Source organism: Tachysurus vachellii, chromosome 2 (assembly GCF_030014155.1).
Source record: "Tachysurus vachellii isolate PV-2020 chromosome 2, HZAU_Pvac_v1, whole genome shotgun sequence".
In the NCBI taxonomy this organism is placed as follows: domain Eukaryota; kingdom Metazoa; phylum Chordata; class Actinopteri; order Siluriformes; family Bagridae; genus Tachysurus; species Tachysurus vachellii.
The window spans coordinates 16,795,415-16,939,593 of NC_083461.1; the positions used below are offsets into that span (position 1 = coordinate 16,795,415).

At 40.1% G+C, this 144,179-nt stretch overlaps 5 protein-coding genes and 1 long non-coding RNA gene across 10 annotated transcripts in view; 3 read left to right on the forward strand and 3 right to left on the reverse strand.

Moving 5' to 3' along the window:
* Window positions 1-25,620: 25,620 nt before the first annotated feature.
* trrap (transformation/transcription domain-associated protein) lies at window positions 25,621-88,097 on the reverse strand. 4 transcript variants are annotated; one of them, XM_060860371.1, is made up of 71 exons: window positions 88,041-88,097; window positions 87,036-87,206; window positions 86,375-86,424; window positions 86,134-86,244; window positions 85,934-86,038; window positions 85,755-85,838; window positions 85,610-85,666; window positions 84,707-84,832; window positions 83,940-84,017; window positions 83,704-83,792; window positions 82,995-83,091; window positions 82,730-82,868; window positions 82,172-82,250; window positions 81,259-81,493; window positions 80,141-80,471; window positions 79,599-79,696; window positions 79,251-79,439; window positions 78,563-78,754; window positions 77,695-77,860; window positions 77,048-77,304; window positions 76,747-76,947; window positions 74,823-74,974; window positions 73,344-73,543; window positions 72,955-73,172; window positions 72,653-72,850; window positions 72,060-72,320; window positions 71,593-71,754; window positions 71,135-71,231; window positions 70,700-70,821; window positions 69,670-69,840; window positions 69,480-69,548; window positions 67,855-67,974; window positions 67,631-67,750; window positions 67,384-67,548; window positions 67,098-67,279; window positions 66,816-67,014; window positions 63,759-63,887; window positions 63,151-63,417; window positions 62,799-63,005; window positions 62,219-62,377; window positions 61,978-62,106; window positions 61,730-61,840; window positions 61,417-61,563; window positions 59,655-59,868; window positions 58,102-58,227; window positions 57,361-57,507; window positions 56,019-56,218; window positions 55,403-55,524; window positions 54,852-55,065; window positions 53,334-53,513; window positions 53,010-53,156; window positions 52,470-52,589; window positions 51,435-51,722; window positions 48,608-48,745; window positions 48,408-48,520; window positions 48,029-48,164; window positions 46,681-46,872; window positions 44,524-44,719; window positions 44,093-44,358; window positions 42,717-42,817; window positions 40,016-40,217; window positions 38,203-38,364; window positions 36,185-36,275; window positions 35,714-35,913; window positions 34,308-34,569; window positions 30,686-30,911; window positions 30,316-30,533; window positions 28,873-29,057; window positions 28,165-28,368; window positions 27,097-27,291; window positions 25,621-26,987 (listed from the first exon to the last, which is right to left on the reverse strand). In XM_060860371.1, exons 2-71 carry the CDS (start codon window positions 87,133-87,135, stop codon window positions 26,703-26,705), a joined length of 11,499 nt encoding a protein of 3,832 aa, XP_060716354.1. In that variant the 5' UTR covers window positions 87,136-87,206; window positions 88,041-88,097; the 3' UTR covers window positions 25,621-26,702. The 4 variants fall into 4 exon arrangements, with proteins under 4 accessions (XP_060716354.1, XP_060716335.1, XP_060716345.1 ...); XM_060860352.1 differs by having other exon boundaries at window positions 69,652-69,840; XM_060860362.1 differs by having other exon boundaries at window positions 79,251-79,445.
* Window positions 88,098-94,794: 6,697 nt separating this feature from the next.
* nptx2b (neuronal pentraxin IIb) lies at window positions 94,795-99,170 on the forward strand. The gene is made up of 5 exons (XM_060890585.1): window positions 94,795-95,211; window positions 96,115-96,334; window positions 96,559-96,803; window positions 96,987-97,166; window positions 98,708-99,170. Exons 1-5 carry the CDS (start codon window positions 94,795-94,797, stop codon window positions 98,933-98,935), a joined length of 1,290 nt encoding a protein of 429 aa, XP_060746568.1. The 3' UTR covers window positions 98,936-99,170.
* A 4,388-nt stretch (window positions 99,171-103,558) lies between these two features.
* baiap2l1a (BAR/IMD domain containing adaptor protein 2 like 1a) lies at window positions 103,559-121,913 on the forward strand. Of its 2 annotated transcripts, none has more exons than XM_060860382.1 (14): window positions 103,559-104,115; window positions 105,726-105,801; window positions 105,930-106,016; window positions 112,845-112,906; window positions 113,615-113,686; window positions 114,182-114,316; window positions 115,630-115,782; window positions 116,189-116,344; window positions 117,256-117,373; window positions 117,521-117,731; window positions 119,287-119,346; window positions 119,499-119,637; window positions 120,851-120,891; window positions 120,968-121,913. In XM_060860382.1, the coding sequence occupies exons 1-14, from the start codon at window positions 104,065-104,067 to the stop codon at window positions 121,038-121,040; spliced, it is 1,434 nt and encodes a 477-aa protein (XP_060716365.1). In that variant the 5' UTR covers window positions 103,559-104,064; the 3' UTR covers window positions 121,041-121,913. The 2 variants fall into 2 exon arrangements, with proteins under 2 accessions (XP_060716365.1, XP_060716373.1); XM_060860390.1 differs by having other exon boundaries at window positions 103,562-104,115; window positions 117,524-117,731.
* Window positions 121,914-123,935: 2,022 nt separating this feature from the next.
* On the forward strand, window positions 123,936-137,591 carry tecpr1a (tectonin beta-propeller repeat containing 1a). Its single transcript, XM_060860403.1, has 25 exons — window positions 123,936-124,094; window positions 124,774-125,006; window positions 125,299-125,481; window positions 125,550-125,672; window positions 125,770-125,892; window positions 126,009-126,183; window positions 126,304-126,404; window positions 126,527-126,628; window positions 126,726-126,874; window positions 127,156-127,703; window positions 129,159-129,304; window positions 129,404-129,559; window positions 129,816-129,965; window positions 130,254-130,411; window positions 131,882-132,009; window positions 132,121-132,223; window positions 132,301-132,397; window positions 132,524-132,603; window positions 132,711-132,767; window positions 133,066-133,240; window positions 133,367-133,502; window positions 134,476-134,568; window positions 134,748-134,854; window positions 135,943-136,062; window positions 136,149-137,591. Exons 2-25 carry the CDS (start codon window positions 124,782-124,784, stop codon window positions 136,293-136,295), a joined length of 3,582 nt encoding a protein of 1,193 aa, XP_060716386.1. The 5' UTR covers window positions 123,936-124,094; window positions 124,774-124,781; the 3' UTR covers window positions 136,296-137,591.
* On the reverse strand, window positions 137,585-139,711 carry bhlha15 (basic helix-loop-helix family, member a15). The gene is made up of 2 exons (XM_060860415.1): window positions 139,463-139,711; window positions 137,585-138,495 (listed from the first exon to the last, which is right to left on the reverse strand). Exons 1-2 carry the CDS (start codon window positions 139,514-139,516, stop codon window positions 137,947-137,949), a joined length of 603 nt encoding a protein of 200 aa, XP_060716398.1. The 5' UTR covers window positions 139,517-139,711; the 3' UTR covers window positions 137,585-137,946.
* Window positions 139,712-142,923: 3,212 nt separating this feature from the next.
* LOC132839451 (uncharacterized) overlaps window positions 142,924-144,179 on the reverse strand; it is a 3,498-nt gene continuing 2,242 nt past the window's right edge. Inside the window, exons 3-4 of the long non-coding RNA XR_009647730.1 lie at window positions 143,965-144,013; window positions 142,924-143,205 (exon numbers count right to left, since the gene is read on the reverse strand). This is a non-coding gene — a long non-coding RNA (uncharacterized LOC132839451). The remainder of the gene's footprint in view (window positions 143,206-143,964; window positions 144,014-144,179) is intronic.

Here is a 144,179-nt window from a genome sequence, read left to right on the forward strand (position 1 = left end):
ACACCTAAGAACTATTTAGACTAGCCAGTGCACTTATTGTTATGTTTCTGAGAGGTGCAAGGAAATCAGAGAACAAGAGGTAATCAACATACACAAAGGGAGAACAAATGAATCTCAACATAGACAGTAACCCAAGCTGAGGATCGAAAGAGGCATCCAGTGACTGGCAGATGGCAATGGTATTGTCACCATGCCTTGTTTCATTTTGGTTTAAGTAAAAATATAAAATCAATCAATCAATCAATCTATCTATCTATCTATCTATCTATCTATCTATCTATCTATCTATCTATCTATCTATCTATCTATCTATCTATCTATCTATCTATCTATCTATCTATCTATCTATAAGGCTTAAATAAGTTCATGCAAAAATGATTGGTCAACAATTTTCACTAAATTTGATTTGAACTTAATAAAGCATCTTTAAACACGTAAATTACATTAAAGAGCAGTATAAAACAGTTTTATAACCAAATATTTCTCTGCAGTATTTTTTTAGAAACATTTATAGCTGGAGGTCTAGGATTTAGACACTACTGTAAATTATTCAATCTTTGGCTATCAGTTCCTTGAGTAAAACGTTTTTTCTTCAGGTGAAAAATGTCTGAATATGTTTGTGGATTTGAGTAGATCTCAGTGGCATTATTGTTGACCACCAAGAAGTCTAGTCTTTCTTGTTAGACAGCCAGGAAATGGGCCTTGATTTCCTGATCATTTACGGGTAAGTAACATCTCTGTATTATAAACAGGAAGGAATCTTTTATAGAAAAACTATTTTAGACATTTGCTGTGACCTTGTTTAAATGCATTCTATATAAATACTTCTAACAATCAACCGCTTGATCTTGACATATCTCAGAAGAAACTCAGATAGACACACAGACAGACAGAAAGATGGGATGGACCCACAAACATAACGCTGCCACCATCTTATAGACACGGCAGAAAAATATGATCCAAAAAGATTTACCTCTTGCGGTTATATCATTACATTTTTATTTGCATTGGCAGTATTGGACTAATCTGTCACAGAGAATAGGTTTAAAAAATTATGTATGTCTTGTAGTAATGCAGGAGCTGTAATGAATATTGGTTGTGTGTATTTGGATTCAGTACACCAGACAATGTGTACTCTCTCTCTCTCGCTCTCTCTCGCTCTCTCTTTCTTTCTTTCTCTCTCTCTCGCTCATTCTCTCTCTCTTTCTTTCTCGCTCGTTCTCTCTCTCTTTCTTTCTCGCTCGTTCTTTCTCTCTTTCTCTCTATCTCTCTTTCTCTCTCTCTCTCTCTCTCTCTCTCTCTCTCTCTCTCTCTCTCTCTCTCTCTCTCTCTCTCTCTCTCTCTCTCTCTCTCTCTCTCTCACACTCTCTCTCTCTCTCTCTCGCTCTCTCTCTCTCTCTCTCTGTGTTAGCCTACTCATGCATCAGAAAGATTCTCCTATTTCGCCCAAAGATTTCATGGACAAAAGGGTCCAAATCAGTTTGCTCTCCTGAAAAAACAAATCAATTTTTATAAACCTGAAGGTTGCTGGTCAAGAAAATTGTTAGAAAACCTTTTGAAGAAGCAGAGAAATATACTCTAATACATCCATTTTTGGCAAGCCATGCCACAGTATGTATAAAAAGCTGCGAGTTAATAATAACGTATCAATAGCCTTGGTCTACCTGAAAATGAGAATAAGAATAGCATTTAGATCTGTGGGGTATAGGTGTATAGACAGTGTGTTTTTAAACTTGAAGATAACTTTCTATCAATTTGGAATATATGAAAAAACATCTAGTACAAATTTTGTTGAAATTTTGTGACTTCAACATTATTAAGTAAAAGAATTTGATATTTCAAAACACTTTGTTTCCAAAAACAATAATAAAAAAAGTTAAGAAACATTTTTGTACTTTTAGCAAAGAAAGCAGCAAATTATATAACATCATGAATGAATGAATCAATCAAAGCCTTTATTTTCATTGTATTTACTGCATACAATAAAATTAGGAGCACAACAGATCATATTATTATGGTTTACTGCTTTTCTAAGTATTTTTTATGTAGAAACATTTAATTGAATTTTTAAGCTTTTAATTCGGCTTTGCGGATTTAATAGCATCTTAGAAGACTTTTGCATATTTTGTAAATAGTCTAATTAGAATTAAACAGGCCTGACATTAAGATAACTACATGTTGTACATATACTCACTGTAAAATATGTCTTGTGTAGCTCTCTATTTAATTAAAGTCATGTTAATTTGTTTGATTTTTCTTGGTCATGAACTACGATAATATCCAACTTTCCCTTTCATATAATCTGATTTATTTCTTTTGCTATTAAAAAAAAATCCAAAAAGACATCTCAAGCTCTCATTAGATTATATTCATCTGCATTATTTCCCCTGATATCAGAGTTCATCACCAAGCTAGAATTTCATCAGAGTCTTATGTGCTAGTGGTCTCAGCAGGCTCTGTTTTGTTTGTGTTCAGGCAAATGGGATTCATTCGAGAACAGAATAAATGAAAGTCAGCCCATAAATAACAACAATAAAGCTTTAGAGATGAAGAGTGAAATTAAAACTACTCTAACTATGATGGTAGTGTACTTGGATAATGGCTTGTTGTTATTTGGTGCAGGAGCCTTTAAAGAGGAGGATGGTAGGGAGGAGAGGAAGTGGACACGAGACCCCAGGTAATAAGCATTATTCAGTGGGACAAAAGATTATTATGTCAGAAGGTGCAAAATTTGTCCTGGTGTCCCAGACTGTGTGTTATAATGACTTCACACTACATCTCACTACAGTACGATGCTGTTTGTTCATTTAATACAGTCTGTTTTTGGGGGACATCATATCCTGTGTGAAAGCCCTGAGATCTCCTGTGAAGCCTGGTGTCTGTCGGATCCTTTAGCAAATTGGAGTACAGTGTCTTAATAGGAGACAAACTTTAACACATGTTGGCCAATAGGATTTTAATATGTCATTTATTGTCTTTTGAGTTAATAGATTTCCTTCACTGGGCATCAGTAAGTGAGTGAGCAGGTGGGTTTTGCAAAGAAAAATCACATTTATTGAACATGTGGTCTTCACATAGTTCGTCATAATTAAATTAAACTGGAGCAGTTTATGAAAGAACGGAATCACGACTATTAAACAACAAAAATTTGATGATCACATTTGACATTGTGATTTATTAACTATGACATGTATCTGCAATGTGGACCTTGATATAATTTTGTTCCTACACTGCTCTTTACAGTAAATTTTTAATGTTAAATGCTAAGTGCTTGAGCCTGAAATGACTTCAGAGACATCAGTACCATCAATCTGTAATAATTAGCCCATGTTTTATTCTCGACTGAGAACATTTTTAAACATACTGTACATGTTTCATTTCTTTCTTCATGACTAGAAGAAAAATGTAATCAGCAGATCTCTTTAATTTGTAAAATGCCTTGAGGCAGCCTTTTATCCTGAGTTTCTGATGTTTCCTGTGAGGCCAATAGGAGTTCAAGGGCGAGCACTCTTCTTGGTTCATCTTTAAACATTTTACCTACGTGTGCCAGTGTTGTGCTGAGAAATGGCTGCTTGATTCCATTACACTTTCATTACAGCTGTAGTTAATGGCTGTGTCACAGTCTATTAGCTACATTCATCTTTCCTGTGATGTACCACAAGACACCAGGGCACAGCACAAAGACAAATAGCTGTGACTTGGGGCAAGAGCATTACACTTCAAAAAAAAAATTACACAGCAGGACAGCCTTGGTGTTTCACGATCCACTAAAAGATATTTTTTTCCGTTTGGTGTAGCAGCACCATCCATGACCAACATATTACAATATGAACGTTCGATTTAAAAACAATATGGCGGAACAGAGGGGAACACAGATTAAACACAATGGCCCAGGGCCTCCTCTGCCTTGTTTTAATCTGACTGGTTTGCACTGCACCTTCACACATTCATTTCTAAAGGGCTCCTGTGGTTTTCCAGTTGCCAACACTAATCTATTTAAAAATGCTTTTAGAGGCCCCATCATTGCTATATCCTTTCACAATGTATGAGCTGCTGATCAATAAACAATGGAGCATCAACATGACGGATGGTAATCAGTAAACCACCGGGGACTGACGTGAAAGAAAAACGCTGAGACGATCCTTTTCCATGAAACAGATATCACTCAAGCGGCTGTTATAACTTCATATCGAGATCTATAATTTACAAGCGCCATGAAAACTGATATTGAGAGGGAGCTCTGTCATGCCATTAGCACTCAGTGCACCACACCATCCTGCTCAGTGTATACAAACACTTTAGGCGGCACTCGGGGAGCAACATGCGGCAGCGGCGTCGCTTCATCGCCCCATGAGTTGCAGTACCCAGAAAATTACATTGTCACTTAAACATTAATGAAGATGAGTGCACAAGCCTGGTTTGATCTTATTTAATTAATATTTATTCCCTGTCAGACCTCATTACAGATTGTATTAAGTTGTATCTTCCATTGGTGTGCTGCTGACCCCAAACAGAAGGCAACGTTAAAATTTGTCCACACTTTTGTAGCTTGTTCATAAAACATCAATGTATAACAAGCTAATGGGACCAATTAAAGGAGTTGTAGTAAACATTTCCCCGAGTGTTCAGTGACATTCTGTATGCAGCGTGAAGCCATTTATTTTGGGTGGTAAGTGCTGTAATAAATCATAACATGCATAACTTGATTACATTTGTTAGAATGATTAGTCACCCTGTTGCAAAGAATACTGCAATGCTGTAAGCTCATCTTTCTAAAAATATCTGGGGTGAAATCTCAGCAATTCCAGCAGTTTTAATGCTTACTCTAGCGAATCCTTCACAAACACCATAATATTTACCATAGTTTGCATTCTTCATGTTCACCCAATACACAAACTGTAAAGGAATGCTGTACATTTACTGTATGTATATTTATAATTATTTATTACTTTACAGGATTTGATTACAATCAATGCATTGATTTACACTAAAATAACAGGACATGCGATGCATAGTGGGATATCTCCAGGTAAGATAAACATTCTCTTGGCGTCGACATCAGAAAATAATTTTGTTCCCTTTATGTCAGACAGTTTTTTTTTTAGATGAAAACAAACCTTTTTCAAATTTATATGCTGGTAAAAACTTCATATTTAATACAGAGTTAATTCAATAATAGCGATGAGTTAATCAGTGCAGTCTAGTAGAGTGAATTCAGAAGGTTATGAGTTTAAATCCCGGTATTGCCAAGCTGCTATAGTTGGGGTCTGAGAGAAAGACCCATAACCTTCAACTGCTCAGCTGTATCCTGCCTCACCTGTGAGCTATGCTGGAAAAATGTATCAGCCAATATAGTGGATTATATTTTATTTAATTTACAGTACATACATTACTGCAATTACATTAATATTAAGTGCATAAAGTAATACACTGTAACACATATTTTATGTATTAGTATCAGTAAACAGGTATATTATTATATTATTTACTGGATATTTATCTGCACTTTTGCATGATTGCTACATTTTGCACTTCTGGTAGATGCCAAACTGCATTTCGTTGCTGTGTACCTGTACAATGCAATGACAATAAAGTTATGCCTATCTATCTATCTATCTATCTATCTATCTATCTATCTATATATATATATATATATATATATATATATATATATATATATATATATATATATATATATATACATACACATACATATATATATATATACACGTATATATACATATACGTATATATATATATATATATATATATATATATATATATATATATATATATATATATATATATATATATATATATATATATATGTATATATACTTTGCTGCCAATAAATTGCTGTAACAATACAAGGTCCTAACCCTGGTCCAGGAGTGACCCTGTCCTCTTGTCTTATCCCTTCACTATTCAACCCATTTTAACTCACAAAAGTCTGTTAAGAAGCTGATTCATTGAATCAATTATGTTAGCACATGAAAAACCCTAAAATGTACAAAACAGGAGCTACTTCATGACAAGGACTGAAACCCTGTGACCGAAATCCATCTTTTTTTTTTTTTTTTTACCTTTCATCACAATCAGTGTAAAGTGTACACATCATACCCTGCTGCTGAAAGCTCAGCGTTTCTGTGTATTTAGCTAGTCATTACGTAAACTTAATATATGCAGACTCTGAGTTGTTTCTCAGAATATTCAAGCTCATTTAGCACATTTGACACCATCTTAGTGTAGAGTAATTGAACATATCTCACCCTCACACATAAGCACATCCACACACGCTTTCATTTTGTTCTTAAAACCGGTTGCTTGAAATATTGTTTATCGCCAAAAATTTTAATGAGCCCCCGAGGCACTGGGTTCTCAGTGCATTAAGAGAGCTGATCCCAAAGCAAGCTCTATACTTCATTAGCCATGTATTTCAGCGAGCATTCAGGCAAGCCTGAGTCGGTGGAAAATATCTCAGTGTATCAGTAAAAGCCCTACAAATTACAAGTGTTAATGACCAAGGTAAATATACGCACTGCTGTGAGCTACACACTAGATTTTATTGAGTAATACTGCACTATGTGGTTTGTAGAAACATTTAAATGATACACATCTCTTCAAACATGATGCAGCACGCAGAAGTGTTCAAGCTCTGAAAGCATGAATAAACACATTTGTAGATTTTATGTGCTTATTAAATAAATTAAAATAACAAATCTGGTTGCCAGAAATGAAATTACAGGAATGTCAAGTAATAACACACTAGTTTTCTTTCTTGTTCCCTTACACAGAGAAAACATATATTAACTCTTTAAACTCCCAAACAAAATATTCCCTATACTCCAACTACATATTTTTCAGATTGCCTTCATTGTAATCTATACAAAATTCATCAATTTTATATTTTATATATCAATATATTATAGTTGGGTGCCGCGTTTCCTGGTTGTCCAGCTGCAGGAACCTGTGCTCTCGTTGCTGTGGCCAGGGTTCGATTTCCAGGCAAGGATCATATCAAGACGATGAAGAGTTAACTCTCAGTCCTGGTCCCAAGCCCAGATAAAAATGGGAGTGTTGTGTCAGGAAGGGCATCCTGCATAAAACATGCCAAATCAAATATGCGGACCAGAGGACCCACTGTGGTGACCCCGGACAGGGAGCAGCTTAAAGAACAAGAAAAAGAAGAACAACAGCATAGTTGTTGTGTGCTATGAGTTAATTTTGATGTATCTAGTTACATATACTCTCAGTGTGTGCTAAAGCCCTACATCTTTTGGGAGGTCCTACTCACACTCAATTTCCTCCTTCCTCTTCCCCTTGAGGTGTCGTGTTCTATTTCATGCTGACAATGATGTAAGCTGGGAGGCCATGACACTTTGCTGGCATGACGGTGATCCTGCTGCCTCTCAGCAACATCCTATCATTCTTTCTGCCCCATTCTATCCCTATTCAACTCCACACAGTCATGGCAGAACATGCAGAACAACAGCATCACTCGTGCCATTTCTTTGGAAGATATAAAAATAGTGGTTCTTTCGACAGAGTCGCATCACCTGAGCACCTGAGTTATTCATCTATTATTTTAGTGGAACAAGCCTGATCTTTTAGGCTGTGTGTGCATGTGTGCGTGTGTGTGCATGCGTGCGTATCTGTGTGTGTCTTTGTGTGTGTTTGTGTGTGAGTTTCTATGCATGTGTGCATGTGTGTGTCTGTGTATGTGTGTGTATCTGTATATGTGTGTGTGTTTGTGTGTGTCTGTGTGTGTGTGTGTATTTGTATGTGTGTCTGTGTCTGTGTATGTATGTATGTATGTATGTATGTGTGTATGTATGTGTGTGTGTTGGGGGGGATCTCTGACAATTTTTACCTTGTTGAGACAGTTGCTTATTTGTCCTTCCCCATCAAAAACAGCAGTATTTTAAAAATATCAGCCATAAGGTTTTTTGGCTCACTGAGGTTAAGCTTAATGTTAGAGTCACACTCTCAGAAATAAAAGCTTGTCCTTGTTTCCTAGGTAGTATCATCAAGGGTACATCTTTTGTCCCTTTACTTTTTCTTTTACCTTGAAATGTAAATACAGTATGCCTTTAAAAAAGAATAATTGAACCTAAAAGACCCACACATGTATCCCTAAAGCTTTACCCTAACAAATGACTTAAAAGTACATAAGCGTGTATCTTTTCCCAGGTAAAAGCTGCCCCCTAGATGATAGCACACTGGTGACAAGGAGTACAGCCCAGTACTTTTATTTCTGTGTGTGTAGGTTTAAGCAAAGCATTAATAATTGTCAGTTGAAGGTCCTCACAAGGATAGTAAGGCAAACGTGTTTGCTTGTGTGTGTGTGTGTGTGTGTGTGTATGTGTATGGGTGTGTGTGTGTTTCGATTCACAATTCACCTCTAGCTCATAATCAAACTCATAATTTGACACCATGACAGAACTTACGCACAAAAAAAACAGATCTCACAGAAGCCGTTTATATCCTTAGGCTATGAAAAAATGACACAGCAGAATTGAAGAGGGAGTTGAGTGTCCCAATACCAATGATTCCATCTTAGAACTGTACAATGTAGCGCAGAACCAGCAAGTTCAATTATCTGGCATTCCTCCAGATCTGATGGGATGAGGCATATGTGCACAGAGGCAATAGATTGAAAACAATCTGGGCTTTAATCTGCAGGGCTATCAGAGCCATGATCAGTAATTACTACTGACTGTCAATTTAGCACTTGCTTACACGTCCAGGATGAAGCCCAATGTTACAGTACACACACACACACACACACACACACACACACACACACATACACACACATACACACGCACTTAGACCTATAACTTCATCAACTTTAGTTCTCACCTGCTCTAACACACACACACACACACACACACACACACATTTTGCTCAGATTTGGTCTCAGTTATATTTTTAGGTTGCAGTGACCCTCTGTGTGATGCGATGTTTCCCCTTTATCACATCCTCAAGGTTTTAGTTTTTGATTTCTTGGTGCATAAAAATAAACTAGATTAAGGTAGTTTTATCATGTACCTGGAATCCAGTAACTGAATATATAAGCCTGTCTTTACTTAGGAGTAGAATAATATCATCATTTACCTGTAAGATATTTCATTTTCTCCATAACCAATCATGTGCTAGAGTTCTGTAGTATATGGAGTAATGTATCTGTGATCTAAGATCAGTTTGCTGCTTGAATAGCTCTTGTATCAGATTCAGTCAGATTACACACACACTCTCACACACACTCTGTATGTATGGCTTAATAAACACCTTTCTGATTGCACTTCAAGTCATTTCTTTATCTGATACTGACCTGATAGAAATCGCTTAAGCATTTCTCTAACACATTATCTGGTTTGTGGTCTACTGACCCTTTGGATGTTTGCTTTGTAAAATTGAGCCTATTTCTGTTCCACTGTCCACACATCCCTCTATTTTCCATCATGCACTGAAATGCAAAGCTTATTATTACTTACTATGTTTAAAAGGCATTATTGTATAACTGAAACGTATCCACTTCACATGATGTTTTTTGTTTTATGCATCATTCTGTGTTAAACTGTACAGACTGTAATGTTCTGAAAATCCTAGCAGATCAGCAGTTTCTGAAATATTCAAATCAGACCATCTGGCACCAAAAACCGTGCCACAATTAAAGACACAGATCATGCTTTTTCAACATTCTGATGAATGATGTGAACATTAACTGAAGCACTTGACCGCAATCTGCATGATTTTTTGCCTTGTGCTGCTGCTGCATGATTGACTGATTGGATAACTCCATAAATAGCCAAGTGTACTAGTGTTCCTAATAAAGTAAATAGTGAGCGTACATTTGAGTATGAGTAAGTAACTTTGGGTTGGTTTGACTGCCTTTGGGTTCTCCTATCTCTTATTAACAGTATTCTATATCTGTATTTGATTTCTGTTTTGACGTCAGTTTGTACTTGATATTCCCAACACATACAGTATTTAGCTGAGGATTTAATCTCGATTATATTCTTGAGGTTGCAGTGACCCTGTATGTGATGCAGTGTTTTCCATTTATCACATCATCAAGGTTTAACTTCCTGATTTCTAGGTTTCTATAGAGGAAACTATTGTGAAGAAGGTGGATCATGCACCTGCAGTATAGTAACATAAAATACAAGCCTGCCTTTACTCAGGGTTAGAGAGAAGATCATGTTGTTCATCATTTTCTATATAATCAAACATGTGCTAGAATTCGGTCTGGAGATAAACTTCAGCATTAATAAACCATAAGTAATGTTAAAAAAGTAAGTTAGCAACACTAATATTCATTTAAGTTTGTTTAAAGGTTGGAAAAATAAAACTTTTTTTTCCAATCCATGCCAAATAATAAGTAATAATTTAGGTGTTTTGTTTCATTGATTTTTTTCTATTAATTTAAAAATGAGCCATTATACGCTTAACTGTTTATAGTTAGATTTAATGCCTGTGAAACAAATGAGATTGTCACTCATATCACTTTATATGTTAGAGTAGTTACTATTTAAACAGTCACCAAACTCACTTTTTATCTCTCTTGAAGTAAAGCGTATGAAAAGCAAAGCATAGCTTGTTTTATCAGAAAGAAAACTATCATTAACGGAAAAGTAAAGCGATACCCATATTTTTGTGCTAACGTTTTCCCTTTAGATATGCAGGAGTGAAAATACTCTGGATTCCCTGTTCTAATCTTTACACACGCACACACACACACACACACACACACACACACACACACACACACACACTTTGTGTAGACTAGTCTGACTTTAAATTAGAATCAAAATAATTAAAAAAATTCTAATTATTTTATATTCAGCCATTTATTGTGAATATGTTTGACTTGTTATACTTACTGCTCACTGTTGTTAGCTAAAAAGGTCATGGAGCTAGTAGGGAAAGTGTGTTTACTTCCAAAAGTCAGGCACCACGCTGTTCCTCTTGCTTCCTTCTCTGGGGTTTTCATTGATTTATCGACACTGACAACTGTATTACTGCTTTTAATTAACACTTCACTAGAGTCTCTGGGTGCGATCTACCAATCACGCACAGAGAATGAGGTCATTTTTTTCTACAGTAACCTGACATGTTGATTAATTTGACAATTGTCCCCAGTGTCAAGTGTAAAGCCCAGGTAGATAAGAATTTTATTTGCGGATGGTTATATGGCTCTGACCCTGTAGCAAGAACATACTGTACATATTAAAAGTTTCCTTCCCTCTGAACTATTATAATATGCCCCGTCAGAGCCTGAAACGATGGCCTTTATAAGATACATTCTGCAGCTTCAGGCCTCTGCATGTTGAGGTTTATTTGCTTTTTGACTGGAATTATCAGTGTAGAGAAATACTGAAGTGGTTCAGGGTTTGATTCAGGCTTAGAGCAATCGCATTTGAATTTCAAGCTTGATCTTCTGTCCTCATCACAATACAATAAATCTACCATGTACGGTAAGGGCTAGTTGGAGGTTAAGAGACTGTTTGAAGTAGGAAACACTCATAGCCAGAGGAGCCAGAGTGAGTAAGAAGCTAGAGTCCATAGGTCCAGGAGTGTACTGATATATATATATATCAGTGAGAGAGAGAGAGAGAGAGAGAGAGAGAGAGAGAGAGAGAGAGAGAGAGGAGTTGGGGCTTGCTTGGATGTCAAATTTCTTCTATTTTTTAATACATCAAATTGATCAAATGATTTTCTTTTAAATTCTATTGTGCTTAGAAATTAAGGCTATCACAATCTGGTTCTAACCAGAGGAAAATGAAAAGAGATGGGCAAAAGTGCACAGATAGTGAAAACTGGAAGACTGGAAAATGTGTTGTGGACAGATAAGACCAAGTTTGAGGTCTTTGGATCAAACAGAGCAACATATGTGAGACGCAGAGCATATGAAAAGATGCAAGAAGGCCGTGTAATGGTCTCGGGTGCTTTGGAGGTGGTAAAATGGGAGATTTTACAGAGCAGAAGGGACTTTGCAAGACCATGCCATACCCTGTGGACAACACTTGATTGGAGCCTATTTAATTCTACAACAGGATAATGACCCAAACACACCAAACAATGCCAGCAATATTTAGAGAATAACCAGTCAGCCAGAATTCTGTAATGGAGTGGTCAGCACAATCTCCAGACAGAGGAAGAGTCCATCAAGCCAATCCATCTTGTGGTATATGCTCCAGGAAGCATGGGGTGAAATCTCATCAGATTATCTTAAAAAATTGACAGCTAGAATGCCAAAGGTCAGCCAGGCGGTAATTGCTGCAAAAGTGGCTTTTTTGATAAAATTAAAGTTTGAAGAACACACTATGATTCAACCATTCAAGAAAGGCTTCACAAACCTTTTTTTCATTTACAATAATTTTGAATTCAGTTATAATAATAATTTTTGTATTTATCTCTTTTGATTGAACAGTTTTTTTTGTATTTGACAGACATAATAAGCAAGCTCATGTCCCTTATTTAGCTCCACAGAGTTTTTTTTTTGTACTTAATAAACATAGATTGTGTGTGGGCGACTGCAACAAGCCTTAGTATAGGCCTACTGGGACAGGCGTCACGTTGTCCCATGCTTGTGCTGTGAATATTTTCAGGATGGGAGAAGTGGGTAGGGTTGCCAGAGTTGTGGATTTTATGCAAACTAGAATAGATATAATAGACAGAAAAAATACACCATGGCTGTTAAAATGTTGTTTCTCTAACAAATAATACGCAAACAGTATGTACATGATGTACAGAACCATTTCAACTGTAAAATACCTTATACAGAGAAGGGAAAGTGTTAGAGGGAAAGGATGATAATGGAGTGGATCTTATCCATAAATCAGAAACATGTGTGCACTATGCTGACCTTGTCTCCCACCCAAAGGCTGAGAAAAATAATAAAAGTGTGTCCCCTGTTTCCACTGACAAAATTTCTTTGGGCTGTTCTTAGGTCTATCATGTTTTTAAAGATTTTGCTGAAAGCTGGCAAACACCTGCTGCATAAGTCACTGAAAAAAAGGTGTCTCAAACTCCCAAAAAGCTTCATTGCTAATATTCTGTCCCTCCATAGTCTATGGTCATGGGATTAAGTTATTTTGTCTTTAGACACCAATTGATTCCTCAGAAAAATTCACACAATGTGCTGTATGAAGAAATCCTATCAGTGTATATCCACTGTGTTAAATAATTAATTGAAATGTGCCTCATTTCTGTTTATCCATCCTTGTAATACTGTATATAGAGGAAAAAAAATCCCAGACATCAAATTTTCTATGTAAAACATGAAAACATTTTTTCTTGGCACTGTGTCTAATCAGATAGCCTCTTATGCATTTGCAATATTTATAGTCTACCATTAATCATTAGTTTGTCTTCTCCACATATCCAGCCAGGTAAATTAAAGTCTGCTATCTACATGGCCCAGCCACTCCACTGTGTTTCCTAATCAATGCCTGAATTATAGGATGTTGTCTCAGTGGAAATCAGGGCTGGTGAGGCTATGGTACGAGCAGTGAAGGATACAGTAAGGGCAATTGGTAGATTAATCAGTAGGCTACAGACATTTTCATACTCTGGCTCTAAATAAAACCATTCTAAGGCCTGACTGACAAGCAGTCTATGACAAGCTCGCTTAGACCACTCTCGGCGTCTGATAATAACTCATTCTCTCGTCCATTTTCCCTAGCAAATGTTCAGTAATGATGTGAACACACTGGCTTTTACAAGGCTTATGAAAATGAATGAAGCATGAATGATGATTAATTCAACTCCATTTTTAGCTTTCAAAAAATGTTCTATCAGCTACAACATGCGTATATAGACTTATATAGACATGCTTATAAAGGGCTAAAGGTAGCAAAAATTAAATGATTCAAATAGATTTGCATGAGTTGATTATAATGCATGTTAATTAAAAATTTTAATGAATCATTTGATTTGGCTATAAAAAGTTCTGATTAAATGTAACAAAACAATCATTAACATATGAAGATGAAGATGAAGGAAGATGAAGGAAATGAAGAAATTCAAATAAAAAACAAATAAGTTCAGAGGAAATATGACTTGGTAATTAATGCTTGAGTTCATTACTGCATAGTTAATAGTGAACTCTTATTATCATACTTACTGAGTAGTTTATAGTATTTCACAGGAATAAGATAGGTGTTAATAAAGAACTACTCATTTGTTCCCGCTTAGCTCCTGATTGTCTTAATAGTAAAGAGAACTCCAGGCTGTGGAAGTCCCTTAGCTACCAATGCAATATGAAAACACTGCAGAGAAACATCACTTTGAAGGCATCAGCCAAATAAACTGTGTCTGTTATATAAACGGGGATATTATTAGCCATGACATTACATTAACCTGCTTCTGGGAGGAATAAATCACTCCACTTGTTCAGCTCAGATGTGTATTGTGTAAAGAAGGGTTGAACACTGGAATTTGGTCATCAAATTTTGAAATGTTTTTTATTTATTTGAACACAGTATTCATTCCTTCATTTTGGATCATCTGTAACTGTGGATTCATTAAGTGTCAGTGTGTCTATATTTTATATTCACTGACACCAGTCCCAATAGGAGTTATTAAAAAATATGAACCATGCAAATGCATCTAATGTGAGTAAAATATGTTTCATGATGATTCATCTCATTGATGTCATACAACCTGTTCAGTAGAAATGTAAGTCATGTATTTGTGATGGATTGCAGAAAAGGCCTGAGCTATTGTCAAAGCAGGCCATATCACACTCTAAACTGGCTGTAGTGGATTTCCGTGTTCAGGCAGCTCTCCAGTGAGCGATATTTTGCTTGTTAGTCTGAACACATTGTTTGTAATGGAAGCTAATTGTTTATGATCATGGAACGAGCAGCAATTGTTCTTATGATTTAGTGTGATGTTTTTTATATGGAAATCAAACAGCAAGATGAAATGAGCACCACTTTCTTTGCACGGATACAGTATGTCAGCAATAATGTACATTATGCGAATACACTGAACATCTGCGCATAATATATACGTACATGATGAAGTCATTCGTCACCTGTAACTGATGTGTGTGAAGAGACTGTGTTTGTGCTACTGTACAAACAATTCAGAAAACCCACGTCTAGTGATGTCTTAAAACGTGACATGAGGACAACAAAAACCTATAGAAAAATGTTAAGCATACTAAATAAATGAAAGCTGTAATTAAAGATTTAATCATTGATTCCTGTGGAGGAAGTGTTGGTTGTTTTGATGAAGCTCGGATAAACCACTGGTCACATCATTAGATCCTTATTGTGTTTTCTGATAGCACTGTGGATGAGTTTAATAATCATTATGGGCCATAAAGAGAAATGGAGCAAGGGATGTGTTTCATTAAAGATGTAATTCCAGGAACCAGCAGCTTCAGTGAAGAGACTGAACATGCAGCTTCCCTGCTGAAACAGCAGCTTAGCCCATTTGAGTCGTTTGGCCTGGTTTTGAACTTTTGAGCATCCATGTTGGGTGGGTTTAATTAATATACAGGCTTGAGCTAAAACAGCAGAACACCACAAGACCACACTGGCCATATACATATCTTAAACAAGTCTGTTTTTTTCTGTGGCTTCTCACATCAACAAGGCTGTGTCAACGATGCTGTGTCAACCCTAGAGTCTATTGTGCACAAAAATCCCAGGAGATCAGCAGGTTCTAAAATATTTAAAGCTGCCTGTCTGGCACCAACAACTGTGCTATAATCAGTGTCAATGATGTCACTTTTCCCCCATTCATTGTTTGATGAGAGCTCTTTTTCGGTATCTGTCTGAGATTATGCATGAGATTATATAATTGTATATATATAATGTAAAAAAATATAAATGAATGAGGTGTACAGGTTATTTATATATAAGGAATATATCAGTGGCCACTATACAGTATGTAGCTCCTGCATAGCTGTCAAAATTAATTACATCATTTTCAAACTCATTAAACCATCCATTGAATCCTTGTCCTTGAACAGATAATACAAGGTCAGAATAACTTTCTATTGATTTGTGGTGACTCTTGTCAGTAAGGGGACAGGTGGACCAAATCCATGAGAGCAAAATGCCTCCCACAGTATAACAGCAAGCAGTTTTCCTTTTCAGATGTTACTGTACATAGTGGTTTCTCTCATTTGTCATTTGATGGTTTAAAAGCGGATAAAGAGGCTCTCGTTAAGAAATTCAGATTCTATGAACATGCTAATTAGAAAGACCTCTTTCCAATGTTGAGGAGTCAATAATGGCCGCTGGCAAATCTGTCAGAATAGTACATTTGGTTCTTCTGTATATTCCAAACTCTATATATTCCATGCACTAATCGTAAGATCAACGGGCCAATAACTAATCAGAAAGCAACACAGACATACATTTGAGATTACTGTTCTTACACTATTTCAGTTTGAATCATGGCACAAAATATTCTGAGAGCGCACATCTGCCAAATGCACAGCAAATTGGAGACAAACTGGAACTGTACAAGCCTTAGGTTGAATTCCACATTGCTCATTATTGGGCATATGTTGCATACATATGGTGTAAAAAAAACAACATCTTAAATCCTACAAATATGATTCTTTTTATTTTTATGCTAAACCTGAAAGACTGTATGAAAGTCTGCATTAGCTGGCTGAGTCCTGATACGAGAATTATATTTAGCCAATCCCCTGTGGAACTGCTGCAAAGTGACAAAGGGGCGTGGTGGAGGGAAAAAGTGTCACACACAATATCATTTGTATTACAAAATCAGTAATATAAAAAAAATCAAATTAGGCTCAGAATATTTTTTCTCAGGTGACAGAATATTTAACTGGAGCAGACTGGTGAGCTAGAAATGTTATTGCCTGTGATATGATCTTCTTTGAATTTATTATAATCATTCAGATCATGGGGGCATGGTGGCTTAGTGGTTAGCACGTTCGCCTCACACCTCCAGGGTTGGGGGTTCGATTCCCGCCTCCACCTTGTGTGTGTGGAGTTTGCATGTTCTCCCTGTGCCTCGGGGGTTTCCTCCGGGTACTCCGGTTTCCTCCCCCGGTCCAAAGACATGCATGGTAGGTTGATTGGCATCTCTGGAAAATTGTCCGTAGTGTGTGAGTGAATGAGAGTGTGTGTGTGTGTGTGTGTGTGTGTGTGCCCTGCGATGGGTTGGCACTCCGTCCAGGGTGTATCCTGCCTTGATGCCCGATGACGCCTATGATAGGAACAGGCTCCCAGTGACCCGGGGTAGTTCGGATAAAGCGGTAGAAAATGAATGAATGAATGAATGAATTCAGATCATGTTCATTACCAGAGCAGAAATGCCCTTAAAGGACATGTTAATTAAAAGGAACTGTACATTACCATTAAAAGTCAAAGCATTAACGCATTTTCCTCTCAACTAAGAAAAAAATCATGGGCAATTATTTTGAGGTGCTGACTGGCTACCACCACCTCGTCTCCACCTGCCATGAGGTGTGATTGGCCGTGATCACTTATCTCTCCTGAGGGCCAAAGGAGCCGTCTCCCTCCACTGGAGGTGGAAATGAGCTGGACTTAAGATGCTCAGTGTGTCCCTCCACATCAGCAGCTCTCATACAGTGCAGCTTTTCCTATGGGAGAAAAGCACATGTCAAGAAAGACTTTCACACGATAAAGATGAACACCATAACAATGGCTACTAAAGGAATCAAATGAGTTCAGCAGCACAGTTATTTGAGGTGAAAAAAAAACATACTAAATGTCATTTTCTTTGCAGTGCAGAAAAAAGTGCAGAATTTCAAGACTGCTGAAAATTACATTTACAATTCCAAGTGAGATAAAAATCCAATCTGAGCACAGAGCTGTTGTTTCTGAAGAATGGCTTCCACCAATTAAATAGTAACAAATGTAAGATAATATTTGGCAGATATGAATTTGAGCCTCAATATACGGTGGCCGGGAAGTGCAAAACAAATTAACAAATCCGAAAACACATTAACAAATCCCAAAACAAATTAACAAATCCCAAAACACATTAACAAATCCCAAAACAAATTAACAAATCCGAAAACACATTAACAAATCCCAAAACACATTAACCGATTCAGACAACCCGGAAGCGGTAGGTATAGTTTGTGAATGGAAACTTACCGATCATTGGACAAGACGACTGTCATTAATGTTAATGTTAATGTGTTTTCGGATTTGTTAATTTGTTTTCGGATTTGTTAATGTGTTTTCGGATTTGTTAATTTGTTTTGGGATTTGTTAATTTGTTTTCAGATTTGTTCATTTGTTTTGGGATTTGTTCATTTCTTTTGGGATTTGTTCATTTCTTTTGGGATTTGTTCATTTGTTTTGGGATTTGTTCATTTGGTTTCAGATTTGTCATTTTGTTTTGGGGGATTTGTTAAATTGGTTTCAAATTTGTTAATTTGTTTTGGGATTTGTTAATGTGTTTTCGGATATGTTAATTTGTTTTGGGATTTGTTAATGTGTTTTTGGATTTGTTAATATGTTTTGGGATTTAGTAATGTGTTTTGGGATTTGTTAATTTGTTTTCGGATTTGTTAATGTGTTTTGGGATTTGTTAATTTGTTTTCGGATTTGTTAATGTGTTTTGGGATTTGTTAATGTGTTTTGGGATTTGTTAATGTGTTTTGGGATTTGTTAATGTGTTTTGGGATTTGTTAATGTGTTTTGGGATTTGTTAATTTGTTTTGGGATTTGTTAATTTGTTTTCAGATTTGTTCATTTGTTTTGGGATTTGTTCATTTGTTTTGGGATTTGTTCATTTGTTTTGGGATTTGTTCATTTGGTTTCAGATTTGTTATTTTGTTTTGGGGGATTTGTTAAATTGGTTTCAAATTTGTTCATTTGTTTTGGGATTTGTTAATGTGTTTTCGGATATGTTAATTTGTTTTGGGATTTGTTAATGTGTTTTTGGATTTGTTAATATGTTTTGGGATTTGTTAATGTGTTTTGGGATTTGTTAATTTGTTTTCGTATTTGTTAATGTGTTTTGGGATTTGTTAATTTGTTTTCGGATTTGTTAATGTGTTTTCGGATTTGTTAATGTGTTTTGGGATTTGTTAATGTGTTTTCGGATTTGTTAATGTGTTTTCGGATTTGTTAATTTGTTTTGCACTTCCCGGCCACCGTATCAATAGCTAACTTTCAAAATACAACAAAATATTAGAACTGCACAGCAATAGCATAGCCCTTAATTGAGGTTCAGCTATAGCCTGAAAACGCACCTACAAATCTGCAGCATGAATCTTAAAGGAATGTTCCCATTATCTCGAGGAGTCCATGTTACGAAGAATATCGTCTGTTTTGAGAGCATTGAGACATTACCAAATATTAGTATAATTTCTAATAAAGTGCTCAGTGAGTGAATACAAGTGTGAAGGAGACCGAGTGTTGTGAAAAAATTAATTAATTCATTCATTCATTCATTCATTCACTCATTCATTCATTCATTCATCATTGTTAAACTTGCAGAGGAGCTGGAGCCTATCCTGGAATCACTGACAAGTGAATTCACTCTGCATAAGATGCCAGTGCATCAAAGGTCACCATGCACACACACATCCTCACACTCACATCCACAAACACATCTAGGGCCAGTTTAGCAAAGCCAATACATCTGGGTGGAGAACCCATAGTAAACGTTCATGAAGACGGGTAAAACATGTGAAAATACACACAGACGGAAACAAAGCTTAGGAATAAACCCAGATGCCTGTGGCTGTTAGGCAGCAACAATGCAGTACCATGCTGCCTTGAAAAGAGTGTACTTAAGAGACATCAAGGAATCCTAAGCTAAGCTTCACAGAACTTTGTGCTTATACTGAAGCAACCTTGCATTATCAGGGAGGAAACACTCATATAACAGGGTAGAACTGGCTGGGGTGAATTGGGATGCAATACAAATATCTATAAAGCTGCATAAGAAGATAACTCACATTACTAAGCTCATCCACTATGCAATTTCTTGGATAGGTTTATCCTATAAAACGGAAAATTCAGCAAAAAAAAAAAAAAAAAACACATTTCTATACGTTTCCAGATAAATATGTCATTGTCAGTTGAGGCATTATGATCTATGACAGGAGATGTCGATCTTGACAAGCTGGAGTAAAGCCAGTGGGTTTTAGTAGCACAAGCTACAAGTAACCCAATTATCTACTCTGCTTGCTGTATCAGCATTTCTAGATTGATACCGCAGAGAAGAGGTCCTGAAAAGTATAAATTATCGTGCTCAATAGTTTTATCCATATGCTATAAACAGCAATGCCTGAAATGTTAAGTTTTAGAAAAAGTTCACAGCCCGGGGGCTAAATTGTTCCAAGACTTCACAACTTGTGCTTGCATTCTCTCTTTTACACACTATGGATTTGCCCACTTACCTCCATCTTCATTACAACGTCTTCAGACTTGAATCCCCCAGCACGCATCTAAATGAATTGGTGTGTGCACTCCATTCAGGTGCTCTTCTCAGGCAATCCTCAGCCCAATCAGCCAGCTGTCAAGGTGAGACAGTTTTACATGGTGAAGCTCCAATGCCCTTGTCCAATTTCACTTTGGACTGAACCTGGGCTGAACATGCCAATCCTCATATTACCAAACAAATTAAATCAGGGCATTGGGAGGAGGGCTGGGGAGAGTCATCCTGTCAGAAACACACCAACTCTCCCTTCTCTGCCTGCTAAAAGATCAGGACACTTGGAGAGGAGAGTGGTTAATTGATTTAGGATGTGGGAGGTGTGTCTGACAAGCACCCAAAGACACGATGTAATGAGGGAAATCAGCAGGCCAGAAAATTCCCCCAGTCCGACACAGTAAGGGGCGGGGAGCGGGTTTGTCTCTTACAATCCTAAGACACAGTTTATAATCAGGGTGAAATTGAAGTCCACACATCCACACTCATTTGTCCAGTTCTCTCACATTTAATGTGAAAGTAATGATAAAATCATTACCCTCTGATACAACTACATGAACAGTAAGTAAACACACTCCATATAAAACAAAGATACATGGCATACAGGAAAGAATGACCTTTAAGATCATTTAAAAACACAAAAGTAAAGAACATTTATTCATCAACCCATTCACAGTCCCATTCTAAGCTATTCAGGTACTTTTAGACACACACCCCTAGGGGCAACTGACTTTAGCCAGTACACCTGGCATGTTTTTTTCTTTGGCAGTGAAACAAAACCAAAGACTCCAGATAAAACCAAAACTCTAATAAAGATACAAAGACCATGCGTATAAACTCAGCCTAGACAGGAAAGCTGAGCTCAGAATCTCACTAGAGACTCTGGATCTAGAGCAACGTTTCTATCTGTACTAGTGTGCCACCCAATAATAATAATAATAATAATAATAATAATAATAATAATAATAATAATAATAATAAGCTCTGATACATTTTTCTTGCAGATCAAACTATGGTTAACGACCCAGAAGACAATTTAAAATGACAACATATTTGATCCACAATTGAATCAAGTTATTTCTTCAAACGCCAGACCACATGCATATGTTCTGTCCTGTCTGTGCTTCTCCAGCCACAGCAAACATGTTGCAGCAAATGGTTAAGTGGAAAAAGCAGTGAGCCATTTCCGATTTCAAAACCTCCACACTCGATCAGCTTATCCTCACACTAACCCTGCCGTAAAATGACTTCCAGTATGTGACACATGGCAAATTGTCACTTTGTAAATGACATGCTGCAGTGGAGCTGTAGTTTTACAGTATATAGTGCAGTACTGTATGAACATGTGATTCATATCTAAGTCAGTACAGTTTATCTCACATCCTTTATGAGTTATCATCAGCCATCAGCATGTTTTGGGTTTAGCCTATAACACGAGTTATTAGTGTATGGCTTGAAACCAGGAAAGATGTGCTCTAACTGAACCGCTCTGGCTAAGACAGGAGAGAAAAGCTGATATTTGTGTGATTAGTGTTAACGTTTCCATCAGACACATCTGCATTGTTCACACGTCAGAAATGTAGCAGATGTCTGCTCAGCAGGTAACTCTGCAATCTGTTTGGGAAAAAAATGAAATTGTGTGAATGTGATGATTCTTAAAGTGATGTCCATGAAGCATAGTCGGCGTTTCTAGTTTCAAAGTCTATAAATATTTAAATAAATAAATAAATAAAAATTCTAGTTTTAAGCCTATAAATGATTTCAGTTTGAATCTAATGAGAAATTGTATAAAAATGAATTCTATAGGTGCAAAGTCTATAGACGAATAAAACAGGGACAACTAAACTATCAGGTCTCAAATAAAATAATTATTATTATACAATATTAAACAATGGCTCAGTTTCATGTTGTTAAATGAGACCCCTGGCCAAATGTACACCTTCTATCTTAAAAATGTTCTTTAGCTGTAAATAAATTACTGCTGCAAAAAAGCCTGCTATGGTAAAGTTTTGTAACACTACAGTTAATAGTCCATCAGGACAACAGACATAAAACTGGTAGAAAAGTCAGTTTTATATTATACTCATTTGGGCTCACATGTTAAACACCAAAAAAGTGTTAACTGAGGTTCAGAGAAACTATGACTGAAATATTAATCATGGAATGGAAATACGCTTTCTTAAAATTTTATAAATAATAAAACAGCCAGGAAAAATGAACATCACTACCAAACGCTTCATTACAACAATTATACAGAAAGTTATACTGTACATTCATTCATTCATTTACTACCGCTTATCCGAACTACCTCGGGTCACGGGGAGCCTGTGCCTATCTCAGGCGTCATCGGGCATCAAGGCAGGATACACCCTGGACGGAGTGCCAACCCATCACAGGGCACACACACACACACACACACTCTCATTCACTCACTCAATCACACACTACGGACAATTTTTCCAGAGATGCCAATCAACCTACCATGCATGTCTTTGGACCGGGGGAGGAAACCGGAGTACCCGGAGGAAACCCCCGAGGCACGGGGAGAACATGCAAACTCCACACACACAAGGTGGAGGCGGGAATCGAACCCCGACCCTGAAGGTGTGAGGCGAACGTTTTTCGCCAGTTCATGTCAATTCTAGAGATCGCAGAAAACAGTTTCTAAAACACTCAAACCAGTCCATCTGGTAACAACGACCTCGCCATGCTCAAAGTCCTAGAGAACCCATTATTCCTCATTTCCAAACAATATTGGAGGCTCCTAATGTTTATCTGCATGATTTTATAGACTCCTACACGATTGGATTATTGCATAAATAAGTATATTATTGAGCAGGTGTGCTTAATAAAGTGGCCAGAAAGTCTATGTTGAAATTATTAGGTTTTGATTATGGAGTCATCATGAAGCACTTATGCTGATGACATTTAGCACTGTATGAAGTCAAGTAAAGGGTGTCCTAATTTTTAAAGACATCGTTCAGAGCTGCTCTCAGTAATTCAACAGTTGTGCCGTGCCAGTCGTTTAGAAAAATGCCACTTACTTGAAAACTGCACTTAATCCATCCCATTAAGTACTAGACCTATAATCCTTCAGACCAAATCACTTTCCATCACAATGACAATGAAAAGCTATTTCATTAGAATGAATTAAAACACCTCCATGTAATTGTAGACTGCAGACAGATAGATATCATGTAGGGTGTGTTTGCTCTTGACAGAGTCGCAGATGGAGTGAAGGATTCTTCCTTTGATGCTCAGCATGTGTGTCAATCACAGAGCCCACTCTCCCTGAAGGCTTCCATCAATCAGCTTCCTCATCGCCTTCCTCTATCAGTCTAGACATCTACAGGCCAGGGAGAGGTATCCAACCATCATATCGCTTCCTCGTCCTTCCTTTCTCCGTCCCGAATCTACCCGCAGATTTCTGAAGGAACGCACGCATAAATAAGCTGCAGGGAGGCAACATTTCACTTGAAAAGTTGCTTTGGATTGTGATTGTGTGCAATTGTTTGGGGGACTTTCTTATGTACGGTTGTGGTGGGTTTCCCCTTCTGTAAAACAGGAGACACAGCCTTGTGCTTTAGTAGATCTTAACACCCGCTAAAAGTGAGCAGAGATGAATGAGGTGGTAGCTCAGCAAAACCATTAAACTGACTCATGCTGTTTGATCAAGGCCAGATTTGGAAGAACTTGGGTGTGGAGAAGCTTTAAGGATGCTGAGGTTTATGGCTCTGAAGGGTGTGTAGGTGTTGACAGATTAGGCAGAAAGGAGCCAGTGGGATATACTGGAAGGGCAGTTAGACTGGAGCCATGAGAGTTGTAAACTTATTCACATTTCACTCTAGAGCACAATCTCCTCCTACGATGAAGGGGATATTCCTTCAGCTTTCTGTGAGAATTTACACAGCCAAAATGTACTTTAGCACTTTCAAGGACTTTTGACGCACTGATTTGTTTGTTTTCAAGACTATACACGAGCTGAATAGTCAAGGGCAGTGTTGCAGTGCTGCAGTGTTGGACCTGAAGCATGGGATGCCATGAGATTGTCGATGGACTGGTTTATTTTTGTTTAATTAAAAGCAGAAAATTTAAAATGGTCACTTAAAAAAATGTAAATAAAAAAGTAACAGATGCAATGTAACGCTGTAAGCAGTGAATGACATTGATTATCTCATTGGCACCTGTCAAGGAGTGGCATATATTAAGCAGCAAGTGAAGTTGATGTGTTAGAAGTAGGAACAATAGGCCAAAGTGTAAGGACCAAATTGTGATGACTAAACAACTGAGCCAGAGCATCTCCAAAACACCAGATTGTGTGGTTCCCAGGGTACAGTAATTTAATACCTATAAAAAATGGTCCACGAAAGGACAACCAGCAAACCCAGAGACAGGGTCATGGACACCAGATTTAACTGATACGTATGTGAAGAGAAGGCTCCCCCCCCGCTCTGATTCCACAGAAGAGTAACTTTTCTGCAACATTTACAGACCTAAAGCATCTACTGCTTAAGTCTTGGTGCCAGATACCAAGATACCACAGCACACCTTTAGAGGTCTTGTGGGGTGCAGGCCTCGACAAGTCCGAGCTTTTTAGCAGCAGAGTTGGATTTACTGCCATTTTAGCTGTCTACCAAAATATATTGGATTTGAAATGAAAATACAACAGACTTTTACATTTTTTTGAGTGGATCAAGCAAATGTACAAACTAACAATCATAAATTAAAATTTTGTTGTTTAATTCTTAATATATTTTAATAACGTTTCATATTTTATTTTTAAAATCTTCAACAATGGTCAGGATGCAGCTTAAAACTTATGTATGCTTGTGTTTAACTGCTGTTTTATGTTGAAACGCTTTTGGTTTTCTCTATAATGATGGATGACAAAAGGATTTTTTTTTCCACTTGTGCAACCTTATATTTTTTTTTTTTACACATGTACACAATCTTACCACATACATTTTGACAAAAAAAAAAGGGTTAAAAGAATCTTGAGGATTTTTGCTAGAAATTAGGAAAGGAATTTCTTCAATTTTCAAATAATAAAAAAGTGCCTTGTGACGGGTGCCAGTAATTGTAGAACTGTGGTTCAGTAATAAACCTAGAACTAGCTTGAACCAAGTGTTCATCAACTCCACAACTAGCAGGCATCTTTCACAAACTTGGCTCACACACCCAAACCAGTGGTAGCAGCTCTGCTGCTTTTCTAAAAAGAGCATTTTATTAAAACAAAATGCTTATTTACATTTTACAGTAACAGTCCTTGAATTGGCACGATGTATGCACCATTAGAAAATGCAGGGACATGTACAAACTTGAGTCCAGGCCCATCAATGACAAACATGTCAAGAGGATCAAGAACCTAAGAGTAGCTAAAAGGCAGCATCATACGTAGCTCTCTGTATAGCTTGTATGACTGGATTGTAAAGGTTTTTTATCCATTTGGGAGGGTAAAATAAAATCCTGTCAACACTATTGCTTATTTCTTAACAGTATAATAACAGGTCAATGTGCTCTGCTGTATCAGAATAGTGTGTGGTTTCTCTAAAGGAGCAGAGAAGACAGAAGAATTGAGGATTTAGGGCTAGACAGTAGTGCAGACAAGAGGGAATAGGCACAGAAAATTATCACAGTAAGGTTAAAAAATGGTAAAGAATTAAACAAACACAGTGGGAACTATTCACATCATAAACTTAACAATCCAAAGCCATTAATTTACAGGAATCCTAAGACACAAAATTTATATCATGAAGCTGAATAGGCTTTAACATGTCTCTTACTAGCAGATCAAAAATGATAAACTCTTAGACCTGAGACTTGAAATCATTGTGAATTAAATCTTTTGGGACAATCTTAAAGCTGTCCCTGGCAGAGAAAACACAAAAAGCCACTTTTTTGCAGGGTTATTCTGCTTGCTGGAAAGTTTAGGCTTAAAACCATGGATGTTGCAACAAATACATATGTTGCTAAGCACATCAGGTGAACAGCAGCCGTTATCAGGTTAAGTACAAAGCAGTTTTTAATGGCTGTGAGGAAACATTCAGCCACAAGCCCTCTATTGACAGGAATAACAATCAGCACAATAAAGCTCTGACATTTATCTGACATTGATGGTTCATTTTTCCAATTACAGTCTGTAAATAAGTTCATCATACTCTCCAAAAAAGTTCTACACCTTCAGGAAAAGCCAGTGTTGAAAGACACATTTAACCTGGTTGGTCAACCAAACTGCTTCACAGTGACACTTCCCTTTCTTTTAAAGCTACAGGAGTAAGTCGACGTTTCTATAGCCACGGGTGCCAGGCTGGGTCCATGCGACATAAGTTGTCCAGACTGTTAGCAGCTGCCACCAGTGTGTTCACTTTACTCTCTCCACCCTCAAACTGAGCCAGACTGTGCAGACGTGTCATGATGGCGGTCACAGCCTTCTGGACAAGTGACACCAGCTGCTGGCTGTCCATGTTCTCTGGTTGTCCAGCAGGAGACAGAGGCATTGATGTGTCCTCTTGGGTCTTCTTGTGCCAAGCAATGATCTCGTCTCTCAGTACTGCTTTCAGAATGCCATCCACCTGAAGAACGAATATATGAAGATGATGAAAGGGCAATCACTACATGTTGTTTCTATATTAAAAAAAATAAATAAATGAATTTTAGGTATTAGAAGGGCATGGACACTACCTTGAAGTTGGGCTGGGCAAAGCAGCGGGCCACAGCGATCATAGAAGCTGTGAGAGGGCCTGAGACACCGATGGTGGTTAGAAACTCTGAGATGTTGGGCGTCAGGCGGAAGGGGACAGGCCGGTTGGCATCCAGATCCCCAGTGGCATCGTTGATGTCAAAGCGGAAATAAGAGACATTGAGCTTCCCCGTGTCCTGTGAACAATAACAATAATGTAAAAATGCAGCACTAGTGCACGCAAATCATTGTGAATATTTATATAAACCACTGCACACACAAGATGGTCCCATGATAGAAGTTCAAAGATCGTTGACTACTAAATGCTCAAGATGACCAACATGTGAGGAAAAGGTTGACCTCAAGCACAATCAATGAGCAAAGCCCTCCTGATGGCAATAAACCAGAGAGAGATGTGTGAAAGCACACTTGTGCTTGTCTCTGTAATCTCACTATGCCTAATAAGGTCTGTAGAAAGGAGCATGCAGTGAGGACACTTAATCATGTTGCCTAGCTGCCTGCTCGTGTTTGCCACCAAAAAAAAGAAAGCAGATTAAGATCAGAGGATGGAGCATCTGTTTAACAATCATTTCTAATGAAGACTTTCAAACGTGCTCTGCGCTCCAAAATCTACCTGCCCCATTGCTATAAGGATAGAGAGCCAAATCTTCTACATTCAGCCTTTATAAACTGAATCAAGGCTGACAGCAGGAGACTGAGCAGATAATCAGGGCATCTGAAACACTCCTCACATCCGAGGAGCACAGCGGCGATCAGCGGTACATGAAGGTGTGTCAGTGCTTCATCTGCTGTGTGATGATCCACACTGCTGCGAGACCACACTTTATTGGAGTCGCACATCTCTGATGGATCCCTTGAGAGGACTGAGTCGGTCTGGACTTTGTGTATTCATAACCACTAATGTTAAAAAAGTGCAGCTATAAAACCATTTTTTTTTTCCTGGATATTTTTTTTATATCCAGATCTAACGGTGTTACAGAACCGCATATTTATCAGTAGCTCTAACCACCTTGTGTGCTTTTACTATATAGTAGCTGAGCAGTCTTTACTTGGGCAATCTGCAGCATCTCAGGGTTGAGGCGGTTGAGGTGCAGCATGAATTCGGCCAGGCCGATGAGAGCCAGCTGGATAGTGAACATCTTGCGGAACGTCCAGTAGTCTGTTGCGTTGGGGAAGGTGTGAAGAGCCCATTCCTTCAGCATGCTGCGAGGAACCATGTTGCCCTGAACTTCCTTCAGAATGTCCCGCAATACCTGTACACATGCACAATAAACGTTACGCTGTGTTTAATAATCATGACTTGGAACCTCAATCTCCAACTAAATAAAAAAACGAGTTCAGCGTTTGATTTCGATTAAGCATTGTGGTTGTTCTTAACCTTTAAATAAGTCCTATTTTATGCACTAGCATTTGATATTGATAAATCATGTAAGTTTCTTAAAACTAGAACATTGTCTATACAGTTCAGTGTATTGAGGATGGACGTATACGTAGTTAAATTGCTAGAGTTTTGCTTACAACAGATAAACAAGAGGCATGTATTGTTTTTTCCACTTGAACATGTCATAAATGATGTAAAATTGAAATGATAAAAAAAAAAAACTGCATAACATATGACAGAATGAATAAACAAACAGGAACTTTAGTTACATTGAGTTCATCATTTAAATTGAAAAGGTCCTATGCACACTTGAGGAGGCCATCAGACAGTGCACCGAGTGAAAAAGTGTAAGGCTCCAGTGTGATGGATGTTTTACCTGATGGCTGGCTTGTGTTCCTCTGGCCTGTACCGTAGCTAATCTGTCATAGTAGCGGGAGATGGGGTTGTCATGCTCAATGCCTTTCTTAGCACAGCGCTGTTTGTAGATCTCCACCAGTGAGAGGGATGAAGGATTATCCTCCACCAAGCGCATCTGAGGAGACACGGCCACCACCCTGGGCACTGCACAACACAGCACAACACAATCACATTTAATGGAGCCAGACAAAGACCGGCTTAGTAGAAATAAGGCTCGCTTTTAAAAACAGACAGTATTATGCTACAAGTCTCAAACTGAATTACACACACACAGAAAAATAAATAAACCCCAAGTGTGGTGATATATTTAAAATCCTATAGAACAGTAAACTATGAAGAAACCAAAGCGCATCCATTAACCATCTAAACAATTCCACAGACGCGCCACTGTCGATACAATCGTTCCATTTACACAGTGAGTGAACTGAGACTGCAATTCCCCAGTCATATCATTTTTTAAACAAAAGCAATCCATGGCTGAAAGAGCCTGTGAGAAAACACCTGTGAGGAGAGAGCTCTCGGGAAAACGCCCACAAGCCCTGAGCACACGCTGCAGGAAACCACTAATATGCTGCAGGTTTGCACAGCAAGTACTTCATTAGCTTATAAAAGACAAGCGACCTGATAATATGTACTAAAGACAAGCAACTCAAGCAAAAAACAAACGGATCACCAAGGAAAAATAAGAACCCTATAAGGCTTCATAAGGTGTCCTTGACATCATTTCTTATTCCTTCTGCTTGTCATACAGCTGAGAGAAGATGAGCAGCTCATTGGTTTTCACTGCAATATCACACTCCTATGCCGAGCTAACAGGGAACAACTAGGCCGTTTAGCCGAGCTCTGAACAGTACGGCCAAGTATAAAATACACAGCTTCATATGGCAGCCACTAATGCAGGTCTAATATATACTAGCCAATCGGGGCTGAGTCACTAGACGGATGGATAAACAGAACGAGAAGATAAAATCTTTAAAAGTACAATAAACAAAAAACATCAAGTATTTATTTTCCCCAAAGCAAACTATGTCAAATTTATCAACAGCACATGCACTCAGCCTTACACACGAACTAAAGAAACTAAACCGCTTCAGTATTTTAGCTTTAATATATGAAATCAGCTTTTCGTTTGTAGCATAATACAACATTCTTTTCAATGAAATAACTTCATTTATGCATTCTTTTTGTGTCAGAATTGCTTTTTTTCCCCCCCTTAGTGTGCTGGGCTGAAAAAGAAATATTTTTATCTATGGACCTCTGTGTGATTTTACATCAGTGCTGTTTTATCTTTGTTCAGATCTCTCATAGGTCACTATACTATAGCTGCGTACTCCTACTCAAACGATGCATATTAAAGCAGCCTGTAATTAAGATGCATGATGCTGAAATGTGAGGATGGTACCTGTGAAGAAGAGATGTCTCTTGGTGGTCTCCTTCCTCTTCTCCAGGCAGGGGTTGAGTAGGCGTAGGAGCTGCAGTACCCGTTCCTCTCTGCGTGACTCTGTCAGACAGGCATCATTCATCACCAGGTATGGGTAAATCTTTCCGTTGTGCCCACGGATGTAGAGGCGGCGAGCAGCAGTGTTGTGCTTCTGAACTATCTCCACCCTGGGCATGAACCTGAGGATGAGAACATCACCTCATGGGTTAATAGTTGCATGGGGCATTTTTATAGCTCTGGGGAAAAAGAGGTGTGTCGAAACATCTTGCCACATGAGTAGGAAGGCAAGAGTGTGTGTGTGCGCATGGGTGTGTGAATAGATTTTCTTTACCTTGCTATCTTGATGTAATAGTGTGTGGGCTTGGGCATGAGAAATTCTCCTGGGATCTCCACTTCAGCTGTCTGGGCTGAGAAGTTGCTAAGGAAACGGCATTTCTCCTCAATCAAGAAGAACTTTGGCAGTTGTTTGGTCTTGGCTTCCAAAATCTTGATCCATTTCTTTAGTTTAGAGATGAGATTGTGCAGCTTCATAGAGCCGGGTACACTGAAGTCGAAATCTGCACCAGCAAACAGACATGACAGAACGACAAAGATGAAGATAAGACACAGGAGAGAGTGGTTGTTTTTAATAAATAAATACATATATAAATAAAAATAAAAAGAAGGAAGAGGAATGGAGACAGGTGAGAACGGGGGGAAAGAAAGAGACACGTTATCTAAGGATCAGGAATAAGAAGTGCTGTGCTGTACTCTCTCCCATGTTCCTCTTGTGATGCGAGTCCACAGATAACATCAGTGAGCATGGAGAGGGAAGCAAAGTGATTACATGCTCAGTTCAACTTTTAAATGACATTGGCTGATAAAGAAGGTGCAAAAGGTGCAAGCTTAACACAAGCCATGTTCCTAATTTAGGAGACAACCTCAGGGCACAACTTCATCATAACGCTCTTTATTCATAATGCTCTTGTGCCTCTCCGTTACTGTAAAACAATCCGAGAACGGTCTTGCTATACAGCCTGAGCTTTAAAAGAATGGCAAGGTTGTCAACATCTCACGATGATATGACGGTCCTCACACCCTTCCCGTGTCTTCAAACATTTGATTGAAGTGCATAAGATTCAAAGCCTGTCACAGTGAGCTGTCAGTCAGCCAGGAGTAAAGCAGTGAAATGTGCCTCATGCATACTGATGAGCCACTTAAAGATCTCTGACTGCCTTCATGGCACGTAATATTGTCAGTGTTTTGAGTGTCATTTTGAGTGGAAACAAACTGCCACAAGCAAAACTCCTATGTTAAAAGCCACTAAATAAGACACAGGCAACATAAGAGTCACTTTTATAAAACTTTTTTGTTTTTTTTAGGTGCTGCCATATCCTTCCTGCTCCAGAAAACCTGCCTTTTGGTGAACCGACTACTAAACTGAGGTCAACGTGTGTGAGAAAAAGTGCATAGTGAGTGCCCTGTGATGAATGGGCGTCCCGTTCAGGGCATGTTCAGGCCATGTGGGAAATTGAAGCCCCTCCCTTTTTTTTTCCCCCACTTCAAAATACAACAATAAGTGCTTTCTAGGCTAGAACTCTCAAAAGACTGTGCAAAAGATGAGCTTCCTGACTAGATAGGTAACATGACTGGCCCACATCATTTGTTTTCTCTCCTGTTTACAAAGCCCGGGGTGCCACAGAGGCCGGTGTTTTCCCCGTTTAATAACAAGTGCCTCAACGACAGGTAAGCATTTGAAAGTATCTATTTTTTTTTTTAAAAGCTGCTATTGTTAAAAAAAAAACAATATTCATTTATTTATAATGGTAATATTTACAAATATTTCATAAATGCAGATAATCCACAGATGATGTAATGGGATGTCTCATTAGAAACGCACAATTCATAGAGTGCGGGTACAGCAAGTTGTTTGCTGATAAACACGCTGCCCTCGAGAGACTTGCTACTGTGTGTGTGTGTGTGTGTGTGTGTGTGTGTGTGTGTGTGCGCGCGCGCGTGTGTGTGTGCGCACAGACACAGCGTGAAGCGAGATCTCAGCTCCAGAGCCTGCCTCCAGATCTATGCAGCTCACAGCAACATAGAAACAAACACCCTGCTCTCTGACTTGTGGACACAAAGAATGAAAGGAAGATGTTTTTTCCAACTAATAACCAGCCAACCAAGTGTAGAAGTGGCCAAGAGCTTGCAACCCCCAGGCCCAGAGTGTGGTACCTGTGCTTTCCGTGTGCGCACAAGCTCTGTGCTTTAACTTCCATCACAGGACCATCGCAAGGTTACGGCTTGACAAGAAATACATATTTCACAGCATCAGACTTACAGTGCAAGTTACCAGGAAACTCAAAAAGCAGCAGAGGCCAAAATTTCTTTTATCTGTGTATGATGGATTGGATAGAAAAATCGAGAAGACAAGAAGATTCTTAAGGAAGGGATGAGAAAAAGTAATAGAAATGCATCAGACATGCAGCTATGGCAGCCACCCACTATAAATAAGGCAAATGGTTTGGCTATGATCAGATTAAATGGGCTTTGCCTGGCAAATTATGTGTGGTGTAAGCGTGTGTACTCTCATGAATAAAATTATATTTTCTATCCGTCATCTCACTTTTGAGAACCAACGTATGCTGCACAGAGCTTTGGAAGAATGAATGTGAAACAGCTGGCACCATCACATCTGCTTCACACCCTCGTTTAGTCCCCCAGGACACACACACACACACACACACACCTTTAGCTGTAGCTAGCATTTCTACAACTCCACAAGCCTGAGGATCTGGCCTAAGGAAAAACAGGAGGAGAGTGAGCTGGAAATATTTGAGTTGCATCCACCAAATTAAGGCCTCATATGAAATGAGGGATTTTCTATGGACTTTTCACACATCTCTTGCCATGCTTTCCCCTTCGCCAGGTGAAACAGGAGAACTGGAAAGATGCTATATTATGCTCGGGGAATAAGGGAAAGTCTTCTCCCAGTCAGGAATGATAATCAAATCGTAAGATTATTTTGACGTGCCACAAGTAGCGATTACCATCTCCATGCTAAAGAGAACATAACCACATACGATTCGCCTTCTCTCGGAGAACCTATTTTGTAGACATTAAATAGGTGGAGGGGATCCTCCTCTCGGAAATGAAACACTGATGTGAAACACTGAATTAAGCAACATGCTGATTAATTCCTACGCAAGCAAACTGTTACTGAACACACCCAGTGTCCTACAGTCATCCTGCCACACCTTATGGATATAATCAAATGGTTTATAGCCACAGTTATCTCCTGAGCCAGGTGGTGTTCATGTAGCACAGGAGCTCTTTTGGACTGCATGGTTACAACTTAAACTTTGCACATGCTGTCTTTTACATTTCAGTCGATTGCTGTTTTGCACAATACATTACAATACCTCATGTAACTTCTGCTATAATTACTAATGTGTTCATTCCAGTATTTCTGCACATGCAATATAGAATGCAGTATTTACATTGGTCTGCGCTGTTTGTGTATTGTCTTGTGTATTGCCTTTTGTGAAAATCGCTTGTATTTTTTGTTTGCACTGTCTTTCGTCCTGCACCGTCTTGTTGTCTTTTGTCCTGCACTGTTTGCACCAGGTTGCACTGTATGTGGCTAGGATTGACTTACTAAAGTCCTTAGCTCTGTCTTTGTTTTATGTAGCACCATGGTCCTGGAGAAACGTTGTCTCATTTCACTTTGTACTGCAACAGCTATATATGGTTGAAATGACAATAAAAGCTTCTTGACTTGAATCCTGATATTCCACCATAAACACACAGCACAGTTTGAGTATGGATCGCAATGAATATCATGCCTACTAAAGGAGGAGATATACATATAGGGGATATTTGGAACCCTGCATCTGTAGTATTTGATGGACTTGCCCCCTTAAGGCAACACTTTGGTATCATAAGTGGCAACAACGTGTGTGTATACGAGTACTAACCTGTGGTAAACTGGCCCTTCATCTTCTGGAACACAGGGTCCTGGGCCGTGGCCTGAGCTCTGCGAGCCAGAGACTCGGAGGCAGCGCTGGAGAACATGGTGGAGACATTGGAGACGTTCTCTAATCCCACTCCGAACGTGCTCACCAGCTTCTTCACAAAGTTCAGAGTGTGGGGCGTAATCTTAGCATCAGACACTGCGCCACTTTTTTCGAATGCCACAGAATGGCACTTTGCCAAGCCTTGCTGGAGCTGTCTTAGTACCTGAGAATGAGAGCAGGCTGTGAGGGGAAACTGTTTATTGTTCTTCAATTCTTTGTTCAACATTTAGTACAAGCCAATCCTTAAATATACATTCTTTAATATTTTTACATTTATAAAAAAAAAAAAATAAAAAAAAAAAATGATAGAAAATCTTCCCCTTGTCTGATACTGCCTCATTCCCCCAGTGTGCCAGATGCAGAGGGCTGTCCCTCAGGACAATGTGTTCACAGCCGTCACCTTCCATTGTCCCTGTAAAGCCTCAGCATATCACTGCATCTGCTGCTGTCATGGGCTGCCCATCTCCCAGTGCCTAGTCCCTCTCGCTCTCCACAGCCATCAATCACACCTCTCTGCTCACCACAACCCAATTAGCATGAGAGCAAAAGCCTCCCCAGCACTGCAAAGCCACTTTTCATCCTCACTGAGCCCTGCGCCAACGCCTGTGTCAGCTTTCATCTACACAACTACAGAGACACTGAAGACACCTAAAAAGTATTGTAAAGCCATTTATGCCACAGCTCTGTAGAAATCTGAAATTACTAATGAATTTTTCTATAATTTTAGCCCCAGCTCTGACTGTAGTTCCTACCATAATTAAAAAAAAACAACAACAACAACAAAAAAAAACCTTAATCAATTAATCTAATATGTTAGTGCTTTTAGTTTCATGGTGGCTAACCTACATAATCTAAGCCTAATAACAAATGGATTAAAATGAATAAAGAAGAATGTAAAACAATTGATATAGTGATGTTTTCTGTTGGAAAACATTCATCTAATATTTATGGAAGGAGACTCAGGTGTCAGAGCTTTGTAACTGACACTGAGTTATCCATAATGGTGAAGTCTTCAGGATTAAGGACCTTTAGGTTTCTCACTTTGGGTGACAGCTGCATATATATTTTTTTAAATTTATTATATTTAGGTGATGAGAAAACAAATGCTGGCATAGAGGAATAAAAACTGAAAAAAAATGCACCTTGTTTAAAGTATATTTTAATTTGGCCTATTTTTATATAAACCCTCACCATCAGGTGCTAAAAAGCTCTGCGGTCTAAGTAGAAAACATTTGTATGTATCAATCACATATACACGCTCACACTCTTGAGACTAAATGCATTGTGCAGTTGGTGGTGTAGTCTACCTCCTCATGCCAGTTCTCTCGGAACCACACCATCTGGTCGACGATGCCCTCCAGAGATGAGAGCAGTGTGGGGTGCAGCTCTCGCTGCATGTGCATGATGCGGCTGCAGCGCCACATGGGTGCCGTGGCCCGAATGGGGCCTGGATCTGATGCAGAGTGGCTCTGAGCTCCCACTGAGCTCGGCTGTTGCTGTCCAGAGTCTAAGGAGACACGCACAAGCGAGCACAAAATCAGTAATAGCATACACACTGCAGTACCAGTATATTTTAAAGGAGATCTAAGCGCTGTGTAAATTGAAAGGTCTCAGGCAGTTATTATAAATGCAGGAACCAAATGACTAGGATCCTTCGCTTTCCATCCAACGTCTATGAGCATGCATAATGCTGCAGTAGCAATTCAGAGTGCGTACATTTATCCAGCCATATTATTATAAATGCAAGAACCAGAAGGAGGTATTTAAGTCCAACTCACCGCTCTTGTATCGTTCCCGCTGCTCGATCTTCAGTGTCAAATACAAAGTTCTTATGGGAAAGTACACAGCCTGAGGATAGACACGTCCCACCTGAAAGACACAGGCGCAGATTACACTTAAGATGGTCCCTGCAGGGCTGGTGCTAGAGCAGCACGTCGATGACATGTCTTCAAACTGCTGTGTGATAGCATGGGATTTTGAAAATGAAACCGCAGCGAGGAGAAGCAATAAAAATGGACAAACATCAAGGGCAGATTAAAACCTTGGCTCAATATGACATTTTGTAAAAGCTCGTCATGTCTGGACAGGGCCTCTCCCTTTGAGATCTGCAGTGCCCTTGAACAGCCTCAAAGAGCGCTTGGAGAGCAAAGCCTATTCATCAAAACCCTACTCAGCCGTTTTACGCTAAAACGGCTAAGAACAATATCTGTGTGTAATCAGAGCTCAAGGTCATGAAACTATTTTACTTCACACCTTGATGATCATCAGCATTTTCCACTTGCTTGTGGACACACCTTATTCCTAGCCCTAACTACAGGCATAAAAAAGGGTACCCAGATCACACACAGCTTCAAAGCACCTGCAAGGAACCTCAGCTCATACACCAACGGTACCTGACAAACAATATGACCGTGTATAAACACTGTACGAGTGTTGGCCGGACTGTTTAGGGTGAGACTGTAGCCAACAGGATGAGCTTCTCCTCCAGCAGCCCTTCTAGTTGTCAGGTCATTGCTGGACAAACAGCCATTAAAGTGGACACCGGATCTGCAACGAAGCAGACCGCAGTGGCGAGCGCTAGCTAGGTGTAAAAAGACACCTCAGTGTCTGGAATGGCCTTCATATGAAAATAACCAATAAGTTCAGGGAAGCTTTGGCTTTAAGAGCTTGGTAAGTAGTGCATTAAAAATTAAAAAGGAAGAAGGAGAAAAGAACACCCCAATAATCAGGGACACTTCTTGTTATATCATAAAACCTGTATGCGCTATGTAGGGTATACAGCAAGGTGTTGGGTTCCCTTTGCTTCCGTTTCATCTGCGAATACTTCATAGCTCACCTTCATCAATTTTTCAGCGAACGTTTTAAAAACGTCCCGTCAACTAAAGTGAGGCTAAATAATTCAGCGACGGAGATTAAGGTGCTCCATTCACCGGAGACTTCGCTTGACAATGTGGAGAGCTTCTGCATTCACCCTTCAATCAGCAGCAGGCAGTGACAGCTCTTAAGATCAAACTCAAAACCTCCTCCAGCACCGAGAATACTGCTGTCTCATTTAACAGAGTTGTCAAGGCTAGTCCATCCATTCAGCATGCACACATCCCCATTTCATTGGTTGATTATTGGCTTAAGTGGCCTTAATCTTCCAGCTAAGCATCTTGAATTCAGGGGAGCATTTGTGGTGAAATTGGCAGATTAAGAGGCATTGCACTTATATATCCGCACAAGGAGGAGGAGACACCCGGCTGCATTCTAAACATCTATAGAGCGGTGGAAAAGAAGAGAGGCAGGTTTAGGTTTAAAGTTAAAAGCTCAGATCCTTCGTTCCGAAGGGCCCCTGGAGCCGTTGCCTGCTGTTTGATGTGGAGGTGCTTTTAAAAGGCTCACAAATAAAACTCCATCAAGCAAGGGAAATTAGGCCTTCATTTAATTTCCTTTGTTCCTCCAGGTCCTGGGTGTTTGATATTAAACTCAGCAATGATGCGCTGCATAAATAATTCAAGAGGTGGAGGGAAGGCAGTAAAATTAAATTTGATCAACTAAATTTACATGATGCCAAGAACAAAAGGGACCGATTCAGATTAGTTTACTGAAGTGCAGGTTAACAGGGGTAGACAATACCTCGGAGTTTTAGCGTCTATGAATGAGAAAACGCACCAGGACCCGTCTCTTGTTCGGTTTTATTAAACATGACAAGCGATCATGACAAGCTCTTGCCTGTTTCTGGCAACAAATAATAAAAATGCACCCTGGGCCACATCATCACTGTAATAAAGTGCAGGATAATTGAGGTACACACCTGGCTGATGAGGTTGAGAAGAGGCTTGCCTTCAGAGCCTACTAGGCAGGTGAGGAGTTGAGGGATCCAAGCGAGCCACTGGATTGGCGGCACTCCAATGCAATACTTATCCACAGCATCTGCCAGTGTGTTTTTATCATCAAAACTCAGCAGCCACAATACCTGAAATAAGACGACTCGGTGTTGATAAGATCATATGCTAAAACATAAAAACACACTACATACAATCGTGAAATATTTCATATAATATTTAAGTGCCTGATGACAATCTAAGTATGAACCAGCTGTCTGTCTAATGAAAAGCCATTTAAGTGCACACATCACAGAGAATCAGACTCATCCACACAACACTGGTCTGAACTTGTCCATATCACCATCCAAATGAGCAATCCTCACTCGTGTGAATTTAACACCCGCTCGGCCGTACAAAACAGACTTAATGGTTTGTGAAATCATATCATCGCCATCACACTCCGTTTGCTTGTTAGAAGCTTCTGGAAGTAGAAGGAGGGGGTTGATGGCAGGTGAGGCTCAATCTCTGGAGGCTCTGATGGAGACATTAACCCCGCGATGGGCCACCAAGGCCACACAGCTTGTGGGTAATTACTGATAATCACTAGCCATCTATTCTCATTTATCATCTCTAAACTGTGCCAGCGGCGATGTGTAGTACACAATTGGATGGTAGTGCTCCCTACATAATCAAATGCCCTCCCGGTGTGTGACAGACCACTGGAAAAATAAATACCCGCAAGCAACTGGAGCGAGAGTGCACCCGAGAGCATAGAAGCATGTGTGCAATGTTCATACAAAACCAAACATCAGCTCTAATAATATAATTGCAGACATTATCCACGGTCTATATCTGCCTGCCACCTCTGATGATACTGGATTAATTTCATAAAGGGCTGCTTTTGTTTACAACAATTTAGGGAAGAGATGGGAATAGGGGAGCTGAAAGGGCTGATGGATCCCTGGCTCTTCGTGTTCCAATAAGCGTCCGTGGCGGAACTGTGTAGAGAAATCTGGTGTAAAACTCCTAGAGCAGTAAATCTAGTATAATTATTAGTTGTATGCACTTAAATTGATTTATTACAGAAGCCTGTTCCCCGGTCACCTAAACAAAAAAGTTTCATTCAATACCGTCTATAAGATACGACAAACGACTCCATCAGCATCAACATATTGATAACTTGTGTGTAGCACCAACACGGCAAAGCAAATCCCAAGAAGAAAATCAATTTATTTATCAGATCGTCGCTACAATACGGCTGTGTTATAAAGACAAAAAGCATCCAGACCATATAGCTGCTGGTCACTATAAGGGTTTGAGACTGATGGAAAAAGGAACGCTGCTTATATAAAGGGGATTGTAGCCTTTTCTCCTCCTGACCTGCTGCTAGCGGATCACAAAGTGTTTATTGATCGACTGAAGCAGGCATCTCTGTAGTGGAAGGAAGGAGGGGGGGTCAGGATGCACAAAGCTGCTTAGATTGGACTGACAGGGGTGGAATTAAGCTCTTAACCTCTAAGATGGTGGTAGGGGATCCAGCCAGGGTCTGCGAGGGTGGCAGTAATTGTTAAAGGGTTTCACAGTGCGCAGCTCCAGGCATCTAAATTGAGAATGAGCATTTATCCATGTAACAGCAGACCAACAGAAACAGGCAATCAGGGAACCTCCTTATGATGGTGTTCAGCAGTCAGCACGAACACATTAGCTTGCTATAAGATGCTTTTAAAGCAATAAACTTCTCCTACAACCCTCATTTAGGTCAGTCTACAGCAAAGGCTGCTGTAAGGCAGGAGATCTTACCTTGGCTAGGTACTTGCGTGACTTGCTCTCGTTTTGATGGCGGCAAGCGTGGAGATAGCATGTGATCGCTGACACACCCAGGTGTAACTGACGATCTTTCACAAAGATGTTCTCCAGGTAATCGCCCCACATGGCCCAAGCTTTCACTAGTACATCGTGCATCTGGACAGCTGCTGAGAAGGCTTTATTGGCTTCCTCTGATCTGCACAGAGGGAGAGTTGGGGAATAAATCCATTCCTCTGCAAACTCCTCCATCCATTGGGTCATGTGACAGACATATTTTTGCAAAAATAAATCAATAAAATGTTGATTCCCTGTATAAGTGATAAAGAATCAATACAAATAGGTTAAAGAATCCCTGTTGCAAATAGGTCAAAGTCTGATGCAGATTATACAGTCATTGCAAAAAGAGCAAGGATTGCAGATATGTGGAAATAAATTCAATATTACGTGGACACACAGGTCTATAAAATAAATAAGATTTCAGTGCATTAGGAAACTGTGCACTTGGTAAATCCTGGAAAGGCTGCTTGCATCTCACTAATATTAGCTGACAGAGTCTGATGATTTCTTTCATCATCCAGTCTGCACCTCTGAGAGCCTTTCCTCAGTGATTATGCTTTCCTCAAGTTGGATACGGAACTGCTTTTAGAACAGACCAGTAGCCGAACGCTCATAAAACGACTTTATAAGGGACTAAAAACAGTTGAGAGGGAACTTAGCAACGTGGCTTAAAGCCTCAGCCATTACCACCATCCCACGCACACGTCTCCAAGTATGGACCAATGTGAAATGTTTCCCAGGGCAACCACTTATAAGAAGAACGTATAATGAGCATGTGGCATGCAACAGGATTGAGCTTGATTGCAATGGGAACCAGGGGAGCCCACATCCACTGAAGCATTCACTTCGTTTTGGACATTCACCATGTGCATCAAACACACACGCACACGCACACACACAGTGGCTATTCCTTTGCCCAGTCAAGTGTTTAAAGTCTCCGTCTGACAGCACCATTTCTTTATCAAATCCCCTGTTAATATTTGCAGAGAGTGAACATGCAATGATTACATTAAGTGCTGCTGAGGCTAGGGAAAGTTTTGCTGATCCTAGAGATTTTACAAATTGCTACCGAGTTAATTATTTGGCGCTGTGTGTTTAATAAGCTGTTGCGATTCAGCAGTGCCCTCCAGAGTCACCATCACCCTGAAGGGCATTGTCACAAGCAGTGAGGGCAAAAGTTGGCATGAAACCCATTGAGCTTCAAATGTTACTGTATAGAGAAGAGCAATAGGAATGTGTTAGAAAAAGGAAACTATCGATTTTCTTTAGCTCAAAAACTTTCAACAACATTGTCCAGTTTCAACAACATTGGTGAGGTACTAAAGTCTGTCCTGGCATTAAGACCTTCTGAAGTATACTGTGGAGCCCAGAAGTCTGAGAGCACTAATAAAAAGTCTTAGTTAGTTTTCTGTTTTTACAAATAAGCTCATCTGCAACAACTTGTGAAAAGTTGAATCAGAATTATTTAGCATTTGGTTCACTCGAGCTGATGCAGACACCACAAGTTTGTGTAAAACCTGATGATCCGTGTTAGATCATATCCATCCAGCCTGAATGCGGGTTTTCAATAGAAGGGATGCGACTCACAAAAAATCTGACCTTTTGAACAAAGGACTCGTCAATAGTACGAAAATTGAATATTGAACTAACGATTGTGCATCATCCTGAAAATTGATTAATAATGTATAAAATATGATAACTCTCACTACTATAAATCAAACAACAATCAGTTATTTCCAGTTAATTAAAATCTGAATTACAATAAAAATTAAGATAATTTTGCCTATATTTAAGATTAAAAAATTTTGAAGCAGTTAAGTACATAAAAACTGAAGAAAAAAAGCAGCATTAAAGTTTTAAATGAAATGACATGATTTTTGAAGTGTGATGAGAAGCAGTGATTTATTATTTTTTAATACTATATATTCCTAAGAGTGGACTAATGGTGGATTAATATTTAACTCTTTTTTTTTTTCTGTGGCTGAGTGTCAAATGACATCCAGTACATTTAGTGTATAATGTAGGCTACACTAATGTGCTTAAAGGATTTTGATGCTAAAAGGCAGGAATTGGCTTGAAGCTACATACAGACATTCTTAGAATGAGGCTGCTTCTAAATTACATTCATATATTTCAACTTGGTTCTCGAGAACCACCAAATTGAGGATTCAACTGAACAAAACCAGAAATGTCACTCAATACAAGTAAGACCAGTGGCGTCAATCATTGTCCGAGAGGCAATAGCCATTATCTCTATCCGTGAATGCAGGATGTGAGGTTAATTAGTCATCATCCACTCATATTGGCTGCTAACGACTGCCTTGACCTCATTATTGGCCTACTGCTTCAGGAGTGATCATTAGCGAGGAAAATAGAAACACAGCTGTTTATCCGTCTTCTCCATTATGCCTCTTCTCTGAAAATGTTCATTTAAAAAAAAAACACAACGTGCTCTAAATGGCCAAAGCTGTCTACCAGACCATCATCCCATTTCTTTAATGTCAGACTAAACCAGCATTCAGTGTGAAGAGAAGGACAGGAGAAGGAAAAAAAAAAAAGACTCAATAATGCTACAAAGGAAAGAAGAGAGCCAACCAGACAAGGACGAGGCACTTCAAAGAAGGGAATCCACACTTACTTATTGATCTGGGCTAAGAACATGCCCTTGAGTGCGTAGAACTCTGCAGTCATCTCCTTGGTGAAGTACTTGAGATTGGTAGACTCAATCACCTCGAGCCCCTAGTAAGGAGGGAAAGGAAAAAAAAAAAAAAGGAGATCAGGTGATTTAGCACAAGTGATAGAGCAATACACACAACATAATATTTAAAAAAAAAAAAAAAAAAAAAAAAAAAAACTACCATATCAGGATTGTCTATTTATTAATATTGGCTTCATTAGCAATTAGTAAGCACATATCTGCAGTAACGTCTGGGGCCGATTCCTTTGTAGCCCATACTGTAGATTCTTTTTTGTACATCATCGATTACACCCCATAGGTTTGTCTCCACTGGCCATAATCTATTTATGTCTCTAATGAGACAGCAGTGAAGGAGAAGGTGCACATTCGGTAAAATGGCAGGTGGAATAATTATAAACCAAAGGCATAACGTCCTCAGCAAAACATTTACGCCATTGGCTTTTATTCCGCCAAAACGCCTTTAGAAGAGATACTAGAAGTAAGCACAAATTGTACAAATCTGGGTAAAAAGTTACAGAAAAAGTGAAAGAGCTGATGCCCAAGCTCTTGATTTGAATGAAAAAGCTGGCTAAGACCATACGGCCAATGAGAAGAAGAAATTCTGCTCCCAATCAATACCTCTGATGAAATCCAAACTACTAGCAACTCTGCAGTATGATCCCTGATAATAGCACCTGCCACATTCTCAGGAACAGATTCTAAGAAACTAGTGCTAGAAAAATCTGGAGCTACTCCTGAGAACACTGCAGGGGCCATCAGCTGGGATCAGGCAGAGGCTGAGGCTGAGGCTGAGACTGAGGCAGTGTGATGATGAAAGGAAGGAGAGTGGAGCAGCACTATTAATCAGGCTTAAGAGGATGCTGGGGCCAATCCTTCCACCGCTCATGACTGACAGCAACTGAGTCATTCTCACAGTAATAGAAAGCAGAATTATTTAGACTAAAGCCCTTGTTTTAAAAGCACAATGTACAAGGAAGTACAGGTCTAATAAATAAAATGAAAGAAGAAATGAAACAAGGATTGGTAATTCCATGTCAAGCAAAAATATGGGCTGATAACAGAAGAAGTATTGATGATATCAGTCCGTGAAAATGAAAAAGTCGATTATCATGCAACAAATTTTACCCCTTAATTAACAAGATTCAATCAACCACAGATTCCTTAACATGTAGCCTAATACTGGAGACTGAGAGGGTCATCAGTTATAATACAAGCTTACAGAATGATCTAATATTAATAAGGATTCTAGCTTACTTACATTTTTTAAAGCCTGACTAAAAGCACTATGATTGACAGTGAGTTTTTCTCTCTCTCACCTGCATACACTCATTCTTGCCCATCACTCCTGCCAGCTGCAGGTAGCATTTCACCTGCTGCCTGATTTTCTGAAAGCAGTCAACAATGGGCACAGTGGGGATGGTGTGGATGCGGCTCAGGATGTCCAGTGCCACGTTGACCAGTCCCTGCTTGCGAGCGATCTTGCCGTACTGGATGATGGCTGAGGCTGACGCATGCACACCCAGCATGGCATTGTTGGTATTGGGATCGTGCTGTGTGTTACTCTCATAAGCTGACACAATGGCTGCACAGATATTTAACACCAGTTAGCAGACAACTTCCCTCTAAAGCCATAAACACTTAGAAATGACACGAGTCAGAAATCTACTAAAACCATCTTGATTAATAAATAAGAACCATATTGTGCATTATCTAATGAGCTGTGTGCAGGTTGTGTGTCCAAGTTTACCCTGGTAGTGGTGTTGACGCCACATGAAGATGCTGCTCCAGTGCGAAAGGTCATCCGAGACGATCGGCAGTCGGTTCCTCCACGTCTTCACTACAGTCTTCATGTCGTGCAGGCTGGTGTTACGGCCCAGGTTGGCCGGCTGAAGGCCCATGTTGATCTGAGCTGCCTCCTGCAGCTCAATAATCTGTTGGGCAGCCTGTGTGAAAGAGGCAGAAGGATGGACAGATGAATCCCTATCTGTGGCCACAGAACATACCATTGCCTCAGTTTAGGCTCATCAACATGATTGCAAAATCAGAAATCTCTCCGCGGTTACATTTTTTTTTTTTTTTAAACAAAGTCTTTTAGTTCTGCTTATCCAAACCACTGGCAGGCACCTCAAACTCTCCTGCATACAGCAATCACAAACCCATTACTGCAGCTGTATTGCAGGCTTATGATCTTTATTGAAGAAGACAAAAAAATAGAGTGAAATGACGCCTGAGGTGGCTGGGCAGAAAGGGTGGATCAAAGTATCTTCTAACCCATTTATCCATAAAGACAAGAGAGAGACTGTAAGCTGCTCAATGTGCTCTTGCCTCTGTGTAATCATCCCATCAGACAAAATACAAGAAATGCGAACCGACAATAACCTTGCAAAATGCCTAGTTTTAGAAATGCAATCTATTTCTTAATATTTCTTACATGTTTGTGAGTGACTGATTTGAACATATTATGCTGTATTGAAATTGATTCAGTAAAAGTAATGCCATCACACACACACACACACACACACACAAATGCTTATTTAAAAACTTTATGATCATTAGGACTATATGATCATAATCACAGAATGACTATAATGACTTAGCTCATTGTGAATTCTCCATTATACAGATCACACATAAGGGAAAAAACAAGGAACCGACTGCTTACACACGAAGGAGGAACGTGCTAGAAACGATCATTTCTGTGGAGCAAATCAAAGCTTTCGAAACAAAATAAATGGGGAAATACAATATTTTTCACAATTATCAGTTAATATCAGCTGATGCCACATTACACTCTTCATTCCAACTGCCCATTCATCATGTAAATGTAATTTTCTCATAGGTATTTAATCAAACGCTATCAGATGAGGAAGGAAAAGTAATTACTGCCATTTTAAACTTACTGCTTCACACAGACACAGTCTTCCTGCCTGCCCCATCACTTTTAATCTTATTTATTGGATAAAGGAGGTGTCGTCCCCCACTATGGTACATATGCAGGATTATAGCAGCAACAGGAGTATAACATTTCTTGGAAACTCTCCCACTAAACAGACTTGTGTGAGAGAAAAACACCACAACATCTTTTTTGACAGAAAACATAACTATAGAAACATAGAGGAGCCAAATAACATCAGTTCCACGGAACAATGCATGTTGTTTCAATGCGATGGCACAATTATCATTTGCCAAAATCAACTTTTAGGTTGCAATCATATTAGCCTACATTTTATTCATGTTCATTTCTGAAAGCAACACCAGAAACAAAAACTTTAGTTTTAAAACTAAAAATTGTCCTAATTTGTTTATTACACTGCAGTCACATCAGTGAAATACTGCACACACTGGACAAGCATTGATCTGTTTTATGAGCCCCAGCTAGTGACAGTGCTGCTAGACTTGTGCAGCTACAGAAATCACCTAGCATGGCAGAAGTAATCTGCAGCCACACATCACCTTCACTGTTGTGTACATGGTCTGATTATGCGTGTGCTACTCAAGAAATTGCAACACGCTCTGAATATTAATACAAAGCACCTATTCATGGCGCCAGTAGTCCTGTTAACACACACAGTCATTCCTAATGACTTAAGAAGCCATCACCGCAGGAGACAGTCAGCATTACTCACAAAACAAATAGTTCAGAACGGTAGGAAGGAAATTACGTAACTGAATGTTCCAGTGAATGATTATGCATATAATACCGAGAGCATGCAGCATAATGCCAGAGCAGACTGCATGTTACTTCATGGCCTTCTGATCTGATTGTGCAGTAACGCAATTTTGCCAAACCAAGCTATAAACCTTGTATGTATGAAAATTTGTACAACACAGGCAACAATCAGTTCACAGTATACCATGTGCTTAGAGTGCCTGCTAGCTGGCATGTGTGTGAGACTTTCCTGACCTGCAACAGGGGGGTGTGAACATGAGAAACGATGTGAGGCAGTCTCCGCCACTCTCTGATAGCCAGGCTGCTGGCCATCTCCACCAAGCGCTCAATAAAGTTGAGTTGCTGCTCTTCTGGGTGACAGATGGCCAAGTACCCACGGTGCATGTTCACCTTCCATGCCATCTCCTTAGGACAGCTCAGTTCCACCTGAAACACGGAAACACACACACACACACACACACACACACACACACACACAAAGACAGACAGACAGACAGACACAAAGCAATTCCTTTAAAATTCCAATCAGATTTGAATTATTTTAGATTATGGCCCAAAAACACAATTAGGGCAAATTCAAAATGGCTTCCAACTAACTACACATGCTCTCTATATAGGGTATAACATAATGCCATTGAAAACCTACAAAATCCAAAAAGTACAGGGTTTTTTTATGTTACTGAAAATGAAATATGATACTTAATTTAAAAATATGTTAAAGTAAATTGTAAACTATATCTTTATTTAGAACCCTTTCCTTTATCAAGCGACACACCAACGTTACGTCACACCAACAAAGAACATCCTGGTAGAAAGCACCAGTAGTACCAAGTTAATCAAACAGTATTATCTGAGATATTAGTCAAATGTTATTAATATTGTGAATTAATATTAGAAATGATTAACGTGTCAAGGAAACCAGAAAACAAAAAAGCTGTTGACATTCAGCTGTGCAGTGTGTTGAGAGTGGGCTAAGTTCCTTCTCAACATTTTGATGAACATCCCTGCCACAGAAATTGCCATATCGTCTTTAATTAAAAGCTGGAATATTCCAACTTCCGGAGAGCAAAATCTACTACGGCACACTGCAGCATCGCACAGCGCAAACAAATCTCTTCCCAGCAGATGTTTGCGCAATTATTCAAACACGTATCCGTAAATATTAGATGCACAGCAATAAAGGGGAAGGCAGAGAAGTGGGCCGACGGTGCCGGACAATTTAATTAGGTGTCACCTTAGAACAGAAACCTCGGTGGATTCATTCCCAGTCTCCTTGAACAGGAGCAAGAGTATTTATAATGTGTCAAGTGGCATCATGTCCTTTTTCCAGCCGACTTTAAAAGACAGGGCTATAAATTAACCACCAACAGGGAGGCTACATTTCTGAAACGTTGTAAACAACAGCTTCCTGTTTACCACACACTGCCTCGGTGTTCTACTATTCAGACTGATCTTTTAATAATGATTAAGGGTTGTTAATTTTGGGGTTATATCCCCGCTCCTGGTTGTCAATCACAGAAAAGTGTAGGAGATGATAGACAGCTAAGAACCAGGGGATGTTGTGTGTTAATGTGGGTTTTACCTGCACCAGTGCCTCCTTCATGGCAGCCCAGTTAGAAACTCTCCAGGCACACTCCAGCACCAGGTATGGGTTGGTGTGACCTTTGGACTGGCCGTATTCAGTCAGCGCCTCCCACTGGTTCAGTTCTTTAGAGCAGCTGGAACAGAGGAAAAACAAGCACAGCCCATGATTAAACCTTTTCTGAATACATGCCTCACAGCAAAGTAACTCAACATAAGCCAAATTCCATAAATTGAGTTTTGGACGGATTACAAAATCCAGCGTGGCTTTAGGAGAGGAACCTCTCATCTTTGGCCAAGTTCTGAGGGAATGTTTGGCTATGCAGAAGAGAGCCAAGACAGGTCAGCTTCCAATGATTTAAAAAGGCCATGGAACCTACCGGATCCAGTGATCCTCCCATAGCTGGTACTCAGGGAAGATTGCAGGAGACGTATTTGTCCTCTCGTGCTCTTTGCGGGCTTTTTCCATTGCTTTCTCATAACTCTCTTGTGCCTGGTGGGAGGAAATTAGCAATTTATGTTTACAGAATGAACAGGAAATGATGGGGTTTTAAAGTGAGGACACACTGTGTTCATCTACCTGCTCAAAGAAGCCATGCTGCTCATAAGCAATGGCTGTGCTCGTTTCGGGGAATTTGCAGCGCTTCTGCCACAGCCCTGCCCACATGTCCTCTTCCTGCAGCAGGGAGTACAGTTCTGCCAGCGAGTCCAGGATCTCCTAAGGGAACGAAAACAAAAACACACAGCTTAGAGGCTATAAACAATACTGAACCACATTGTGCATATATTGAAGGAACTGAACATTTTAATCCCTTTATACATACATACAGTTGAGGCCAAAATTATTAGCCCCCCAGGAATTTTGGAACATTTTCCTAAAGATCTTTCCAATGTTTGCAGCATTGATAAAACTTGATATAATCAAACATTCGCCAGTGCTATTTAGTAGCTTTTGGTACATTTTGGAATATAAAATACATTTTTAGGCTTGCTTTATAATCAAATATAGTGAAAATGGGGTGGTCAAAAATATTAGCCCCTTGTGAATATTTGCTTTCAAAACACACCCAATTAATCAATCAGCTTTCAAAACACACCTAATTAATCAATCAGCTTTCAAACCACACCTGTGCAGTCAATTGGCTTCCTAACAACACCTGGGCATTCAATCAGCATTAAAGGACTCCAAGGAACAGGGCACTTGAACACATTATTGGGAGAGACTACTTTTACTCACCATGCCAAAGACAAAGGAAATCAGTCTTGAGCTCAGAAAGAAGATAGTGGAGGCTCATGATAAGGGGGAAGGCTATACTGCCATTTCCAAGCTTTTCACAGTGTCTAGAACCGCCGTACGTTGCATCATTGCCAAGTACAAGGAGACAAATTCTGTAAGAAACAAACCTGGGCGTGGTCGTAAGCGCAAGATTTCAAGAACCCTGGAGAGGAAAATAGTCAGAGATATCAGCAAGATGCCCCAGACATCTGCCAAGATGATTGTTGCTGACCTGGCCTCTTCTGGAGTTGATGTTTCAAGGAACACAGTTGTGAGGGCTCTTCATCGTGGTGGGCTTCAGGGCCATCGTCCCAGAAGAACCCCTTTACTCAAACAGCGGCACATCACAGCTAGACTGAGGTTTGCCCGTGAACATTTGAAAGGTAAAGATGAGTTTTGGGAGTCTGTGCTTTGGTCTGATGAGACTAAACTGGAACTGTTTGGGCACATGGATGTTGCTTATGTTTGGCGAAGAAAGGGTGAGGCCTTCAACCCTAAGAACACAGTTCACAGTTAAACATGGTGGTGGGAGCATCATGCTGTGGGGCTGTTTTGCAGCTTCAGGCACAGGGAGCCTTGTTCGGGTGCATGGCATCATGAAAAAAGAAAATTATGTTGACATTTTGAGGGATAATATGCAGAAATCTGCTCGTAGTCTAGCCTTAGGTCGTCGCTGGGTCTTCCAACAAGACAATGACCCAAAGCATACATCGAAATTGGTCCAACAGTTCCTGAAGGATACCAAAACAAAGGTCCTGGAGTGGCCCGCACAGAGCCCAGACCTCAATCCTATTGAGAATCTGTGGCGAGTGCTCAAAGTGAATGTCCATGCTCGGAAACCACGTAATTTGGACCAGCTGGAGCAATTTGCAATGGAAGAATGGGCTAAAATCCCTCAGGAAACCTGTGCCAACCTAGTAAAGAACTACTCTAAGAGGTTGTTGTCAGTTGTGGCTCAGAAAGGGTTCACTATTGACTATTAATGACCGGGGGCTAATAATTTTGGACGTTTCATTTTTGCCCTTTCTTGTTTCAACTCACTATTTCAATTAAATATCCTAATCAAACTTAGTGGAGATTTTGTCTTTGTTATTTTGGAAACAAACACACTATAAAACACTTGTTGTTAATGGTCATTTCCATGGAGAAATCAAGAGTTTTGTCTAATTTCATAAGGGGGCTAATAATTTTGGCCTCAACTGTACATACATATCGTTGCTGTCGGGCGGAATCCTCATATCTCCAAAACCGTTATTTTTCAGGAAATTAATAAAACGCCGTACCTTATCTGCAGTGCACACGGTTTAGTCCGTGTTGCAGTGGATTGTCTTGCGCTAAATTCCTGTCCTCAGACGAGCACCAGAACTAGCGGGGGTCAAGATTTTTTTTTCCTTTGAGCCCGGTGTTTTGAAGACATTTACCTCAGAAGACGTGTTGATTCGTTGCGACTCTTCTTGAGGAGAAATATGCCGCAAAGCTCTCCCGCGGAGTGAGGAAGAGGTGGACAGTTGAAGTGTCCAATGGAGTTATGAGATTTGCGCTCAAGCTATTTTCAAGACTTTAGATTGGTTAATAACTTATAAAAATAACAGACCCACGTGGGGACTGACCAATAGCATCGATATGTGAAAAAATATGAACTTGACCAAATTTGGACATACGAGGTTTCCGCCCGACAGCGACGAGATTTTATATGTATACACACACACACACACACACACACACAATATAAATAATCAAAAAGGTACAAAACATCAGAATGTAAAATGGTAGGTTTAGATTAAATTGTTGATATGAAGAAGTCGGTTTCGGTTTATGAGTATATACACTTCACCCCTTCACCTGGAAGTCTGAACCATTTGTATCCATAGCAATCACTACAATGTCAACATTTGCAATCTTACACGTTTCATAATATTAAAAAAACAAAACAAACAAAAAAACTTAAGAATGCAATCAAGGTTTCTTTCAAATTAGTAGGTCAGATTTCTCAAACAGATACACACAGCACGTGAATGGTCCAAGAAAGTGGTCTTGCTCCTGCACCCATGAGGAGGAGGACCTATGCTTTTTCTACCAACCCATAACACATCATTAAATAACAAGAAAAAAAAAAGAATCCTCGTGCTACCTGCTGAGGGGGTGTGATGCTCTCCTGCTCATAGAACTCTGTGCTCTGTTTGGGTTTGATGTGAAGGCTGAGGCCTTTCTCAAAGGCCTGCTGTTCCAGCATGAGGGTGGAGCGAAGCCACAGATTGTGCGTCTTGCCTAGGTACTTGAGCACACAGGGCCTGATGGGGATGGGAGGAACACACTGCGACATGGCCTCAACAAAGCAGTTAAGTGCACTGGGCTGGCAGTCTCTCTGAGCCTGGTGACTGCCGCTGCACAGGAATGGACCCATCTCCCCAGACAGGGCCTGCAATGGGGCCATGGAGCACAAGGGCACTTTCAGTATTCATAGAATATAGCATTTAAAAATAGATTATTCCACTTTGGGAGTGAGGATATTGAATGGCTTTTAAAAAGCATTAATCTCTTGGTAAAACATACCTGAAAATATTTTTCAATGAATATTTAACATCAAATATGGCAAGTGGAATAAAAATGATTAGCGGATCATATACACATGATGGAGCTTGTGCTATGTACCCTCATTCAGATCTTCCTTGCCACTTAGCCAAAACAAAGCTGTAAAGTGCTCAATTTCAATACCTGCAATGCAGGAAAATGCAGTTTAAAGATTCATTGTACCCATTATCACAAATCAAAGCTATTTAATTAGAATCTTAATGCTCAAGACATCTGGCCCATTAAAGTCTGATATTTGCATAAATGCATGAATTTCTTCCTCATTACCATGGCATGCATGTGTAACTGCTATTGAAGAGGGCAAAAAGTCAGAGCTCCTATTTCCCATGAGCCTACTGATTGGTCTTGTGTGAGGGACAACATGTAACCTCTGACACTATAAGGGCATTTAACTTGCAGAACAGGTAGTGCTGTGATATGAATCATGAGCGCTGAAGCATTTCAGCAGGTCCTAAGGTCAAATTAAAAATTTGGCACAGGGCTATTTTTAAGCAGATCTAAGTACAGAATTTTTTTTTTTTTACATTATGCTGTAGCTGAGAAAGCAGGTACAGGAGAGAACAATGGGACTCACATGCTGCTGACGGTCTGACAGGATCTTCCAGAGACAAGGGAAAAGCTGCACCCATGTCTTCTCAGCCAAGGGTGTGGAGATGTGACAGAGCTGTACAAGAGCATTCAGCAGCGCTCCAGTCTAAGACAGACACACACTTTCAGCTCATTTATTTAAATCATGCATTAAAAGTACAGGAATACCTTTATTTATACTGTATTGTAAGAGGTGGTGTCTTATAGGAATCCAAAAAAAAGGTTAGACTTTTAGATCCAAAGACATATCATTGGGATTCATAATAAATGCATGCTAAATTTCTGACTTTCTCCTCTGGCGAATCATGATAGGTGAAGTCCTTGAGCCCAGGAAAAACCCCACAGCTTTACCTAAAGTATCTTTGAGTCTATACAATGCAATTTATACACCATAGACCACTTATTATTTCTGTCTCCATATAATCCGTCTTATTTTCTATGGATGCTAAAGTGCGTCATTGTGTGTTCTGCACATATCAGCTTGAGGGACGCATACCTGAGCAGCATATGTTAAGGTGCCACTCACCTTGACCTCTCGAAGGGAATCCAGGAACTTGTCATGGCGGTTGGTAAGCATGTGCAGCTGGTTGCCGGCGTCGCGCTCTGCCTGCTCCTTGGTCTTCGGCAGGCTGGTTTGATCCCCGGGTGCCAGTTCAATGTCTATCTCCACATCCTAGACACAAGGACAAGGCAGGGATTTAAATGAGGCAGCTTAATAGAAACTAATTTTACTAAAGTCACTTGTTTACTTTGATAACTTTGGAACCAGGAAATACATGCTAATGAGTAGAGATAAGCAGAACTTAAAAATAAATAAATAAATACAAATCGCAGAAAATTCTACACCAACCTCCTCTTTGGTCTCACTGTTCTCCCGCTCACGTGGCTCCTGTTTGATGTGAGTGGCCATGGCGAAGGCAGCGCGGTCATGGCTGTCAGCCAGGTTGATGACATTGGTGATGGAGGGCAGCATGGAGCCCTGGCAGCTGGTGCCTATGATGTTGCCCTTCTCACACACAGCCAACAGCAGCTGAGGAACACAGAAGAGGTCTCAGTCAGTGGAGCTTGATGCCAGCCTCCATTATAACCATTGCCCCATCCTTGGGGTGGGGAGTAATCAATCCCCAGTTAGGCCTGCTCCCTGGCCATGCTTATTGATATCAGTACAACATAGGGCTGACTTCTAATCTGCTGCACACAACTGCAACTGCTGCAGACTTCTACACTGACAGAAGCCTAGAGAGTACGAATTCCAGAACATGGATCTGCTCCAGCACAGCAGGATGAATCAGTGCACTAGGTTGTGTAAAGCAACATTAATAATTCACAAGCAAGCAGCCAAATTGATCTTAGCAGAGATAAGGGATATATATATATTTTTTTTTTCCAGCTGCAGCCCACACCACTACCCTGAAAGTCAGAAATGAGAGATTGATGGTAAACACTTAATTCTCTGAAAACCATTTGAAGAAGATTAAACTGAACTTAAACTGATTAAACTGAAGGTACAGTTTGTCGATATTTTGTAGGTTTAGGTTGGGTTCCTGAAATGTCATCTTATGGAAAGCTTGTGGGAAGGAAAAAAATTAAATAAATAAATAAATAAATAAAATAACCCAATGCATTTATATTGTGTTTTATTGTTTATCAATTCCTACTACTAAGCAGTGAACTCTTATTGATTAATTTTAAATACTACTGGCAAATAATGTAAACCTGTCTCTGTATTTCTCACCTAAAATAAAGAAAAGGAATCTGCATTTACCAACTTAGTGCCACACCTTGAACGGATTCCACAAAACCTTTGTGAACGTGTTTCTAAAACGGATGTGCTTAGTGGTTAAGGTGTTGGGCCACAAGCTGCCACTCCTTGGGCCCCTGAGCAAGGCCCTTAACCCTCAACTGCTCAGCTGTATAAAATCAGATAAAACCCAAAACAACAGTTCCAGGGTGTTTGTTTTTGTCTTATACCACAACTTAAATTGTAGTTGTATCTCTTCAAAACTACTAAAACATTTGTGATTATCGGCAGCTGCTCATAGGTTGACATGTTGTCTGTATATTTCTCAGTACAAGAAAATCTGTTGAAAGTCTTCCATGGTAGTTCCACATGCTATACAGATGAGGTATATAGGTTAGATACACAGTTGTGAGAAGGTGATGTCTCTCCAATCAGTCCTCTGCACATTTTTAGTGCGTCCTTTGCTCCCAATTCAACAATACAGCTAATTAACCATCCTGATCCAGATTAGTTAGATGCTGAGTTAAAGAAGAGGAAACCCTCAACATGTGAAGTGCTGCGGGACTCCAGGACCAGGATTAAGCTACACTGCTTTAAGTAAATGTGTTTGTGTGTCTTGCTTTGTACCTCAATACACTGTTTGATCCAGAAGTGACTGCCCATGGCCTCCCAGTTCTGTGAACAGCAGATGTAAAGGAGTCTTTCATAGACACGGCGCTTCATAGAGGCATCAAACACCTCAAAGAACTTAGCTCTGATCAGAGGCTGAGCGCAGCGTAGCCCCGACAGGAAGGCCGGCTCCAGCTTCGATGTGATGTCACTTCCTGACAAACTCTCATCCCTAAGGAATAGAGAATAGAGGAGGGCTCAGAGTTCATATGTTTGGAAAACTTTCACATAAAATTAAAACAGTAAGAAAGAGCAGGGGTATTAGGGCATTATTTGAAAAGCTCAAAAACAACAGAAACACAGGCATTGGTTTCAGTGGCAGCAGTGTTTATTCAGGGTGGGCAGAGAACCCAGTCATGCCACCTGGCTCTTAAACACCAAGGCCTGCTCAAGCCATTCAGCCATCAAATTGGCCCTGCACTCCATGAATCAGCTGTGGCCTTGTCGCCATGGCAATAGATGGACGAGGTAGCGCAGCCACACAACCCGTGATTAATTGGTCCAATTACCTGTAGACGTAATTAACGAGGTCCAGAAACTGTGCATTTAATTCAAGGTCATCTGGAAAACGCTTCTCAATGTAGGTCATCATTTTCACCAGCAGAATGGACTTCTCCCTGAGATTAGGCATCTGGGCCAAAAGAAAGAAAGATGAGTGAGAAAGACAAAAGGTACGGGGAGTTGTTTTTTAAAAAAAAAAAAAAAAAAAAAAAAAAGAATTTATATATATATATATATATATATATATATATATATATATATATATATATATATATATATATATATATATATATATATATATATATATGTTGGGAGTGGTGGCAGAAACAGAGGGAAAAGGGCAGGCGCAGGGTGAACAGACTGATACAGTCCATTTTTCTCCGATTTATCAGGTGGGCTTCGCTCAGCTCCTTTCTCTGTTCTGTTCTGTTGCCTCAGGCTAACTGAGAAAACACCTGGGTCCAGCCATCCGGCCAGGGCACACTGCCCACTGAACAAAGCTATGGAAGCGTTACAGATGCACCAAATAGACTCACATACAAGCAATCTTTCAAAAGTGGAGTCAGAGCATCACATAGAACCCAAGCTTCTTTTTCTAAAATGTACTAATATCGAAATATCTACCTGGTTGGATGCCATGGGAGAATTGTTCTTCACCCACTCCTCCACAATCTTTACCACAGCGCGGAGAACCTTCGGGTCTGGCGATTTCTCGATCAGGGAGGTGAGAATAACCTGGATGAAGTTCTTCCTCATCTCCATGTTCATTACAGACAGCCTGGTCTTCACTAGGTCCAGACTCAGCATGACCAGCTCACTTGTGACTGAGACACAAAAAACACACAAATGTACATCAGTAAAGGCAAACTGAGTGTAAAATATCATGAAATGATCTGTAGAATTAGAGTTGGCAAAGGAGGCTTTTACATATTATACATCCCGCCACAGAAGGAATTTAGCTTTCCTTAGCTCCATATCTCCATGTTAAAATAGAGTCTGAATGCATTTTCTGATTGATTTGCGAGTTGTAAGTGTGAGTGCTGATCAGCTAGAGCAGTAGGGAGATGGGGATTGTGCTAGCTGTAGAGTACTGATTTGATGCTCGGTATGGACTCCTGCTGTGTGTGCAGGACTTTGGCCTGACTGCCTTGGTGACACTGAGTGACTGCTAAAAGTGTGTGCATTTGCACAGAAGTCTGTCAGTGTCCCGAAGTACACCATTCATGACTAGGAAAGTACTTTGCAACGGCATGAGCCGAGAGGGTGGATTAAAGTCGCCAAGTTATCGGAAAAGGTGAGATTTGTTTTAGCACCTGCTTCTCAGCTCAGATAAATGATCTCATGTAGCAATGGTTACACTGGTCCTTCTGCAGCACCCAGTGGTCAAATGCAGACACCACAGGATATGCTTATGCTCCGAGGTAAAGACATTGGTATATTCGACTTGGGTCCAGTCACTTACTCATACATACTGTATAACTGATTGTACCTTGATCAGCAAATGGCACACAGGAGTAAGCCATAGTACACACAGCAAACAGAGAGACCTTTACCTGCCCCAAGTAAACCTCATATAAAAGCAAATGATACAGCCAGCTCTGAGCCAAAGAAAAAAATCTTGCTCTGTGACACAGTCATGGCTTCAGAACAAAGCAGGGACAAAGGGTCTAATCATAAGAATGAGGACAGCCGTGTGTGTGTGTGTGTCACAAGCAGGAATAAGCACCTGCAGGTGGTGTGTTGACAGAAAGAGGCCAGCACTCAAAGCGCATTTTTGTCTAATTTGGCCTTGGCAAGCTACGTCATATCACCTTAATGCAGCAGCTAATAAGAATGATCTTTTATTTTTATTTTTTTATTTTTTAGACAACAGCTAATAAGAATGAATTCAGGATCCTGCAGGTGATCTGGAGCCATTTTACCACTAACAAGTGTGATTTGGACTGTGAGGATTTGGGTGGCTTACCTGCACTGGTCTCTGTAGCTCCAGGGTTGGTCTGGGGGTTCAGGTGCTCCCGTACCATCTTCTGAAGTGAGCGCATGAAAACGGAGATGAGGCGGTCGATGTAGCTGGCATTGTAGCTGCAAGCTGACTTCAGGATCATCAGAGTTCCTGTAAATGGAAGAAGGAGAAAGAGATGAAGAAAGGGAGGGAGGGAGGGAGGGAGGGAGGGGAGAGATGAGGGTTACAATGATAGCTCATGGGTATGGGGTCTCTATTGCACCAGTGCAGGGCTATTTAGTGGGGATGCCAACAACTTTGAAAGCAGCTTTTGTCTCACACTCGTTGAATTACAAGGTCATTTTAAAGAAATCTGACTGCGATAGCAGATGAGGTGGGGGTGGAGAGGATGAGTAATGCTTTTTTTGGACTGTGACTCTGGGGAGCAGAGACAAATGTAAAAAGTCACCCTGGGCGAGACACATACATCATATCAGTGGTGCATGTGCAACCGTATGCCTCCAGCAAGGCGGAATCAGGAGGTATTTATTGACCAGCAGTGCCATTTTGGGCCTGGATCAAATACCACTAACTATAAGATGTAATCCAATAGCGTTTTATCACCTATTGTGTGTTTGTAGGAATTAAGAAACCTGCTTTATGAGGAAATTGAGGAATCAAAAGAACTTCCGATCACAGGATGTAAAGTAAGAAAAACACTGCAAACTACTGACATTATAGTTGTATAGGAGAAACACCTCTTACCAAATAGCTGAGTGGGGTTGGCGCTGGTGGCCTTCTCATAATTGGTAAGACCCTCGTAAATGACTTTCCCTACAGCTGCATACAAACACTCCAACTCCTCATATTTAGAGGCCACTGAAGAGGTACCTGAGAAGAGAGTGCAAACAGAATGAAAATAAAACAAAATAAAACAAGGGACCTGTTAAAATCAGAGAGAAAACAGATGCACTCCAAAAAAGCTCTACTAGTGTTCAACTGGACTGAGATCTGGTGACTGAAAGATTTGATGAGAATTGAAAATAATATAACATTATTGTCTTCAATGAGTCCTTATGTCATGGGGATGAGGACAGTGCTCAGAATGTTTCATCATAGAATGAAGGCGGTCAGTCTTGGTTTGGGTCACAGGTTACCGTCAATCGCTACAATGCCAGTAAAATATCCAACACTGCATAACAGGCAAAATGTACTTGTCATTTGCCACCCATCTGTAGGTCAAAATAAATGAGTAAATCAGTTTATCTTTGGTAGAATCAAGTTTCGCTAAAGAGTCTGGTACCTTTCATCACTAAAAGCCTTTTCCAGTGTATTGTACGGCTCATGATGGGTTATTTGTATTTGTTCCTGAGTCTCCTTGTGTATCACATATTTATCAACTCCAGCCATGAAAGTAGAAGTTTTTCTGTATCAGGTGGTGATTTAATGAGCCACCAAATAGAGAAAGACCACTCAAAATTTTTTTCCATCTTAACCGGTAAGTAAATGCACATGCACTCTTAAGCACAGTGAGTTTGCTAAATGGCAGCATACGCCAATGCTGGAATAGAAGCAATTCCAGGCAAAGTCGTTAATCAGGGTGTCTATGAGACCGCGTTTAAGCAACTGACGGTCTTTAGCTTCGGAAACCAAGGGAAACCAAATTCATCGCGAGTAATTAAATACTTAAAAACCCCAACTTGGCAATAGAAAAGGCAACAACACGGCTGATTACGGGTCATCCGTGGATCCGTGGACCATCAGTTGGAAAAAGAATTGTAACTGAGGCCAGGAACTACTTAAACAGGAAGAATCCACACTGCAGATCTGCTACAGCGGAAGTCTGTGTTTGGTTGATTTAGCATGTAGTAAAATAAACAAGATAAGCTCACATATTTGACACAATCAAGCAAATAAAGAATTCTGTTAAGTGCCAATGATAATCTTGTGGAAAACTAAATGTTTTCCTGTTGAATATTGCATGCATGTGTTTATAAATATGTCGTCTGCTCCTAGAAGGGTGTATAATTTCAGAAGTTCAATTAAGCATCTTAACTGATCTGATTTTTTCCCTTTTTTGCGGTGTGTTTGTGCGACATTTGTGTGACGTGTGTGTGTGTGTGTGTGTGTGTGTTCACTCCAATGCTGCACGAAACTACAACCCCAAGAGCCATTCATTCCTGTTAGCACCAATCTTGACCAGCATAGAAAACTATAATACAGGAATCTTTGTTATTGGAAATGGAAAAACATGGGTATATTTCCTGTTAGGTGGAAAAATTCCTAGAAATACAACTGGCCCGTGCTCATGAACTCACTGGGCTCAGTGGGGAAGATGCTCATGAGTCTGGAGAGCAGAGAGTGCACAGCTCGGAGGACTTTGGTGTTGCCGCAGGTCATGCATGCTGCGATGCCTCTCTGCAGAGGCTTGAAGTGAGCCAGGATGTTTGGTGACTGCAGCACGGTCAGCAGGAAGCTCAAGATCTCCAGTCCTGTGCAGATGTTTGAAAAGTTGGCCTGGGCGGGCTGCTCCTATAAAAGACAGAAAGAAGCACACAATCGGAGATAAATAAACGCGTTCGGTTTTAAAGCACAATTATATACATCAGACGACAAAAATGAGACATGGCTATTAAAAGTAACACCAGTTTCACCGATGGAAAGCTCCGCACATCAAGTTACAACTGAGACGGACTCCAGTATGCAGCTTAGATGTGACTAAAAGGGGACACACAGGTTGATATGCAGTGAGCTACCCAACCCAGATGCATGTCCCTTAAACAGGGACAAGGCAACACAATGAAATGATAGAAATCGGATTTGTGGTGTGCTTTATTTATAAGAATGGGGTTGGGCGGGTAGTCTACTCCCTTATGAAACCCAGAGCAACCCATGACAACTAGTGCCTTTGTCGGGGCACGTCTAGGGCATACTGATAACCTTGCTAAGATCTGTCTGTTTGAGGACACATGAAATAGCAGTAGAAATGAATTAAGGGGTAAAAAAAAAAAAGGTTTTTAAGAATAATTGCATAAAACAGCTACACAACGCTTTGAGTTCTGGATATACATCACTGAACACACTTGCTCATAGAAGATTCTCTTTTTTTTTATGTTAACACTATAACGCTAGTAAATAATACATATGGAAGTATGGTGTCAGACATTTTTCAGTTAGAATCTAAGAGAAAATAACAGAACTAAATAAAAACAAACTCAACTGTTAAAGAAAATACTTCCTCTATTTTGAACCATTAACATCACTATTTGTATTTGTCTTACAAACAAATGTCAAGCAAAGGTCTTGCTGAATCTTGTTCACAGCCGTTACCTGCTAAACCGTATAAAGTGAAAAAAACAAGATCTTTCCTGGTATTCAAGACAGACAAATGCCAAACTCCAGGAATCCAAACAGACTGCACTGTCATTTTATTGCAGCCTGGGGAATAAGGCCCCATTTGTGCATTTCAATCAAGCACACAAGCCTAGAGAAGGGCACATGTGCCTAGTCCTGAAAAGAATCAATAGGGTGGTGTGTCTGGAACACAGGAAGGCTGTTCCAATGGCACGGAGGGGGAGGAAAAGAAGGAAAGAGAGGGCAAGTGAGAAAGAGAGCACCAAAAAGGTGGAACAAATACAACAAAAAACACACCCTGAAAGAGTGGACAGACTGCCTAATTGAGACCCAGTCTCCTAGATGACAAGAGAATTAGTCACAGCGCTCAGCTTCAGAGAGTGGGAAATCAGTCATAAGGCAGGGGATATCGATTTGGCTCACATCAAAACCACTTTTGGAAAGGCAACGGGGAAAAAAAATGAGGAGGAATGAGACAGGACGAGGACAAGGAGAATGTCTCGGTCAAGACAAAGAGAGCTGAAATAAATAAATATAAATATAAGTATTTATACACATACACACATATATACACACACACATACATACATATATATATAACAATTGCGTATGATATTTACTAATAGTCGGAGATCTAACCAACATGTTCCAACTTACACAAAATAAACTTCATTAAAAAACACTCATCACCTTTAGGCAGGTTTTTAAGCACAGCTTCCTACTCACCACAGTCATGAGCAGCTTGTCAAACCACTGCAGCTTGAGCTCAGCACGGGGCCACATGTCTGGCCTGAGGGCCATCTTCATCAAATTCACACAGCGGCGGGAGAGTAGTTCACCAGGAGAGCCTGCTACGCTAGTGCTGTCATTCACCTAGGAACAGAAGACAATTAACATGATGTAGAGTACAAAATACTACAATGCAATATAATGAAAACAAAGAACAGCTTAGAAGGCAATGATCTAATTTATATCAAGTTACCTGACTGTAATCCTTCTATTGACAACGAGAGAATAGAAGAAAAGGAGGTTTAGATACCTGGCAGGCGATGCGGATGAGGAAGTTGACCACGGTGTCTGTGTGCTGCTTCTCTACAGGTTTGGTGAGCAGGGCCTCAGTGCCAGGCATTGACTGACTGCGACCAAACACCTGATAAGAGAAATACGAGACTCTGTGTTCAAACATGGCACTCCGAATCATTTAAACAGATAGACACAGAGAAAGACAGACAGACAGGGCTGCAGTTATGACATCTCAAACGGTTGCTGGGTTTAAGGTTTCCTCACCGTTCCCACGGCACCGGTAGTTGCACGGAACCTCTTCACATCTTGAGCAGAGTCCACAGATGCTCCCCGCTTCAGCGCTCCAGAGCTTGTGCCCTCGCCACCGGCAGTCGCATCTGCTTCTGACTCTGGCTGTCACCAAAACATCCACAAAAGGGTTCTAGTTCTGAGGAATGCTCTACCATCAAAGAAATACAAAATTGTTTGTGTATTTATATTAATCTACGTATTAAATGTGTCTGACCTGCTGATCTTTGATCCGCTGAAGCTCCCATTTGATGACCACCTCGGCCAGATCCACCGCCAGCTTCCTCTGCTCGATAGTGACGCTAGGGGTGAAGCCAAGTCGCTGCATAGCACTGATCATGTGTTGCACAAGGTGATGCCTCACAGGATAGTAAACCTGACCAAAAACAAGCACAAGGTCATCAAGAGTGACAGCAAAACCCTGTTTTTCTCCTCGGGTATAAAAACCAGTGCCTGTATTCGTGAAAATTCTTAGAAATGTGGGCATTTCCTCTTAAAATTAAAGAGAAGTTCATAGTAAAGATAAAAGTTATTCACAAAGCATCTTAACCTTTAAAAAGGCTCACAAGGTCAAAAAAATCTAGAGTAGTGAGGAGGACTTAAGAGGCTTAAGGTGAAGAGAGAGAAGAAACGTATTGCGATGAATTGGTAAGATTCCTAGTTAGAAATGTTTAAGCTAAATTACGAGCGCTCTGAAATCATTCTTAGACTCTTTTTGCATATGGGCCAGGATTCATATTCATGGTCTACAATTTGTATAAAAGTTAAGTGAAGTATAAGTGAAGGCTGGCTCGTACCCTGAAATGCTGCACAATGAGGTGCAGTATATGGACCAGCTGTGGCACAGTGTGACCCTCCTCTACAATGATCTTGCGAGTCCAGTGAGTGAGCATCTGATGCCCGTCCTCCATGCGGGCTGGTACAGCTGGGGTCAGGATAGCCATGGCCTGCCGCACAATGGCACGAGCCTCCATAGTGTGAGCCTTCAACAGACTGTGAAACACCTGAAGACAGAACATACATGAGTGTTCAGACCCGGAGAAGAATTAACAAAACAAATCTTTTTACCGGATCTACAACCGTGTACTTATACAATTAACTGTATACAATTTTGTACAGATGACACCGGATTTGACTTAATTTTCTAACCTGCAGGACAATCTTCTTGTGAATGGCAAATTTGGCGATGATGTGGGCCAGGAGCAGATGACCGCTGTATTTGCAAGCCGGGTCCACGCAAGCTTTAGGTAGCAGACAAGGCCATGCGAAGGTCATGAGGCGCCTCAGTTTGCTGTTCCTGCTCTTGTTGTTGTCATGAATGTGGTGGGGTGCGTGTTCCACCAGCAGTGTGGAAAACTGCAGTAGATTGATCCTCAGTGAGTCCAGGAGGTCAGATTGTTTCTCTGGGTCCAGCACCTGCACAACACAAACAGACTTACTTAATTTCATCCTTATAAAAACACTATTACTGCGAGTAAATTCTGAGATTTGAAGAGGCTACAAAGGATCAGGCTGCCAGAGTAACTGATAGTCCAGGCTCCCTGCTATGGTTAATGTCAGACTTGGCAAGAGATAATCAATTTGAGTGTGAAACAAATGGAGGCCATTATCCCAGAGCATTCTGTCTTGGCTATAATCCGATTTGAAACAGCACAAACACTATGACCTTTAACAAGGTTGTGATATTTCTCTCAGACTAATACTAGCCCCTGGTTAGAAGTGAATGACAGGTGGGATGTGGAAGCCTGCAGCATTACCTTGGTGATGAAAACACTAGTGATGCTCTCTGGGTTGTCGCCCTCAGGGTTGGGTGGGCCTAGGAGCTGCTCTCCTTCCCCTTTCTCAAAGCTGTACAGAAAGGCTGGATGTAGGATGTGCTGCAAAACCTGAGGGCAGGGAAAAAAAAGTGTCACGGTAATCCAAATAAATCAAAACATCCACTAAAATTTCAGATCATCAACACTTTGGACTAAGAATGATGCAACAAACGCTAAAGCCCAGGCTGCAGGAGTGACCAAGTTGTCAAGAGTGTTATAATTTATTGCTTCCTCAGAACCTCTGCTGCTGGGTGACAGCTCTGATTTTGAGTCATGGGTGGCACTTCATTCTCCAGCTCTGTGATATTAATCACAGTGACATAAGAGCACATTACAATAACATCATTAGACTGTTTGCGTTCCCCTCTGGCTCTCCTGCTCAAATCCCAGGAAGAGGAATGATAAATGTATTTAAAAAAAAAAAATAAAATAAAAATAATAATGTTGGATGTGTACAAAGGGGACATGAGATAAAAGTAAACAAAGTGAGGAAAAAAGATGGGAAAGCAACAGATGAAAACGACAAGTCAAAACAACCCCATAATATAGATTTCTCTCGATAAGGCACAACCTAATTTAAATTCAACCTAACTTTTTACCCAAGACGTTCTGGAGACTGTGTACAAAATTCTATCTGCACAGCTTTGAGTACATAAATATATTTTTAAGTGTTACTTCTGTCACCATGTGTTAAGCTGAAAGATGGAGCGTCTGTTAGGAGAAGAAATAAATAAATAAATAAATAAAATACATCGAGGGTTGCTTAGCCAAAGATATATAGTTGCTTGGTTTCATTTTGAACATTCTACACTTGGCAATGTAGCGTGTTTACAGCAGTAGTGGATTACACAAGACAGAGTTTCTTCTGCATAGAAAGTAGTGATTTACAACTATTCCAGAAAAGTTGAAAAATATAACTACTATTTTTTTTGGAAAATTAAAGCCAGGCACAAAAGGGATAAAAACCACTGGTGTAAGAATGGAAAAAAGTAATAAAAATGTATAATTGTCCCAACATTCTCCATGAGCAATGCCAACGCCTGTTGCTGTTACATATGTGGGAACAAGCTGTTCTCTAAAATGCTTTTAAAACAAATCCTTTAATAAATCAAATCAATTAATAAATATTTTCATGCTATTTCGCATGTCTGATACCTTCAGTATTATTATACTGTCATTTCTTAGTTACAGAAAAAAAATCATCTTTAGAAGTTAGAGATCACACCAAAACACTACATTCTGAAAACACAACTCTTAAGCTGTTCTACACTCTCAAGCCTCTCTCATTAAGCCTTTACAGAAAAGCATCAGGGCAGCGCTACTTGAGCCGAGACACATCCCATTACAAAAAGTGATCAATAATCATGTCTGCTCGTCCCCCAGGGTAATCAGACCAGTGAGCAAACCCGGCTTTGACCGTCTCTGCAGGTGAGACAAAAGCTGGCTGTGTATTGTTGTTTAATAGTGGATGCTGTGTGTAGGTTTTTGTTCTGTTAGCGTGCGTGTAAAATAAATGATGGCACGTACGGTGCTGGTATCAGGCAGGCTGCAGGGCTGCAGGTGTGCCTTCATTATCCCCCACCCTAATGAGCCCCTACGCCGTTAGCATGAGTGATGGAGCAGCGCAGACTCCATTACACACTATCTATTATGGCAGCACACAGCCCTTAAACACAGACACCCCCCCCACACACACACACACATCAGAGAATAGAACGCCACAGAATAGCACTCAAAAAAGGCACTGCGTTAAAGCAGGTTGCTGTGTCTCCTCGCAAAAAAGCGTCTGTGTGCACTTTTAGTGGCAGTGATTCGGATGCAGACTGGCAGGAGGTGAAAAATGGCTACGCTTTGCAGGGCTGTAGGAGGGCGGCGATGGCTAAACAACCAAAAATCATGTAAATTGACTGTTTGCAGGAGGGAAAAGGAAATTAATCAAAGGACATTGAAGACTTGTTGTTAAAAGGCTCCAAATGGATGGATGGATGAAATAAAAGAAATAAAAAGAGAAAGAAAATACATTTTCATGGATGAATCTTAAAATTAGCACGTTCGCCTCACACCTCCAGGGTTGGGAGTTCGATTCCCGCCTCCGCCTTGTGTGTGTGGAGTTTGCATGTTCTCCCCGTGCCTCGGGGGTTTCCTCCGGGTACTCCGGTTTCCTCCCCCGGTCCAAAGACATGCATGGTAGGTTCATTGGCATCTCTGGAAAATTGTCCCTAGTGTGTGATTACGTGAGTGAATGAGTGTGTGTGTGCCCTGTGATGGGTTGGCACTCCGTCCAGGGTGTATCCTGCCTTGATGCCCGATGACGCCTGAGATAGGCACAGGCTCCCCGTGACCCGAGGTAGTTCGGATAAGCGGTAGAAGATGAATGAAAGAATCTTAAAATGGTCACCATTTATTGAATTCCCATAAAACCATAACACCAATATTATGCAACTTCCTCCAACTCTCCTGGCTTGAATATTTCTGTGCAGATTAAACAACTTTACACAAATATTTGACATCAGCGCTCTACGGAGAGCTTCAGGTGTGTAAATGCAGTGCCTCTGAGAGCAAAGCTGAGTTTGTCTGTGACAAAAGCTTCCAGCTTTAGCCATGTATATTCAAGCAGGGCCTCTCAAATACAGGATTATACTCCCAGTGCTCAGGTGGCATGACAGGAGCATGTTGCAATCTCATGCCTCTGGTCTTTTGTCTCTAATTAAGTCTAGAGCTTGTGTTTGTTATGCACAGGTACACTGATCCAGGTCATAAAATCAGTCACTCCCCCCAAATACGTCTCAGTAAACAGAAGAAGAGGGTCACAGCTAAGTACAGAGATTTCCTATGTAGGCATGCAAAATACCTTGGAGAGCTTTTTGTCTGGTGATTTGACAGGGTTGAAGTCCCTTGGAAATTCAGCCCTGTATAATATTAAACTAACAATCTTTAAGACTTTAAAACATTTCTCCCCATCACAGTATCTTTACACGTCACAAAAAGGTGTCTCACCTTGGCTTTGAGTTCGTCGTTAAACTGCGGGTCGTTGAATTCGACAAAGCGAAAGAAGAGTGCTCGTTTGTGTGCAATGGTGTAGTTCTTTGGAACCTCTTCCTCCATGTACTCCTTCAGGAAGGTCATGTTGCACAGGAAGCGACCAGTGAAGGCTCGCAGCAGCTGGAAGAGCAGCTCGATCTCAGAGTAGTTACGTCTGTAAAGAAACAATCCTCTAGGATCATACAGACTTCTGCACATCCATGTGACTCAACAAGATTTAGAAAGTCTTGGTCATACTTGCAATAGCTGAGCAGGCAGTAGGCCAGCAATTTAGGCTCCTTCCAGTTTGTGGCAGCCATGTTGTCTTTACGGTGACGGTCCTGGAAAGCCTCGCTGACCCAGACTCGCCTTAGCTGGCTCACCAAAGAGTGCTGGCCAGCCAACCAACCTTCATCATTCTTTACTATAATGCTTATGATCTAAGACAGAAGAGAATTGGTTGCACTGCTGTACTGTAGTGAACAGTCACTTTAGTCAGATTAATGTGGAATGAAGAGAATAATGATCAAAGACTTTTGCTCACCTTAATGGCCTGGAACTGCAGGTCTAGGCGAACTGTACTGGTGGACGGCGAGCCGGGCCGCACTGTACCTGGAGTACCTGCAGGAACTAGCAGTGGGACAAAGCGGCTCGGGTTCGAGGCCAAAACATCTCTGAGGGGCTTGGCGTCTTTGTGCTTTAAGAAACTCTGAAAAGGGAAATGTATCATTCAGCCACATGCAGTTCCTACAGTGAATAAGCTTAGAAGCAGAACAGTCAAAAGGGTTTACCATGAACATGCGGCTCCACTGTGGGTCATTCAGCGTGGCCTCCATCATGAACAGTTCCACTGTCTGGGAAGGATGGCGTGTCAGGAACTTGATGAGTGGCTCTCGGAAAGGACTGCCCGCCTAAATGGGGACACAAAAGTTCATGCCTGTTGCTCGTCATGACAAAACAGCATGCATAGACTAACGATTAGATAAAGATTCATTAAAAAAAAAAAGTCCTGTACCTCAATGAGCATGGCTCGCTCGGTCTTCATCACTACCTCCAGCAGGGGTTTGACCAGAGTCTGAGGAGCAGCTGGGATCAAGTGAAAGAGGTTTATGATGGCTGAGCAGATCTTCATCTCCTATATGGAACAAAAAACATCATTCTGTTAGTAATCTTTACACAAATGCTATGAACCATGTCCCAGCCTGAACAGCGAGGAACAGTGGGAAGAACTCCTCAAGAATAAAATGTAGGCTTTTAATTTTTAACATTGAACATAATGAAGAAAAATAAATCGGATGTTTCTAAATATAGTTTACTGGACTACGCAAGTGATGCTGTTTGCTGACCTAGGGAATGTGTAAACACTAGTCTGGGAGGAAGGATTATTTACCCCAGGTGTTCTAGTGCTTGAGAAATGTTGTTGCTAAAGGGCACCTTCTCAGACCTTCAATTTTCATGTAAAATGTAAAACTAGAATTAAAAAAAGAAATAAATATAAAATCCTAGTGCAGTACTTATACATTCACTCCTCACCACCAATCAGCTGTCTGAATATGGCACTCAACAACTGCTATGTCTAGACTTGACGGGACGAACAGAGGAATAAGTGATACTCAGAAATCAAACACGACACCACAGACACAGAAGCACAGTTACGGGTACAGAGCACTCCATCAGCACAGAGAGAAAAAATAAGCACGAGCACAGGCAGAGCGCCTCCCAACACAGCACCATCTCACCTCCACACCCTCCATTGCAGGCTGCTCCAGAACAAGAGAATAACGAACACACAATCAGCAAAGCAGTGAGTGACAGGACAGCAGTGAAGAACATTAAATGATGGAGAGGTGGCGGAGACGTGAGAAATAAAAGGAGATGCGAAGAAAAAGACGTGACATTTCGACCAAATGAGTGGAATGGGCTGATCATGTAGCACAGATTGACAGAAGGACTGTGTGGGGTTCAAAAATTGTAGTTATAAACGGTCTCATGACACATTTAAAAAGACAAGTTTAAAGAAATGTAGAAAAGCCATCACCCTGTTTCTCTTCTCCCAGCTCATCATCCTGATCCCCACACACTGCCCGACCCCATCTCATCCTCATGGCGGCTCATGACTCACAGGTACCAAGGACCAAATTGCATGTAATTAAAATACGTTTAGAGGAAGTGGGTGCAAAAAATGAGAGCCACAAAGGATGTCAGTTATCTACAAGGTTCAATCTTCTCACCTTTTCTTTCTTCTACAAGGTTATCTGTCCACCAGATAAACAAGGAACCGATGCTCGGAGTCTTGTTAGCAAGCCGACTCATGGGAGTCTGGCACCTAATTAATCATTGATTGTAATATGGCCACTCACACCTCATATGAGCAAGCTGTTCTGGGGCAGAAGACGGTGGGGCGTGCACACAAGGCCTCAGTCTACCACTCTCATGTAACCCAGCACTGCTATAACAGTGTGACAATGCTGACTGCGGAGGCTTGAGCTAAAGCAGAAAACCACTTGGAGGAAAATCTGCATTTGGAAAAATTTGAAAGTCACAGTAAAGACCCCGAGAGTCAGCACTGACTTCCAAAAATAAGCTCACTCGGCCCTGCCGAACCCTAACGCAAGCAAATGGAAACACGCTCGCACTTACACTGCCGTCACTGCGTTGGCCTCCTTTATGAGTGAGCACCACCACCTCCATCCATTTCCTCAAGTGTTGCTGAGAGAAACAAAGCCCAGAAGATTACACGGCTATAATACAACCGTCTTGACGTTTCAGAATAAATGACAAAGATAAAGGTATATTAAGTGAAAGGTCTTACTATGTGCTCGTAACTCACCATCATCTGGTCACAAAACTTGTCGTTGAAGGAGTTGGGGAAGAGTCTTGTGACAGAGGTGAGTCTGTTTACAACGTTTAGAGTCAGGCTGCGATAATCTCCCAGCATCATCAGCAGAGGCCGCATATGAGTGTGGATCTGATCCACTTCAATGGTGGCACCCTCCAGGAACTGAAAAAAAAACAAAACAAAAAACAAACATGAACCCACACAATGAGAGACATTCATTATAGGTGCGTTTAAAGCCTCTATGAATGAATACATAGTGCACTATTGTGAAAGCAATGTTGCAGCATTGAGGCAAGTCGCATCACCAGGAAGAGCTCCACATTTAAAAGCATATACCAAACAATCTGATTTGCAAATGTCAATAAAAAGAGGATACATCACATTTCTCAGGATGGTGAATGCATTTCTCTGCCCTGGCAGCTCCAAACAAAATGATGCTTTTAATAAGAATGTTTACAACAACCCTGTTCATTGTAGTACAAAATCTAAAGAAAAGGTGTATCTTTATTTCTTAATTGCTTCAGCCAGTAAAATAGATCCATGAACGCGTCACTGAGAAGCAGACATCTAGAATATTATTGTATTCTAATGTGTTGGTTAAATCAGTCGCGTTAATAGACTCGGTGCAGCATTGAATTCGTCATGTGTCACGGCGACAATATACATCATTACCCAGATTGATGTGTGTGACTTCTTAAAAGAGGAGATATTTGACTTTTATTCTACAGCAGTATCATGCTGCACAAAAACAGCAGGCTGTCTTTCAATCTCCTGTCAGCAGTGGGACAGAAAAACTCAAAGCCCAGTGTATCTCCATTAGCAAAGGAAAGGCCACTCTAATAAAGCCCAGGCCAGTCTTCCATAGCAAGATGATGCATCACAGCCACATTCATTTTCCTCACCGCCTGCCTCACTCCATCCTGTATTGATTGTTCCAGGCAGAACTCATTAGTGGCAGCGCGGCAGGGAGAAATGCAGAGAAAGGGGAATAAAAGAAGACCAGTTTTGTAAGCGAGCTGACCTTTCTCATGCAGGCCTCGCCAGCCTCCTGCAGCTCACTGTTGGTAGAGTTCAGGGCCTTGAAGAGAGCTGCAATAATCTTTTCCCTAGACTGGGGCAGGTAGTTGCAGGCAGCCAAAGCATCTGAATAAATACACACACCGAAAATGTGTTTATGCAAGATGTTCATTAATTTTCAGCGGAAATACACAGCGCTTTTGTAACTCCTAATGTGGCCTAACACACCAAACGTGTGCAACAGTCCTAGAAGTCTAGTAAACAGGCAAAATCACCACAAGAAAATGATCTAAATTATAAAGCCTATAAATTAAGTTATAACAAACAGTCGAGAATGTCATAAGTTGTCTAATATATCTCGGTGTAATTTTCTCAGGCTGCCACACATAGTATAAGAAATACTTCTTAATAATAATAAAATGAAGAATAAGATGCTTACTGAGTGCAGCAATGCGCAACGGCACAAGAGACGGCAGACTCTTGTAGCAGGGTAGCTTCATAAGTGCAGCGTCTTCAGCCTCGCACAGATTCAACAACTGAACAAGACACAACAATTACTAAAGGCAAAGCACATAGAACAAGAAAAGTCCTAAAAAAAACAACAACATCCTGTGTTTAACCTTAGCATGGAGTGTGTGATGACCAAAAATAATAACTGACTAATAACTGACAAATGTATAACAGTTTAAGAACACTTATTTTATCTGGTCAAAAAGAATGGATAGACATTGGGAAGATTTTTTTATGTTTTTTTTTTACGCACGCGCACGCGCACACGCACGCGCACACGCACACGCACACGCACACACGACACTGCAAATATTCTAAAACTAATAATACCACAGTATCTGTGTGTGATTTCTGGCATTCTGTGGTGTGTGAGTGCCTGGAGATTACCTCAGTGTAGAAGACCTTGTGCTCGACGACACTGAGATCCATGGTGAAGAGGCGAGGCTGCAGTGTGGTGCAGAATGTGTTCCCTTCCATCAGCCCTATCTGAGCGTTGGCAGGCTGGTGACGAAGAAGGTGCTTCTTGGGAGGAACCATATCTTGAAGAACCTGATAGCAAACAAAGATCACTGTAAAAACCTTTCCATATTACATGCGAAGGCTTACAATCATTGATGGGCTTGTTTAGAACAACAACAACGTTGTGAAAGGTTATATCCTGACGCTACATTTATCACTGGTTACATTTATTGCTTTTGTTATCTTTGTGAAGCAACTGGAAGCTTTGTGATCCATAGTATAAAAGTTTTTATTTTTCAAGACTTGGATTGTATTTCATACTCCAGCTCAATTTCAGTCATGAACATTCATCATGTGGACATTTACAGCCCTGATGGTGCATCACTCAAACTCACCTCTTTGTGGGGCTCCATGATGATGGTGACACTCTTGCCAGTAACCTGGGCCAGAACCTGCAATGAGTGCATGGCTTGCTTTCGCACGGTGGAGTTGGGAGAGGTGACCTCACGCACCAGGTCATGGGTCACCATGTGAAAGGACTTGTCCTGTGCACTGAGCAACTCCTCAGTCTTCTCCTCTTCCTTCAGGGGAGTGGCACAGCGCACAAGTAGCTGCTCCAGGGTGGTCTTCGCCATCGCCACTGCACCATTAGATACCTGCAGCAAACATCATGACGTCAGTGATTACGGTTCATCTTACGTACAAGGAGTTGATACCGGTAGAGATTCGAGGAATCACAATGAAGTTGATTTTCCTATAACGGTCTCTATTGCCATCAATACATGTTCTACAATGTATGAAATAAACATCACATTTATTTATTTAATTACAGTTATAAGTAATGTTGTGAAACACCCACAAAACAGGTTTCTGTAAGCACCTCCTAGGTGGAGCAACAACGGAGATTCGTGCATGATTCTACAGAGACGGTCCGCTCGTAAAATCTCAAACATAAACATTTGAAGAGCGACACTGTGACTGTTCCTACCTCGCCAGTGAGGTCCATCATGACGAAGAGCAGAGCCTTGAGGAAGGTGAGTTGGTTCTGCAGCACCCAAATAAGTGGCAGTCTCTCCATGAGGAACTTGATAGACACCACTCCACCAAGCTTGGCATACCAAGCCTGCTCATAGCAACACGCACACAGACGCTCCACGATGTAGGAAAAGAGTGGCAGCTGGCACGCCTGGCGAAATCAAAACACTAACTCAGAAAAACGTCTTATTAAATATCAGCAGTCATTTGACATGAACAGAGTCAATATTGTGTGCTGCAGGCTGAAAGACTCACCCTCTCTTTGGATCCCAAGATAATGCTGGCAACGTCAAAAATGACAGCTAGTGCAACTTCGCCGATCTTGCACAGCTCTTTCTCCTCGTATGCCATGCAGATGGCAATGGCATCGATCAGCACCAGGGGATCCATTCCCTTAGAGCCATTCTCCTCACTGTGGAACATAGCAGTACTTGGCTGACTGCCTAGCTGGTAGCATGGCAGCAGGAACGGACCTGTGAAAGATCGAAATTAAAGAAAACAAAATCTGTATTCTGCAGATTTAACCATTTATTGCAGAATTCAAACATAAGATACACAAGCTTGAACATTTATTCGTCGGGCTGAGATTTTAAAGTAAAAAAAAAGGCAATTCATGGCTTCCAGGAATACAGGGTTGTACCTACCACACTGCTGAGCTACAGCCACCATGGTGTAATGTCGGATGAGACTGGCCACGAAAGGCAGAGCACTGGGACGCAGATCCTTAATGACTGCAGACATAAAGGCTCCGGTCAGGGCCTGTTCAAACGTCCTGCGTGCAGGCGTGTCCTGGGCCTTGTACCGGTGGGAAATGATTACGTTGGGGATCCATTTCTCTGTAAAACTACAAGAAAAGGCCAATATTAAAAAAAAAATGCTTTCTGGTGTACATCTGCCACATCTTTAGCACACTCATGATCATGGAAAAGAATTTTACAAGCGTCTTTCTGTAGTGATCTACTTAAAACTTGCTTTTAATAGGAATTTGTGCCAATTACGTACACACGGCTAATGAATGGATAACATGCTATTTAAATAAAATGCGCTTTCAGAGATGAGAGGCCCTTCTCTGAGAGTCTAAAATTTCATAGTAATTCTACTACAGATTATTGAGTGCTGGCTGATAAGTTGCGTGTGTGAGGTGGTGGGAGTTTGGATTCGAAGAGAATACTGCAGAATTTTCATCATTTCATGTCATAAGCATCAAAAAAAAAAAAACTTCTATCAGGTAATAGAGGTTAATTATTCAATGCCAAAAATGTGTTTATACAGCTCGGTCCTGTGGCAGCTTCTGCTTTGCATTTGACTGGCATTTGGTTGGATGTTTCATTATTTACCACACCGATAGGAACGCTATGATTGAGCGGCTGTTTTATCCATGCCTGAGCTTGTATTCTATAAGGCCAAATGCCAGTAGCAGCAGTGATGGATTGTGCCATTTCATTATCGCTATTTAAAAGACTTTGGCTCTGGCCTAGACATAGCCGAGGAGCTGGCTAGCGGGGGAGGGAGTGGCGGATCAATTCAAATTCATACCGCCGCCACTTGAATGGGACTCCATTATCCAGGCTGGCATGTGAGATATTAAGAGAGCATGCTGCATTCTGAAAAGGCGCTTTTCACTGTGACCAGCGCAGTCTGCCGCGCTCAAAGTGAGAAAGAGAGGATGTCATGAATCAAGACATCTGACAGCGGAGGCTGCTCTTCCCCCTTCATAACTGACACACTTCATTATCTCTGTGAGAGGCACAGGCAGCGAGCTTTTGGGGTAAACAGACAGAGAGGAAAGTCAATTAGCCGCAGCGCAGAGTTCAATGCCTGAGTCATGTGACCTAGCTACCCTCTATGCACAACCGCTCGAACCGTCTGAGTAATTAGCCCTTTTTAACAGAGCACACGTGGCTCTGAGGAACCTCAGAGGTGAGGACAATACAGAAGCCAACTGTGCTCACATTGCACCCTGAGAACTTGCAGAAGAGACAAATGGAGGAGATAATTTGTGCATAGCAGTAAACCAGAGAGTGCAAAACAACTCCCCGGAAACCCAAATTATATACTGATTTCCTGATTTGAAATGTCAAGGGAAATATTTAAGGCTTGTGTGAAAGATAAGTGGTTCGTACTTGGGATGGGCGAGGAGCTGGTACAAGGCGTGTTTGTTATCCTCCAGGCTGGTCATAGCCACCAGGAAACATTTGATCACCTCCCATGCTTGTCTCCTGTAATACGGCTCCGTGTTGGCACTCTTCAGACAGTCCAGTGCTGTCTCTATGGCCTGGAAAACAGCAAGAGAGAACACACGGTTAAATGTTTCTGCCATTTCCTCCATTGCATGTTCCGTTCTTTTCTTCTCCCTGGACTGTACTCCTCATTTCACAAACTAGTTCTGCTCTGCCATACCAAACAGCCAACCTTCAGTGATGGAGATGAGGAGTTAAATAGTCTGACTCAAGGCTAGATCAAGCAGAACCGCCTCAATGAATTCAAGCCACTGTCAAAGATATATACCGACATGTTACGGCTGCTTAACTCAACAAGGGGTAAAAAGGATTACGGAAAAAATTGACTCAAACCTTTTTTTTTTGAATGGTGAATTAAGTGGCAAAAATACACACTTAGAAAGAGGCACATGCTCCAATTGACGATGGGAAAAAACGGAATACAAGCGGGGTTGGAAACTAGATGCTCTGCTATGTGACACATTTATAATAGGGTCATCCTTCAGCTCACATAGAAACCCCAAAAGGCCTACCTTTAAATGAAAACCACTATTTTAGATACACACCACAATTCACAGTTTTTCACTTCAGTAACTAACTTTCCAGAAGAGATTTTTGAGTTGTTAAATTTACATACAGTGTAGAATTCACCAGACAAACACTAGAAGTTTTCTCACCTTGTCTGAAAGCTAAACCTTATTAAAGTCTCCATGCTTAGACAAGAGACAAATATAAGCAGAACCACCAAGGTGACGAAAAAAATGGGGGTTATTAATCAAATCGGGCGTAAGCGAACTTGGGCGCGAAAGCACGAGCACTTCTGACTGGAGTGCTGACTCTGTGATACTGGAGAGACAGAAGTCTAGATGGCTAAACTGCACTGCATCATTTGTTATCACTCATATCCAAGTGTGAAGCTCAAGTGAATTCAACCACCGGAGTTGATCACAGCCACCATTTCTCTTCTGAATTTGTCACAATCAAGAGTTCTTAAAGAGCGCTCTAAAAGTAGTCACACTTGGTGCTGGAGCAAAGGGCTGACTGGGGGTTGTTGTTGGTCCTGCGGGGGATATTGAGAGTTATGGAGCGTTGGAGCTTCTCTTAATCCAAACCGACAGAGCTGGGCTCCAGGCTGCACTGAAGAGCAGCTGCTGCTCGCTGCGACCGCAAGGCGTATGCAAATGAAATTAAGCTGCGCCAGCGTAATGGCGGGAGGCATCCATCTTGGAGGCACGAAGGCAATTACAAAAATGACAGTTTGTGTTTTCCCAAGTAGCGGCGGGCAGCAGGAAGAGCCATTAGCTGGAGCAAATAATCCCGTCTGCACGGCACAGAGAGATTGATTAAGAAGTGGGAGGAGTAGGAGGATGGGGACAGGAGCTGCTTACAGCCTGATGATCTCTTTAATTACCTGGGGAAGACACCGTCTCCTCTCACGCGCTTCTCTTTGACAAGAATTCATTACACAATAAAAATCCTGTCTCCGGGCCTCCTTTGTTGCCTTGAAGCTTACGCTGAACTACAATACGAAGCGGACTTTGCTCACATATGAGCCTATATGTGATTCTTACAGACTTCTCAGTGAAGTTCAGTGAAGGTTTCGTCACCGATCGCAAACTGCTAAGTGAACAGCCATTAGCCAAAGCTGCCTCGCATCCCTGTGGTATTTATGACTGCTAAGAATTTAGCTAACTGATCTCATTAGAAACATATCTATTATATTATCATGAACATTCTTATTCACTGCAAACAACCTCTGCATTTCCCAGCAAGAGATTCAACACGGTATTGAAGCAGAGAAAAAAAAGAAAGAAAGAAAAAGTAATACCTTCTCCATGGGCAGCTGAACAGAGGCTTTGCAGTCAGTAAACTCGGCCTTAATGCTGGGGCCCTGAACCTCAGTAACCACATACTGCAGCCTCTGGGACTCCTTCAGCATCTTCCGGTTGCTTCCACCAAACTTGCCCAGCACCCGGTAAGCTACATGAGAGATAGTCTCTGCTGGATTTCTCAAAGTTCTCCAAAGGGCCTAGACACAAAAAAAGAAAAAAAGTGTGCGCTTTCAAAACCAGAAGAAGAAGAAAAAAAAATTCTCCTCAAGTTCAATGTTCAAAGCTGGAAGACGGTACCTGCATGAGCTCAGCACGAACAGGCTGGATGTGGTCATATAGGAAGTCTGGCTGCAGGTTGTCCACGCAGAGCTCGAGAGTGCGCAGGCCCTGGCTTACCAGCGTCTGGGAGCCGTTAAGCGCAGACACCAGAGGGTCCATGAGCATGGGCAGGTAGGGAAGCAAAGAGCTCAAGCGGACAGGCACGGTCAGACACAATTCCACAAACAGATCCTTCATGTGCTGCTTATGGAGGCCACTCTGCAGCATGTTCAAACCTGAAAGCAGATGGCGTTTTTTGCTCTAAATCAATTTTAATACATAAGGAAAATACATAAACAGCACCATTTATTTATTCCCGAACTGCATAACACACCTCAGTCAGTCTCTCCAGAAATGTTTTTGCAGCTAAAAAATGATTTTACTGCAGCATTTATTGCAGCAACACTGCAAGCATAGGACTCCTACCAATGAAGACGCATATCCGCATAAATTCTGTAATGTTCAATGCACGTGAATTAAAGAGTGCTTTGGCTGAATGCGTGTTGTGATAACGTCACACAACACATCTTGGCTTTGAAAAGCACAGAATTTTGCTTTAGGATCGACATCCTAGAGAGACTGCTTAATAGCTAACAGCATGCCAGAACAAACAAGAGTTTATTTACCCTGCAGAAGGTTGGGTAAAAGAGGCAGAAACTCCTGATACAGCAGGTCATGACTTCCTCCACCAATAGAACGGAACAGAGCCCTGAGCAGCAGGAAGTAGTTGTAGGGCTCTTTGGCTGACTGGGCAAGTTCCATAGAGCTGTTCACAATCTTATGGAGATGGGGCTGTAGACACAAGAGAACGTAGCAATAAATAATTGCAAAATTATTAAATATAAATGAAAGAAAGAGCGAGCTTGAAGATTTTATTTTTTTTTTTTTAACTTTCACAGGAACAAAACTTACAGAACCTTTAACCAGGGACCTGGATTTAGAGTAAAGTGTTTTCTAAAACATTTAGCATGCTTCAAAAAAAAAAAAAAAGGCTCTAAACACTAAGCATTTAAAACAGGCCAATCCATACATTCATCTTTATGTGTGAAAGCCACCTAAAACACGAGAACGTCATGCAGCACTCAAAAGCTGAAGGATGAATTACAGTTGTCATATTGAAATGTGACAAGAGAGACGGAGTCAATTAATATTTTCTGAATATCATATCCTGCTCTCAATAAACCTGGAGCCATGGGTCAGAGAAAGGAAAAATGGATCTCTTCTCTCTCTGCACCGTTATTTCAGTGACCTTCACTCTAGTCCTTGCTGTCAGTCTGAGGCACAAGTGTCATTTCTCATCTGAGCAGCTGACAGAACACATTAAAATTAATGTAGCGGAGCTGCTAGCGCAGACGCCATCAACGTCATGTGTGTTGTCATGGTTAGGTGTGTGTGAGAAACTCTGAGGCAACAAAATCCACCTTCTAACCCAGCTATCTTAATCAAAAAAAAAAAAAAACAAAAAACATGAGGACAAAGGTTACAGTTTCTGACCTTGAGCATCTGCTCATTCTCAGCAGCAAAGAGAGAAACAGAGCCAAACACAAGTTTGAAGAGTTTGAGGTAGAGGTTGGACAGCTCCACGTTGGAGCCCATCTCGGGTAGACGCTCCAAAAGGTACTCCACTAGGATGGTGGCAAACAGCGCAGAGGTTGACAAGTTCGCCAGGAATGAATTCGCAACAATCTGAAAAGAAAAAGTAATAAAATCACATTTACAGTATTTAGAACAAACTCTATTCACACGTATAAACTAAAGCTAACGAGTTAAAAACGTTTTTTTTTTTTAATGCAGTAATCAGTGTGAAAACTGGTTGAGGTTTGAGTTCCATTGTAGTTGTTAGGTTTTGTTCTAGCAATTGTGATAAAAACCACACACACACACACACACACACATACACTAGAGAAGAAGTCCAGTCTTATTCAGGAAGGACCAGTGCGGGTGCAGGATTTCATTCCAGCCAAGCAGAAGCCACACCTGAGTCTACTGAAAGCAAAGCTCAACTGATTAAACAAGTGGAATTAGATGTGCCTCCTGCTTGACTGGTATGAAAACCTGAACCCTACGTTGCCTTTTGGGGATAAGATTAGACGCCCCTGCACTAGACGATGGAGTGTAAGTGAACAATGTATAGCTGGTCATTTTGGAACTACAGACTGATCCAAAGCAGACTAGCGCCTACCTGCAGGGCGTAGTTTTTGGATATCCTCTCGACCATGTACGGCACAGTGGTTTGGAAAATCTCTTTAAAAGTCAGTGGGTTCATCATGGTAAAAACTCCAGCGAAGTGCTCCAGAACCTCCTTCTCCTCCTTCATGCGGACAGTCTGACAGTTGGCCACACGAATGTATGTCTGCCCGTTGCCAGCAATCTGTACCTAGCCAAAAGGGGGGTTTTCGTCTCTGTGATAAGCTGTAAAACTCCATTATCGGTTCTCAACTCATAGAAAACCAATTCATCTTTTAACCAAACCAGTGTAGTGGGAGTCTTGCACAGCCAGGACTGGACAATAATTAAGTGTCAGTCATACCTGGTAAATATCCAAAGCCTGCATGGCATATTTGACCAGCTTGATGTAGATCTGAGTCTCTTTGGGTTGAAGTTGCTTATTGGGAATAAACTGGGCTTCTGAAATAAATAGCAAAAGACGCAATAATTGCAATCTATCATATATATTGTGTATCAATATCATAATATCACGATATCTAGCTCTGCTAAGGATTGCTTATGTTATGCTGGCAATAAAAAGCCTGAAAAAACAAATAGTTTCTCCTTACTTAAAAATCAATAGGTGGAAGATAAACAATTGCTAAAAAGAATATAGATTTTTGCATCCATCAGCCATTAATCTCTACGGTAATCTGTTACAGAAAAATACTCGATACCCACAATGCTGTAAAAAATTCATCGTGTGGCATTTATTCCTTGACACCTACACCGAGTATCAATCACAGAGAGAGAGAGAGAGAGAGAGAGAGATGTCTGCGTGCTGTGTACTTGTAAAGGTGAAGGTAATGTGTGGATGGATGACAAATCTGGAACTTGTTATTTACAATAGTCAAAAGCTCTTACCTCCTGGAGCTTTGCAGGAGGTGATCCCCCATGTGATGGTCTTCACACCACACACAAGTGTCTTCACCAAGCTGCGGCAATCTGACACCTGGAAAGTTTGCTTGTCCTCTTTCTCCCCTGCTCTGTCAAAGGGCGTGGCAGAAGGTGGGGCCGGAGGGACCGGCGTGGGAGGGGCAGGTGGTGGTAAGGCTGGAGTGGTGGCTGTAGGAGTGGCTGGGACTCCTGGCAATGCTCCTGAATCCACTACGCCCATCTCCGACTGGGGCTTGCACTTCTTAAAGATGGAGACGAGCTGATAGCGTGCAATGGTGTGGAACTTTAACACAAATACCTGGTGGATGTTACAAGAAAAGGGATTTGAGCAACTTTTGATACAAAAACACAGATTTAATAATGCATTGTTAAATTGAACACGGTGAGACCAGAGTGCCTGGGAATGAAGGACTCCATTATGGCTAAAAGAACACTAAATCATTTAGACCTTCCTTTACAAAAACAAAAACAAACAAAAAAACCCAAGTGATTAGAAAGATGCTCTGACACAGTCGCTTATATCAAACTCACTCAGATAGTTACACTTGCCCATTTTCCTGCATTATCTTTGAGAACTGACTTTTGATTTGCTGCCTAATAGATCCCACACGCTGACGGGTGCCAATGTAAAGAGATAATCAAAGTTATTCACTTCACCCTGCATTCGTTTTAATATCATGGTCATTGTATAGCGCAGAGATATTCACCAAAAATCTCTGATGTTCCGGTTGGATGGAATTTCTGGCTTACAAACATCAGAATACACCATTAATGTCTGATTGGTGACAACAATTTCTTTTTTTTTTAATGTTTAAGCCATTACAATTATTAGGTCATGACTAAAAAGAAGATCCTCTAAAGGGAAGAGAAAACCTACTTCTCCATCTTGACCTGTTTATAATGAAGTAATAGAAAGATGCCATGTGATTTTACTTTGGATTGTATGGAAGTCTGAGGAACCTCTCTTTAAAGAATCTTAAAGGATTTTTCTTTTCTTTTCTCCATTATTCTAGTGCTTGGATTGGTTAGCTGAGACACTTTACTGAGCCTGACAGTCGTTATCCTCGGTGTAGATCCTGCCTCACCTCCAGCATCCTCATGAGGATATCTCTGCCATTGCCGTTCTCCTGTTCGCTTTTTGAGCGAATGCAGTCCACCAGGTTGAGCAGCAGTTTGCAGGACATCGTCTGAATGCTGCTGGGTAGCGACTCATCGTCGATGTTCTTAGCAAACAGCTGTACGGCCAGTGAGAGGTCTGTAAGAGCCAAGTTCTGCCTGACATGGTGTACCAGGTCTGCGAGTGTGCTGTAGGCCAGGGGTCTGAAACAAATGAATGCATTCATTTCTGAAAATTACTTTCATCTATGCAGTGAAAAGATGATCAAAGCACAGATGTTTGACAGTGACCGATCTTTTGAGACAAACACTTGAGACAGGCTGGCTACTTTTTCCAAGAATGCAATCTGGAATAAATAACTCTAATCATCCCGACAGATCCAAATATGAGCCAGATTTGCATGCTGAAGGCTGAGTCGATTCGGAGGGGAAGCTATGCTGGCAGGCGTGTTACATTTGGTGTCTGAGTGATGGACAGTGACCAGTGCCAGGACAGATTCCCCACTCTCCATCCCACAGAGCTGCTGACAGCCTGGTACTCAGATAGATCTACTTGGGCCTCCTTAGTCCACTGGGCTCTCACATATCAGCAGTGCATCATTAACTAGTCATTTTCACATTTCCTGATTACTGCATTTCTCCTCTGCACAGATTAGTCAGTAAAGTGGCAGAGACTGCAGTGTCAGATGTAATATGAAGATACCACAGTATGACTGCCAACCCCACTAAATTTCAACATACTTCGGGAAAATGTGCCAACACCTGCCAGCATCTCTAATGGGACACAATGATGCAGTCACGCTGACTGGTGTCACATTAATTCACACCTGTCCAAAGGCATGCAAGAAAAAAAACTGATCAGAGATCAGAGAGCGCTCTTACCGCAGAGTCTCCCTCGCCGTGTAGCCTGAGCCGATGAGTATCGACTCATCGAAAAGCTTGTCCATGCATGGAATGAATTCTGCAAAGATAAATAGTCTATCAGATACCAGCAAAACCTCTCAGCATTACAGAAAGGGCAAACAGCCCCTGAACCATGAGCCATCGATGCTGTGTCTGTAGTCAGAGCTTCTCATTGATTCATTTATTCTCTACAGGACTAATGATTTAGCCGAGTGGATCATGTTGCCTTCTCAACTGCTATTGATTGAGAACCGAAGCACAGAAAACACTGCAGAAGTCTAGCATGATGTGGCTCCATCAATTTTGCACTTTATTAAAATCCTCATAGGATATTAAACATGACTAAAGATCATTAACATCACCAAACCACACCCAAGTTATGCTAAATATTTCCCCAATGTCACTAACGACACCCACAAGTTCAAATATTCTGCGTACTTGTGCTTGGGTACTAGAAATAAAAATAACGTTGAAAGTGTATAAGCAATGTGGGAGTGTGTTATGGTGTAATATTGGCATAGGGAGAGGGGGACTTACGACTGCGCAGATCTGTGGTGAGGATGTGCTTAGCAGCGATCAGCAGCTCTTTGCGCAAATGAGCAGTCTCAGGAGGACAGTTAGACAGCAGCTGCAGCATCCCTTTTACCATCTGCTGAGAATACTTCCCAACCAGATCCTGACCAAGTGCGCGCACACACACACACACACACATTAAATCACATTAAGAAAACTTTGTGAAGGAGTTAAATCAGTCAGTGGCAATAGTTTTTAAAGAGAGACCAACCTCTTATTAGCAAAGTACCTGATAGATGCGGATGATGTAGGCCAGAAAGGACAGTGTCTTGATTTGAGCAGCGATGAAATCTGCATAAAGTTCTTTATTATATAGTTTGTGTTGCCTGTAACGATCAGAGATGGGCACAAATCAGAATTTGATGAACTTGATGTTCCCTTATTCCACGTGTTCTCATCCTTATGGCTGTGACCCCGTATAAAGGTTCCTCAGATGTGGGAGGTTTTTATTCCAGCTGTTATTTTTAATTTAAGAATATATTTCACAGTGTTTTTTTGAAGAAAACTAAAACACTAAAGCCATTTTACACCTAATTATAGCGCATGACCAACATACCGTCATGTTAACTAAACTTAATGTTCACAGAGAATCGTATTAAAATACACAAACTTCTTTTTTCACAGCAGGGTCATGGCACAAGGTGGAAGAAAAAAAACCCCAAAACATTAAATACAATACTCATGCTACATTTTTCAGTATATGCCCTTAATCCTAACAGAACCACGGTGATATTTCATTCTATATCCTACTGCAGCAATGCCACAGCACTTCCACTGTGATTATGTGACTATAAACAGTAATAATGTGGAATTTCTATCAACTGCCACAAAGGAGAATATTAGGTGAACTCTGGGCTGTTGAAAAATTCACTGGGGAGAAAAAAAAAAAAAAAAAAAAAAAGTCAACTTTAGTGTTTTCATAAAAAGAAGAAACTGACCGTGCTTGAGGAGACACCTGGAGCATGATGGTGCTCATGATCAGCGGCACAAACTCCGAAACCACGTTGTGAATGTTTAGTTTGTAAAGCTGCAAAAAAAAAACAAAAAAAATAAAAACATTAGAACGATGGCGGAATGTAAAGCTACCCATGCACGACCAGCTGGTTTCTAGACACCGAATTATCGTTTTCTTATATGAGAAATTCTGTATGAATTTGTGACTTGTCTCATTCACCTGATACATAAGGACCACAATGATTGGCAGTTCAGCCAGGACCTTGAGAGACAGCGACCCCCGGGGAATGATTGTATGCTGCAGCACAGAGAGGAGAAAAATGAGACACACCCTGCGGGACGACATCGCTCAAACAACACAGAGCTCGGCTGCTCAACGGTGCACCAGCTGTCACTAATAAAATATGACACAAGGAGTAATTAATTGAAAGCGCTTTTCCTTTGCACGCAGCATAATGATCAGCGTGTTTATTTGGAAGGACGTTAATGGATTATCAAACAGCTGTAGATGATACAGTATCTCCTGGTTCAGACACTAAAGACCGTAAGAGCTTGTAATTGAAAGGGAAACGTGTCAATCACGAGCCGAGGACACCCTCTAGTGGCTGAAAGGGACGATACCATGTAGAGGAAACGATAGAGAGGAGACGTGCTGAGGGATAAAAACAGCTCTCGGACGACACGTTAGCATCAGATTCTCAAGTAAGTGTAAAGTAGTCTGTAAATTGAGCTTCAGTGTCAGAGTCAGAGCAGCAGAGACACTCAGATCTTATCAGTTTTACTTTCAGCGCCCAGGACTGATGGTACTTTAAAAACACACACGCGCTCTCACACACACACACACTCACACACACACGTACCATTCTCTGGGCTAAAGCAGATCGCTCTCATCATTGTGTCTCAAATACGAATGTGTGCAAAAACACACAAAAACTAACAAACAAAGAAACCCTATGCAGTTGCGCACACTGCTCCGAAGGCACTGACCGTGCGGGTCTCACTGTCCTCTCGCTCAGGAGCGGTCTTCACCAGCACTGACGTGATCATTCCCACCATCTCTGGAGAGGGCACCGTGTTCTCCGCTATCACCTGAGGGTTCTCGAAGTACCTCGTCTAGGAGAAACAGAGGACAGAACAAAATTGGCACGACACAAATTAGGGCTGTACGAGAACACAAGTGGAAGTGATTACAGTTAGTTAGCTCTGTGCTTAAATCATTAGCACAATTATCCAGCTGATTTAAGAACAAAATCTTTAGAAACACCATCATTTAACAATAAATCAGCACAAAACATCTACATTATACCGGACCGGCTCATCATCCTTAAAAAGTACAGAAAATAAATACCCCAGTGAGTGGATATTTTAATTAAGGTTTAAGAATTATAAAGACTTATTGTGATATGTTTATGTGGAGCTTCTGTTATACACGTCGTTACTATAGAAACGATTCAGAAACTGTGTGTAACAGAAAATCAATCAACTCCTAACCAGAATCGAGAATTCAGTAATGCTTTGGTATGAATGCGAACAATCTTTAAAATGCACTTAAACCACTAAAGTAAGCAGTGAAAATGCAATTGCAGTCGGTGGCCACTTTATTAGGAACACACACATCCATGCAGTTGTCTAATCAGGCAATCAATTGTGTTCACACTTATGATGCACATCAGGCAGCCGCACAACGCAGATACAAGACAAGAGCTTCAGGTAATGTTCGCTGAAGCCCTTAAACATGATTCTTTGCGCTGTGCTGCTGCCACATGATTGGCGGATTAAATAACTACATGAATGTGCAGAAGTCCATGTGTTCCTAATAAAAGTAGTCATTGACTGCAAGTTAAGCACCAGATGAATGATAGTGTGTTATTTATTATTACAGCTACATACCACTACTTTCGACAGATCTTTGTAGATTTGCTTCACAAAGTCCAGAAAATGATGAATCTGTTAAGGGGGAAAAGGGTAGACAGTTGAATTGGCTGCTCAGTACTGATATGAGAAGAACACAGCTGGAGATGATGCACCCTTTCACCTCTTGAGAGATCGGAGGTCTGAACTGCTTATGCAGCTCAATGATGATGCGCAGACAGATGAGAACATTTTCCTCACTTTCAATCTACAAAATAAAACAGAGGGATTCAAAACGTCCACGTGCAACGGTTCCTAGAACGCGCAAATATTACGGCTGTGCCGTGTGAAAATCAAACTAACCTCGAGGAAGCGAAACATAACAGAAAGGACGTTCTTTACATGAGGTCTCAGGTGCTCATTGGTAGGGATGCGGTGGATAATTTCAAGGACCAGTTTCCTTAATTGCTGTAAGAGAAAATTAGTATAAGAACCTGACTGTACTTAGGGTTACGAGTTAGAGACCAAAGAGAGTGTTTAGGTGGAAAAGGAGGGTAAAGGACCTGGGTGGGCTTCTCCTGAAGAAACTGCACTTCTCCATCCTGAAGAAAGGTGAGAAAGCGGGGGATGATGTGTTCTAGAAAAGTTGAGTACTGTGGAGACGATGTCACGTTCTAAAAAGAAAATAGAAATTAATAACTTTTTTGTACAAAACCAAAAAAAAAAAAAAAAAAATGTAAAACTAGATAAAAATGGAAGAAGAAAAAAAAAAGGGCTAGATTTCTGTCTGACTTTAAGGCATACCTCAAAGTTTTCACTGACTTCCTGCATCATTTTCAGCTTGGTCTCATCCTCTGAAAGTGGCAGAGAAAAGAGCATAGATGGTGACCTCAAATATAATCAGTTTAACTTTTACCTGCTAATCTAAAAACCATGTACAAACACACCCGGTGACGGGAGTCATGCTCTCACACAGTTCAGGCTAGACCATTAAAAACACATCGTTAATATCGGTATGCTGATTGACCTAATGCTGAAATAAACCTGCATATACACAACGTAACTCATTTACATAACTCAGTTCACTTTGTTTGCTCTCTAGTGCTGTGTGCAGCCATGTTGATCTGATGTCATTCTGTAATCTAGGAAGAAGCTCGTACTTGATAGCCTTTTTTGACAAGTAGGAATTTGGACTTGAGGAGAAATTTTTAGCTATTTCTGGTTCAAGGTTTGGGAATTAGTATTGACAACCAAATGAATACTTTTACGATGAGAGAATTTCATCATTAAGTGCAAAACTGATCCAAAACAATACAGAAAACTGCCATTGTGGGTTGTTTTCTACATTTAAAGCATTTGTTTGCTCAGTGGATCATTGATGATGGCTGGCAAGTGAGGAGCCAAAAGGATGTCAGTTGAGATCTAGAGGCACCATCAAATCAAGAGCATGCATGGTGCTACTCACGCGTGTTATTGTCGGTGAGGGCGGCTACGAACTGCAGGTACTTCTTCATGAGGGTGGTCTGATCCACCACGGTAGCGCTGGGCGTGGCCACGAACGCCATGACGGCGGCGCGTGCAGCTCAATCGAGGCGGACCGGTGCGTGCAGGATTAATCAGCTCAAACTCATCCTGTCTGAAATGACATGTAGAAGGGTTATGGTCTCTCTCTCACACACACACACACACACACACACACACACACACACACACACACAATCAGTCAGTCAACACTCCACACCTAAACGTACGTCACTGACTTGGTGTGATCTGCACAAGGGATTTCCTGGGCTTTATAAGTGTTCTGTGACGTCAATAAGTATTACAATAAATCAATCACCGATACCCAGCACTGCACATAAGGCATGAATAAGGCGGTGTCGCGCGCGCACACTGCAGTGCAGAAGAATTGCATTCACAGTAATGACAACACTGTACACAACGCCCAGCACACACACACACACACACACACACACACACACACGCATCTATCACAGCGTGCTTTTAAAAAGTTGCACGCAAACTTCAATAAGGATCCCGGCCAACTTTGAACTGCACGCGCGCCAAGTTGCAGGCTATGGAGCAAGTAGCTAATTAGCGCGCTAACAGCACGAGCTGCTGCGGCGGTAAACAGCACACATCACTGCTGTGTGAAGTTAAAGAGAGAGAAAGAGAGAGAGAATAATGAATATGGGCGTTTAAAGACGCTATCATTCAGACATCAAGCACAGACTTGAAACTGATAAACAACATACCCGCCGGTGCGTGAGGTTACACTGATGCTAACATCCACAACACACTGCAGCTAACTTGGCAACTCAGTGCCATTTAACGCGAAATAAACCTGCGCTTTACTTTTAAACACACAAAACAGACACCCAGGCGCGCACAAATGTTATATCGACTACGTTCTGCTTTGTATAAATACAGATAAAAACATTAACGGAAGAAAGAGCATCCACGGACTCACCAGCAAACGGAAAGCGGAAGCAGTTTTATTTGTATTTCCGCTCACATTGAATCAAATACGGCGGAAGGTTTTTAAAGAATCCCACAGTCCGTCAGCCGATTAAGTAACTAATACGCTACATATATCCAATTTAACATCACATTAAATTACGCTGTACATACCCTTTCACACATTCCACGCCATTAAATGAATTAACTGCGTGCTTAGGTCATATTTTTGTTATTTTTATTATGAGCATATAGTCCCGAGTGGAAGGATATTCCGCTGTAGTAGGAGTGAGAAGACCATCGAAAGTAATGGTCTTACATTTCCATTGTATTTAAACAGGTGAATAATTTCTATCCAGTTTGTTCTATACTAGAAATAAAACCTGCTTCCTAGTCATAAACATATCCTACGTCAACATCCCAAAATATTTAGCTTACTGTAGAAGTTTCAAAAGATTCATTTTTAATACTGCGCTCTGTGTTTAATTTAAATTTAACCGTTTAAACATCGTCTGAGAGCAAACATCCATTGACCTTTATCACTTCTACAACCATTAAATAACACACAAAAGAAAGGCTTGGTTGTGTAAACATCAGGTGTAATTATACTATACACCACACGATGGCGACGTGTGTATTAACGTATTGTATGTAAATTAAATTGGTGGCAAAAAGTACAACTTTGTAATATTTGACAGAGAGAGAGAGAGAGAGAGAGAGAGAGAGAGAGAGAGAGAGAGAGAGAGAGAGAGAGAGAGACCTGTACATTCATATAATTAACTAATCAGCCAATCATGTAGCAGCAGTGCAAAGCATATTCACTGTTATACTGTGATTATTATTTGGTTGTAGTGAGCCTGTTCTACTGTGAAATAAGTTTTCTGTTCATGTGATCTTCTACCTTTCTAGCCCTTTATGAGATGCTTTTCTGCTCACCACAGTTGTGCTTATTTATGTTAGAGTAATCTTCATATCAGCAGTTTCTGAAATTCCACACACCATGACACATACTTATTCCATAAATCCCACACACCATACCAAACTTTTTACCCTTGTAATTTTATACATTGTGCTCTTGCTACATGATTGGTTGATTGAATAATGAACATGAAGGTGAGTATGTGCTTCTTATAACAGGAACAGGGATGTGGTAGCTCGGTGGTTAAGGTGTTGGCCTGCTGATTGGAAGGTTGTGAGATTGAATCCCAGGGCCACTAATCTGCCACTAATAGATAGGAGTGGATACTTTGGATAAGAGGATCTGCTCAATGCTGTTAACAGACAGATCTGTTTGAAGAGGCTTTAATTATGGATTTTAGTCACACCAGTACACTGTGGATAATCACTATCAGAGGGCACAGTCTGTACGTAAGTATTTTTTAGGACTATTTGTACTTTACTAAAGTAATATTTTAACTTAATAGTATAATTATTAAATAATCAACTGATTGTACACTGACATAAATTTACAAAACCTCTCTAAAAGAACAATTGGCCAACATTTTGGAATGACCAGAAAAAGTAGGAAACAACTGATATACTAGCAACCAGACATCGAATAGTTCAGCCAAGGAAAACTATAGCCAATGATGACAGAAACATTGAGAAACAGCGAGGGATGTGGGGAATGTGGTCAAGTCAAGTCAAGAAGCTTTTATTGCAACTTGGTAGTGGTAGTGTAGTGTTTAAGGTGTGGGGCTGCTGATCGGAAGGTTGTGAAATCAAATCCTAGGTCGATCAAGCTGTCACTGCTGGACCCCTGAACGAGTCCCTTAACCCTCGATTGCTAACTTGGATAAAATGTAAGTCACTCTGAATAAGGGCTTCTGCCAAATGCCATAGATGTAGGATGTGCTCTCTTTTGAGTCTGCTTCCTTTCAAGCTTTCTTCCTCATATTGAGTCATAAATATTAAACATCCTAAATGTATATATTTCTATAAAGCTGCTTTGTTACAATGTCCATTGTTAAAAGCACTATACAAGTAAACTGAATTTAATTTAATTTTATGTGTCGCTTAAAATTCCAGCAGCTTCAATGCGTTCCCACATTCCTGGGAACATTAATACAATAAATTATCATTATAACAAATAATAATAAAAAAAAGCCATCTGGTTAATAAAGACATTTTCCAAATTTTCCATATGACTGACTACAATCAGAATAGCCATGCTGGAGCACAATAAAATGATCCAGATGGTGAAAAGGTTGCATTATCATTTCAATGGCTTCAGCATGGAGCTGTGCCTACATAAAAGAAGAGGTGACATCCTGTGACCCCCAGCGAATGAGACTTCAAAACAGATTAGCTCGATATATTCAGATACAGCAGATCAAACAGGCCGAGCCTTGGTGTGATGATAAAGTGTGGCCTGCTTGTATGATGCTTGAATGTTTGATCAAATGCAGACCCTTAACATCTTGCAATATCATTTTGACTGAATCACTGAATTATGACTAAAGGCATTTGTGATTTATTTAGCTTTCGAAAATGAACTAAGAAACATGTCTTAAATGTCAATGTACAGTTTAATACATTTTAGACTTAATGATTATTTCCAGAGAATACATACAAATATATACACACACACATATACACATACTGTATATATATACAAAATGTAAATATACAGTAGTAGGGGCACGGTGGCTTAGTGGTTAGCACGTTTGCCTCACACCTCCAGCACTGGGGGTTCAATTCCTGCCTCCGCCTTGTGTGTGTGGAGTTTGCATGTTCTTCCCGTGCCTTGGGGGTTTCTTCTGGGTACTCTGGTTTCCTCCCCCAGTCCAAAGACATGCATGGTAGGTTGATTGGCATCTCTGGAAAATTGTCCGTAGTGTGTGATTGTGTGAGTGAATGAGAGTGTGTGTGTGTGTGTGTGCCCTGCGTTGGGTTGGCACTCCGTCCAGGGTGTATCCTGCCTTGATGCCCGATGATGCCTGAGATAGGCACAGGCTCCCCGTGACCCGAGGTAGTTCGGATAAGCGGTAGAAAATGAATGAAATGAGTGAATATTTATATTATTATAATTATTTATATGTAGATTTAATAGACATTATGTAAAACATTTTTAAAGTCTGTATCTGTATAATTTTATGCATTGGGCTCTTGCTACCTGAATAATAAATGTGAAGGTGTGTATGTGTTCCTTATAAAGTGAATGGGGATTTGGTAGCCTAGTGGTTAAAAGGTCATGAGTTTGAATCCCATGTCCACCAAGCTGCCAATGTTGGGCCCCTGAGCAAGGCCCTTAACCCTCAACCAGAATCATGGCATGGATTGGTTCCACATGACAGAGTTCATGGTGATATCAGCTAAAGGGAAACACACAGCATGAACACATCTAATCCTACACCAGCATATATTCCCCTAACAACATAGTGTGAGAAATTATATTATTACAAATCTTATTTGCAGAGGATCTGATTTAACATTGCATTTTTCCCTATCGTGATGAAACCTGAATGGACGTCTGCTCAGTGCGTACTGTGGCTCAAGTCTTTCAAAAAAAAAAAAAAAAAGGAAAAAGAAAAAACCACTGAGAGGTCTATTTTACCTATTTTACACATTAGTATGTTTGCGGTTATGGAAAGATCTATTCAAATATCATGGACTACAATTTACTCAAGGGACCTATTCCTTTTTTTGATTAGTTAGAAAACTGAACACTCTGGAACTGAGGATCTCTATTTTCCTTGAGGTTAAAACTGGAGGATGGGAACAGAGGATTGGGAACTGATTCCAAGAAGATCCTAGTAAGATCCCTAGAAGAAGCAATGATCCCTTCCAATAAGATTGCCTGAGTTGTGTAATATCACTGGTATAACAACAGCAAATATGAGCTCTGTAGTGATTAGTGTGTGATTATTACTTCACCACAGTCTATTGGACAGTTTTCATTTGTGGATTAAAAAAAGGTTTCACAATGCACATTTTAATGCACAAATCTATATCAATATACATTATACATGTCATCATGTTTGGACATTCAATCACATGATTAAAGCCACAGATTTGGGGGTTTTGGATTCTATACTGTATGTTAGCTACGGTATGTTAGATTGCATCCTTGGCTTCAATAGAGTTCATCTGAGGACTGACCCCCGACTGTTACACAATATTGCAGACGTCAGTGGTCAGAAGTTTTACGCTGACAATGAGATTAAAAGGCTTGACCTTTTAAAAAGTGCTCCTTTGCCATGCCTCAGCTCTGTTGATGCCCTGCGTTATGTAACCCTACCTCTTATTTATAATAGAATGACTCTTTTTCAAGAAGGCTGATGATCGTCTTTGGCGAAGTTACATCTTAACACTCAACAAGATGCTCTATGCTTAAAACATAAAACTGAGTTTTGTATTATCTCCTTTGCATGTCTAATACCCTGAACCTGGCGTGAAAGGTGTGAGAATTTTGATAGCTCAGCAGTGTACTGCTGGAGTATAGACTGCATCCGGCATCACCTTTCACTGCAGTAATGACTGCGGAGAGCCGAGCCAGGGTCACTCGGCTGCTTACAACAGGAATCTGCACATGACACATAAAATGTTGTTAGATTCACCTCAGAAAATTGTTTTTCAGTAAGCACAATTCACATCCATAATATACAATTACATATACTTATATAATATAAATGATACCTACACACAGTACACAATATAAACACTTATACACACAATACATACAATCATTTTGCATAGAAAGAAACAATTTCTGTATTAAAGCTGTAAAACAAATGTTTGTTGGTTTTATTTATTTATTCTATCTTTATTATTAACCAGCCCTTATTTGGAGAAAAATTTATTTGTATTATACACTATATACAGTAGTTGTATATTTCTTGTCCTTCTGACATTATAGGTAAGTTAAAAAAAAGATTTTAAAAGAAAGGTAAGTACATATGAAATGTCAGTCCACAGCATGTCACTGGCCTTCACCCTTCTATAATATAACTTACAGGACATTTTTTAACCAATACTTTGAATTAAAGGTGATCTGAATGGTCAGTGTTCATCTCAGACATCAGTGACCTTTTTTTTCAACATTTGATTGTTAACTATTAACAAATACCTTTTTCATGTTAATGTCAGATGATCTATGTCTGAATGCACTGGCTCGAGTTAAATGCATTCAGCTGAATGCAAAAAAGGACATGACACACAAATACACGAATAACAGCTGATATGTTCAGGTTTTAATGTTTAGGTTTATTGCCAACTGACTCAACTCTCCCTACTAAAAATTTATGAAAAGATATATGAATTTGAATTTGCCATAATGTTTACCAGGAGGGAAACAACATAAAGTAAGTGAAATATATTTAGTGTTTTGTAAAATATACGTTACCACTATCGGTCTTCTTGAAATTTGACATGCTAGCCAACATCTTTGTGTTGTCAGTGCTTGCTGATGCTCAGTAAATAATTTAGAGCTGTGATTAAGAAGGCAGAGATAGCATCACCAGCAGAAATGCAGCCAAATTTGTCTTTGAGGCCCTCCTGTGCCTGTTAATGCAATTAACCCCACCATTACTGTGTTAGTAAATGGACACTGAAGAAATCTTCCTGATATCTAAGCTAGCTTGTTGTACAGACATTATGATATTATAACTAAAAAAATCAACATGAGTAAACAAAGCGAGGCCATAATCCAAGACAGACAAGTCTAGCTAAATCACACAATAATTTATTGCTGCTCTGACCACAGCAAACACTACAGATATCTTGCTAGCTTCGCCAGGCTGACCTCCACCGACAGAACGAGCAGACGATATAAAAGCACTTCTTTAATTCAGTAAATCTAGATAAAAATCATGTATAATAAATGCGTACAAATGTTTGCAATAGGTGAATATGTAAGCAAATTGCAAAGCAAAAAACATGCATTAAACAGCCAAAGACACATTTATGACTCATAATTGATGATTTGATTTCTCTCGCTGAACAAAGTTAACATAAGCAAGGTGATTTTTATTTCATGATTTAATGGGACACTTCAGATTGGACAAAGCATTTGATTGGACAGAAAAATCTGATTTTGAAGCTTACATTCAGAATAATGTCATTAAAATTGTTGAATCGTACTGGTGGTAGAGAGAAACTATAAATTCTGAATGCATCCTTCTTCCATCTTCTAAATGCAAATTTTGTCTTTACTTTGGCGCACACCAGATTATAGATAGAATTAAAGCAAACATATTCATACTAAATGCCACAAAACTTTAAACCAATCTTTGATACAACTGACCCTACTCTCTTCTATCCAATTAAATGGTTTGTACCAACAATCTGCTTATAAACAGTGGCTTGTACCAACAATCAGCTTGTAAAGTATCCTGTTGAGCTTTGGGTGAAAGTATACAACCTACAGTTTTCTCAGGATTTCGTCTTTCCTTCAGCATTGATTCTTTCCTCGTATGTTGGTTTCATTGGCTCTTGATTTTACGCATTCGTGGTGACGTAAATACTATCATCCTTTCGGGAGGGGAAGCGGAGGCATTAATCTTTACAGTCTCAGTACGAGCTCGGACCTGAGAGAGAATTCGCACCGTGAACAAAGTCTCCGACTTTAGTAAGGAAATGATTTAAAAGACTTCTAACAGCTTAGGACGCTAAGCGTGAGAGACAAGCGTGAAAAGTTGTTCCTGATTCTCTGAGGTGGACATTACCATCATCGGTATAATCAGCTTCATCATCAACTTCTTCATCAGCATCATCTTCTTCATCATCATCATTATCACTATTATTGTTATTATTATTATCTCCGAAAAATGCTTCGTGCTTCCGTTTTGCTCATGTGCGTTTTTACCATCACATGCGTAAAAGCAGTCCACAGCCAGGAGGAGGAGAAGGTGCGCTTTTTGTGCACCGTGATCCCAGTTGATAAAGACCCTAGTTGTGGTGTTCAGAAGGAGTTTGTTCATAGTGTTCAGGGTGAAGGTTTGAAGAAGACGGTGATTCAGCTCCGGGAGACTGTTGTCCAACAACAAGAAGCAATAACCCATCAAATGGGTGCTATCAAAGAGCTCACATCCAAACTGTCTCAATGTGAGAGCAGCTCGGAGGAGTCTTCATCGTGGAAGAACATTAAAGACACCATGGATGATGTGCCGAGAGATCCAAATGAAACTCTGGATGCACTGGGTAAGACCATGCAGAGTCTGAAGGACAGGCTTCAAAACCTGGAGGTGAGAGGGACTGCTCCCACAATTATGCACAAGCATTCACATTAAACAGTAATATTATACATTTTTTGTCTCTATTGCCTTGTTTAAAACGCATATGTATATATGTAAAGTATATACGCACACGCAGGATACACATAATAGATATAAAACATTTCAAATTGAATCTGAGTTATGTATCACATACATGAGTACAGCTATTTTAAGAACAGTTGTCCATAAACACTGCATTGTACATACACTGACATTATAGCCCAGGCAATGAGTTTGTTCTGCAAATCTTTTTGAAAAGCTTTTTTAATAGTAATTAAGTGTAGGTGGTAAGGATTTACAGGGATTATCCCCTCATCTTGTTCTATCTATATCTCTTACCTCAGGGAAACTCTCACACCACTGTAATTAGTGAACAATGCCAATTAATTACTAGTGCAATCTTAAAGCCTGAATACAAAGTAAATTAAGTAATTATATATTTTGTGTTGTTTTTCTTTTGTTTTAAAGTGTATATGAGTTTGTGTCTGTCAGGCAGAATTGAGCAAAAAGATTCTTATAAACCCTTTTATTTGATTCAGAGGCTCTCATTAGCCCCACAATATGATAAGTTCAAGGTTCTCAGGTGTGAGACAAATGATCAGTATTACTGCATGGTTTATCATACCATAAGTCCAAATATCAGGACTGATGTGAATTCATTGAAGCAATAAATGATTTCATACCTTCTCAGAAAAAAAAAGTGCTGCCTTAAATTGATCTCTGAACCTGCTGATTTATTTTATACATTTTATTAAGTGGTAATGTATTGTTGGTTAAGCTCAATATTTGTATACAGGCCACACCATGTTCTCAGCATTTATCACGACATGCAGAAATATAACAGATTCATTCTTTTTTTGTTTTTGTTTACAGCAACAGCAGTTGCGAGCCAGCCTCTCTGGAGCTCCATTTCCCAGTGAACTGCGAGACATGCTGCAGCATAGGCTGGATGATCTAGAGAGCCAGCTCCTGAGCAAAGTCAATGAGTTGGAGGAAGAGAAGTCACAGCTGTACAACGAGACATCTGTTCATCGCCAGCAAACAGAAAACACCCTTAACACTCTCATTAATAGAATCTCTGACCTGGAGAGAGGTATTCGCAACCATTTATACGTCTAGTGCATGACATATTAGGTCCATTCCTCCCCATTTTTCCCAGAGCATGACCATTTATTTTTTTTATTCGGTCATGAACGTGTATTTAACAGGAACTTGGAAGTATATGGCAATGGAAGAGTTAAGAGTTATTTTGCTGTTATACAGAAAACTATGTTTCCCACCAGAGGTGACCCATTACTAATTCACACTCTCTGCCAGCAGGTACAGGATTCAAGTCCCCTGAGGATTTTAAACTCTCCCTACCACTGCGCACAAACTACCTTTTTGGTAGAGTGAAAAAGAGCCTGCCAGAAATGTATGCCTTTACAGTGTGCATGTGGCTCAAGTCCAGTTCCAGTCCTGGCATTGGGACCCCTTTTTCTTATGGTGTCCCCGGGCAAGCAAACGAGATTGTACTGATTGAATGGGGCAACAATCCAATAGAGCTACTCATCAATGACAAGGTAAATATAATTGTTTCCAGCTATTTCTGTGAAAGCATTTCAGTCTTCTTAGGGTTCAGAAGTTGATATTTGAAAATGATTCACAGCTCAAAATAACATTTACATAATCACATTTAAATTGGCCGTAGTCATTATTCACATTCACACAGTTGTGAATTTTTTCACCCTTCCATCCATGTGAAGGTGGCACAGTTACCGTTGTCTCTGAATGATGGAAGATGGCACCACATCTGCATTACCTGGACTACCAGAGATGGTTTATGGGAGACTTACCAGAATGGCCAGAAAGTGGGATCAGGGGAGAACCTGGCTCCATGGCACCCTATCAAACCTGATGGAGTCCTCATTCTGGGTCAGGAACAGGTGAGAATAGCAGCAATTGTTTTCCAGAAAATACTTGAACAAGTGCATGTGTGCTCATTATTGTCACCTTTCCTTGTCCTTCAAGGGGAATTAACACAAGACATTTTGTTAGATGTCACTGAGTTGTTGCTAGGATTATGTTTTAATATTTGCAGAGTTGACACTGCAAATGGATATATTTATGGATATACTTTTCAAAATAGTGAAAACCATGTTCAATGTGTAAGCAGGGCAATAATATGCTTTTTTAATATTTAATATTTAATATGGTAACTGAGTGGGGGCACATACCTCCATGGTTTAGGGTTCAATTTCCATCTCCATGTTTCCATGTTCTCTCTGTGCTCTGGGTACTCCAGTTTCCTCTCCCAGTCCAAAGACATGTGTTGTAGGTTGATTGGCATCTCTAAATTGTCTGTAGCGTGAGAATGGTGATTGTGAGTTTTTGTGTGATTGTGCATTGCAATGGGTTGGCACCTTGTCCAGGGTGCCCTCCACTTTGTGCCCCAAATCCACCGAGATCCAGATTCCTTGTGACTCTGCACAGGCTAAGCATTATAGAAATTGGATGGATGGATTTGCTTTGTTGAAATTCGATTTTATGTAGCCAAGAGAACGAGAAAATTGTTCACCTCATCATTAAAAGTTTACTATTTTGAATCTTAACAATGTCACAGCCATCTGTAGCCAAATGCCAAGGGAGCAAACCTGGCTGTGCTTTATGGGCGGGAGGAATGGCAGTTTTAGAATACCACAGTTTAGTTGCTGTATATGGGCAACAAAAAAAAAAAAAGTTTCATAATAACAAGCTTTTAACAAGCATCTCATAAAATTCAGCACTTGGGCTTCACCTGAATATATTAAAACTGCATCTGATATTGTGTGTTGTGGTCAGATGCATAGCCAATGCATAGTCAATCACTGCTCTTGGCACTTTAACATCCAATCCACTTCCCAGCATGTCTTTGGGAGGTGAGAGGAAACTAGAATAAACCCACACTGACATAGGAAACTCATGTGAAACTTCACACAGACATTAACCTGAGCTCAGGATGGACCTGGGGACCGTGGAGCTGTGAGGCAGCAATGCTACCTGCTGCACCACTGTGCCACCCCCTAAGAATATAAAAGAGATCTCTATGGTGGCTTGGAACAAGGTCCCTCCTAATGTAGTCATTACAGGAAGAGGCTTAGTGCTGTTGTTCTCTCCAGGGCAGGTGTCACAAATTATTAAATGTAGGGGTGCAGATTATTAACAAATCACACTGCTAGATCACATAAAAACTCAAACTAAATGTAAAAAACTTTTGCAGGTCTAATCAGCAAATGGCTCATTTAACTCAAGCTTTTGTTGTAGTGGAAAAAGAGTTTCACCTGAAATTCACCTCTAATTACATGCATTTTCATGTATACTGTACAGGTTCTTTTCATATATTATTCTATAATCTATAACACCTCCCAGTATTTCCTCATTTAAAAGAGAATAGATAAAGCAATCAGTTTGTTTTAATGTGCTGGTCTGTCATTTATGGCCTCAACAGGACATGGTCGGGGGACGTTTTGATGCCACGCAGGCTTTCGTCGGGGAGCTGGGTCACTTCAATATGTGGGATCGGGTTCTGAGATCTGTAGATATCAGCGCCATGGCCAACTGCTCCTCCTATATGCCTGGGAATGTGGTGGCCTGGGCTGACAGTAACATTGAGGTGTTTGGTGGTGCCTCTAAAGGGCCACTTGAATTATGTGAAGACAGAATTATTAACAATTAAAAACTCAAACTGGAACCCAAATCCTTCTCCTTGTACTTATTGATTTTGTGTCATATTTTATTTTAAATAATTGTTTTGTATTTTATGTTACAGAATATGTCTGTGTGCTTTGGAATGCTATATTATTCATACTGTGTTATTTATGTAGGTTCACTAATTGTCTGTCTGGATTTTATGTTCAACTGTAGTTGTAAATATTGATGCTTTACTAATAGACTTCTATTAGATAGCCAGGGATGGAAAGATTTATTATTTAGGACTTCTTACCTTTTAAATGAACTCATATGTCATGAATGAGTCAGTAAACCCATTATACAATGGAAATCTTATTTTAGCTTTCAGTCTGTTTTATCCAGGCAAAAAAATACTATCATAAATCAGCACAGCCAAAATGATTGATTCTTGTTGTATACATTTTTGTGACATTTTTCGTAAAAAGTAGTGCATCCAAAATTACTGGTAAAATGAAACTTATATTTAAAGGGAATCTTGTGTTTAATGTTCATGTTTGGCTCTGTAGCTTTGTGTTTGTACAATGATGAATTGTTCACTTGCATTTTATGAAAGACCTTTGTTGTAAAATATTGTGCCAATGCTTATATTGTTGTTTACAAATGAGAGAATATATGGACATTTCTGAGAAATAAAAACACTTAAAACTGTTAATTCATATTTGCAAAATTTATAATATTCAATCATTAATATTCATCATATTAATGGTGCACCTACTTTGAACAATATACTACTATACTTCAACATCTTGCTTTAGAATTGCTTACGCATTTGACTAGTTGACTGAAAAGTGACATATATAACAGACACAGACTGCTAGAGTGTGAGGGAACTGGTCCAAAGGCACAGGTGGCTTTATAAGCATTAACCAGCATTAAGGAAATAGACAAACCCAAAGTCAAAGCTCCTGACTCTGAGACACGGCTGAAGAGACTGGGCCTAGTCTGTACAGTATATTACTCCTTAATTTTACTGTATTTAGCTTTCCTGTGATAACATCGATGCTATTGAACATTATTATAGCAACCTTAATGGAAACTATCAAGGTTAATGTTTATGGCAGTAGTGCGAAGTAGATTCATTTAGATTTGGTGACAACTCTATAAAAGATTTAGGTCTTTAAAAATCTAAAAGACCTTCTATAAACGTTCTATAAAGAGTAAGAAAACAAGCAACACAAAGCTCATAAAGCTTATGAAATTTATTGCACACATACATACATAACGAGAACAAAAGCAAAATATCTTTTTAATATATTTTGATATCTTATCAAAACTAGGCTTGTAAAAAGCCTGGCAGCATGACCATTAACAAAACTGAGAAACAAAGCAGAAGGACACACACACACACACACACACACACACACACCTCAGGGAACACAGTAGATGAACATGTAGATGAACAAAATGAAGCTCTTATGCTTTTACAGTGACTGGTTCGTTCCATTTTTTTTTAAATTTGGTACTGAATGTAAGCAGTGAAAGAAATTTCATGATGTTTTTGAGATGTTAATTAAAACATGTTCTATGTGTGATACAGACTAAATGAAAGCAATGAGGATATCTGGGATGTGTGTGTGTGTGTGTGTGTTTGTGTGGGTATTTTTTTTATGTGCTATTCATCATTAGGTCTGATGAATCACAGCTTTGGTTCTTTTTTGTGGGGATGGTTGCAAATGTCCCTCTTGAGCGACTTTTAAAATCCAATGCCTGCAAATAAGAGAAAATTCATGGCTGCTCAATAAAAGCATGAAACAGAAATTTTTTTTTAAATGCTTCACGTAATCTTGCTAATTTCATCTGGTGTTGTTCACCCTCTAGTGGACACAATCAAGAGCAATAGCAGATGTGTGCCTTAAAGCATATATATGTATATATATATATATATATATATATATATATATATATATATATATATATATATATATATATATATATATACACACATACATATATATTTATGTATATATGCTGTTATATGCTGTTTCAAATATATTTATATATATATATATATATATATGTATATATATATATATATATATATATATATATATATATATATATATATATATACACATACATATATATATATATAGTATGGATTGTGTTGCTTTGTTTTTACAATGTTAAAACATTGTATATTGTAAAACATAAATATTTGGATTTGGGTGCATTATTGTTATTTTAACTCTTTACCACACTGTTTAACGGTTTCCTTTAAGCGACCAAACGTCATTGGGTAATTGGCTGCTTGGCTATTATTGTAAAAAGAAAGAAAGCACTGGTGAGTTCAGGAACATCAAAAGGCCACAGAAAACAAAGAAAAAGACCTTGGAAAACATTCAACAAAAACAGGTAGGTGGATTCCAGAATTCAGGTAGGTCAAGTATTAAAAATTACAGTATAATTTATGATTTTTTTTTATTTTTATGTCAACTCACCTTTGGTCCCATATGTAGCACATATCATCATCAACAACATCGACATATTCAAAAGCACTTCTGTAAGTCACTCTGGACAAAGGTGACTGCCAAATGCCTTATATGTAAATGTAAATATATATTAGTGAATTTCAGTATAGTGCCACAGACAGATAAAATATCAATGACTTTCTCAACATCCAATTATTTGTGTACCTGTCTCTATATCGCTTAATCATCTCAGTATTCAACGTTATCACAGTTATTTATATGTGCTACACACTTTAAAGTTTCATGCTGGGGCTGACTTGCTGAGACAGTGATGAAAATGTACTACTAGACAGTACTAATCAAAGAGTCACAAGAAAATTAGAATCAGCTGACTCACAGCTGAGACAAAGAGAAGACTTATGATGCAGGTTTTTGATAATGAACCAATAGAAAAGTAAGCTTAATGACCGCATCAAGAAGAAAAAAAGGTTTAATAGGAGATATTTGTGAGGTCCGTATGTCTGGGACATGTTGTTTATTGGCTTGTTTGCACAACTAGACTAGTTTATGGTGAATCAGAATCGACTCATAGATCACCCACACATTTTCATCTTCATCAGCCCAGTATTAATAGATGAAGAGAGCTGTGCCATGTGGAATTTAATGGCTGCTCAATCATGCAAATTTAACCCAATTAAGCTGAGTTGGATTGAAAGGTTTGAAAGACTTGTTCAAATGGCTGCAAAAAGCTCTGAGGGCATCCCAGAGTAAATAAATAAAAAGAGAAAGAGAATTAAGGATTAAAATAAAGAGAATTATTAAATTATAATAATATAAATAATATGAGTTTTGCAGCCCTGTCCATAATGTCTCAGTTATTGTACTGGACAAATTAGTTCAAGTGAATGAGTTGGCCTTTATTGTGCTTACTAGTACACACACTCTGGTTTTGTCCCTCAATTTAATTTTGCTCCTGGCTAAATTAAATACATCATTGTTCTTTGCTGCAGCATGATGGTCATAAATACCTAACAACTGTTTCTAATTCAGGTGAGTGTCTCTGTAATAAAGGTTATTACAGAAGCCTGTGCTATAATTAGCAAGGACTGGGTAACAAAACATAGACTGGGGAGCAATTTGTGGATTGTGGATTTACTGTTAGTAAACACTTACAGTATAACACAACACACATCACCATATTAGTGTCACTGCTGTGCTTAGAACAGTGCATCACAGAAACAATAGTTTCTCTCAAGAAGAATCACATACTTGAAATCTATTTAGATAAATGTCTACTTCAACCTAAATAATGGATCTCATTCAGTATTAAATGTAACTAATCGTAAGGCCCACACTGTAAAAAATAGGATCTAAAAGGCCAAGGATTTCTGTCATTTGGATTACATTTCATTGCATCATATTTCAGCCCCTTCATACAAATCCTTGATGCCCAAAATCCAAAACCTCAAATAAACAATTTGGTCCAATTTTATTTATACAGCAGATGTTGTCTCAAAAATGGATTTACAGAAAATATGCATAGATATAAAGTAGATATAAAATATTAAATACATTTTTTAACTGTATACAACAGACCAAGGCTGTCATGTGTGGCTTCTGCTTGGTTGAAATTAATACCAGAACCTTCAATATGCCTCGGTTAACAGGAATTTCAGTATGAGCATCATTCGTTTTAATTTGATCACCTCAAACTGAAAAATAAATAAATAAATAAAAATTCCAGTTTCTAAACAGTTTCTTAAATCTTTAAATTATAATAACCTGCTGTACAGATGTTTTGCACAAACTGATTTGTTTCCCCGGGGTTGATGAGAGAGAGAGAGAGAGAGAGAGAGAGAGAGAGAGAGAGAGAGAGAGAGAGAGAGAGAGAGAGAGAGAGAGAGAGAGAGAGAGAGAGAGAGAGAGAGAGAGAGAGAGAGAGAGAGAGAGAGAGATTAATTGCATGTGCAATCAATTTGATGACCATTAAGTGGCGCCAAATACAAACAAATGCATCAGTTTCCTTGCGACTTTATTTGTATGCTTTAAGGCACACATCTGATCTTGATCTCGTATTTGAACTACGGTTATTATAAATATGGATTTACATCGTTATCCGTGATCAAAACGTCTCGCGACATCGTATTTTATTTATGCCACGGACTCTCCGAACATAACATTGCTCAAGGTAAAAAAAAACTTAGCTATGAATAAAGTGCAATAATATCAGCAGCTCTCTGTAATAATGATCATTTCAGTGGTGATGTGAAAGAGGGGAGCAGGAGGACCCTGGGGACGGAAAGTTGACCATTTGTGCGCGAGACCCAACATTCCTCTCGACACCATAAAACTCCACGTTAAAATGAAACGAATCAGCTGTTCACCTGCGTGAGTTTGGCCCAAACCCGTCAATTCATTCATCATCAAAAGCGGCGGGTGACGTCACGGACCCTACCTCTTCATACGCGACCTGTGACACGCTGCGTGCGGCTGCCTCTCGCGCTCAGGCTTTCATCGGCATCTCCGCTCGCGCAGGTTTTCTTCTTTACTAAGAGTCGATTTTATTATTTTAGAAATAAGCTCTATAGTGTTTTACCACCTGGAGGAAACCCGAAGGAAGCGTTAAAAACTCGTTGAGTTTCTCTTCTTTGGAATTTGGACTTCTTGAATATTTTTGTTTACTTCCCCAAACAAACACCCAGCTGAAATGTCTCGAGACCCGGACGACGTAAACAAGCTCACTGAGAGCACCTATAAGGTAAATACACATCAGCAGAAAATGTCAGAAAGTCTGCAATATTGGGAAAATCTCGTCTTTGGGAAAAGTTTTTTTTTCTTCCCCCCACTCAGGAATATTGTCTGAGATGAGACGCAGAATCAGGTTTAACTTTAATAATGGTTAATTATTATTATTATTATTATTATTATTATTATTATTATTATTATTATTATTATTATTATCTTATAAAATTGATCTAATAGATCTGACGTCATCTGAACTCTTATAATAATCTTTTTTTTTTTCAGGGGCAGAAATGTTTGTTTCTTGCGTTTCCTGATTTTAGTGGAATATAAAAAAAAAAGAGTTGTTGGGGTTGTGTAAGGAAACCAGTTTGTTCTGGTGTGTGTGTGTGTGTGTGTGTGTGTGTGTGTGTGTGTGTGTGTGTGTGTGTGTGTGTGGTGCATACCTGTCTCATCATTGTTTTGCCATGGGTGTGTGTGCCTTAGGAACTGAAAATGGAACGTGTCAGTTATTTACCAGGAGACCTGGTTCTTTAAAATGCATGTATACAAGGATAAAAACATATATTAAGGATTAAACATCTTTGTATGATACTAAATTTAAAAACATATCAACATATTATTTTTATGAGGACCATAAACTGCTGATTGGCACCAAAAATGGGACTCTGCTCCACTCCTTAGTAAATTAATGCCTGTTTGTCGTACTTTCTCAGCATGCCCGTGGGCCAAGCTAAAACAACACACATACACAAACTTCTAAATATAAAGCTTATTTTAGCAGAATGTTTGAATGCCAGAGAGCGTCTACACTGAAACTTATCAAAGTAAGGTTCAGTGGGTGTGGAACAAGCTCTGGTCCCGGAAATACAGCAGAGCAAACCTGTTTATAGGGGAAATATCAACATATCTGACGAATTGCAAATGATTCACAGTCCTAGATTTTTGACATCATAATTTGATCAAATAAATAGTTCATTGCTATTTACTGGACTACCAAACCCTCCTGGACCAGATGACTTTGTTAAATCGTATGACCTTTTTTGGCTGTGTTGGTAAAGTGGTTTTATACTTTACTGCAATTCTTAAAGTTAAAAAAATTATAGGAAAAGTAAGAACATCGCATACAAATTGGGCAGTATATGGAAGAATACTAAGCAACTTTGAATTCCCAAGGTCCTATGAAATGGAGAATATTGTGGATATTCTGCAATATGTGCTGTGTTGTGACTCACCTTTATGATTGGACCACATATATTTACTTTCATTGGATCACACCTTGTGGTTACTGAAAAGAAAAACAGAACACAAGACAAACACTAAAGCGCATCTGAGATTGAACAGGATCCTATCAGTACGCAATAAAACATTTTGTGAATGCTTGATGGATTCATATCAATATGTGCTATCAGTGTTATCTGTTATTATAGTAAAGTGCTTGAAGAATTCCCCTAATTAAAATGTTGACGGAAATGTTCTTTTACTTACAGATAGAGGGTGTTTTGTGCTGGAAGAAAACCAGATTGAATCCAAAGATTCGTGTCTTGTTGTCAATTGCATCAGTCATTAAAATCTAAAAGAACTGATTATCTTTGATGCTGCTTTTTCTGCTGTGTTCTCCTACAGAATGTCATGGAGCAATTCAACCCAGGACTGCGCAATCTTGTAAATCTGGGGAAGAACTATGAAAAATCAGTAACTGGTAAATATTTAGATGTGCTATATGTTGGGTCATCTGTGCAAACTTTTAAGGGCATATTTTTTTGTGCATGTTTTAATGTTATCACATATAGACCTGAGCATCAGTAAACACATAGTTCACTCTTGCAGCGATGACGCTTGCTGGAAAGACGTATTTTGATGCTGTTTCAAAGATTGGAGAGAACGCTGCTGTGTCACCAGTCTCCAGAGAGCTGGGTAAGTGTCATGGTCAGCGTCTGTGTAGGCCATAGACGCTGAGGAAGAGGCCGATTATGTACTAATGTAGATGATTCACTGCTGCTGGTTTGGAATATTGCTATCAAAATGTTTTGTACAAATTGTCTTCGTTTTTTATTGCCACTGACTAAGCAGCTACATTAATTTGGGATGAAAATGGCAGGTCTTTCAGCACTAGTCTGTGAGTTTATTAACACAGATTATGCAGATTGTAATAATTGCATTTTAACTCAGCCTGCCACTGACGTATAAGTGCGAGATACACTCGTTGAGTAAACAACCATGGTTCACTCTCTGTTATTTAGGTTGTTAAAAGAAACTCCATCCTTTTGGTAGCGTATCGATTCAGATGTCAATAACAGGGTTTTGGGTGTTCTAGTGTTCTGGTTTTGATTCATGGCCACCTGCAAAATATCTGAGTTCTAGTGTAATTCACTGCCAACCTCAAGCCCAGTGTTCGATACTGGAGGCACTATCAGACAGCTCAAACAACCCCCAGACGTTGTACATTCTCTCTGTGGAGCAAAGTGCAGCAGCAAACATTTGCCTCTACCTGAGAGAGCTTGACCACCCCACACTTCCACATCCTTAATCCATCTTTCTAATCTTCTTCCATCTGCCTCAGAAATCTCTGATCTCCCTCATGACTCATCCCTCTGTCTCTATAAAGAGAGGTGAGAGGTTATCTATTTAATGTAGTTATTAATGGCCGTTTTTAACAGGTCATTACTATTATATCTTAATGGGAACCTGATCATATAGTCTTACTTTGCAAGGTATGATGTAGCAACATTTTCACATTTAGTTTGCCAACACTGAAGATAAATTGCAGAAATAAGATGGGGGGGGATATTTTCTCTCTCTCTCTCTCTCTCTCTCTCTGTGTGTCATGGCCATTCCACGTAATTCTCTCATCACTTTCACCACTCTTGTTTTTTGCAAATGGCTCCACATGATTAATTGCTATTTGTGACAGTCCATTACCGTAGTTCCAGATGTAGAGGTCTGCAAGAGCCGCTGGAACTCTGTCGGACCGGAATGTGACAAAAGCTACAAGAAAAGCTCTGTGGATTGTGTTGGCCAGAGACATTGAAATTCAGATAAGGTTGTAGATGGTTAAAACTGCTGCAGTGTTTATATAGTAGTGCTTATTTCGAAAAGCGTAGGACAAATCCAGCTGTAGAGAACCAGAGGTCAGCCTGATTAGGTCATTTCTCTGCTTAACCTGGTAATGTTACAGTGAGTTGAATCAGGTGTCTTTGAACAAACTGATAATGGCCTTCCAGGACTGGTTTAGTGCCAGAGTTTGAGCTTTTGATTCAACCTGTAAAAGGTCTGTTTGAAGCTGCACATGGACGCACTGTCCAATTAAGGTGCTCTTGTGTTTGTCAGTCCTACACTTCTGCTGTTCAGATGTTCGCATCGCTAATGGTTCCTCCAGCATTCACAAAGTTTTTTATTAGTATTTTTTGGGGCAGTCAGTGTCTCCGAACAGCACGCTTTCCTTAAGATATGAAATAGGAGTCAGTTAGAGGCCTTTTATCTGGAAGCAGCTTGTTATTTTGGGTGTTAGTAATTGCTAAGATCTTAGAGACCGCCCCCTATAATGGGCAAGACGGTGCAACTAATTGGTAATTGATTTAATTTTGGCTATTAACAGAAGGCTAAAGTGCTTTCACATGTGTTTGATTAGTTCCTGGTGAGGGAATGTACTTCCACTGTGCCATAAAACATCCTGATTTCACACATTTGGTGACCTTCCACAACAAGGCAATTTAACAGTTTAAGCCAACAAGTTACCCTTAGTACCGGGATATATAGACGAGACATCAGGAAATGGTGGCTCTTGGAGGGTGTGTTGTTTATTTAAAATATCACTGTGTTAAAGCTCTTGGTTTCTTCTAGGGGTTCTTCCTTGTCACATGTTAAAGAATGAATATAAAAATATAGTGACGTATGTTTCTTCTTCCTTTTCAAAGTGGATTTAAATTTTCACAGTGATGACTTTTGCGTTGGTTCCATGTAGCAATGCACAGAATAACCACTTCATTTACTCACTCACTCTCACTCATTTTCTACAACTTATCCGAGGGACGATATAGAAACCTATTGCATACAGTGTTTAAACCTATTACATACTCAAGTGTTTCTGAGGAGTTGGCAGTTTGTTTCTGAACCCCAGAAAGATGCATATTTGCTAGTATCATTAATTTGTGCACAAGAAAGTTAGCAAAGGCTCTCTGTGGAATTTGCAATTGACCGCCGTTGCTGTTTTTCTTTAATGTGTGAGGGGGAAAAAACAGTCTGCTAAAAAGTACAAGTTCATGTGTGCCACATTGATCCTTATCATTTACCCTGATCACAAAATCCCTAAAACAGAAAAAAAGCAACTTCATTATCCAGGTTTGTCTCATTATTCAGATCACACCAGATTAGCAGCAAACTCTCTGCAAGAGCTTGCTACTGTAGCTCTTCTTCTCACTGGTCCTGCAGAGAGTTTGGTGCTAATCTGGTGTGATCTGAATAATGAGACAAACTTGTAATAAGATCCCATTAGCCCCAAAAACTCACATTTCTCAAACCCTTTCTAGTTTTGGATTATGTACATTCCACAATAGTTTATCATTTGGATACACAAATAAAGTAGAAAGTATTTATTAAGACCTATGAGGAACTGGCAATTTGGTAAAACATGCTCATGACCCAAATGAGGCTCAAGGAAATGATGGCAGTTTTAATACAGAACTATAGGAGCAGCAACAACATGCAACAAGGCACCATAAGCGAACTTGAAGCTCACAGTATCTCAACTTGTACAAACATTTTAGCCAGGTTTACAATGAAAATGGTGTCATCCACATACATTATGGCAGCTGCACAGTGAGACTAGGGAGAAAAAAACCAGTAGGTGTTAAATTATAACTGGCTCATGAAATGCCAGGTTTATGATTTAATTTACTGTCTTCATGTATTATAGCTTGTGTAATAAAGAGAAAGTTATTTCTGTATGGCTTAGCCGATATAGAAATGTCATAAATATACAGTATTTAGTATATGTACTGTGAATAGACTTGGGTTAAATTTAGCAGTGGAGTCTTACCAAACTTGGGACGAAAGAAAACTTTCTCAAGGTTGCATTTGCTCTGTGGGTTTTGAAGATTCACTCCCCTACACACAGAGCTAAATTCACCCAAAAAAAAACAAAACACATAGTAAGTACTGGTTAGATAATGAGGTTCAGGTATGACACATCATCTGTGAGCCCTCCTGCTCTTCCCTAAATCTTTGCAAACAGAGATTGAATGGATGTCCCAAATGTAACAGTGTGAGGGAAACCCAGCTGGATAGCCAAGCATTCTGTCTCAGTGGCTTGCACTAAGAGTCCTGCACTGTGAGGTTTCTGTTGCCTATTTATCGAGATCAGATGAGGTCTGAATAATGATGTAAACCAATGATAATATCCAGCAACCCCAAAAACTTTCTTTCTTTTCTTTCTTCTTTTTGGTCTTGTATTGCAGACAGGACACAATAGACTTTGTCATAATATGGGGAAGAGCCTAGAGTAAAATAGTGTCTTTATTTATATATAACACTGTCATGATGAATGCAGGCCAACTTGACAAGATGTCTAACTCAGAATACCGTAATTCCACCCATTCAGTCACGTACTTCTCTGGGGTTTCTTTGAATCGAACTCCTCTTAAGGACCGCAGAACTACTCTTTCGTGCTGCAGATGATGCAAACCAAACATGGAGTAAGTCTTTTTTTTTTTTCTCTTGGAACTTTAGAGACAAGAGAGTACAAAGTTTCCTTTGTCATAGCTTTTGTCAGAAGTAGCTATCCTTTGGGTGATGGATAGACCATCTGGCTCTCAGCTGGGTTTCTTTCACCTAAAGCTCTTGAATCCTGAGGCTTCACTCAGCCTTAAGTCTGCCTTTTAAACAAATCTAGATACACCTTGGCATTGTCCTCAGGAGTCATGCTGACCCAAGCAATATGGACACTCATTTGCCTGTTGCCAGAGGGGAGGAGAGTGGATGCCTAAAGAGTGGAAAGCTCAGGGCTTTTGCAATTCTGACATACTGTACATCTCCAGTATAATCTATAGTTTAATCTATTGTTGCTGCTCTTGTAGGTTCCTCAGTGGAAGGACAAGAAGGTTCTACTCAATGTTTGTTGATTCATTCTCTGAGCAGCTTTCCAGATTTTAGCAGGGATTCCACCTGGAGAATGTAGACTCAGGTGCTTGGGGTGACATTTTCGAAAGAGTAAAGTGAAACAAATGCTTCAGGCTTTCTAGTGCTTTCAAGGTCACAGTTGCTCAACAGGTTTATAGGCTCAGGTCACATCCTCAGCTCACAGAAATAAGTGGTAGATAATGAGATTGGCCCACCAGACCTTACCCCCCCACTTGTTGCGATATGTTAATGTGGCATTTTAGGTGCCTGTTTCTACAAGGAGCAGGAATTTTGCATGTTTCAGATCCTGTAGAGTTCTTCTGTGAGCACGGAATAAAAAAATCATTGTACAATCATGTTACGTATGAAATCTTTTTAAATGGAGTTCGCTCTTTGTTAAATACATAGACTCTCTTTTTTTTCCAGGACTGCATTTGTATGGTGTTTACACAGACTGAGCTCTGAGTAGAACCACCTGCTGCTGTCTTTACAGAGGGTTTGCGGTGTTTACTCATATGGCTGCTCTAAATTGGTATGCTTATTTGTATTGATCCTCCTTTGAAACAAGGGATTTTATTTATTTATTTATTTATTTTTTTTAGAGAGATGGAGGTGTTTTTTTTTTTTTTGTGGTAAATAAGTATACACTTGAGAGTGGTGAAATTTAGGCACCCTTTATTACCTGCTCAGTAAACATCCCCATTAAGTGTGTTTGAGCATGCCAGTCTGTGCTCTACTCTTGTTCTCAGGATCTGAGTTTTGCACTGCTGGGAGAAATAATGGGCCGGGTGTTGGATTAGCCCAGAGTAGAGCTTCAGTCTGTGTCTGGCAGTGAGCGACAGGACTGAGAGAGTGCTAATCAGACAAACGACAGTGGTGCGCACATACATTAGTCACCAGAGAGCAGGAGATGCTTTTCATCTTATTTTGACAGGATCTGTTACACACGCATCACATCTTTTTTGAAAGGTGGTTATGAGACACAGTACATCACCACAGAACATATCAAAGAGCTGATAATGTAACCCAAATATAGAATTGTAAGAGATGGACGTGGACCACTGACTCTTTATACTGTTAAACTGATTGAACAGACAAACTGGGTCTGGTGGGAAGGGTTTAAGATTGAAGTGCATGCAAAATGAATCTAATGAGGGTGTGAAGGGCATTGATATTTTTTTTAATTAGAACAAAAATGATAAATTGTTATTAAAATAAAAAAAATTAACTGTGTGCACGCATAATTCATGGCAAATTGTGTTCATTGTTAAGATCTTTTATAACACACAGTTACTGCTTTACGTACATACTTAAATGTGATCTTCAATTCAATTTTATTTGTATAGCGCTTTTAACAATAGACGTTGCCTTAAAGTGGTTTTATAGAATATAAGAAATACAAAAGTTTATTATACAAACAATATACAAAAATTCAAGATTATTATGCGGCTTATATTTATACTTATATTGTTTGTATTTATCCTTATATTGTTTGTATGAGTAAGCCTGAGGGGAGGAAAAATAACCTCTTAGATGGAAGAGAGAGGAACCTTGAGAGGAACCAGACTCAAAAGGGAACCTCATCCTCATTTGGGTGACACTGGATGGAGTGATTTTATAAATTGTTATAAACACCGGAGAGTGTTGTTATGAATAATTTCCTCTCTACAGTCAGATTCGGTCTGACAAGTGCTTATTGATTAGGAGGTTGTTGTCCTCAAAGACCACATGGAGTTGGATCAATATCAATCATTGTTGTTATTTTATAAAACAGGTTTAAATTTATATAGGGTTACATGTAGGGATTCTGGTCTTTTTGTATTTACATTTAAATACATAAGCAAATGAACAAGGTGAAAAGAGAAAAAAAAACTGGAGTGTTTTTGCCAGCAGTGGGGGCTGCTACTGCAGTAACTACACCAGCAAAGGCCAAGTCCGAGTACCTGAGACGGCGTGTCACCTAAAAACCAGTAATTAGAAGATAAAAGTAAGGTGTTGAAGGAAGGGCAGGTATTCTGGACCTAATCTAGAAGCTGATGGAGGATCCGTGGACGCATGCCCCTTGCTAATTATGCACACCTCAACTTTGCTAAACTTTTTCTCTTTACCTTTATATCCTTCTACACAGAGATCTGCCCACTCCTATTTGATTTTCATGCTAGAAAGCTATGTTTAAGCATGTTATTTCTTTGGAAGATGAATATATCCATGCTTTTCTTTGTTCATGAAGATCCAGTAAAAAAACAGTCCTTATGTCCCTCTATCTACAAAGGCAGCATTTACCTGCTTAATGTGCTGACCTTTCCATGGTAATGTTGTTGTAGCTGTTATTAGAGCATCATTGTTCATGCCCAGCACTGCTAATGCATACCGCACTGTAGCCCCTTGTCTCTATTTGTTTGCTGTGGGGTTTAGGTTATATGACTAATGTCAGATGAGTGCTAGAAAGCTGACAAAACACTCACTGAACCCTGATAAAGTGTAAAGTAATCGTTTAAAGCAGGTTTTTGTACTTGTTTCGTTGAAGCATTTCATATATTTGTTATTTTAGGATAAATTACCAGTGATCTAATGTTATAACTACAAATAGGTGTATGTGCGGTACTAAGCTGGCATTTCTGTCTGCAGGGGTGGTCCTGGTGGAGATTTCTGACATGCACAAGAAGGTTCAGATGGAGCTGGAGGAGTCTGTAAGAAAGCCAGAGTGACAATACAGATCTACTTCTCTCTTTCTTTGGCCTTCTTTCTCTTTTTCTCTCCAGCTGTGCCATTGACTTTAGTGCCTGCTGTGCCACCCAGACCCCAGTTCACAAACTACACACTTACATGACACTGAAAATCACATTTCACTCAAAATAGCACATTCTGTCTTCCGAGGTAGCGCTTTCTATTTTTTTTTCCCCCTCACCGTGTCCATCAATAGAGAAAGCACTGGTGAGCAGTAACTTCTGTGAACTATGATGTTTTGATGTTACCTTTAGCATGGCACCTGTCAAGGTCTACGCACAGATTTTTCCGAGCCAATTATAAAACCAGTTTTTGTCACAGAAACAATTAATCTATTCTAAGATCATGACATTCTGCAATCTGCACAGTGTATGACAATTAAACAGTTTTACGTTACAAATCCTCCACTGCTGCAGATGCTTCCTGTCACTGTGGTGTGTTTTCATATGTGGCCATTTAAATATTTCGACATTCCTAACCTTCAGCATTTCTTTAAGAAGTGTCTCTCGGTTTATCTGGGCTACACACGTTCGCAGGGTGGTGAATATTTAACTACAGATAAGATGTGCTTCTTGTTCAAATTATTTAAGTGGATGGAATGCAGCACAATTTTGATGTTAGTGTTAGGACTGTTTACAATTTCTCATGATGGCCATTTTTGCTCTTATCAGTTCAAAAGGTTCCATAGAGATCTAATCGCAGAACTGGAGAGGAAAACGGATATGGACGTCAAATACATGAACGTAAGTGGATTTCACACTGAAACTGTAATTAGACTGCTAAAATGTTTGCCGTTTTGTTGCTGAGCAGCAGCTCGCTTTGCTGCCTCACAGCTCTAGCTTTGATCCAATGCTTAGGATATAGTTTGTGCGGAGCTTCTCATGTTCTCCTGGTGTCCGTCTGAGTTTCCTATACAAGGAGTATTAGGTTTCCTTGTACTTCACCAAAACATGTCAGTAGGTGGACTGGCTTCACTCAATAACCTCTAGGTGTGAACAGATCTGTGTTCTGTTCCTGTGTGTTCTCACCGCATGCACAGGAAAGGCTCCAGTTCTATATTTCTTGACTTTTCTAAAGCTGATGGAATAAAATTAAATATGCTCCATTTTGGTATTTTGGAGCAGAATATTCTATTAATAATGTACTAAATTAATCCAAAATGTATCATGCATTAAATAAAGGTAATAGATTCTGTACCACACCAACTCTGCTGATATTGTGCTCTGATTTTATCTCAGGCCACATTCAAAAGATATCAGTCAGAACATAAACTGAGGCAAGATTCACTGGACAAAACACACGCAGATCTGAAGAAATTGCGGCGAAAAAGCCAGGGAAAGCATTCCAGCAAGTACGACATGAAGCAAAATGAGGTCAGCTTTTTTCTTTCTTTCTTTCTTTTTAATTTATTTACTGGTCAGTTTTTTCTTCATAATAATCTTTTTATATTCAAGAAGCATTTATTGACTCCATACTCCAAGCTGACAATTTCCTATTGAAGCGTACACCTTCTCTCATGTAATCATGCACTCTGACTCTGATGATGATGGTTTAAATTAGGAAGCACATTCAGTAATGTCTTTTTATTTATTTATTTCAATTACTCTGCTTGGACCTTAATGCCATGTCATTACAGCTGAGGTTCAGAATACGGCTGGATATTTCTTACTTATTACACTACCTTTCATATTAATTATTTTATACTACATAAAATGTTCTCCATTCATAGTACAAGACTTGGCAAAGTGTTGAACGACACCGTGAGTGACGTTTTATTGAGTTCACTGTGTGAAGTGACTGTTGTACTTAGATGCGGTACTCCAATCTGGATGAGGCGTGCCTCTATGTAAAACATTATAGCCATGTTTTTAAAAAAAAAAAAAAAAAACACCTCATAACTTGAGTTACAGTTTGCAGACATCAGGAACTCTGTGGCATGGGTGGATTTGTTCTCTAAAGGAGTGCTAACTGCCCTCAGGCAACAGATATGACGTCAGTAAAGAAGCTGACGAGGTTTGGCTGTTGTGGAGAATGCTTCTACTTTTAGTCGAAGAAGTGCAGACAGTGTCGCTATATTTAGTAAAGATATAACTCAACTGATTCAAAAAAAGTTTGTTGTTTACTGTATCTCATCATTCTTTTAGCCCTCTGGGCATCTGTTCTACAAGGCTAAGAAAGTTGTTAGATTATTAATAGTTGTTTTTTTTTATCCATGAACAACCCACTCTTTATTAAAATTTACAGAATGTCAAATGTATTTCTGGTTGATCAGTACAAAGAGACAGCAGAGGTCAATATTGTGAGGTTCCCTTCATGTAGACGTGAGGTAAAAGGTTGTGACGAGGCTGAAATCGACACTTGCTTGGTCACTATGACAACTCGGCCACAGCAAGATAATAGGAAGGGAAATCCTGCGAACACTGGAGATCTGCTTCTCATCTGCTGCTTAGCTTCACGGAGTTTAATAGTCATAGTGGGTGGTGGAGGTCTTCTGTCTACAGACATCATTAGTCACTGAATACTGATTGTGTTAGTATTTGGGGGTGAGAGATGCGGCGTAAAGATATCCATGCAGGGCCTAGTTAATGGCAGTATTGTAGATTCCACTGAATTCTCACAGTGTGTGACTTAAAAAACGTCTAGCAAAGTTTGTTAATAATTTGCCAAACTTAATTTTGGTCTTTAGTATATGGAGACGATTTCCTCGCGGCAGACAGACATGCAAAAGTTCATAGCAGAAGGCTGCAGGGAGGCACTGCTGGAGGAGAAGAGGAGGTTCTGTTTCCTGGTGGACAAACACTGCACCTTCTCCTATCAGATGGCAGAGTTTCATGACAAAGTAAACAAATTATCTTTTATATTGACTTCTCAGATTTATGAAACATTAATGAATCATTTTATGTAAACACAGCTTTATTCTAGCAGCTCTGTAGAAATAACTGTAGTTTTCCACTGAAACAAATATAGAACCATGTCAAGGCCTCATATTGTGCTAGCCAAAGATTTCTGAATAATTATGTTTCTTTTCTCCCAATTTTATAATCAGGAGTCATTGAACTTTATACAAACACACTGGTTGAAATATTCCTTAGTCATTGTGTTTTATATAGATAAAAAAAAAATAACTTTTCTTGCCAAGCAAGCTAGACAAATGTTATGGTGAACTGGCTGTTATACACTCAGTCCCACTAAAACCTTTCTGTGTGGCTTTTGCCTGTTCCTTTGTCTTCTATTGTGATTCTCAGGCGAAGGAGATTCTGTCCCTGAAGCTGCCCAGCTGGCAAAGCAAGTGCAGTGATGCCCTTCAGGTGCCAGACACCATAATAACCATGATTGAGGGTATGCACACCCCGATCTCCAACACACCCAAGTCTTCACCTCTCTTGGAGCATTATAACAGGGTGAGTCTGTGTCCTGGGCTCACATTGGAGAATGATTAAGCAGGATTTCAACAGGATATTCTCTTTAAGATAGTTCTATGTTTATAAAATGAAACTGGTTAGCAAACATTTTTGAGTGAGGTAGCTCTTTCAGGCATTAAACCTAGGTAAAGTTTGTTTCCTTGTAGGCAACAATTATATCTGTTGATATAATTATAGTTGTAAACTATTTTAAAAGCCCTATTGGTCAGTCTCTGTAGCTTTCAGGGCTGCTTCATTTTTACAGCCCTCTTCATACCAGAGTCTTGTGCACTACACTTTCCTTGATGGGTTCATGCTTTTAGTTTATCTGGTGAAAAACAAGTGTTTTAAGTTTTAATACATTTTTGTAAAAATTGAGGGCTTCAGATTATGAATCGTACATCTGACCATCATGCACCGGCTTTTTGAACCTTCTGTTGGCTATTTTAATAACCTCCATTTATCCTGAAAGTCTTTCCACTGGATTAAGGAGCATTGCAATGGGGTTTTGTGTTTATTTAAACACAAGAATATTTGTGAAATCAGTCACTGATGTTTGGTGAGCAGGCCGGGGGTGTAGTCTATGCTTCAGTTCATCCTAAAGGTTTTCAGTGGGTTTAGGTTCAGGGTTCCACTCGAGTTTTTCTATTCTCACCTTGGCACACGTTGTCTTCATGGGCCTCATGTTTTGCACAGGGCATTGTTGTTCTGGAACAGGTTTGGGCCCTTTAGTTCAGTGAAGAGAAAATGAAATGATCTAGCATTCAGAGACATTCTATACATCTGGGCTTGCATATTGTAGCAGCAGTTTGGGGAAGACTGTCATGGGGAAGGGTGTGGTGGTCAGGTGTCAACAAACCTTTGGTTATAATTTTGTCACAGTCTCCTCTTCATTTTTTTCTTGCCCTCAGAATTCTGACCCCATGGTTCCTCCTCCAGCCCCACCACTGAAGGCTCAGACCAGTCCACTGGCAAATATGTTCTTACAGGAGATTCCCAGAAGCCCTGTGTCCCCAGAGCCTTACTCAGGCAAGACAGAGACTTGAATTGTTTTATAATGAGCTGCTTTGACTCATCTTTTCCCACTGCATTTTTATGTGTTTGTCATATTTAATAAAGTAACTGGAATTTGTATGAGAATGAAATGAACTAATTAATATGTTGATCTGAAACCAGCAGACCAAGACAGTCTCGATGGCATGTCCAGATCCACATCTGTGTCCAGTGATATGCACATAATAAAGAAGCCACGAGTGCAGACCATTTTCCCACATACGGCAGGCAACAACGAGTCCCTCCTCAGCTTCGACGATGGAGAAATAATCACTTTGCTGATTCAGGAAGAGAGGGATGGTTGGATCTATGGGGAACTGGATAGAAATGGGCAGTAAGTGTAACATTTACATCAGCTTAGTATGTGTGTGTCAATACATAGTGAGGTTTTCCAGAGCAAATGGAATGCATTATGTATAGAAGTATTATGCAAGATCAGTTGAGGCAAAAAACAAGAAGTGGAAAGACTGGTTGGACATCGTCAATTTTGCGCTTCTAAAATGCATACAGATATTGGTGTGGTATGTTTGGTATGTCAAAGATCCAATAGATACAAAAGATAAAATGAATGTTCTGGTGCCTTGACTTATCACATGACTTGTGATAAGTCTTGCAATCTTGTAAGAGTGTCTAAACTTCTTTATTATACTCAGCACAAAGTGTGCTTCAAACAAACTTCATGATAAAAGTCTAAAGATTAGATGCTGTTTCTTTCAGGTCTTTTGTTTATGTTCTCTGTGAATAAAGAGGACCAATGGAGGGTTGAAAAAAGAAGCTCTAAAGTTAAAGCTCTGATACATTGCAATCAGCACCACTTTAATAAATGCCTGTTTTAAACTTGGCACGCATTTATTCACTGGTATTCAGTAGTAAAATTTGCTGGTACAGTAACATCTTTATTTGGTCACAGGGACAAGGCACAGAAATGAAGCTCCAGGTTACAATGAAAACGCAGGTGCGAATTGAAAGGTGAAAGTTCATGGCTCCATTTCATTCAGGTTTCTGTTCAGCTCTGTACTTTGGTTTGTAGAGGAAACCCCAGCTACATACAGCAGTATGTAAGAAGTGCACAGTGCAGTTCGTAAGAAGTTCCATTTATAAATCCTTATTTTCAAATGATCAGGATTCTGATCATTGCGAACTAATGATCGCACTAGTTTTGGGTGAACAAAAGTGTTTATTTTTTGAAAGTCCAAGCAACATGTGACTGAACAATCCATACTCCTCCGGATGAGCTGAAAATGCTGTGCTTGACTTATGTCTTGTAAAATACCATAATAATGGAACGTGAGTTTTAAGTTAAAGATGATAAAAATTCCATATACACTTCAAGAGCATGTTTGTGCTCTATTAAAATCCACTCTTTAGCACTATTAAGAATTAGTTGTAATGGTTACGAACACACCATTGAAGATGTTTTGAAGCTGTTACACACTCAAGACATGGGTGTAATTACTTGTGCTTATTTTGGTGTCTTTTTTGAAAAAGGAACCAGTAGAAATGAGCAGTGGGGCTACCACATGTCTAGGCATAGTTGCCCTTTATCACAATTTGACCACACTTTTCTCCCAGAAGCCATTATGTTGTCATTACCGTTTTGAGAAATGAAATGTCTTTGTGTCTTGTTATTACTGAAGTAGGTTTTAAAGCACTCTAGTTCAAAGTTACGATTGACTTTCTCTATATAAGACAGTTTCTAAGCAACCAAGGCTTAATGCATGTCTCCCACCGTTGGGAGAAACGCACCTCTACAGCTTGTTCGCTTGTTCGTGATAATAATGATTACATCTTTCTATTTACGCAGCTATAAATTGTATTTTTGAAACATGTGTGAGTGTGTGTGGTGGTGTTTTCTTTTTTTTTTTACCCATCACTGTTGTTTTTCCCAGAAAAGGCTGGTTTCCATCGTCATATTGCAGACCTTACAGCGAGTCTGTGATGACAAAACTGTGAGTCTTTTCTTTAAATATGTTTAAAAAAATAAATAAATATAACCATAATTCCATTTATTTATAAGTATGCACCTTTTTGACATTTAACATTTGGTTTAAAAGAAATGAGTGATTTATGCTTATACAACCTGTGTATCCCCTTTGCACAGCATGAATGTGGCAGATCTCACTAAGCAGTCTGAAGAGGATGAGGAGGAGGATGAGGAGGAAGAGCAACCTGTGTTTCTGCCTCCCCCTGACTATGGTGACTCATTCAGGAAGCCCTCCACCCCCTCAACACAGAGCACGGTATAACCCACACCTACACTCCAGTCCATCTTTCCTCTATTAAGTCTGTCTGGTTTAGAAAACGGTGGCAGGGAATGCCTCTTTCAATGCTTAAGGTACAATGTCCTCTGAGGTCCACATATTTAACCAAAAACTTGAAGGGGACAGTCCTACTCCAGCAGGTTAAGTTTCCCTCTGGGGATGAACCTGAAACCTAGCGTCTGCTCTGCAGGTGCACAGTGCTGCTCCCCAACAAGCCAGCTTCAACAAGTCAGTCTGCACGTCCTGTTCTGTGTTAGATTGCAGAATAAAAACTAATATAATGTGAACAGGGAAAGTAAGAAACAAAGACAAACCCTTGCATGGCCTTTGTTCTGTGTATACAAGTGAAGGTTTGAGGAATCCTTTGCATTGGTGCCTTTGTGAGAAATAAAAATATTTTTTTAAAAAACATACGTGAAAAATGTTCCCTGCCTGGTTTTGTCCACGCACACACATGCGCGCGCACACACACACACACCAAAGGGAGGGGATAGGAGGAGGAAGGACAATGAGGTGAGTGTTAGATTCCAGCACATCAACATTTCCAGTACACACTTCAGTGCCATGTGCACTCTCCCTCTACTGTACTGTACTGTACTGTACTTTAGTTGAGCCTGACTCCCTGGCTGTGGGAGAAAAGGAATAAAAGCTGGAAATGCAAGGTGCAAAAAAGTCCACTTTATGTTGCCAGTTGGCTGCAGATGTAGATCGTTGGGTACTTAGTAGGGCCAGAGTATGAGAGCATAGCATCAGTCTGCCCCCTAATGGACACACTAAAGCCAAGTTTCTTAAGGCTAATCCTTGGAGCCAGCTGACCTGAACAGGTTTCTTAACTTGCAATTCAGCTGAACATAATCAGGCACATGATCTGAGTAGTGATGACGCTTTGCACCTGCATTATGTTTAGTCACTCATGTTAACTAACACTTGAAACATGTAAAGAAAAATGTTAAAAATTTACCATAGTTTGTTTTATCCTTTACTGCCTTTTGTAAAATGATTTGTAGATCATGGCATATTGTTGTGCCTCCTGGCATCAGTTGTTCTCAACAGCACCAAAGAACAATGAGCTGATATTCCAATCCAACCAGTCCGACAGGGAAGCTTTGCTTAGACTTCACTGAGCCAGGGACCACAACGGAAACACTGCCAGTAGTACTAATACTGTAGCTATGTTGTTTTTATTTAACAGGCGTCATTGTCCAATGGCACATCAAAGCCTCCATTTCTTGGGTGAGTATTGCACTAAGAATGTGTCTTTCCTTAGTTTTGTCCTCTGCATTACTAATAATCCCTGTTTCTTTTTCAGAGGTGGGAATCCCTTTTCCACGGTCAGGCTGCGGCCCACAGTAACAAACGACAGATCGGCACCAGTCATTTAATGCTGTCTAGTATGATCCTTGATGTCAATTTGGCCTTCACTTTCATTTTGGTTCTTCATTTGCATCTTTATCGGCTGCAGTTTTAAAATTAAAAGGGCTTAATCATAAATGCTTTATATTTTAATTGCACAAGCCCATGTTAACATATGGAATTGCATGGATTTTAATGATCACGTTTACGTTTTTCATTTAATTTAGGTTCCACTGAATTCCTTTATACAAAAGCCTAAAGTGTTTTCTTATGTTCTATCAATATAACACATTGTTTGACCATATTGGTCTTTGTAGCTGTTAAACCGTGGCCGTTCTTAGTAAACCTGTCTAGAATTGTTTGTTGGAAGCCGCATCTTGTTCAAGAGCAAGTTTAAATATGTACTGCAGAATATCACAATTTAAGTAGAATGGTATATACAATATACAATATTCTTTCTGTATGGTATGTAGTAACATCGGTTCCTGTTAACTTTGTGTTGTATTTAAAAAAAAATACAAATTTTCTAATATGTTTAGTGTCTTCACGTTGGAACGAGGTAACTATAAAAGCACATTTATGTAACACAGTGGTGTATTTCTCTCAACTTAAAAGGGAATCATGCTTGGTGTTGACTGTGTACCAGGGAAAACATCAGCGTAGTTCAATATACAATGTAAAAAAAACGTGTTCAGTCTGTGATGTGTAGTTAGGCCAATGTATTCTTATATTAATTTAACAAATGTCATTTTTATAGGGAATGGTATTAATCATTGTTGGATATTTTATTTTCCTCTAGTTTTAACATTATTGGGGTCCCTTTTTTATTCTGTTCTGTTGTTGATTTATTTGTGCCATTTTCTGTCAAGCAGTACTGGAATAAAGGATAGGTTTTCATATGATTTTATTTCTCAACATTTATTTTGTGTGCAGCTTTGAACTGTCTCATGATTATAGCCTATAATGCATTTTTTATTATTATTATTATTATTATTATTATCATGATCACACGGACAAGTGATCAGAACAATCATACACACTATCTGGTCCATAAGTACTTGGACAGCAAAACGTTTCTGTAATTTTGCTTCTCTAACCACCACAGTAGATTTAAAATCTAGAGATGAGATCAAGATGTGATTGGTTTACAGAGTTGAAATTAGGAATTGTCACTGTCCTCATACTTAAGGATCAGGCAGTAAGTTGTATTATTACGGTGTTTGGCTACCAGAACAGTTTCCCTGGCATAGAGTCTACTGTACACTCCTGGAACTGTACCAGAGGGATGAATGTCATACATAATAATAATAATAATAATAATAATAATAATAATAATCTATTCAAATATATAAATATTGATTGCAGGGAAATAATAGGTTGTGTTTGCAAACTTTGTGCTCTTGTGGCTAAATAAGTCATGTTGATGAATTTTTTAAGGGATTTTTATATTTATATAAAAATCATTTCCATTCAGTTTTGTTGTATTGCAGCCTGATACTACTATTTTTTTTCTTCCTTAATATACACTCAGTTCCATATAAAACAAAAGGAAAACAGAATTCTAGAAATGATTGCAAATGTAGGAAAAATACAAAAAGTAAATTTAGCACAGATCATTCCCATTTCTCTAGATTGTTGCTGAGATGTTTCTGCACCTTGATAGGAGTTCCACTGTGGTAAATTAAATTCATGGGACATGATTTGGAAAGGCACACACCTCTCGATAAAAGGTCTCACAGCTGACAATGCATATCAGAGCAAAAACCTGCAGAGCTCAGAGACAGGATTGTTGCAAGGCCCAACCTGGGGAAGGCTACCTAAAAACTTTCTGCTGCACCTAAGGTTCCCAAGAGCACAGCAGCCTTCAAAATGCTCAAATAGAAGTTTGGCACCACTAGGACTCTTCCAAGAGCTGGTCACGCAATCAGGGAGAAGGGCCTTATTAAGAGAGATGGTCACAAATTATGGTCACTCTGACAGAGCTCCAGAGATCCAGTGTGGAGATGGGACAACCATCACTCAGCCTTCCACCGATTTGGGATTTGTGGCTAGTGGCTAGACAGAAGCCTCTCCTCAGTATAAAACACACAAAAGCCTGCTTGGAGTTTGCAAAAAAGCACCTGAAGGACTCTCAGACTGTGAGGAACAAGATTCTCTGGCCTGATGTAACCGAGTTTAAACTTTTTGGCCTCAATTCTAAACACAATATCTGGAGGAAACCAGGCATTGCTCATCACCTGCCTAATACCATCCCAACAGTGAAGCATGGTGGTGGCAGCATCATGATGTGGGGGTGTTTTTCAGCAGCAGGAACTGGGAGACTGGTCAGGGTTAAGGAATAGCTGAATGGAGCAAAGTACAGAGATATCTTTAACAAAAACTCAGTGCTCAGGACCTCAGACTAGGCTGAAGGTTCATCTTCCAACATGACTTTGACCCTAAGTACACAAGACAACACAGGAGTGGCTTAGGCACAACTCTGTGAATGTCCTAGAGTACCCCAGCCAGAGCATGTTTTCACTTCTGTTTTCACTTTGTCATTATGGGGTATTGAGTGTGTGTGTGTGTGTGTGTGTGTGTGTGTGTATATATATATATATATATATATATACACACACACACACACACACACACACACATAACTTTTTGTTGGGGAACTTGAAGGACAGGTTGCTTTAGTGCGTTTCCTTTAGTTCAGCTCCTTCGCTCGATACTTTAGCGCCACCTGGTGGCTATATAAAACACATTTTACTATCATGCCTACAGTAACGGCCCTCTACCGCCATCAGCAGTTTCAAAACACAAACCATAGCCGATCCAAATGTCTCCCTACTTCCCGACTAAGTGCACTTTTTTTGTAGGGGCGTTAAACAACGTCTCCATACACCCTATCTAGTGCACTTTAAAATGGTTAAGTAACAATATAAGACTACACCGCTGCCACTTCCTGGTTCGGGATTAAGTGGTGTAGAGGTGGGAAATAGCAGGTCAATTTGTAGCAGTTTATATTCATGTACAGCTGCTTCAGTGGCCTATGAATAATCTCAGAGGATATTCACAGCCATATGTCATCTAACGTCCGGGTAAGTGAGATAACAGCAGATAAGATTAAACTGATATAACTGGGGAATCCCTTTTTAACCCGATTTGCTAAAATCTTGTCTTGCTACATCCTTAGTTAGCTTCTTCTTTAGTATAATGTGTTTTCCAGGAAGATAGTTAGCCACACGGTCCTGCTGTTACTTCTGTATAAACACTGACATTTCTCTAAACACTATTCTGGCATGTGGTTTATTTTCATTTCCATTATCAATAACCAGCTCCTAGAAAAAGCCCCGTTTAAATGATTGCTTTAATAAATGTTGTTTTCGACCCTCAGACTTATGTTTGTTTATATCTTTTTCATATGGAGCCTGAGGCTAATGTCCGTTAGCTAATCTGAGGTTTGTTTGTTTGTTTGTTTGTTTGTTTGTTTGTTTATTGTTCATTAACATGGACGCAACAAAACGGAGCAGATGGACTTTGTATGATTTTAACGATGATTATCAAAGGGATTTATAACTTTACATTTTGTCAAAAGTAGCTCTTGGTTAGTAAAAACTCATTTAGTCAATGTCTGTAATACTGTATGTACACTACGACAGCTATTTTAATGAAGTTAATGAAATTCAGAATTGAATATCATCCATGTCAGTGCTAGTTTTTAAGGCCAGTGACAGAATGACAGCTCTGTAATCAACACTAATTTGCTTGTTGTTGCAGAGTGCACCATGCCGAGCACACTCCTGTGGGCTGTAGATGTGTATGGGAGGGTTTACAGCCTGTCGACAGCAGGTCAGCAATGGGAACAGTGCCGTGATGCTCACCTGGAGTTCAAACGCGTCACAGCTGCACTCCAGTGCTGCTGGGGCATCGCCTGTGATCACAACATCTACCTGTGCGTCCACGCCAGCGAGGTTCCGATTCGCTTCCGGGAGGAAACTTATGAAAATCAGGTAACCTTCAACTGGCATGCGCACCATGTACAGCATGCGGGAGGTGGGATTTGGTAGCCTAGTGGTTAAGGTATTGGACTACTGACCGGAAGGTCATGAGTTTGAATCCCAGGTTCACCAGGCTGCCACTGCTGGGCTCCTGAGCAAGGCAGCTTAACCCTCAATTGCTCAGTTGTATAAATTGAAATAAAACGTAAGTCACTCTGGATATAAGTGTGTCTGCTAAATGACGTAAATGTACGACATGTGCACAGAAAGTCGTCTCATTTGTTTGGTGTGTGTTTTGTGCCAGCGATGGAACCCGGTGGATGGTTTCTCAGACCGCCTGTTGCCTAGTGATCGATGGCAGTGGAGTGATGTGACAGGACTGCAGAATCAGCCACTGGACAGCTTCCAGCTTCCATCTGAGAACTGGGAATGGGAGGCTGACTGGTACGTGGACGAGAACTTTGGAGGAGAGCCCACGGAGAAAGGAGTAAGTGAACATGCTTGATCAGCTGCTGATGTGCTTGTAGATGTAGCTCATTTAATGCACGTTTGCAGGGTTGGACATATGCTATTGATTTTCCTGCCACTTACACTAAAGACAAGAAGTGGAATTCTTGTGTGCGACGTCGGCGACTGGTGCGCTACCGGAGGTACAAGTCACAAGACACCTGGGCTAAGGTGTGTGTGTAACTGGCTCTCATTACTTGGTTTAATGTTTGCAAGTTTATTTGGCCGTTAGGAAGTGGTTGCTTATTTTCTTTTTGTGTGTCATCAGATTCCCTCAGAACAGACGAGTTCCCTGCCAGACCCATTTAATGATATAAGCTGTGGTGGTTGGGAGATCACAGAGGAGCCCAGGGGCCAGATTTCTCTTTGGGCTGTCTCTCTGCAGGGGAGGGTCTGCATTTAGACTTTTTGTATAATGGATCATTTAAGTAATTGGCAGTTACACAGATTATGACTAATTGTATAAGATGCAATTGTATCATGTGCACTCACTGTGAATTGATGTAGGTGTGGTTCCGTGATGGCATCAACCACTTTAACCCTGAAGGCTCTGTGTGGGAGGAGGTTCCTACACCAGGCGAGGTGGTGCAGATTAGTTGTGGGCCAGCTGATCTTCTGTGGGGGGTCCTGTGGGAGGGACAGTTCCTGGTTCGTGAGGGCATTAGCAGAGACTGCCCTAAAGGTGAGTTAGAATACATTGCAATACTTTTAATACACTGAAACATACGTAAAGGTTTATTATAAATGTATATTTGATTGTATTTATGCTGTTTTTATGTAACAAATAATTCTGAATTACAAGGCACCACATGGGTAGTAGTTGAATCACCAAGCCCAGAAGTCGGAGCTATACACGTAGCAGTTGGCGTCAATGTGGTGTGGGCTGTGACAAAAGATCATAAAGTAAGACGAGAATTAGACATGAGTCACTGACTGAATCGCCCTTTGTTCTTTATTCGTTCAAAGTGTCAGTTCCAGTTGTCAACTTCTGACACTTGATGTTTTTCCCTTATGTTTTATAATAGGTCTGGTTTAGGCGTGGTGTGAATTCCCACAATCCATGCGGCTCAGGCTGGATTGGGATGGTTGGGGAGATGGTGATGATTAATGTGGGCCTCAATGACCAGGTTAGGTGTTAGAAATGTAGTTTTAATGCTGATTTTGTGTAGTGTTTTTTTTGTGCAGTGGCCCTGGTGTGTTTCTGACCATGCTGCCTTGTTGCAGGTTTGGGGTATTAGCATTGAGGACCGAGCGGTACATTTCCGCCAGGGTGTGACTGTCAGTGAGCTGAGTGGGAAAGCATGGATAGCTGTGTCTGTGCCCAGAGATGCTGAGCGCTCTCACTCCAGCGCCAGTGCTAGCAGCCTGCAGAGGTAAGTGAAGGACAACAGTGTTGTTTCAATGGTGGAAGCCTGGGGGAGCTGTCAGCACGCTTTGTTTCAGCAGTGATGCTGACTGACTGGCCTTCAGAGTACTAAATTAATTATCAACAGCTCCGGCCACCAGCTGGAGTCTTTCATAATCTAAGCTAATATATTGTCTGGTAATGCTTGTCTGAAGTGTCTTAGTGTTTAGTTATAGTGTGTGTGTGTAGACTACAGTCCTTATAAAGCGTTTATGCTAGCATCAATAACATGATAGTTTTGTTTTGCAGTGCCGGATGTTTTTTTGGAGGTGAGGTCCGCCTGCAGTCTCAGACCACCGTCCTGAGTGACGTGGACTGTGAAACAGAGAAAGCAGCAGCAGAAGCCGTGCCGTCCTCCTCTGAGGCTGATGAACCCCCTAAAAAACGAATACCGAAAGTGACCAGCGACAGCTTCATCTCAGAGCTAGTGTCTGATAGAGAAGGTCAGATTGGGCAACGTGTCCTCACGCAGGCTGCATCCATTCCTGAGGAGGAGTGTGCAGAGGGAGATACAGAGGGAAAGGAAAATGCTGCTGCAAATGTGCTGCTTCCCTCTAGCCAGTCAGGACATCCGGACCACCAGTGGAGCAACGTGGACCTGGAGGAGGCACAGACACACCTGACTGTGGGAACCAGTGGGGATGCTGCTGATACTTGCAGCTTGTCATCTGTAGCTACCTACAACCTGGGCATGGAGGAACCATACGGGCCTGACGATCACCCCTTATGGGCCTGGGTTAGTGGCGGAGGCTGCTATATTGACTCCCACTCTCAGCTCCACTGGTTCAACTCCACAGGTCAGCCTTTTGTCTCAGATGGGTTCAGTATTAGCAATATTTATATTTGTATTACCAATATTTACAGGATTTAGATATTGGCTGCTGGTGGTGGTGGTGGTAACAGCTCAGTGGTTAAGACCTTGGCTGATCACCACTGATCAGAAGACTGTGAGTTTAGATCCCTGTAAGTTCTTGAATATTACTTCTCAGCTGTCACTTTGTGTAAAAGCCTCCACCAAACAAGTACATTAGCACGAGTTTTAGCAGTGATTAAAATTCTGACACTGTCTCCTGACATTGGATATCTCCCAAAACTGGATCATGGGACAAACAATGATTTCCACATGGAGATTATATGCCACAACTCCCAGGGTCATCCAGTAAAAGACACAGCACTTGTAAGAAAAACATTTTTTATGTAGTGGTTCGAGCTGCTTGACACCTTTTCAATTTTCTTGTCTAATTATTACAACAGCATATTATTAAGTAACTGCTATGATTATTCAGTGACTATGGTAGTGAGTATTTAGTTTACTTGTTTGTAATTTAGGATCATAGTTTTCCACAAAATATAAACCTCTTTTTATCTATATTAAAGGCAGGGTCTCCATTGTTTGAAAGCCAGTGTTGACATTTGAAATCTCCAAAACAAACACGCCCCTAACCCAAATTGGTCCCACCCCTGTATTGATAGCTCCGCCCACACATACGTAACCCAGGCAACTAATGGAAAGAAATGTGTCTTTATCATAGCTGAAGGGAAGAACAATATGATTGCAGATAAACAAACAAGCAAAAATGACACACAAGCATAATCATGCAAAGGACGACTTGTATTAGTTCTGTGAAACAAAGCAAAACCAACGTTACTCACCTATCGAGAAGGAAAAAGCAACCTCGGCGTCTTAAGTAAAGTTGGCCGCATATTCACAGATTGGAGATTCCCGAGTCACTAACTCCTGAGCTAAACGCTGTTACTAGCAAAACGCGGTTGTAGCTGCCTCTCTACATTACGTCGATAGAAAAGGGGTGTTATTTGTGTAGTAACAGCGTTTAGCTCAGGAGTTATTGACTCGGGAATTTGGAATCTGTGAATATGTGGCCAACTTCCCGCTCCTTCAGTTCTCTCCGGCGCTGGAAAGCTGATCCTATATTAACACGGGTCCTACTTCTTGCCTTATCGTAAGCCATTCTTCCCTTTCTTTCTTTGTTTTTATCCTCCATGTCAATGTTTAAAATCATTTTTTGCTAATGTCACACATGCGCACTGAACACTCTGTCCACCCATATTGACAGGACACGCCCCTTTCTGCTCATTGGCTACTCGTTAGTATTGTATTTGTTTTGTTTGTCGTCCCGACTCAGTTTTCTGAGGCATTTCTCAAACAACAGAGACCCTACCTTTAAGTTGTTGCACATAGAAAAGGCCAAAGCTGTTGAAAATTTTGACAGTGTGACCTCCTCACTTTGCAGCTCTGGCCTCCTCTATGCAGGCCATGTCGCTCTCCATCACACCTGCACAGACTGCAGCCTGGCGCAAGCAGATCCTGGAACAGCTCAGTGAGAGGTCAAAGCGAGAGATGGAAAACTTCAAACATTATGAACAGGCCATTGAACAGGTGCTCCTTTCAGTGAAACTAACAGAAAGACTGAATGTTTTCTGTATTTGCATTATATTTCAATTCTATTTTCTTCTCTTCCGCATGTTCTGCCTTCAGTCTGTTTGGGTAAAAAAGGGCTCCATGCAGTGGTGGAGGGACTGGAAGCCTCACAAGTGGCTGGATGTGCAGTTTGCACTGGAGCAATTCTCAGGAGCTGAGGGCAACAAGGACGGCATCCTTTTCATATACTATACCTTCAATGATGAAAAGAAGGTGATTTTCTCATGTTAATAATCAGTAACAACATACATTTTATAAGTCTTATATAAGTCGTATGACAGTCTTTTAATCGGTATACAGCATTACAGCTTTTTAGCCAGGTTTCTCCACATCCTGGCAAAAAAGTAGGGTCCAGTATGCAAGTAGCTTACCCTTCAAATAACATTACTGCACATGCCTTGTTCTTTTAAAAACAACAATGTGATCTAGTGTTTAGAATTGGTGTCCTTTCTTTTGCTTCCCAATTCAGTACCTACATGCATTCATTAATGAAGTCACCATCATGGTACCGGTACTGAATGACTCCAAGCACACGTTTGCTGTCTACACACCGGAGAGGACTAAGCAGAGGTGGCCCATCCGTCTTGCTGCTGCTACTGAGCTGGAGATGCATGACTGGGTAAGGAGAAAAACAGTGTTTCTAAATTCACTCACTGTTAAGTAGTGTAATGAGAGTGAGATAGGAATCTGATAGCTGGTAAAAGTTCCTCTGGTGATGTTCTTTTGTCTGACAGCTTTGTACTGTACCTCTCACAGATGTATAGTTGTGACAAAAGCTGTGACTAAACCCTGACATGTGGCATCTTGTTTAGTGACGGTTTAGGCAGGAATCTCTCAACATGTAGCAGCCCGTGTTCATCTTGCTGTTGCTGCTTTTTGATTGACGTTGTATGTTTTTTTTCCTTAGCTGGCCTTGCTCAGTGTTTCCTGCTGTGATTCCCGTGGCATCCAGGGTCCACCCTCAAAACAGGCCATCTGGTCCATTACCTGCAAAGGAGATATTTTTGTCAGTGAGCCAACACCAGGGCTAGAAGCCTCTCCTTACCCCACACCCTGTGACCAAATGTGAGCCATTTCTGTAATATGCTAACATGTGGCTTGTCCAAAAGTTTAGAATTGCATTATTATTATTATTATTATTATTATTATTATTATTATTATTATTATTATCAGGTACTGTGTTCTTGAACAAGGTTAGAAGATACAATGCAGGTGACTGCATTCTTGGCACCCTTCAATAGCTACAATGACTAATGTATGCATTTAGTGATAATTTTTGATCTATGACAACACTCTAGTTTAGTTTAAAACAACATTTTAAGAGTTCTTCAGCAGCACAATTTTTTTTTCCTAAATTAATTTCATCTACCAGAAGATTATGCTTTTGACCCAACTAGATCAGGTAGATAAGTTTTTTTTTTCCTTTCCATGACCAAAATCAACACACAAAAACCCCCCAAAAAAGTCAACTAATGGGTGAAAAAATATATATAATACAGTGGCACATTCTGGTCCATATAATAAAGTATTTTTGTAATTTGCCAGAAGGAACACTTCACCATACTCAGTCATATAATGAGGAGGACAGTGCTAAAGTTAAAGAAGATTCCCAAATATCCACAGTCCAGACTGATATAGTTTAGTTTTTTCCTGGGTTTTTTAAAATCAACTATTAAAATCATTCATTCATTCATTCATTCATCTTCTACCGCTTATCCGAACTACCTCGGGTCACGGGGAGCCTGTGCCTATCTCAGGCGTCATCGGGTATCAAGGCAGGATACACCCTGGACGGAGTGCCAACCCATCGCAGGCACACACACACACTCTCATTCACTCACGCAATCACACACTACGGACAATTTTCCAGAGATGCCAATCAACCTACCATGCATGTCTTTGGACCGGGGGAGGAAACCGGAGTACCCGGAGGAAACCACCGAGGCACGGGGAGAACATGCAAACTCCACACACACAAGGCGGAGGCGGGAATCGAACCCCCAACCCTGGAGGTGTGAGGCGAACGTGCTAACCACTAAGCCACCATGCCCCCACTATTAAAATCAGTGTTTAGCAAAAAAACTAAACAAAAAAAATACATACATAAAATTTGTCATATCTTTAGGCTTCAAATATTATTACTTCTATGTTGATTTAGGTATTTTTTTTCTTTTGCTGATTTTCATGAAGGGTTCCAATAATTACACAGTCAACTATTTAGTATAGTTACAGACCCAGACTCTTATTTAATAACAGTTTTTGCATGAACAGGTACTTTAGGTGGAGTTGGTGGTATTGCCATGTAAATGCAGCGATAACCAGAACATTTTACAACCAACAACCTTAAATTGATTATGCAAGGAAATACAGTAGTAGTGGCGTTGTTCTTGATATGTTGTTTTTAAGGTTTTGGGGTGCAAGAGCTGAAACATTTACCTGACATGCTGTATCAATGTGTTAGATACTATATTATATGTGCCACATTACAGTATTTAATGTTTCAAGGCCTAATCAGGCAGTTTCATTATTGGGCAGGTTTTGGCGCCAGGTTGGAGGTCACCTAAGAATTGTGGAGTGTAACAGTCTAGGAGTGGTGTGGGGAATCGGCTATGACCACACTGCGTGGGTCCACACAGGTGGCTACGGGGGAGGCATCTTTCAGGGTAAATCAGCTTCTATATTTATTTTTTTTAACAGTACTTGTGGTGCATCCAGACAACCCATACACCTAGTGTATATGTTTATATTAAAAATAAGTTATTGTTCATATCCAGGGCTTTCCAGCAGCACAGATAACATCTACACACAGACTGATGTGAAGAATGTATATATTTATGAGAACCAGCGCTGGAATCCTGTGACTGGCTACACAAACAGGTAAATGCCACTTTTTGCACAGTTGGTGATGTAATATTGTGTGTGCACTCAATGTATGTCTTGTGTGTTCCCTACAGGGGGCTCCCTACAGATCGCTTCATGTGGAGTGATGCTTCAGGGCTTCAGGAGTGTACCAAATCCAATACTAAACCCCCTTCTCCTCACTGGACATGGGTTTGCGAAACTAACTATCAGTTTTCTAGACTAAAATTCTGATCATATGTTTGACTTTATTTTTATGTCACATTATATTATTATGTGAGGTATAGAGTATGCTAAATGTGTCTGTTTGATTGGCAGGTGTCAGATTGGGCCATCGACTATGGTATAGCTGGAGGAACGGACAGAGAGGGCTGGCAGTATGCAGCTGATTTTCCAGCGTATGTTTGCAAACATTCATTATATTACATCTGTGCCATATAATTTAAGCTCTAAATTGGCGCATGCTGTTTGCTGTTTTTGTTAACAACATTATTTGTTGTGTCAGGTCATACCACAGTCATAAAACCTTGAAGGACTTTGTCCGTCGCAGGCGTTGGGCCAGGTATTATTAGCTCTCTGTCTTTGTGTGTGTATGTGGATACTGTTTGGTAAACTGTACTATTTAATAAAATGTTTTATGGTTGAGAGAAATGAAAATACTTACCGGACTTATTAGTCTTCATATTCTAAGGTTTCTAAGCTTGAATATCCCATACATTATTCTTTATCTACATAGAACTTTATAATATATTACACAGTATGTCATGTAGCAGTATTAAGTTTTAATAGGAGAACAAACATTTGGGGCAATCCATGTCACTGAATCTATATCTATGGTGTTTTCACATTTCTCTGTACAGGAAGTGTAAACTCACTACAACTGGGCCATGGCAGGAAGTCCCACCCATCCCTCTGAGTGATATTACAATTTTGCCATGTGGCCCAAAGACCACAGTGGAGCAGGTGCCTTTGTGGGCCATCAGCAACAAGGGAGATGTGCTTTGCCGTTTAGGGGTCTCCTCACTCACCCCTGCTGTAAGATATTATTTATAAAAACCTAAGCACACAGTATTTACTATTTTTCTCAGTAGCATTGAAATTATGAATGCTTGAAAAGTTAAATTAATGCACATTTTGTGGCATCTTAAATGGGGTTTCTAGGGAACATCATGGCTCCATGTAGGAACAGACCAACCTTTTAAGTCCATCTCCATTGGAGGGGTGTATCAGGTGTGGGGTATTGCCAGAGACGGCTCGGCATTCTACAGGGGAGCCGTGTCATCCCAAAACCCTGCAGGTGACAGCCTTATCATTCATATTAGTTAAGCTTCTCTTTATCACCTTTATTCCCATGTTGTAGGTCTGACAGACTTCACCCATTTTGTAAATTGCAATTGGAATTGCAAAATTATATTTTGTAATTAATAATAATTAGAATATTTAGATTTCTGGCAAGAAATTTAATTTAAAGGTGCCCTTCCACACACAACCGTTTTTACTTGGATTTTTTGATATGTTGTGTCGTGAATTTGAAAACAAACTGCTTCCTCCCCGGTCAGTTCTAGCCACTTAAAAGAAATAAGGGGAGAAATCAGGTCAGTTGGAAAAGCTGGTCACTCTGATGTCAGAGTGACTGAGCTCATTACTATTCATGAGCTCTCCCACTTGAGACCGCGCCCCCAGAATTCGTGTAGCTCAGTGAGTTTCCTATATAGCAAGGATGCCTGAACGTCAACAGGCTTGTGAAGAAGCCATTCTGCCACAATTCAAGGTGATTGTAAACAAAGTTCCTCTAGCCTAGGCTACTTATTGTGCTGGGTGAATGAATAGTCATGCTGTCATATCCTAGCGGTTAGCCAATCGGAGCCAAGCAGCATAGCTCATTTGAATATTCATGAGAACTGGCGCAAATCGAGCTGAGTCTTCCTGCAGGCTTTCTATACCACACTAGAATGGCTTGAAACAAGGTAACCAAGGCATTATTTCCACAAAAAAATGTTAGAGTCCATGGTAAACTTCAGACATTACCACAAAAGTAATGAAATGCGTGTGGCAGGGCACCTTTAAACTGTTCATTCAGAGGAGGCTCTCTGCTGTCTGTGATGCACCAGGATCTGTAAACAGGAGAAAAAAAGTATGCAAGTCTTCCACTGTCATGTACTCAGGCAATCCACAGAATGTTGTGCCTCAACTCGATCTATCTCTCTCTCTCTCTCTCTCTCTGTCTCTGTCTCTGTCTCTCTCTCCCCCCCCCGCCTCTGTGCCTACAGGAGACTGCTGGTACCATATTCCCTCTCCGGCTTCACAGAAGCTCAAACAGGTGTCAGTGGGCCGGACATCAGTCTATGCAGTGGATGAAAATGGTAATGCCTCTATTAGCTGTGACTCAGAATCTTTTTTTTATGCATGACCTGCATGTGCTTGTATTTGTTATGCAGATGCACATTATCTTGCATATTATAACCTATATTTTGCCAAAGGTTATTGCTGTGTAATGATGTGCAACTCTCTGTAAGATTGAGGCATGACTCTGTATTTGCAGGAAACCTGTGGTATCGACACGGTGTGACACCCAGTTACCCTCAGGGTTCATCATGGGAGCACATCTCAAATAACGTTCGCAAAGTGTCTGTGGGGCCACTGGACCAGGTATGTGGAGTTACACAGTTGCTGCTTTGTGTCATAAAGTCAGTGTTGCATTGTATTTTAAAAGACTTCTTGTATTTTAAAAGACTTACAGATCTATAAAATGCATGATGCATGTTGTTGTACTCCCAACTCTGAACTGTTATCACTGTTCAAAATGCCAGAGGGTCACTATGACCCTGACTTACTGTCCAAACTGGCGTCATTGGTCATTGCTTCACCAAACATAGGGAAATTACTGACAATTCAGAACAGTAGGACCTGCATTCTCAGATATTACATGGCTACTACTGAGTAATTGATACCATTGATAACAGTAGCACATAACTAAATACAAATAAGGAAGCTTGTTTTTTCACAGTTTGACATCAGCAGCATTGACGTATCTGAGAAAGTTAAGACTTGTAAATGTCAAAGTGTAATAAAAGTTTGTGAACATGAGAGGTTTGTGATGTTTCTGTTTATAAATATCTTTTTCTGGATTTTGTCCCCTTTTGCTGTTCTAATAACTTCCACTCATCTGTGGTCTTCCCACCAGATTTTGGAGCATAGCTGTGGGGATTTGTGTTCATTCTACCATAGAGAATTAGTTAGATCAAGGCACTGATGTCTTGTGAGGAGGTCTGGTGTGCAGTTAGAGTACAAGTTCAACCCAAAGCTGTTCCAGTGAAGGGAATGCTACAGCATTCAGAGACAATTTATAGAATCATGTGCTTCCAACAGCTTGAGGAAGAACCACAGGGGTGTGATGGGGTCATGATGGGGTCATTCCCTCACAATCCTCTCAATCTCTCCCTGTCTCTCAAAATGAATAAGCTTGCTGTGTTCTTGAAAAACCCCAAATCATCTATGACCTGGAGAGTCTCCTGTGGTGCTAAATGTACTGTTACTAAGAACTGACACTAGAGACTCCTTCCATTCAATTAAAATAATAATATTTTGAATTAGTCAGAACTACTGTCAGAGCTATAGAGTTCAACATTATAAACTCTATAGCCTGAATCATTAGAACCAGCTAGGAAGGGTTAAGCATTTTAGAATCATGTTTTTAGTTCAATAGCACTTGTATAGCCAGGTGTCACTCTTTTCAGGTGTGGATCATTGCTGATAAGGTCCAGGGCAGTCACAGTCTTAGCTGCGGTACTGTTTGCCGCAGGCTTGGTGTGCAGCCGATGGAGCCTAAAGGACAGTCGTGGGACTATGGCATCGGGGTGAGTCTGTCTTAAGTGATGTAGCACATTTTTATAATGTTTGGCCATTTATCTGCTGAGCCAAAACTTGGTATTTCTAAATACAGGGTGGTTGGGACCACATCACGGTGAGAGCCAATGCTTTGGAGGCTCCTCGTTTCCGTATGCCATCACTGACTGACAGCAGGAACAGTGGCGCGACGCTACACGGCTTGCAGCCGACAGAGATGAACGGCAACACTGTGGGCTGTTAGCAACGTTACCCTTTTGCCTTTCACCTAACCTTCTCCATCCTCTGCTGTATGCCCCAGTGTAGCAATCCACCCTTTTTCTTCTAGCCATGTAGCTAATGTCTGGTGCAATTGACACTGATGTTCACAAGCTTCTGACTGTCTGTATATCATTTGTCTCTCAGCACTGACACATCTTGCAGGATCATTCCTTCATAAGAATACGAGGAGCTCCCATGCCATCACACTGGTTAGAATATTTTAAAAAATGTTCAAAAATAGAATGTTTACATAGGTATTTTGTATAGTAGGTCTTAAATGTATTTTATTTTATTTATTTATTTATTTGTCTATGGTTATGTGTTTGGTCTTGGTTTTCTTGTTTGCTTTCTTTATTTGATTTTAGTAGCAAATAATACAGTGTGTTCAGGGCTTGATGTAGGCTTGGTGTAGGCTCGACACGGTACTATACATTTATAGACATCACAAACAAAGCACACACTTTTACAGACAAGCCACTTTGCCAACAGGAAAAAAAACAAAGTGATAGAAATCAGAATATAAGTTCATTGACTGGTGGCAACAGATTTCCTACTAAGCGCTCAACATTAAAAAACGGAGTAACATCCTGTTCTTGACAAACTTTTAGAAGAAGTGTCAGCTGGCTACTAGGAAAAGAAGTCATCATACATTCAGTTGGCCGTTATCTGTAAGCTCACTGTAGTGGTGTCATGAATACTTGTGCAATACTTAGCATTTAGACAATGATGGGGATGTTTTTCTTTTCTCAGGAATCCCAAAGCTTTTAAAATTCCAAATGTGTATGGTTTATTAAATAAATAAAAAATGACTATCTGTATTGTTCCAGAGGCAGCACAAAGGCACAATTTTTAATTTTTTAGACTTTCATTATGGCCAGTGCTAATATATGATCATTGTCATTGTAATGAGACTTTTGTGCTGGCAGCTGAAATGTAGTCTTGTCTTAAAGCATGTTTTTAAGGCATTATGTGCAGGTATGTATAAATAAAAAAAAACATCCTCATGTAACAACTTGAATGTTGTTGCTGGTAAAATTTATGTCAATAAAAAGAAAAGGTTTATACAGGTCTGTGGCATATTTCTGTCGACGTCTCGCAATGAAATATGTCTGATTGGCTTTGGAGATTTTGACCTGTAATTTATGGAATGTAGAACTGTAAAAAAAGATAAATTATGGTATAACATGAACTGTATTTGTTAGGTAAGTTAAAACACTCCCCAGTGTTAATGTATGCATGAACTATGCCCTTTCAATAAATGTGACATCAAATACTCAAAGTTTTCTTCATTACTGTCTCAAGATGTCGATCACTGTAGACAAAGGCTAGAGTTCACTATGTGTCATTACATAGTCTCTAATCTGCAGTTGTTTTCCTTTTTTCCCCCCAATTAGTCTGTGAATGATGTTATTTCTCAGGAATATCTCACTCATTATGGCACAGTGGGAATGGATGAGGTTTTGCATTGAAGACTGTAACAAAAAATAATCTTTCAAACCAAAGTTGGATTTTGTGTCTTCTGTAAGTCCATCTTAGACCCCAACACTTCAGACACTATGTCACTTTCACAGTGAACTGTGCAGTCTCATTAACGTGTTCCAGTGATCTGGATACAACTGTGGCCAGAGCTGGTGTTAGCTGCTGTGGCTTAAGCTGCGGATGTGGTCCAGGTACTTGGAAAGATCCTTGTGGCTCTCATCCTCAGAGTGCTCCTGGGCATCAACGTGAGGCAGGCAGGCACCGGACATGCCCAGGATTATGGTAGTCAAGGCTTTGATGTAGTTCTTGGCCAATGTCAGAGTCTCAATCTTGGAGAGCTTTTTGTCCATTCGAACATGTGGGATGGCCTCCCGTAGTGCCTGAAAAGCATTGTTCAGTTTGTGCATCCTCTGCCGCTCTCTCTCATTGCTCTCCAGCCTACGTGTGTTACGCTCCTTGGCGCTGCTGTGTTGGCTTCGTCTACGGCGTGTGCCCATTCTCGTTCTAGCACGGCCTTCAATGCCCGATGCCCGCCATGATGCCCCCAGCGGCAGAGAGGCCTCAGATCCCTCCTGTTCACTTGAGCCAGGCTCTACGTCCAGCTGCAGGTCAGCATGCTCCTGCTCAGCCCATGAGTGCTTACTCCTCTTTGAGCACTTTCCTTTAGACTTCATGCTTAAATCACCCACACCACCGTGCAGGCCCTGAGGTAAAAGAAACACGACTCTGTGTTCAACCGTGTCTGAGTGAGAATGAGTAAAAAATATGCATACGAGATATAGATATGTGAATTTATACTGACTTGCAAAGTGTCTCGTTTTGCACAGACTTAGTATCGGCGAGACGTTATGTCTCATTCAAGTAAATTTTCACAGAGAATTCTGATGAATGTTAAAAAGAAGTGCAGCGGGCTAGGAAAACTCAACATGGTAAAATGTTGCCTTTTTCCATCTACACTAAGTTGCCAGTTTAATAGATACAGCACACGCATCTTGTATTAAAGTGCAGTTTTCTTGTGACAGCATCTTTTGTGCCTTTTGAAGAAAATTGCCTATATATATATATATACATACACACACACACACACACACACACACACACACACACACACACACACAAGTGGGCCTAAATGAGCACTGATATATCTTTGATGCTATACTTAAAGCTAGTACACTACACTAGCTGACAGTGAACTGATAGTAAATGCCTAATAATGTTAGAAAATCTTTTTAGGCTTTTACTGTTCTTTGGAAATGTTTTTACTGTTCTTAGGTTTTTTTTTTTACTGTTCTTACTGAACTCATCACCAGGTTTCTTTACTCTTCCTCCTTAAAAGTTTAATTGTAATTCAAGCCAAATACTATTCAAGGCACAAATACAGTGTGTTTGAACTGTGCTTTAAAAGGACTCTTTACCAGATGAAGCACATAGCCATGATAAGTTGGACCTCAGCTCTCTGAACAGACAGACATGTCGTTACATTATAAAAAATTTAATCTCAGGAACTGACACAGGTTTTAATTCGATATGTGCTGGTGGTTTGGAGCACTACAGGTTCAGCTACAATGCGAATGCAGTGTATTATGCTGAAGAAACAAACTTTTTTTCTTTTAAATCGAATGATAATGAGAGAGAGAGAGAGAGGAAAAAAAAAACAAAGTCATGTCTTACCGTGAAGTGGAATTGTATACAACTGCTGCGAAAGTCAGTGACAGCCAATGACATGAACTTAATGAAGAGCACTAATAAGACACTGTTTGTCTCAGGACGGAGCTGGAAGCCACGGTGACCGTTTTCTTTAACGAACTGAAGCGATAACGGTCACACACGCGGCTACCTGTTTCTGTCTGATGTCCACGTAGCACTGCTTCCACCAATGAGAGCAGAGATCTGAGGAACCATCCGAAACCGAACACTACCGAGCTAAGTAGTGTAATAACATAGTGCTAAACGGCAAATTATCACAGTTATCATAGTTGGCACACTATTTTCGAATAGGTTCGGGAGGTGTCCAATAGCTGCCAGGGGCGCGCGCGTATGTCGCGAGCGCACGAGGAAACGGTTATAAATTTGAATATTTTTGGCAAATTATTGCCAAAAATAATTAGGCAAATTACTTAAGGCAATATGAGTTATAGGTGTGTGTGTGTGTGTGTGTGTGTGTGTGTGTGTGTGTGTGTGTGTGTGTGTGTGTGTGTGTACAAAAGCTGTAAGGAATTAAATAGTTGTAAAATGGCTCATTCCATGGTTTCTGCCTTAAGCAAACTCACACTAGAAGCATTACTGCAGTTATCTACTACATTAGCATTAGCTTTAAATCCCCTTTGAATTTCAAATTCAGAGCAAAAAAAGGAATGAAGGCTTCTTATTACTTTTACACACAAGTTGCCTTCGCAAAAGCTGTAAAACAGGATGTATGGGAGCCACCCTGTTAATACACTTTAAGTGTTAATCAAACATTAGGAAATCAAATATAGACATTCTTGTTTGATGTTACCTTTAAAGTCAACGTGAAACCTACACGGTATACATATATAGGCTACTGTATATTTACAAAGTAAGCAGTAAACTCGTTTAGAGTAAAGCAAATTTTAAAACATAATTATCATAAGTGTCTTTCACTTAGTAGAGACCATGAGTTGTAGAGTAGAGGAGTTGTGCGTATTAAAGATGTCCTCATTCTAATAAAGTGTAGCACGATGTGTACCGCAAAGAGCATTTCAAGGATGTTTCTGGGGTAAATGTGTAGTGCACACCTGCTGAGCTCTCACAGGCTATCAGTCCAGTTCCCCTACCCCCTCATAAACACACACACACACACACACACACACATACACACACACACACACACACACACACATACATATACATACATACACAAAGATGTCCTTGGTGTGCACAGTTTGAACATTCAAATTGTTGCCAAGGCTTCCCAGTCTTAGTCTGCTCTTTTTAATCTAGACTAGTCTGGCTGCTGAGACTATGGAAACATGTCTTATGCAAGTACACGGTTTATTCATGGTTGCTCTGGTACTGATACAGTGCTCAGGCAACAGGTCAAGAATAGTAGACATACGCGTACAGTGCATGCGCATGTAGATAAACACCAATCTTCCACAAGCCTCTTCCATCCATCTAGTTACTTAAGGCTAAAGAATTTACATAATTGCATTTTCTGTATTTCTGAAGCGAGCGAATATGAAAGAGTTTCTGATTTGCATGTTCTGTTTGCAGGAGTCTTAAGTACCTCCCATAATCTCTGGTAAGCAAGTTACTCATTGGCAAATCTTTAAGTGTTATTTTCCAGTGTCTGTGGCAAGAAAAATGTAAATGATGTGTAAAAACCGTTTTTGTCTTAAGAGCAAGAATAAAGCATTGAGCAAATATTTTATAACTTACTTAGGAAAAAACACACAATTAAAGTTTAGACGTCTCTGTCAGGAGCAAAAGTACACAGCTGGCTTGCTTCAAGGGCAAGACTAAAAATAGCTAACCAAATACTGGTCCCTTCCTACAAGTGTGCCTTACACCTGTACTTTTCACCTAAGAGAGAAGTGTAGGCAAGCAGATAAAAAGTGCTCACAAACTCACTGACTGTTCAAAATGATGTTGTTTTTTTAAATCATGCTTTAATGTTAAAACAAAATAATTGTTAAAAAAAAGTTAAATCATAATAGTCGACACTAAAAGAACCACTGATTTATCCTGTGCAGCCGAGTGCAACAATAAATTGCTGGACTGTTATGACTCTGACGATAACAGATGCTCAATGGTCCACTCATTGATGTCATACTGCCTCTGACATCATTACACCTCTTCTGCTCTCAGAGGACAAGAGATCAGCCAGGAACCAAGGCATTAAAGCCTGCCACATGCACCGTCATAAAAGGTGGATGAGGAAGATAAGTCACTTTTTCCATGAGCCAGAAGTAACCCAAATGAGAGGAAAATAATAATGGTCTGTTATGTCAGCAGGCCTAAGCTGGATGACCGTGAAGTGCATCAACTAAAATCATTAAAGCATCTCTCTCTCTCTCTCTCTCTCTCTCTCTCTCTCTCTCTCTCTCTCTCTCTCTCTCTCTCTCTCTCTTTCTCTGTCCTTCTTTCCACTTAAAAAAAATGCGTTGTCCAGTTACCACACACTTATTTAAAATATTCAGAAGCCCATTGGCTATGTGCTGTAGATAATTATCAGAAGCTTTATACCACATAGCAAACCCTGTGCATGTGCTGTGGTTAAGTGGGTCTTTGTAGAAAAGTCTGTTGGGGACGATTATATGTATAAATCAAGGTATATGTAAATTATATAAATGTTTAGTATGCTGGGCAAACCACAAAGAATTTACACTATAAGAGTATCGAGAATATCTAGTACATACATATATCTGACTAGAAGTGAGAAATTTGTCTTATGGAATAGTTATTTTTATTTATTTATTTATTTTAGCATGTTGGCAATACTATCAGAGTATTGCTGTGGTCTAAATACAAAGACTTCATTTTACAATGAAATCTCAAAGGGTACACAGGTTTGTTAGGCAAGTGCATGCTAAGGGGTGAAATCACTTAAAAATATTTAGGACACAGTTGGCTGTGTAGAATAACTGATGTGCTCACTGGTGCAAAAACAATAGCCACATAAGGTCATTACTGGTGTGGCTTGGTTCTATAGGTCGAAATGCTGATCCAGTCTGTCTTGGGGACACTCAACAGAGGCTTAACGCATTTCAAGCTACCAGAATTTATCAGTAATTAGTGCCCAGTGACCTCCTGAGAGATTGTATTGCAAATCCTCTTCTGGTCAACACTACTTCCATTAAGCACCAAGGACCAGATTAAGTAACTCTCAAAAGCCAGAAAATTACAAAATTAGTCAGTAAGTACTTTTTTTCCTCTATGGAAGAACACTCATCCTGTCAAAGAGCATCTATGGTTTTCTTCTGTTCTCTCGGCAAAGATCTTGTATAAATATTGGTACCAAGCATCAGCAACTACGCAAAAGGAAACATTTTCCCCTGCCATGGTCACTAGGCAACCCTGAAATGGGTGACTCAGACAGCATACAGAAAGATGACTCAATTGGTGCTGTGACGAAGTCAGAGTAGCAATACACACACAGACACACACAAATGTACATATGCCTAAAAAGAATCTGTACTAGAAGATAAAGATTTTATGATGCCTCTTCAGAGAGAAGTGAGTGGAGAATTGATCACATACACACACATCACACACACACACACACACACACACACACACACACACACACACACACATACATCGTCATCATCAGTGTGTGAACATAGAGGCTTTCTGGGCAGGCAGACCTAATCTCATGTGCTTCTATCATGTGGATTAACATCTCTTTGCCTAACAGGTGTCTTTAGCTTCCACTTCTTCCAACTCCCCACGCCCTACAAACACACACACACACACACACACACAGAGTGAAACTGTAAGGAGTGTTCCAAACAACTGCTCTCATACATTAACAGTCTTAACAGTTAACAAACAAGCTAGAAAAGCTGCTACAGTAGCACTCAGCTAAACTAATTCAACCTCTGGATTCTTCCCTAACTGGTGAAGGTAGTGCTTGAAAATACTTGAGGAATTGTGTACGTAAATATTATTTGGGGATATATATATATATATACGTGTGTGTGTATATATATATATATATATATATATATATATATATATATATATATATATATATATATATATATATATATACACTTATATATATATATACACTACACTTGTGTGTAGTTTTAATATTTTCGTGTACTCTTAATTAATTACAATTTCAAGAATAAAAATTGTTCTTTGCTCATTGCATTTTTATTTAATGTCTGTATTTTATTATATATATATATTTTATTACATTTTCTATGCATTTTTATTTATTTTATTTATCTAAGTACTGGGTACAAACCCTAGGTTTCTACTTCGCTCATCAATGACTGTACACTGAGCAGGACTCGAACTGTCTCCAACTCCTTTTATTTCTATTTCAGTTCAAAGCATCTACTCACATTTATAAATGTATAAAATCAGCATCAATATGGTGGATGCTATAGCTAACAGTGTGCTACTAGGATTTGTTGATGAGCTCTTAGCCTGTTTTCTTTGCTAATTGCAGCAATGCCTAAGCAGCAATTCAGATATCTTACCTCTGATTAATTTATTAGCAAACTTTGTAGCAGTAGTCCTGTATATGACCTGCAAACATTAACGAGATTGTACACTGGATTTTAACTACAGTAAGTGCTGGTCCATCACTGGTGTTCCATTTCAGTCTATGGATGGGATAGTTATGTATAGTAAAAGATTGACTACTGTTAATAATGCCTTGTAATGTATTTAGTACATGTTTGTTTTTTAAGGT

Coding starts and splice junctions, on each gene's coding strand:
- trrap (XM_060860344.1), bottom strand. CDS start 87,135: ATGGCGTTCGTGGCCACGCCCAGCGCTACCGTGGTGGATCAGACCACC. Junction 73,544..74,822: donor CAGCTCCTCGCCCATCCCAA/GTACGAACCACT, acceptor CTTTTCTTGTAG/TTTTACAGAGAAATGGATCC. Junction 27,292..28,164: donor AGATGCTGCAGATTGCCCAA/GTAAAGACTGCT, acceptor TATTGTTCACAG/GACACGGGGAAGCTCAATGT.
- bhlha15 (XM_060860415.1), bottom strand. CDS start 139,516: ATGTCATTGGCTGTCACTGACTTTCGCAGCAGTTGTATACAATTCCAC. Junction 138,496..139,462: donor GTATACAATTCCACTTCACG/GTAAGACATGAC, acceptor CTTTTACCTCAG/GGCCTGCACGGTGGTGTGGG.
- baiap2l1a (XM_060860382.1), top strand. CDS start 104,065: ATGTCTCGAGACCCGGACGACGTAAACAAGCTCACTGAGAGCACCTAT. Junction 106,017..112,844: donor ACCAGTCTCCAGAGAGCTGG/GTAAGTGTCATG, acceptor TTCTGTCTGCAG/GGGTGGTCCTGGTGGAGATT. Junction 113,687..114,181: donor TGGACGTCAAATACATGAAC/GTAAGTGGATTT, acceptor ATTTTATCTCAG/GCCACATTCAAAAGATATCA.
- tecpr1a (XM_060860403.1), top strand. CDS start 124,782: ATGCCGAGCACACTCCTGTGGGCTGTAGATGTGTATGGGAGGGTTTAC. Junction 132,604..132,710: donor TATGCAGCTGATTTTCCAGC/GTATGTTTGCAA, acceptor TTGTTGTGTCAG/GTCATACCACAGTCATAAAA. Junction 136,063..136,148: donor CGTGGGACTATGGCATCGGG/GTGAGTCTGTCT, acceptor TTCTAAATACAG/GGTGGTTGGGACCACATCAC.
- nptx2b (XM_060890585.1), top strand. CDS start 94,795: ATGCTTCGTGCTTCCGTTTTGCTCATGTGCGTTTTTACCATCACATGC. Junction 95,212..96,114: donor ACAGGCTTCAAAACCTGGAG/GTGAGAGGGACT, acceptor TTTTGTTTACAG/CAACAGCAGTTGCGAGCCAG. Junction 96,804..96,986: donor AGCTACTCATCAATGACAAG/GTAAATATAATT, acceptor ATCCATGTGAAG/GTGGCACAGTTACCGTTGTC.